Source organism: Schistocerca gregaria, chromosome 2 (assembly GCF_023897955.1).
Source record: "Schistocerca gregaria isolate iqSchGreg1 chromosome 2, iqSchGreg1.2, whole genome shotgun sequence".
Classification (NCBI taxonomy): domain Eukaryota; kingdom Metazoa; phylum Arthropoda; class Insecta; order Orthoptera; family Acrididae; genus Schistocerca; species Schistocerca gregaria.
In genome coordinates this window covers 599,532,810-599,676,988 of record NC_064921.1, presented here as the reverse complement: position 1 = coordinate 599,676,988, position 144,179 = coordinate 599,532,810, and the positions used below count along the sequence as shown (strand labels likewise).

The window sequence follows — 144,179 nt, the reverse complement described above, 5'->3', positions numbered from 1 at the left end:
GGTCGTTTGGTTCCTTACTAGGCTTAAGTAGTGGAACCACACGAGCTTTCCGCCAGAGCTTGGGAATATATAACCTCTATACACATTCTTTAAACATTCTAAGCAGTCATTGCAGAGTGTCACGGCTTAACTTCTTGATCTGTTCTACTTTGATGTCATTGATGCCAGCAGTTTAGTTCAATTTCAAGGTGGAGATGGCAGAGTCTAGTTCATCCAAGGTGAATGGTTCTCGGAGGTTACGGTTCTCGCATCCAGTAGCTCCCGTGTACTCCAGCCTAAGTCTTCCCGAATGAGATTTTCATTCTGCAGCGGAGTGTGCGCTGATATGAAACTTCCTGGCAGATTAAAACTGTGTGCCCGACCGAGACTCGAACTCGGGACCTTTGCCTTTTGCGGGCATGTGCTCTACCATCTGAGCTACCAAAGCACAACTCACGCCCGGTACTCACAGCTTTACTTCTGCCAATATCTCGTCTCCTACCTTCCAAACTTTACAGAAGTTCTCCTGCGAGCCTTGCAGAACTAGCACTCCTGAAAGAAAGGATATAGCGGAGACATGGCTTAGCCACAGCCTGAGGGATGTTTCCAGAATGAGATTTTCACTCTGCAGCGGAGTGTGCGCTGATATGAAACTTCCTGGCAGATTAAAACTGTGTGCCCGACCAAGACTCGAACTCTGCTCTACAATCTGAGGAGAGCTTCTGTAAAGGTTGGAAGGTAGGAGATGAGATACTGGCAGAAGTAAAGCTGTGAGTACCGGGCGTGAGTCGTGCTTCGGTAGCTCAGATGGTAGAGCACTCAGTCTTCCCGTTCATTAGTAATTGTGTTGCAATCTGGTCTGCTGTTATTGCGGTGACGTTTCTCGACTTCCTTGGGTCACAGCTCCGGTTTTTGGAGATTCCAAGCCTGCCTACTATTTAATTTCATGTCAAGGTTCTCTACCAGCGAGGTCCACTTAGCTTTGCGATTTGCTGAGATAGTTTGCAGCAATTCCTCACCAACCTCAATAGTGTCATCAGCAAATGGGGTCTGCCTTGAAAAGGTCTTTGTAGCGGTTCTTTAGCTGTTTGCTCTCAGTCCTGGTGTGTAACTTGTTTTACAGCCTCTTGGGATGGTCCTTCTTGAAACTGTCAGGACGCATTTGACAAATGCATCGTACATCTTGGGTCGCGGTGGAATTTTGGCACTCTCTGTGTCGAGCTTGTTGGTGAATCTATCCCAGCCAGCCTTCTGAAAATTAAATCTTAGTATGAAAGGCACCACCTCTGGCATTACCATGGCATTCACTTTTCAAATTACAGGTCTATGTTGTGTGGATGGGATGGGCTTGACAGCAACTTTTGATGACACAAATATATTACCGGGGTTGTAGCCTCTCCTCCACCGACCACTGTTGAAGGATGCTCCAGCTTTGGATCATGAATTAGCTGAAGATCATGACTCTCTGCCCGTGTTTCTAGTATCTGAATTTGGGTATCGCCATGATGTGCTTTGGCAGTTGTAATCACCAAGGATGAAATTTACGTCCTGGTAGTTAAGCAGTTAAAGCAAGGTACTTCAAACATGAAGTCAACACTGGGAGGCTTGTATATAGAAGTAGCGCAGAAGTGTGGCGTACATACTGAAAGAATCTTGATGTCATCACTCTCGGTCAGTAAAGTTGATGTGATATTTAGGTTTGGTCTGCTCAAAATGGCACAACCATATTTATCATGGGGCCGTTCCAGGACAAGTTCCATTCCTGCAATTTTGGGCCGATGGCTATTGTAGCCTCGGTGAATCTCTTGTACCAAAAGGATGTCACATTTATATTCCGTACATAAATCAGCCAGTAAGGTCTCTTTGGTACATGAACATCTCTCAATGTTTATCGAGATCATAACAAGTGGTCTTAAGAAAGACCCTTTAGGAAGATTTCTACTTCTGTGGTGGAAGAATCAGTCGCTGCTAATGTGCAGCCTTGCCTGATTTAAATCCTATGGAACCCATCTGGGTTGCTATTGGGTGCCATAATTGCATACACAAATCAGCAGCTAATTATTTACACAAATTACGTGACCTGTAGACCTCTAATGCTGCATACCTGCACAAACCTATCAACAAACTGTAGGATCCTCCAAAGATGAACAAACAAGCTATTAAGCAGGTTGCCATAATTTTTTGATTCATTAGTATATGTGAACATGATCATAAGCTCCAACAACATGAAGGAAGCTGTAACATTCCTTTTTATTGTAGCTGCTTCATAGATATCAGAGGTTAAGATATTTTAATTATCAATTGTTCTTTTGGCTTTTATAAACCCTTATTGACTAAACAGAAGAATATGGCTTGATTCCCACTAATTTTTAACCAGGCACTCTTTAATGTTTTGCCATTGCGGGAAGAAAGAGAAAGTATTGGCATAGTGTAGCCTGCTCCTTATCTTTGTGGTCTCGGTACAGGTGTCACTACTTGAGTTGTCCAGTCGTCCATTAAGTGTTTAGTTCGTCCAAATTTGTTTATGTCTGGGACATTTTCTGTCACCTGGTAGTGGATGCTGTCCTTCATTGGTGCGTAATTTGCGCCTTTTTAAAACACTTTAAGTGAAAAGTGTACCATGAGAGGATGATTGTAATCTCTAGGGGGACAAAACAGCTGCTCAAATTTCACAAGCTGCAACATCGTTGCGAAAAACACAGTGACCCATATATGTAATAAGTTTACATCTACATTTATACTCTGGAAGCCACCCAACGGTGTGTGGCGGAGGGCACTTTACGTGCCAGTGTCATTACCTCCCTTTTCTGTTCCAGTCGCGTATGTTTTGCGCGAAGAACGACTGCCTGAAAGCCTCCGTGCGCGTTTCTTTAATTTACGTCTATGGTCACAATCTTTTTTTTGTTTAACAGATTACTGGTTTCGGTCTTTAATGACCATCATCAGATCTGTTTCATAAAAACAAAGTCCTAATGTACTGCAGCTAGTTTTACTGACAACATGACTCGTGCATGTGATGTGATTTATATGTATTTGACGATGCTGGTGCTGATTCCGCATTTAACATTTGACGATGCCACTATGGTAATAATTTCAACAATTTTTATATGCAAAAAATCAACCTAAATTGAACATACACGCCTTTTACAAATATCAACCTACAATGGCGTCTTTCTTGATTAAAAGACATACGAAAGCTACCTAAGCATTCAAGCGAGCGTCGCAGGCTCTTACAACTTTTAACCTCCACTATTTATAGGCAATTTAATATGCATCTTTGTTATCTCTTTGAATTATCATTGTCTGCTTCAATGCATTCATTTGCCAACCACAGACGTTATTTGTGAAGTATAAATACATAAATATTGCACAAACATAAAAATGAAAAATTGTTATTTCTTTTTATACATAATCTACAACCATTCATACAATAATAAAATAATAGTAATAATAATAATAATACTACAGATAAATATTTATTTTAATTATTTTTTATATATATTCTAACGATTTTATGTCACCACTATATCACTTGGTGTTTTGAACAAGTTCAATTTGTTCACTATGTTCACACGGTAGTTGGTTCACACTGTCCAATACTTTCTCGAGGAACATATGTCACTCCTCCACTTTGCGAGCTGACCGTATACCTAGACCCAGGGTCATTACAGTTTTGGCTCTCCCATCTGGGCTGTGTGCGTTCAGAAAACCTGGGAAAACTGCACCGGAGCCATGGTCATCTTGCTTACTTTGCAGTTTAACATAGTTCTCTCAGTTCACGAATGAAGTATGACGCTTGTCAGGTGTTCACAATTGAAGCACAAAACACAAGAATTATTTGTCAAAAAATGTTGCCACTCGGTCCTTTTCCACACTGTGGAAGTGCTCAAATTTATGTTTTGGTGAAAGTTCGGTATTGTACATTAAATAATTCAAAGTAGTGTTATGACTCTGCCACTTAATTGTTCTTTATAGACGTCCTACAGGGGCAATTTACGCACGTCAATTTATATTGCTAATATGAAGAAAACATCTAACATATGGTGTCTAATAGGTTCATAGTTTGAGTTTTTTACTGGAACATATTAAAGTGTTCGTCACTTGATGTAAGTTCGTACTACAAAAATCATTTTGATGTTTAGTTCATCAATATTGGAGGTTATGTTCAACGAAATGACGTTGGACGGTGCATGCGGTGGAGTGAGGTCAATGTTGTGTCCTGGAGCGTCGGCTGGAACACAATGTCTCAGTGATCATTGGCATTAACGCTGCATACTCGCAGAAGCAGCAATGGTGCGGCGGTAGGTAGCGTCTGCACAGTCGCGAGCGATTTATTTGACAACGATCTTTGACATGGCACTGAAAAGGGATATTACACTGTCAACATATTTTTCGTCAAAGTTCAAGATTGCTGACAACAACTTGTTATTAACTGTAGCAGTTGCATGTACCACAATTGTACTGTGTGAACATGTAGAAGAGAAGCAGGGGGTAAAAAGGAAACGTACCTGGGTGAATCCGTGGTTTTTACAACGAGATGATAAAAGCGTTCAACAAATCTGTTACTGAGCTTGTAGTGGAGGACGTCAAGTCGTACATAAATTACTTAAGAATGGATGAGCATACATTTCAGTATTTTCTCAGTGAAGTGTATCCTCATATCACAAAGCATAATATTCACTTAACATCTGCAATATCTGCAGAAGACAGGCTCATTGTAACACTCCGATTCCTTGCTACAGGAGAGGGTTAGGTTAGCTTAAATTTGTATTCGAGGTGCCTCACGATGTAAAGCGCCTCATCAGCTTCATACATCTTTATTAATTTTGTAGTTGTCAGTACACACCAATTGTATTTACGGGTCATGTTTATAAATACACTACAGATATCAGAACGCTGGAGCGATTCTAGCGCTCCATGTGGTAACATGTCACATTGCAGTGAACAGAAGGCAAGCGACTTTTATGGTCAAATCAATAGTGAGGCCCTAGATTTGACCAAATTTACTTGACAACAGATGAGATTTGACAAAGTACCCTATTACACCATCAAACTTATTTGACAAAAATATTTGACATATCAACTTTCACAAAGAAATTTGATAATGAAATACAGGACTTGGACTTCTTCTTGTGATACACGACTAGATCTATAGACTGTAACTTGCCAAAAGGGGACTCATGATCCTTTGTGCTAGAACACGTGGCGCATGACTGATCTTATGTACTGCTAATACCATAGCAACTTATTGGCCTTGCAGTGATTTTATTTTCTTCGCTTAATTGAGTGTTGCTATGACGGATATCCATCAGAGTTACCTGGTTTTCAGTGGGAAGGCCACTTTGATACTTTCTTATTCTGGTATTTATCCCTTTCTCTGTTTAGTCTACGGTAGTGGCGAGTGTGTGATGGTAATTCCACTCTCTTGTAAACATGGCAGCGTATTATCTTAAGTCACGATGATCAGAACCCTTATTCCTCCTCCCACCACTCCCCTTTCTTCGCAATTGTGGAGAGGGCAGACTGCTGAACCAATCTTTCCTTCCTACCAAAGAATGATGTTCAATAGTATCTGTATGAGCAGAAATAATGACATTATTTTCTTTGTATTTGCGCAAGTCCTCGTTTACGTCCTGTTTGTAATAAAGATGTCATACTAATGGTTATCGGCGTTCATCAATTCAATGAAACTTCCCTCACACATAAGAGGAGCTTGAAACCCCCCATTAACCCCTATGACCAGCAAATTAACTAATCAATAAATACCTTGCTTAGTCGGCATCCATAACGTTGTGCAGATCTGGTGTTTTTCTTTGTTGGGGCCAATTTTGTTCTCGCACACCCATTGTGACCATTGCACTTATGGAACCGCTAACAGCTAAGTCAAATTCTTCCCTTCTGTACAAGGGAAACGTCATGGTCACTGCGAGTCATGAACGAAGTTCCATTTGGTGTGATGAAAGTTGGTTGCCTTATCCTGAATAAGTCATAGAGAGTTCGAATTTAATAACTGTCACCTATTGAATGTTTCCACAATTCCCATAGAAAAGTATTTAAAACAAACAAGGCACTGCTTGTATAGTATTTATGTGGAATGGAATGGGTGCAACTGAATCGATTATTGGATGGAAATGGTTATGTTTGGCTAGCTGGAGACTATTTGCAGCCAATCATGGATTCTATGAGTAGTGAGGCAACAGCAGCATCACCCTATACTACATTGTTGCCAAATTTATTTGAGATGGCAGCCATGCATATGGCAAAGTCGCAGTGATGTCATTGTGGGAAGCTCAAATTTTGGCGGGAAAAAAGGTCAATTGGTCTACCTCCACTAACTTAACCTCTCTCCCTTCCCCTCCCTCACCTCCCCCATCTGGAAATTGGTGAGAAAAGCAGTCAGTCTGTGCTGGGTTGCCCAATAGGATGGATGTAAGTCTTTATTTTGTAAGCATTGTTTGTTTAAACCATTTTTAGTTGTCATAGATAGTAGCTCCATTCAGTATTTTCACCATGAGATTTGGAGTTCAACTGACCTACTTCACATCACTGCCACCAGAGGGCACCGTCAGCCCATCCCCTCTCCCCTCCCCTGACGTAATCCAAGATTGCAGTCTGAGGAAAAATTGCGGGAAGAGGACTGAGTCTGTGTCTGGTTGCTGGATTGGGAGAATGGATATAATTGTTTATTGTGTTTAATGGGTATATTAGATGTAATCATGCCTCTGAGGACTGTCAATAGCAATGATATTTGGAGAAGATGAATATGCTTCATCAAATAATGAAGATGCAGCAGGATGGGGCTAAGTTACACTTTGCAACTCATGCTGATAAATGTGTGTGCTGCACTGTAGATCATTTGATAAAAGACCAGTCTGTCTTCAGAAGTGCAAGAGACAAGACACTCATTGTGGTGTGTGTGTTCCCTGCCCCCAGAGGTCATGCAGTGCCTCACGGTATGGTCATGTGGTAACTGTAGGAGTGGTCGCGTGCTTCCTGTCATGTTGGAAATACCCGCAGCCTTCCTCCTTCCCATCCCTGGTTCATGGATACCCTATGTCATTGAACATGAACTGCTTTGGGTGTTACTACAACTGGTGTACATGCACTGTGTGTGTTCCCTGCCCCCAGACAACATTCAGTGGCTCTTGGTATGGTCATGTGGTCCAGAGGTTGCCCCTCAATCTGCAGTCGCAGAGGGTGGGCTTACTGGTAGTTGGGAGCTCCAATGTCAGGCGCCTAGTGGGGCCCCTTAGGGACATGGCAGCAAGAGACAGGACGAAAACCAATGTGCACTCTGTGTGCATACCGGGGGGAGTCATTCCAGATGTGTAAAGGGTCCTTCCGGATGCCATGAAGGTTATAGAGTGCACCCATCTGCAGGTGGTTGCTCATGTCGCCACCAATGATGTGTGTCACTATGAATTGGAGGAAATCCTCTCTGGCTTACGGCACCTATCTGATCTGGTGAAGACTGCCAGTCTCGCTAGGGGGATGAAAGCAGAGCTCACCATCTGCAGCATCGTCGACAGGACTGACTGTGGACCTTTGGTACAGAGCCGAGTGGAGGGTCTGAATCAGAGGCTGAGACGGTTCTGCGACTGTGTGGGCTGCAGATTCCTCGACTTGCGCTATAGGGTGGTGGGGTTTTGGGTTTTGCTGGATAGATCAGGAGTCCACTACACACAGCAGGTGGCTACATGGGTAGCAGGGGTTGTGTGGCCTGGACTGGGCGGTTTTTTAGGTTAGATGGCCTCGGGCAAGTACAGAAAGGGCACCAGCCTCAAAGGGTGCAGGGCAAAGTCAGGACATGCAGGAACCAAGCAGCAATCGGTATTGTAATTGTAAACTGTCGAAGCTGCGTTGGTAAAGTACCAGGACTTCAAACGCTGATAGAAAGCACTGAAGCTGAAATCGTTATAGGTACGGAAAGCTGGCTGAAGCCAGAGATAAATTCTGCCAAAATTTTTACAAAGGCACAGACGGTATTTAGAAAGGATAGATTGCATGCAACTGGTGGGGGCATGTTTGTCGCTGTTAGTAGTAGTTTATCTTGTAGTGAAGTAGAAGTGGATAGTTCCTGTGAATTATTATGGATGGAGGTTACACTCAACAAATGAGATAAGTTACTAATTGGCTCCTTTTACCGACCTCCCGACTCAGCAGCATTAGTGGCAGAACAACTAAGAGAAAATCTGGAATACATTTCACATAAATTTTCTCAGCATGTTGTAGTCTTAGGTGGAGATTTCAATTTACCAGATATAGACTGGGACAGTCAGATGTTTAGGACGGGTGGTAGGGACAGAGCATTGAGTGATATTATACTGAGTGCACTATCCGAAAATTACCTCGAGCAATTAAACAGAGAACTAACTCATGGAGATAACATCTTGGACCTACTGATAACAAACAGTTATCTGGTTAGCAAGAGCAATAGGAGGCAGATTATTTTCAGATTACCTAACAGATGAAAACGAAAATTTCTGTTGAGTGTTTATGGAAAAAGTTTAAGGCAATCGTAAAATGCGTATTAGACAGGTATGTGCCGAGTAAAACTGTGAGGGACGGGAAAAACCTACCGTGGTTCAACAACAAAGTTAGGAAACTACTGTGAAAGCAAAGAGAGCTTCACTGCAAATTTAAACTCAGCCAAAACCTCTCGGAAAAAACAGAAGCTAAACGAAGTCAGAGTTAGCGTAAGGAGAGCTATGCGTGAAGCGTTCAGTGAATTCGAAAGTAAAATTCTATCTACCGACTGGACAGAAAATCCTAGGAAGATCTGGTCTTACATTAAATCAGTAAGTGGCTCGAAACAGCATATCCAGACACTCTGGGGTGATGATGGCATTGAAACAGAGGATGACACGCATAAAGCTGAAATACTATACACCTGTTTCCAAAGCTGTTTCACAGAGGAAGACCGCACTGCTGTTCCTTCTCTAAATCCTCGCACAAACGAAAAAATGGATGACACTGAAATAAGTGTCCAAGGAATAGAAAAGCAACTGAAATCACTCAACAGAGGAAAGTCCACTGGACCTGATGTGATACCAATTCAATTGTACACAGAGTATGCGAAAGAACTTGCCCCCTTCTAACAGCCGTGTACCGCAAGCCTCTAGAGGAATGGAAGGTTCCAAATGATTGGAAAAGAGCACAGGTAGTCCCAGTCTTCAAGAAGGGTCGTCGAGCAGATGTGCAAAACTATAGACCTATATCTCTGACATCGATCTGTTCTAGAATTTTAGAACATGTTTTATGCTCGCGTATCATGTCATTTCTGGAAACCCAGAATCTACTCTGTAGGGATCAACATGGATTCCGGAAACAGCGATTGTGTGAGACCCAACTCGCTTTATTTGTTCATGAGACCCAGAACATATTAGATACAGGCTCCCAGGTAGATGGCATTTTCCTTAAGTTCCGGAAGGCGTTCGATACAGTTTCGCACTGTCGCCTGATAAACAAAGTAACAGCTTAAGGAATATCAGGCCAGCTGTGTGGCTGGATTGAAGATTTTTTAGCAAACAGAACACAGCATGTTGTTCTCAATGGAGAGACGCCTACAGACGTTAATGTAACCTCTGGCATGCCACAGGGGAGTGTTATGGGACCTTTGCTTTTCACAATATATATATAAATGACTTAGTAGATAGTGTCAGAAGTTCCATGCGGCTTTTGGCAGATGATGCTGTAGTATACAGAGAAGTTGCAGCATTAGAAACTTGCATCGAAATGCTGGAAGACCTACAGCGGATAGGCACTTGGTGGAGGGAGTGCCAACTTACCCTTAACATAGAAAAATGTAATGTATTGCGAATACATAGAAAGGAGGATCCTTTATTGTATGATTATATGATAGCGTAACAAACACTGGTAGCAGTTACTTCTGTAAAATATCTGGGAGTATGCGAGCGGAACGATTTGAAGTGGAATGATCATATAAAATTAATTGTTGGTAAGGCAGGTGCCAGGTTGAGATTCATTGGGACAGTCCTTAGAAAATGTAGTCCACCAACAAAGGAGGTGGCTTACAAAACACTCATTCGACCTATACTTGAGTATTGCTCATCAGTGTGGGATCCGTACCAGGTCGGGTTGACAGAGGAGATAGAGAAGATCCAAAGAAGAACGGCGCGTTTCGTCACAGGGTTATTTGGTAAGCGTGATAGCGTTACGGAGATGTTTAGCAAACTCAAATGGCAGATTCTGCAAGAGAGGCGCTCTGCATCGCGGTGTAGCTTGCTGTCCAGGTTTCGAGAGGGTGCGTTTCTGGATGAGGTATCGAATAATTTGCTTCCCCCTACTTATACCTCCCGAGGAGATCACTAATGTAAACTTAGAGAGATTTGAGCGCGCATGGAATCTTTCCGGCAGTCGTTCTTCCCGCGAACCATACGCGACTAGAACAGAAAAGGGAGGTAATGACAGTGGCACGTAAAGTGCCCTCCCCCACACACCGTTGGGTGGCTTGCGGAGTATAAATGTAGATGTAGATGAATGTGTGAATAATGTCAGATACATAACTTGAAAATGTCACAGCAACTAAATGTGCCACTGCACACACACACACACACACACACACACACACACACACACACACAGAGAGAGAGAGAGAGAGAGAGAGAGAGAGAGAGAGAGACCAAAAAATTATCGCAATACACTAGTGAAACCCTTCCTGAGACACCTCACGCACTTTTGTGAGAAATCCCTTTTCTTTGAGCATGATCTGCTTCAGGAGTTACTAAATTCGACTGAATATGCCTCTGAATATACTTTCAAAAAGATTGCTGCACGGTAGTTTGCTTCAGTTTAGCAGCGCATTCCACCACATTTAAACACAGACTCTAGAAAAATCGCGGCACACTTGTGAAACCTCTCACTCTTCCACTACTACTATGGAATATTTGAGCGCATAAACAAATTAGGTAAAGTGTTTAACGAATCAATACATTTGCAAATGTTGCTTTAAACAGTTTCTTTCAAATAAACTCGCACACATAACAGTGCATTGTCTTCCCAGGTCCATGTGGAACGGAAATACATTACGGCAAAATACACTCGAAAAATACATAAGGCGGGAATATTGTTTATAAATGGTGACTAAAATAAATGAGTGCAAATACACCGTGTAGAAACTCTGATGACTATGGTGCATCATTAAAAAAATGTTTAATGCTATATCACAGTAGTCTGCTATACAAAGCACAGTCGTAACTGGGGAACCACAAAGCGGCGGCGCGACCATCAGAGGCCGTAGCTCGCCACAGAGTGAAGAGCCGACCGGAAGCGGGGTTTTCCTCTGGATCCACGAGCGCGCCAAAACCGTGGCCGGCCAGGCCTGTAGCAAGTTGTCCTGCGTGCTCAGACCAGCATTGATCTGCAAGTGGCGTAGACTGCCCTACTCCTATTGGTTTCCTGGGTAAAGTGGTGGGTGGAGGAGATAGAGGTTATATAAGTCCTCATCGTGGTGCAGTGGCTCTCATCCTGCCTTCGTCAGTTCACCTGTGTAGTTGATTGTGTGGTTATCAGCATTCTCAGTCTTCCTTTGTTCGCTTGTATGATACTCATTTTCGTTACAGGATGAAACGTTAACCAGCGACAGCATAAGCAGCGATAGCAGCAAACGCCTCCGTCAGGACAGTCTACTATGTAAATTGATTGTTCTAATCATTCAATGTACCTACGTACGCCCCATAATTTTAGTACCTATGACAGCACTAGTTTAGGTCGTAGTTCATACTACTGAGCTTTTGAAAGGCTCTTTCCTGTAATTTTAGTATGTGACAAATTTTTATTCCGTGTCTGGTATTACAGACCTTCTTTTTTTCCTTGTAGCCTTCATCCCTGAGATGTTGGCCGATCTAGATCAACAGCTGGAGGCTGAGAGACTTTTGCAGCAATAGCCTCCAGCAATATTAACCGAGTCGGCGCAGTAAGAACGTAAGTGCATTTTTTTAAAAAAAATATGTGTTTAATATGTTGTTCACAGTAATGTATAGTGGTTCCAGTCATGAGAGCTGGCGAATGTATAGACATTTATCTTTTCGTAACATGATGCATTCACTTGTCTGAGGCATATTCTTTGCTTTTTTAGGTGTTCCTATGGATGAGGAAGGAGACATGAGGGTACGTGTCGAGGCTGCAAGCCAGTCGCAACAGACTCAGTCTTGTAAGTAGCAGAGTACCAATTTCAAATTCAGTGTGATTCATATATAAGTAATTTCAGTGAACTAGAGAATACCATTTTCTGCTTATATTTCTGTGACGTGATGAGAAAAGATTTCCAGTACGATTTTCTGTGTGTATGTCTCTAACATTTACAAGAAATAATTACGTTCAATATCTTATTGTTGTAGGTAGTGAGCAAGATAAATGGCCCCAAGGCGAAGGTGAAATACCAGAGTCGGTACAAGAGATGGTGGCTGCTGATGAAGAAGATGAAAAGCAGCGCCATCTTGCCCTTTCGATGGAGGATGGGGAAATACTGGGTTGAGTAGGAGAGCTACTGGAAAACCTGACTGACTGCACAATCCTTGGATACAGAGTGGAAAAGGTGAATATAATGCAACCATCGTCATTACAGCATATAATTATTATTATTCTGAAATGTTATTTGTTTACAGCATTTTTTTTTAAATCTTGGCCATTGTACTTAATATTTTTTCGTCATTCGTATGTTACAAAGGTACCTCTGTCGCCGCCAGCACTACAACAGCTAGCTGTCTCGCAAGTGTCTAGAATGGTAGTTATGGGGCCAGTAATGAAACGCATGCCTGGCGGCATGCACTGTCATGCAGAGCATCACAGGTGACTGCACGCAAGACGGCAGCATCAGATGGAAGTGAGAGGGTCAGCTAAAGCACTCAGCTGAATACTACACCTGGACATCCATATACTTGTCTATGATCCATTAAATGGAGGATCCAGCTATATCAAGCTCCCTAAGGATGTAGCTAATAAGATGGCATGCATTAAAGTCGAAAATAGAAAGGATCAGCCTTGATTTGCATGTCCAGTCCTGGCTCACGAGAGACATTACAATTGCAGAGATCGTCTTGAGTGTCCCAGTACATACAGTGTCAGTCAGACTGTCAGCAAGTGCACACCGCTAGTTCCTGCTACTAATAAGACGAGTACACCGTTCGCTTGTTACATATTTTTACGAGCTTCAAACAGGAGCGACTTATTTTCAGTTATCTGTGCAGTTACTAGTTTATTTTTGTAATTTCTTCCATGTTCGAGTGCTTACTAGACACAACCTTTTATTTCAATAACAGTGTAGTGTACCGTACTGCCGTTGCTATTGGCCGTTGTATCGACTCACGTATCGTACAGGCTTTTGTTTGTTTGATTAGAACAACTCAGAGTCAGTTAGACCATAGCGAGAGCACACTGCTAGTTCCTACTGCTAATAAAGCGAGTACACTGTTCGCTTGTTACATATTTTTAACAGCTTCAAACAGGAGCGACTGCAGTAATGGATAAGAAGTGGGATTGTTGTGTACAGATGCGAGCTGAGCTGGCGACCCTTCGCTCACAGCTCCAGGCTGCATTGGCTTCCGTCACACAGCTTGAGGCTGCTGCCAAGGGGCGCCACTGTGGGGGATCAGACGCGGGGATGCGAGGGACGTCGAAAACGTCCACGTGTCCTCCGATCAGACCACTGCTGTGACCTCCCTGGGTACTGCCTGCACTGAGGTTGACCCCTCACCCGTGGTCGTGTGGGAGATCATTCCAAAGTCTGGCAGGCAGCGAAAAATTTTCCGAGGGGCCAATTGTAAGGCCTCCCCGGTTTGTTTGACAAACAGGTTTCGGGCTTTATCTGTGGCTGACGATGTCTCTGAGCCAGATGCAATCGTCTACCCAGTTCCAGAGGAAGCTTCTCGGACCATGAGGTCTGGACATTCACAGAGGGTGGGTTTGTTGGTAGTTGGGAATTCCAACGTTAGGCGTGTAATGGAGCCCCTCATGAACAAGGCTGCCAAGGAGGGGAAGGAAGCCAGTGTGCACTCCGTGTGCATTCTGGGGGGGGGAGTCATTCTGGATGTGGAAAGGGTGCTTCCAGATGCCATGAAGAGTACAGAGTACAGCCAACTGCAGGTGGTGGCTCATGTCAGTATCAATGACGTGTGTCGCTTTGGATAGGAGCAGATTCTGTCTGGTTTTGGGCGGCTAGCGGAAATGGTAAAGACTGCCAGTCTTGCTTCTGAGATTAAAGCAGAGCTTACCATCTGCAGCATCGTCGATAGAACCGACTGTGGTCCTTTGGTGCATATCCGAGTGGAGGGTACGAATCAGAGGGTCACACGGCTCTATGGCTGTGTAGGCTGCATATTCCTTGATTTGCGCCATCGGGTAGTGGGTTTCTGGGTTCCTCTTAATAGGTCAGGAGTCCACTACACACAGAAGGCGGCTACACGGGTAGCGGGGGCTGAGGGGAAGGGACTGCGCGGTTTTTTAGGTTAGAGGGTCTCAGGGAACCGTCTAAAAGTGGGCAGGTAAAACACAGAAAAGTAGCTGTAGAAACGATTGGTATTGTAGTTGTAAATTGTCGTAGCTGTGTTGGGAAAGAATCAGAGCTCCAAGCCCTAATAGAAAGCACTGAAACTAAAATAGTTGTAGGTACAGAGAGCTGGCTAAAGCCGGAAATAAGTTCAACCGAATTTTTTTGCAGACGATCTATCAGTGTTCAGAAAGGATAGCTTAAATACAGTTGGTGGTGGAGTATTTATTCCTGTCAGAGATAGTTTGCCTTGTAGCGAAATGGAAGTAGATAGTACATGTGAAATAGTATGGGTAGAGATTATACCTGACAATCGGACTAAACTATTAATTGGATCGTTTTACCGACCCGCCAACTCAGAAGACATAGTTGCTGAACAGTTCAAAGAAAATTTGAGTCTCATTTCAAATACGTACCCTGCTCATACAATTATAGTCGGTGGTGACTTCAATATACCTTCGATATGCTGGAAAAATTATACGTTTAAAGTCGGCGGCAGGCATAAAACATCATCCGAACTTGTATTGAATGCTTTCTCAGAAAATTATTTTGAACAATTAGTTCATGAGCCTACTCGAAGCGTAAATGGTTGCGAAACCATACTTGACCTTTTAGCAACAAATAATCCTGGAAAAATAGTGAGTGTTGTGATGACTACAGGGATTAGCGGCCACAAGGTAGTTGCTGCTAGGCTGAATACCATAACACATACAACCATCAAAAAGAAACACAAAGTATATATATATATTTAAAAAAGCTGCTAAAAATGCTCTTAACGCCTTTTTAAGAGACAGTCTTCACTCCTTCCGATCTGACCATGTAAGTGTAGAAAAGTTGTGGAGTGTTTTCAAAGAGATAGTATCAACAGCAATTGAGAGATATATACCACATAAATTAATAAGTGATGTTACTGATCCCCCATGGTACACAAAACGGGTCAGATCGTTGTTGCAAAAGCAACGAAAAAAGCATGCCAAATTTAAAAGAACGCAAAATCCCCAAGATCGGCAGAGTTTTACAGAATTTAGAAATATAGCTCGTACTTCAATGCGAGATCCTTTTAATTATTTCCACAACGAAATTCTGTCTTAAAATGTGGCAGAAAACCCGGAGATATTCTGGTCATACATAAAGCACACCTGTGGCAAGACGCAATCAATATTTTCACTGCGCGATAACAACGGTGAAGTCACTGATGACAGTGCCACTAAAGCAGAGTTATTAAACACGGTTTTCCGAAACTACTTCACCAAAGAAGATGAAGTAAATATTCCTGAATTCCAATCAAGAACAAAAAAATGTTCAAATGTGTGTGAAATCTTATGGGACTTAACTGCTTAGGTCATCAGTCCCTAATCTTACACACTACTTAACCTAAATTATCCTAAGGACAAACACACACACCCATGCCTGAGGGAGGACTTGAACCTCCGCTGGGACCAGCCGCACAGTCTATGATTGCAGCGCCTTAGACCGCTCGGCTAATCCCACGCGGCCAATCAAGAACAACTGCCAAGATGAGAGACATAGAATAGATATCCTCAGTGTAACAAAGCAGCTTAAATCACTTAATAAAGGTAAGGCCTCCGGTCCAGATAGTATACCAGTCAGGTTCCTCTCAGAGTATGCTGATAAAATAGCTCCGTATTTTGCAATTATATACAACCACTCGCTCACAGAAATATCCGTACCTAAAGCCTGGAAAATTGCTCAAGTCACACCTATATCCAAATAGGGAAGTAATAGTAATCCGCTTAATTACAGGCCTATATCACTAACGTCGGTTTCCAGTAGGGTTTTTGATCACACTTTGTATTTGAACATTATGAAGTACCTCGAAGAAAACGATTTATTGACATTCAGTCAGCACGGATTCAGAAAATATCGTTTTTGTGAAACACAACTAGCTCTTTATACTCATGAAGTAATAAGTGCTATCAACAGGAGATGTCAAATTGATTCCATATTTTTATATTTCCAGAAGGCTTTCGACACCGTTCCTCACAAGTGCCTTCTAACCAAACTGCATGCCTACGGAGTATCGCCTCAGTTGTGCGACTGGGTTCGTGATTTCGTAGTAATAGATGGAAAGTCATCGAGTAAAACAGAAGTAATATCTGGCGTTCCCCAAGGAAGTGTTGCAGGCCCTCTATTGTTCCTGATCTACACTCCTGGAAATTGAAATAAGAACACCGTGAATTTATTGTCCCAGGAAGGGGAAACTTTATTGACACATTCCTGGGGTCAGATACATCACATGATCACACTGACAGAACCACAGGCACATAGACACAGGCAACAGAGCATGCACAATGTCGGCACTAGTACAGTGTATATCCACCTTTCGCAGCAATGCAGGCTGATATTCTCCCATGGAGACGATCGTAGAGATGCTGGATGTAGTCCTGTGGAACGGCTTGCCATGCCATTTCCACCTGGCGCCTCAGTTGGACCAGCGTTCGTGCTGGACGTGCAGACCGCGTGACATGACGCTTCATCCAGTCCCAAACATGCTCAATGGGGGACAGATCCGTAGATCTTGCTGGCCAGGGTAGTTGACTTACACCTTCTAGAGCACGTTGGGTGGCACGGAATACATGCGGACGTGCATTGTCCTGTTGGAACAGCAAGTTCCCTTGCCGGTCTAGGAATGGTAGAACGATGGGTTCGATGACAGTTTGGATGTACCGTGCACTATTCAGTGTCCCCTCGACGATCACCAGAGGTGTACAGCCAGTGTAGGAGATCGCTCCCCACACCATGATGCCGGGTGTTGGCCCTGTGTGCCTCGGTCGTATGCAGTCCTGATTGTGGCGCTCACCTGCACGGCGCCAAACACGCATACGACCATCATTGGCACCAAGGCAGAAGCGACTCTCATCGCTGAAGACGACACGTCTCCATTCGTCCCTCCATTCACGCCTGTCGCGACACCACTGGAGGCGGGCTGCACGATGTTGGGGCGTGAGCGGAAGCCGGCCTAACGGTGTGCGGGACCGTAGCCCAGCTTCATGGAGACGGTTGCGAATGGTCCTCGCCGATACCCCAGGAGCAACAGTTTCCCTAATTTGCTGGGAAGTGGCGGTGCGGTCCCCTACGGCACTGCGTAGGATCCTACGGTCTCGGCGTGCATCCGTGCGTTGCTGCGGTCCGGTCCCAGGTCGTCGGGCACGTGCACCTTCCGCCGACCACTGGCGACAACATCGATGTACTGTGGAGACCTCACGCCCCACGTGTTGAGCAATTCGGCGGTACGACCACCCGGCCTCCCGCATGCCCACTATACGCCCTCGCTCAAAGTGCGTCAACTGCACATACGGTTCACGTCTACGCTGTCGCGGCATGCTACCAGTGTTAAAGACTGCGATAGAGCTCCGTATGCCACGGCAAACTGGCTCACACTGACGGCGGCGGTGCACAAATGCTGCGCAGCTAGCGCCATTCGACTGCCAACACTGCGGTTCCTGGTGTGTCCGCTGTGCTGTGCGTGTGATCATTGCTTGTACAGCCCTCTCGCAGTGTCAGGAGCAAGTATGGTGGGTCTGACACACCGGTGTCAATGTTTTCTTTTTTCCATTTCCAGGAGTGTATATTAACGACATAGGAGACAATCTGAGTAACCGTCTTAGATTGTTTGCAGATGGTGCTGTCATTTACCGACTTGTAAAGTCATCAGATGATCAAAACGACTTGCAAAATGATTTAGATAAGATATCTATATTGTGCGAAAAGTGGAAATTGACCTTGAATAAAGAAAAGTGTGAAGTTATTCACATGAGTACCAAAAGAAATCAGCTAAATTTCGCTCGAACAGTCCACGGGTATACTGCCGGTTCATAGTCGGCGATCAGACATGTCGCCATCGTCAGGTGCGGCGACGAACTGAGCTCCTCCGCTAGAGCATCTTCTTCGGGGAGCACCCTCTTCCCCTGGTTAGGCGGAGTCCTTGCAGGATAACCCTGCATTGCCTCCAAATCTTCTCGTTGACGATATGTACGTAATTTTTTCTTCTCGTTTGGTTGTTGTCAGCTTTTTGCCCTTTTCAGGAATGGTTTGCTTCTGTGTTGCCCGCATGTGCGGACAACGGTGCTGGCCCATGGCGGGCCGACTGCATACCTCCCGGCGCGGACGGCGCAGGGAGCGCCTCACTGCGGCTGCTGCTTGGCAGCCGCTTGTGTGACCGTCATCAAAGCCTCTGCAACTCGCTGCAGTGTGTCGGCAAGGTTTGCAACCTTGTCGATCGCCACAGACAGTGCAGAGACGGCTGCGACAAGGACTTCTTCATACGCTGCAGTTGCAGCGTGTTGCCTTGGTGCAGCCGGCTGACTGGGGGTGGCAATCATGTTGCCACTCTTGCCTCCTCCCGTTGTCGTGGCATCTTCTTTGCGCATTTTCCCCATGGGGGGGGAAAACGCGCTCGGCTTCTGGTGTGCCCTCACGAGCACGTTTACTGGCGCGGATGCGCCTTCTTCTGCTCCCCATAGTGGTGGGGGCGTGATTAGCGCTTGCGGCTGTCTTCTGCGTCCCAGCTGTTGCCTGCCGCCTCGCCGGTTTTGCGCCTGGGCGCGGACGGGTGAGGTAGCGGCTGGCAGACTTCTGTGCTGGCTGCCCACGCTGGCGAGCAACCGCGGCTTTGAAGACTTCACAGCCGCGATAACTCGCCACATGTGGACCGCCGCAATTTGCACATTTCGATGTGTGCGACATTGGAAGTGGGCACAGCACTCTTGCGTGTACGCCAGCGCACTTCACGCAAGCCTCGGGAAAGGAACAGTGGCGGGCCACGTGTCCCATCCCCTGGCAGCGGAATCACTGCACAAGTCCTCTCTTCTGTTTGAGGCCCTCCGCGGTGACCGATGTATTGGCCACCTTCTTCAGCTCGAAGAGCCGCGTGTTCTCCGGTGTGTCGGTGGCGATCACCAGCAAGGAAGGCGAATCTTTGTGGCTGACGTGGGACTTGACCCGCGTCACGTTCCTGATGCGGAAGTCAAGGTCCGCGAGCTCTTCTTTGAGCAGGTCTGGCTCAGCCGCCAAGGGGAAGCCCTTGACGACTACCTTCAGTAGACTCTCGGGGACGGCGGCGTGCGTGTACCAGTGCAGGCCCTGGTTCGACGCCTCTGACGTCACCTAGATGTAGTCATGCGTGTTCGCGACCTGCAGCCGAACAAGGTTTCTAGAGGCAGCTCGCAATGTGAAGTCGGCAGTCGTCCACTGCCTCACGAGCTGCAGGAAGCCCTTATAGTCTTTGGCCACCTCAAAGACGATCGGCGGCGGTCGTCGTTGAGACCGCCCGATAGTGGGGGTCGTCTCTCCTTCATCGTCCGAGCAGCCATCTTCTGCAGCGGTCGTGGGCGCCGTCTGCGAGGACGTTGACTGCTCCGGCCTCCACACATTCATCCCACTTGATCCAAAATTTCTTGGCCAAACATGGAATTACAGCTGTTTGCCAACCTCTCTCTTCTCCAGACATGGATCCTTTCGGCTTCTGGTTATTTCCAAAATTGAATACTCCACTGAAAGGATCTCGTTTTGAGAGTAGAGAAGAGACAATGCGGAACACGACGATGGAGCTGAACACCATTCCAAAAGAAGACTTCCAGAGGAGTTTTCGGCAGTGGAAGGATTGGGGGCGAGCACAAGGGTCCTACTTTGAAGGGGTTAGGGTCTCAACCCCATCAGGTATTCGAAATATTTTGTTTGGCCAAAGGTCAGATACTTTTTAGATGGGCTTCATATACCTTTTAAACTCCTCCTTCTCCATTACAGACATCTCATGCATTGAACAGAGGAAACAATTACGTCCTTCCTCCCACTCCAGCAGCTAGACGTAGACTGAGTCCTTTTCCCACCATTTTCCCCACACTGCTGTCTTGAATTACGTTACAGGATGGGAGAGGAGGGGGGCTGACAGCGCCCTCCAGTGGCAGTGTAGTGAAGTAGATCAGTTGGAGTCTACACCTCATGCCGAACACACTGCATGGAGCTACTGTCCATGACAACTCAAATTGTTTGAATAAGCAATTCTTACAAAACACTTACATCCATCCTATCTGACACCCCAGCACAGGCTGAGTCCTTTTCCCGCCAATTTCCAAATGGGGAGGACAGCGAAGAGGAGTAATGCATACCAAATAAAGACTCAAGTCCTTCCTATCTGGCAGCCCAGCACATACTGAATCCTTTTCCCATCAATTTCCAGATGGGATCGATTGCCAGCAATGTCAGCAATCTAGTAGGATGTCGTTCTCGTGTTGTGTGTGTCAGTAAGAAATAAATAACATAAAGAGTGTTTGAAGATGAAAGTCCGTCTAATATGTTTTCACAAAATATTGATTCTTCCATGTCATGATTTATGTTGTAGCTTCCGATCAACTGCGTGCATGGTGCACACATGGCTGACGCTCATATCATACGGAGTAAGTTGCTGTACAAGTTTGCTAGGTGGCATGCATGGCTGCCGGTGAGCAGTTGGGAGTGACGCCTACATCGCATGCTGATTCTCTCACACATTGTATGGTTCTGTGCAGAAGCTAGCTGGCAGGCTTCACTTCGTGAACAGCAGGGCATCTGCACTGACCAAACTGCAATCTTTCTCAAACGACTGTAAAGAAGCTATTCAGTAAAAAAATTTATTCTTACACATCTTATAGCTTCTTTCGTCAGCTCCATGATGAACTGCCTATTATTTCGTTAATAGTCAAATTTATTGCGATAATTTAGGATTAAGTAAACTAACGCAAGAATTTCGTAAAGTTTGCTGTGAAAAATAGAAGTTGCTATGAATCTGCTTTTGTTGCATGTTAGGTCATATGTTGCTGTGTATGAAATGTAGCTAAGATATTTAACTTTCCTTTAAACTTGAAGGGTACTGCTGTCTATTACAAATACGAGAAAACAGATCATACACAAAGTGCTTCGTCCCGAATTTGTGCGCCACCGAAAAAGCCAGAATAAAATATTTACAAAATTCCTCGTATTTCTTAAACGGTTTCAGATTTTGAAACAAGATTTTGGAAAATGACGGTATGCAAAGACTACAGTATTTCGCCTTATGATTAATATGTGAACCTTCCACGATAGTCAAGCAAGATTTTTTCAGTGGAATTATGTAGTGATTAAGTGCCATCGATAGCTTGTGAAATGAGAATTACTGTGGGTTTGGAGCAAACATGTGAGGAAATTTCACTTTATATTTATACTTAAAACGCGCATTTTCATAACTATTGACTTGTACTTCCGTCAGTTCCTGTTTTATGATTCTATGGCAATTTCCACTGCATTAGAATGCTGGTGAAATAAATATTTACAAACTCTGCTGTGTTTTGGCGAAAGAAGCAGATGTGAACGTGGCAACATGGGAACTTAATGCACCACTCGAAACGCGCTACTGGTAACGACCCTCAGAAGAAAATTAAAGGGAATAAGAAGCCAGGCGAAAATAAATCGATACTACAGTTGAAATTTTAATTGACTCCTATACCACAGTGTCTGTTTAATAATGAATAATATGGATTGACACTAATCAAAGAATTTAATTTCCATATGTCAGTGACCTGAGAAGTATGAAACAATTTAAATTTGCAAAATCCAGTCAGTTAAATATCAAGGTGTAAGCAGGTTATCAGTATCTTTGGCAAACTAAAAGATGTTTGTAGTGATAAAGTACAATCCCTCATTCTGTATAGGCATAGGGAAGAAAATCTGGCATGATATGTGCTGTTAATTGTTTTCATATTTCTTAGATTATTGAGATTACACTGAAGAACCAAAGAAACTGGTACACTTTCCTGATATCGCATAGAGCCCCTATGAGAACGCAGAAGTGCCACACACAATGTGGCAAGGACTCGACTAATGTCTGAAGTAGTGCTAGTGGGAAATGACACCATGAATCCTGCAGGGCTGTCTATAAATCTGTCCGAGTACGAGGCAGTGGAGATCTTTTCAACCAGCCCATTGTAAGGCATCCCGGATATGCTCAGTAATGGTCATGTATGGGGAGTTTGGTGGCCAGCAGAAGTGTTTAACTCAGAAGAGTGTTCCTGGAACCACACTGTAGCATTTCTGGACATGTGGGGTGTCGCACTGTCCTGCTGGAATTTCCCAAGTCCGTCAGAATGCACCATAGACGTGAATGGATGCAGGTGATCAGAGAGGATGCTTACATATATGTCATCTGTCAGAGTCGTATCTGGTAATATCAGGGGTCCCATATCAGTCAAATTGCACACGGCCCACACCAATACACTGCCCCCAAAAGCTTCAGCTTGAACAGTCCCCTGCTGACATGCAGGGTCCATGGAATCATGAGGTTGTGTCTATATCCGTACACATCCATCCACTCGATACAATTTGAAACGAGGCTCGTCTGACCATACAACATCTTTCCATTCATTAATAGTCCAATGTCGGAGTTGATGCGCCTAGGCGAGGTGTTACGCTTTGTGTTGTGCTCTCATCAAGGGTACACGAGAGGGCCTTCAGCTCCAAAAGCCCATATCAAAGATGTTTCATTGAATGGTTCACACGTTGACACTTTTTGATGGCCTAGCATTGAAATCTGCAGCAATTTGCAGAAGGATTGCACTTCTGTCACGTTTAACGATTCTCTTCAGTCGTCATTGGACCTAGTCTTGCAGGATCTTTTTCCGGCTGCAGGAATGTTGGAGACTTGATGTTTTACCAGATTCCTGATATTCATACTACATTCATGAAATGATCACACGGGAAAATGCCTGCTTCATCGCGACCTCAGAGATGCTGTGACCTATCGTTCGTACGCCGACTATGATATCATGTTCAAACTCAATTAAATCTTGATAACCTGTCATTGCACCAGCAGTAACCAATCTGGCAACTGCGCCGGACACTTGTGGTCTTATATAGGCAACCGCAGCGCCGTATTCTCCCTGTATCTCTGCATTTGAATATCCATCTGTATATCTGTATTTGAATATCATGCCTGTACCAGTTTCTTTGGCGCTTCATTGTAGAAGTAAAATCCATTTCCCAACTTCAATCCATATCATTAGTCATTAAAAATATACTGGAGTATAGGATTTCGCCGAAATTTCAATAGAAGTAGCAATTTATTTTTTCCCTGACTTATCATGACTTTTATTTATCTTAAGAGAAACGTTATCGGTGATGAGTTTTAAATAATATACAAGACCCCTTGCTGTTATATTAATCGGTTTCTTTCGCTAAAATACAGCTGAGTTTATAAATATTCATCTTACTAACCATCTAATGCAGTCGAAATTGCGACAGAATCATAAAACAGCAACTGATGTAAAGACTTGTCAACAGTTTATGAAAATGCCCGTTCTCTGTACAAAAATAAATTACAATTTTTTCATATATGTTATTCCAAAACCACAGTAATTCTCGTTCCGCCGGCTGTCGATGATGCTTAAATATTATATCATTTCATCGAAAAAAAATCTGTAGTACCTTGAATATCGCGATAGATACACAAGATTCGCATAATAATCATATGGCAAAATACTCTCCTCTTTGCATACTGTTATTTGCCAAAATCTTGTTTTGATATCTGAAACTCTTTTACGGGATACAAGGAATTTTTTGAATATTTTATTCTGGCTTTTTGTCTGGCGCACGAGCTCTGGACGAAGCGCTCTGCATACGATCCATTTTCTCGATGTTGGTAATAGACAACAATATCCTTCAAAGTTCACAGTAAAATACAATGTGTTACATTTAATACGCAACAACATAAGACTTAACGTGCATCAAACGCAAATTCAAAGCGGCCTCTATTTTTCATTGTAAACCTGTCGAAATTTTTTTAGTGGTTTACTTAATCCTAAAATATCACAATAAACGTAACCATTAACGAAAAGATAGGCAGTTCATCATGTTCATCATGAATCTGGCAAATGCAGATTTCATACGTGCGAGAATATTTTTTTTTTTTCCTAGCAGTTTCCTTACAGCCGTTTGAGCAAGATCGCAGGTCTGCCTCTGGGCGTATGAATTTCTGTTTGATCTCGAGGATTAATTGGCGTTTGCCTCAGAGTTCCCGCCCTGTTGGCTATGACTTTAGTCGCCAACCAGGCTCCTGATTGATCAGTGCAGGAAACATTCAGGGAATCCGACTAGGCCTCACAAGAAAAATAGCACCGGGTGTATCATCGGAAACATGCACATATCTCTGAAGGGCACCCTGCTAGCAGACAACAGTGAGCTGTCGCATCATCAGGCAAGTTAGATTTCAGCTATTTTCACACCGCGTGAGATGGGCTTTAATGTTGACAGCCTTACAAGCACACATGCCGTAGGTAAACATCCTCCTCATAGGCATAGGTGCCAGATACAGGAAAACCTCAAGGAGGGGATGGTAAAGATATCTTGAGCTACCTTTACTTTTAGCGTAGTAAAAAATAATCAAGTCACATGCAAAGTTTAAGAAAGTTTTATTTAAACTGATTATATACATATATAAGACATTATCGTTTTATGATATAAAATATCATTGTGGTTCCCTTCCTTAAAATCTTCCTGGTAGATTGGTTAATTACATCTTCAATAGGACAATCAATGTCAGGGTGAGTGTTCAACAGAACTAAGCAATCAAGTCGATCTTCTACATGGTCATCCTCAGCCATGTCTTTGTATGCTGTAATGTTGAAGAATTTTTTTCTACTGTAGCAATAGATGCAGGTACACCAGCACATATTTTGTACAGCTTTCAAACTGACTACCTGGCAGTGACTCTCCTTTACTTGTATGTATGGGTCGCTTGTTTCGAGACCATTAGCTGCCAGAATGTTCGCTGCCAGACTTTTATGCAGCGTGAACAAATACTTACTGTGAAAGTGACAAGCCAATATGTACCTTACGACGTATAATTGAAGGACGAGTTTCCAATAATGATGTCATCTGGCACTTTATATGTGTGGAAGTTTTATTGTAGATTCCGGCCGGTCAGGGTGGGGAGCGATTCTAGGCGCTACAGGTTGGAACCGCATGACAGCTGCGGTCGCAGTTCGAATCCTGCCTCGGGCATAGATGTGTGTGACGTCCTTAGGTTAGTTAGGCGTAAGTAGTTCTAAGTTCTAGTGCTCAGAGCCATTTGAACCATTTGTAGATTCCGTTCCTTTCTAGTGCTTTGATTAGAGGGCCTATATAGTAGGAATCTTCTCGAAAACCACTATTACTGGAGATTTACGTATCAATAGTTTCATCAGTAGTTTCACATACCTAACTCATAACTTCACAATCAACTAATCTCTCTCACCCTCGACTAATCTTCACACTTGCACTCAAGTAGGACTTTTTACAAGAAAACAGTTGAATATTCGCGACTTTTCTCGAGTAATTGCCAGACAGAATCTCTGTGGCCAACTACAACAATAACTGAACACAGAGTTTAGTGGAGCACTGTTCAGTTACACAGAATGCCACTTGCAATACCATGTGCACTCCACTATGCCTGTGTCATCTTCATCATGAGCAGACATCCAAGAGTATTTATAAGTAGATAAACCCAAATCGCTGCTACATTCAAATTATTTAGTGCTTAACTGGTTTGTGGTAGTCCTATTTTGGCTACAGTGCCATTTTATAGGCGCCTGTGAATAATACATAGTTTCATTGCCTTTGTTTCTGTTCTTTTGTGTATTTATAGACAATACTGGGTGATTATGCAATGGTACTAACGTCTAGCTGTTTTTGACGTCCATAAAACACTGATTGGTACTGTCACTGTCTAATGATTTGGGCGTTATAGGTGGCTTGATTATATGATTCTGGCAGCTATACTGCCAAATCTTGATAATGTTATTATAGACAAGATTTATGTACTGATTATGGCATTTTTGTTTTGTTTACTGGTTTGTACTGTTGACAGCTTTTTTTGATAGAACAACAGCTACTTTATATAGTTAAAATTTTGTTTTCGTTTATTAATCTATGAATTTCTATGTACTGGCGATTAGATCTTAGCTGTGAATTTTATATTTGCTTGTAAAATGTTAGTTTCTGTGTATATACATCGGTTATTTATGTTTAATAGGTTTATAAGATATTCGATATATAGTTTGAGTCTGTCAGTTTGTTTGTTTAACATGCTCTGTGCGTAGTTATATTTCTCCTAAGATAATCATGTTTAATCTGTTTGGTATCAAATGTAATATTTGCATCATTTATACCAGCTGCTCTACCATGCTTAATGTTTTCTGTTTTCCTGTGGTTGAAAAAAATGTGATGGATTTGTATCACTATTTTTGTTGAGTTTTCGATATCTAATTTCGAAAATTCTTTCTGTTGGACCTATATAAAATTGATCAGAATCTTAACATTTGATTTTGTATATGCCTGACTTTGTGTGGATTGGTAATTCTGTTTTCCCTGAGAGTATTTGTTTTTGGTTTGGTGAACTAATCTTACTCCTGTATTTAATTTGTCGGATATATTTCCTATGCATGTTGTAGGTATGTGTAAGCTTTTCTGTTGCACTGGTGATTCTTTTAGTAATTTGAAACCATTAAGGATATCAATGTGTGCTGGGTTCGTATGTTTTTGAATAAAGTTGATAGATTATGTTTGGATTACAGTCATTTTGTTGTAGTATGTAGTGTAGAATTGCTAGTTCCTTTTGTATTGCAGAGTGTTCTAATGGTAGGTTGGTTACTCTGTTGATCATACTATGGAAATATTCATTTACAGCAAAGATAAAATCAACAATACATAGGAATTATTAGACCAATAATGGTAAATTAACATAAAACTGTAATTATATAACATCGCTGGTGTTCTGTCAAGTAAAGTAAAGTACAAAACCCAATAAACAGAACAAAAACGCTATAGCCAACAAGAAAAGCTTATCGTTAACGATCGAGATTGACAGTATAACTACCACATTCATATAAAAAGGCTACCTACAAGATTATCAACCAAATCGCTTGATAGTGATACATACATACATATGTTAATCCTTCTTCCATAGATCATGAATACGACATTTTGTAATGATGTGGAACGTGTCACTTTAACACAAGTTTTTGTTACACAAAATAATTAATTAATTTTTATTTTTAAATTTTTTACAGTTACTACTTCATATCTAAGAATTCATCTATTGAGTAGAAGGAGTTCCCATTCAGAAATTCTTTTAATTTGCTTTTAAATGTTGTTTGGCTATCTGTCAGACTTTTAATACTATTTGGCAAATGAAAGATTTTTCTGGCAGAATAATTCACCCCTTTATGTACCAAAGTGAGATTTAATCCAGAATAGTGAAGATCATCCTTTCTTCTAGTGTTGTAGCTATGCAATTCGCTGTGATTTTTGAATTGGGATGGGTTATTAATAAGATATTTCGTAAGTGAATATATGTATTGCGAAGATACTGTGAATATCCCAAGTTCCTTAAATAAATGTCTGCAAGGTGATATTAGGTGGGCTCCAGCTATTATTCTGATTACACGGCTTTGTGCAATGATTACTATACAAAATTGTATAAACTGTGTTTTCTCAAACTTGTATGGCACTGTTGGCCGGGAGACCTCTTGAGGGAGAGTTCGGCTGCCGTGTTGGTAGTCCTTTTTAGGTGACGCCACATTGGCGACATGCGTGTCAACGATAGTGAGGGACACACAACACTCAGTCCCTGCCAGGAATCGAACCCAGGTCCCCTGCGAAATTTAGTGAGAGTCCAGTTGCAGAGAACAACTTAATAATTTTCTGAAAGACATTATTTACAATTTCCTCAGCTGATTCTTGCTTCTAGGGTGTGATTACTACACTTATATCATCAGTAAAAAGAATTAGCTTTGCATCTTCGTGAATGTAAAGTGGCAAGTCGTTAATATATATTAAGAACATTGGGACCCAAGACTGAACCCTCTGGGACACCATTCTTGATACCTCCCCAGTTAGAGGACTCTGCTGGTTTTTGCAGACTATCTGTACTGTTAATTTCAACCTTCTGCATTCTTCTGGTTAAGTATGAATTCAACATTTGAGCACTGTCCCACTCATACCACAATACTTAAGCTTTTCTAGAAGAATTTCATGATTTACACAATCAAAAGACTTTGAGAACTCACAAAATATCACAATGGGCGATGTTCAGTAATTCACTACATTTAATATTTGATGAGTGAACGCAGATATAGCACTTTTTATTGAAAACCCTGTCTGAAAATCAATTGACATATTGTTAGTACTTCATTTTTACAAATATGTGATGCCACTCTTGAGTACATTATTTTTTAAGAATTTTGGATGAAGTTGTCAGAAGCGAGACTGGGTGGAAGTTATAACACCAGACATATCCCCTTTCTTATGCAATGGTTCAACAATAGAGTATTTCAGTTTATCTGGAAAAATTTCTTGTTTCAGTGAGCTGCTACATATGTGGCTGAGAATCCTAGTTATTTGTTCGGAACAAGCTTCTAGTGCTCTGGTGGAAATGCCATCAATTCCATGTGAGCTTTTGCTTTTGCGTACCTCTATTAATTCTCCTAATTTCACTGGGTGAGGTGGGTTGGATTTCAATTTTGTCAAATTGCTTAGGTACTGCCTCTTCCATATATTGCCTTGCATTTTCTAATGAATAGTTGGATCCTATTTTCTCCACAACACTTATTAAAAATGTTTTCTACTTCTGACTTCTTGTTAAGAAACTTTTCATTGTGTTTGATAAACATAGCCTTCCTCTGCTCTTAGTTGCCCTGTTTCCCTTTTAACAATATTCCAAATTGTTTTAATTTCATTATCAGATGTGTTAATCTCAGACATAATGCACGTACTTCTGGACTTTTTAATAACTTTTCTTAATATAGCGCAGTAATTTTTGTAATGTTTCACTGTTGCAGGATCATTACTCCTCCTAGCTATAAGATACATTTCCCTTTCCTGTTTACAAGATATTTTTATCCCTTTAGTAAGCCATGGCTTTTTAAATGATTTCCTACTCACTGTTTTCTTAGGGAAATTGTTTTCAAATATACTCACAAATGTATCATGAAATAGGTTAAATTTTAAATTAACACCATGTTCCCTGTTCACCTCATCCCAGTCTAACTTTTGCAAGCTTTCCCTAAAATTTTGAATTGTTATATCCTTAATTGAACGCACTATTTTGGTGGATTGTTTTGCACCAATCGATGTTTCATGGGTGTCAAAAACAGATAGACATAAGTACTATCATACCAGGTGCTCGTAACTTAACTAACAGTGTTCTGAGTGGTGTAGTGCGCTTTTTATACATCACAGGATACTGAAATATCATAGGAACGATCGTTAATGGATGTTCATGGAGTATGCTAAAAAAAGTAATAGGTGAACTTTCTGTCACCAGGTGAAAATACGGCGCTGAAGCAGCCAGAATGTGAAATGTTTACTGTTTAGATGTTAGTATGATGATTGTCATTTGTCAACGCGTTTTGATTCATATTTTGGAGTGATTGTTGGTGTAAAGGGTTAAGAAGGTTGACATTTAAATATTGTGGGAATATTTTTGTAGAACATAAATAGTTTTGGATTAAAGGAGACCACTCATTGGAAGGCAGAAAGTAAATTTTCTAGCTTTTGCAGTTATTCTGTGACAAGCTAGAGTAAAATACTCATGCATGCTACTACATGCTACCAGTTGGGATAACAATGCCAATGCCATTTTTCGTATACAGACAAATTGTGGTAAAGTAGTTTTCGGTGGGGTAGGTAGAGGGAGCAGGAGACAGCAAGAAGCCTTGCGGCTGGGTGGCTAGTGACATGGAGGGAAGCATTCAGTTTGCCAGGGAGGACACACTATGTGTTCACAGAAAGAAATTTACTGAAAAGAGGGATTTTGTTAACTTAGTTGTTGACGAATTTTGGCACAGGCTTTGTGATTGTTATTTGCCCTCAGGCAAGATCAGTTATAATATTCCATTTTGTTTAGTTTCATATCATGTGTGGTTCTTCCCAAATACTAAAAGAAAAGAAGACAACTAACATCTAAAACATCTAACACTGTGTCTCATATCACTTCATGTTTTGTTTTTCCTAGCTCATCGGGAATTGGAATTCTATGTGGCTGCAATGGGCCAGGAGTATCTTCACTGTCATTCATCACTAAATTCTTTGTTAAGTAATACTGAACACACAGTCACTGAGCAGCTAAATGCAACTATTTGAATGCTGCGGCTGGCAGTAGATGAAAACCTAATGACATAGTAATGAAAACTACCAACTTGTACCAATATGTATTGAGCAGAACTAGTGTGCAAAGCGACACTGCTACTGGGCCAGACATGGTAGCACCTGTTATTTATATTAAATCTTGTGTTTTTATTGTTGTGTTTATAGGGAATTGTGTTTTCAGAACCTGAATTTCAAAACAGTGTTTTGTAAAAGATGATTTCCTAGCGCTTGTATGGTTGAAGAACTACATTCCATCACCTAAAATTTTAGAAATTAAACATTGTTCCAGCACAAAATTTCATAAGTGAACTGCTCGATTTAAGTGGTCAAGAGTATGTAGTTCAATGGGGTATAGTCAGTGATGATGACAAATAATCACACAATACAAATGCAGTATAACACACTTTTATTAACAAAGGGAGGATACACTTCAGAAGCACCCAAACTTGATAACAACCCAAGGCCGAGTAACAGACAGAGAGTTTTGTACAAGGCCTCAGTCGACCACCAGTGGTGATGTTTGTTGATGCAGTGTTCCCACAGAGACCACCATCCCTCACATAGTGTTAAGCACTATGAGAGAGGTGTAGAGTGAGGAGGCAGTGAGACTGTGTGGAGATGGAGAGGTCTTCTGGATGCATTGTCACCTGCAGCAGAGAAGTCATCAGGTGGCGATTTACACCAGATGGCATACAGGTGGTAGTCATGGTGGTGAGCTGGCGTTGAGGTGGCCATTGTGTGAGTGTGTTATAGTGTCCAAGGTTGGAGAAGTGGTGGGTATGTCACAAGGGCCAGCAGCAGTGGTGATGGTTTGAGATCCACCAGACACAAGGATGAATGTGAACATACTGTCGTCAGAAAAGTGGGTGGTGAGAAGAGCAGTTTCGGTGTCATGTTGTAGTTTAACAGTTTTGCAGAATTGTCGTGTGAAGATCCATCTGCAGGCTGGTGATCTGCATGCTGATCTTTGATAAGGATTTTGTTGTCTGTGAGCTTGATGTTGAGTTCTTTAGGCAGGAAGTTGCGGACGAACAGTTGCATTCGATGGCTAACAGTATAGCGCCAGTTGTAGGAGGGTCGACAAGTGTCGCAGAGGGGAGAACTTGGCAAGTTTTGTCTTCAGGTGAGGTATCTGGTAGTGTCCACATAGGTTAGAAACGATTAACAGACATGGATGCAGGTTTTCCCATTTAATAATCTGGGGAAGACATGATCATCTCTTTGAAGCACTTTGTTGGGGCCTGAGTATGGGAAGGTTAGTGCAACTTGTACTGTGTAATCTCATGACATTACAAAGTCACAATCTTCATGTCCTTTTGTAGAAAGACTTAGATGCCAAATGGGCAGAGATATGTGAAGGACAAGAATGTGTCACTTGATATGAGAGACCAAGTCGGGTAGATCTGGGGTATCTGGGGATGTAATTGACAGTTCTTGGAGGACAAAGCCCACTGGCAGGGACAGCATTTGCCCATGTACGATTTCAGCCATTGATGCTCTGAGGTCATGTTTTTGTGTTGTACAGACTCTTAGGAGTACTCACAGTAGTGCCTCAGTCCATATGCTACGCTGTATGAGGACTGCCTTTAAAATGTGGAGCCACTGCTTAACAACATCGTTGCTTTGTAAATGGTATGCTGTGGTTTGGATTTGCTTACTGACTATCATATTGCACAGTTACAGGAAGAGGGCAAATTCGAAATGCTGGCCCAGATCGAGTGTGATGGACATGGGGCAACCATATTGTGAGATCACACTTCGGTAAATGCTTTGGCGGTAGAGTCAGCTGTTATCTCCTTTAGAGGTGTTGCTGCAACCCATTGAGTGTTGTGATCAGTTGCTGAGACAATGTAATGGTAACCAATGGGGACAGGTAGATGGCCAAAGAGGTCGATATGCACATGTTGAAAGTGCCCTTTTGGGATTCTGAAAGGACCTAGGGTAGGTTGCGCATGACATTAAACTTTGCTGTTTCGACACAGGATACATGCACAAGCCCAAAGTTTACAGTCTTTCTTTGCGTTACGCCTTACGAACCGGTCTGTTAGCAAGTGGGTGGTTGGATGAAAGCCGGGGTGTGGAAAATTGTGGAAGTGTTCAAAGACGACTAGGCAGAATTTTTTAGGTAGAAGGGGGCTTATCTGATTTTGTGAAATGGCACAAAGGTCCGGGCAGGTCACACCTGGGATAGGTCGAAGTTCGTGGACGTGAGGTCTTGTAGTTATTGATATTGTTTTTGTGTCTCAGCAAACTGTTTGTATATGAGGTAAGTTGACAAGGTACTTATGTGCAAGAAATAGTCTGCCACAATGTTCTCTGCGCCGTTCAGGTGGTAGACATGAGTGGTAATCTCAGTGTAGTCTCAGTGCTTAAACCAGGGTCCAAGGATGGGTATCGAATAGTGTTAGTGAGCGCCCTATGATCAGTGTAAATAATCAGAGAACATCGTTTTACATCTTGCCTGGAGTGGTGCATACCTTTTTACAGTGCTAGTATTTCCCTGTCATATGCATATGTGACGATGTGAGCTGGTGCAATGAAAAATGGATTGGTTGCTGAACACCCTCTAGCTCTGGTTGCAGCACACTGCTGGTGGCTGAGTCACTTGCTCCTGCTTTTATGATCAGTTGTGCGTTAGGGAGAGAGCATTCCTAGGTAAGGCAGTCTTTAATACTACACAATCGAAACTGCAACATGGGGTTTACAAAAAAATAATGTTACCGTCAAAAGGCGACCATGACGTCATTTACAAAATTACACACGACTGTGAACCCAGATGTGAGAAGTTGATTTTCCTTTTTTGGTTGAGAGTTCTCTAATATATTGCTTTGCAAAGTCACATAAACATTACTGTTTCCACGCAAGCAGTTTACTGCTAGACTAGGAGCTGCACCCATTAAGTACAAAAAAAGAGACACTGTCAGGTATTTCGCTTGTTTCGATGTAAAAACCACAGATCTTCCCGTCATATTTTAACGATTTCGAAGTCATTACCGGGCCACCAGGGGCGATGTTGTCGTTCTGTTGCCCGTCTTGCCCAAACAGTATAATGGATAACGCATTTTAACCCGTATAAGCTTAACGTATTCTGAGTGTTATTATTTCGCTGCTACGAATAGATAACCTTCAGAAGAGCCGTGAAACTTTGTGTACGCGTTTTACAGAAATCTTAACAATTCGATACCGGAAACTAAACCTGGCTTACAGACGTAAAAAGCAATGGTATTATGTCTTCTCGTGGCAGTATCATAACTCAGATAGCACTTCACTTACTTTCTTTAATAACGATTTCTATTATACTTCTTCACATTGTCGAATCTCTATTCTAATTACTTACGTTACAATGACACTGTAGACGGCGACGAAGTGTAACCAAAAAGCAACGCGTTTGGAACTAATGAAAATCCTTACAGTAAATACGTTAAGTTATTTGCGCCAGCTCCTTGTCCATTATTATTTCCAGCTTTTCTTTATTTACCATTCTACTTTTTATAGACAGGTTAAATATCTATAACATTTCAAAAACGTAAAACCATACAGTATGCACAAAAAAATACATAAAAATTTAAAAAATACATTTTGGAGAAATAAAAGAAGTCACATCAACAATACTCTTTTTAGGTTTTCTATTTCAGTTTCATGCTGTCTAATCTATTCTAATTAATTCCGTTACACTGATACTGAACAGAAAAATGACTCATTCAGAAATACTTAGGCATGCACAAGGGTTTGACAACCTGCTTACATTCGAGAAAATTAATCATACTGTCGTGTGTAAATTATATCTGTATATGAACATAGCAATAATATTTATACACTCACTGGCGGCTTACTCAAACACATTTGCAAATTTATCTAGCACTTGTCTCGTAAACACATGGCCATAAAGACGCAGAAATTATCTCTGCAGTAGAAAACTTTATAATACCTTGTCACCATATTTTTCAATATATGAAGTGCCTCTTATCAATATGACATTTACAATTATACACTTCTTGCAGAGACCTATGAAAAGTAGCTGGTCCTCATCTTACGACTTCTCTTTACATATAAAGTTTACATTTGCAGCGAGGACAACATTGCACCATAGCTGTTACTCAAACGTGCAGAGACCGAGAGACGTATCTAAAACAAGGCGAATACGTATAATATTAAAGTTTCGCTATTACCGCAAATTGCAAACCAGCAGTCATCCCAAAATCAAGTGACTAACCCGACTTGATGTTGAGAATATGCGCGGTAGACAATACTCACTCCATTGATTTAAGTACTCCGTAGTCTATCGTCTTGCCTGTACGCTTTGATTTTTTTTCTTTATTGTTATTTTGCACCTCATACAAGATGGGGTGGCGGCGGTATACGCTTTGATGGTCTTGCCCTTCTTATATTATGGTTGTCTGTGATTTGCCCAATGTGATTGGTTATCGTGAGTCACGTGCCCATCTGTCAAAAATTTCCCGCGAAATAATGTTGCAGTGCACAGTAATGACTTCACAATACATTGGTAACTTGTAGTATGACAACGGAAACATGGTTGCAGCGATTGCCAGAAAACGTTGCTGCAAGTTTGGAAAAGTGTAAATTATTGATTGCTTTTCGCTGATGTACTGTGTAACGTTTTTTTCGTATACTCCATAAACGCTGAATTGTTATTGTAGCTGGCTTGAACGAGCCTTCGTCGGTGCTGTTGTGTCCGGAAGTTCAGCTCCACAGACTCGCGAATGTTCAGGCTACTGATTGCCGCTACGTATTATCAGAAGCGGCCCGAAGTGTTGCAACGGTTGTTTTTCGTTCAGGTAAAAACTAAAAATAAGTAATCTTTGTTAAACTGCTTTTCATTTTCATTGACTTTTGGCACATAATACCTGCGTCAGGGCGTATTGATTATTATCATCAAGTTTACTTTCATTTATCCTGTAACTTGCTTGATTTTTTTATCTTACTCAAAAGGCCAGTAAAAAATGAAATGATGCGCTATAAAAGTGTGGACAGTGTGCCCATTTTCAGGTGTGTCACAGAATACAGACATAACTTTGCCAACATCAGGCCCCAATGTATGAGGTATTAGTGCCCTATGTACCGAATTGCCTATAAACTCTTCTTCACTAGGAAGGTCCAGTGATTGGCATGTTTAACTATTCTCAGTTGATTGATATTTAATGTATTAGACTTTTTAAGTACCAGATAACGACAGTTTGCAAATCCAGGAAAACCACAAGTGTGTTTCATTATGGTAATATGGGCCAACACTTAAATGAAATTCTCTGAGTTGGCATACAGTCATGACAGGCATCACTCTTTATCATCTGCCTATGGACATGAATTTGCCGAACTCAGTAGTAAAATTAATGTACTAGACATTTATAATGTTACTGTTGATACAAATAATGGCACAAAGTTGGCTCCATTTCTGTATTTGTCAATATTGGAGAGATCTGTTAATCCACATTTGGCTACTGCTAAGCAGCTGTCTCAGTAGATGTGCGGAAATGGGAGAGGCTGGTGGAGTATCATTGGTTGCCCTGGTGGTCTTGGTTTTAATACATTGTAATGCAGTAACTGGAAGTTGGCATAAAGGTGATTTAAATACTGCTGCCACCTATCAAAAAGGGAGACAATTAGTTGGCATGGGAGACTCCATATGGTGCAACAGCCTTGACGATGTCTCTTCAGTGAAGAAAAGTCTGTAGACCTTTTTCTTCACAACAGAACACATTCTCTTTGGAGGGTGGCAGGGAGGCAAGGCAGGTCACAAACGTGTTCCACACAACAGTGATGGTTTTCTGCTCTCTAAACGTGAACAATATATATATTTACCATTCCATTCACATGATAGTTTTCTTCAGTGCTGATAACTAATTTATCACATAAAACTGTCTTCTTCCAGATGTTCTTGCTGTGCAGATGTAAATTACAAACATAGGATTTTGTCAGTATCTGCTAAAGTTCGACACAGTGTCATAATATTGTTTGAGGTACCTTCAGTTCCCTACTGTCTCTTGCACCTCATTCCTTAGTGCTACAGGAATAAATTGACATTCCCATTGCTTCACCCTTCATATAAACAAGTTGTGACCACAAATTTAGAGTTGTTGGAGAGAAGGTCCTTCCTGTATTTTGTTCTTAAATGGGACTGGGCTATGGTGAAGAACTGATGTTGATAATACTTAAGAGTACAGATTGCTTTCTCCTGACCACTAGCTGCCTTCAGTAAATACTGCCAAAATATTGCTATTGCTGCCATCTGACAGTAATTTGGGCAATTACAATCAATGCAGAACTAGACTTTTATAATAATAGTGTGTTTCCATTACCTCAAAAGGAGAGTGGGGAGCTCAAAAACCCTGAAAATCAGTTGGAAAAATCCTGTATCTCATAATACAAATGGCAGTAGTCTCCTGTGTCCAGCTCACCCCAGCTGTGACCAAATGACAGAACACAACTTGTGAAACGTGCACTAGACATGAAATTGTAATTTAACATCAGAGTCCAAGCTTTATCAATTTATTAATCTTTAAACATAATGAGGTGGAGCTGACATCAAGCTGTTACATCGATAAACGTGGATTAGTGGTAGTTTCTGACATGGTTTGGGTGCTTGTGGCAGGTACCTACTAACTGTGCACTGGATCTTGGCGACTCCAGAAGGCCTGGTTTTAGGCTTCTGCAATACTGCTACAATCTGTTAAAATGCACAGTGATCTTAGACTCGTGCAGCTTCAGTTCAGTGTTAACTGGATAGGCTAAATGGGATATTACGAAAGACCTATCCCATTGCTACGTTCTACCAATTTCAGTGGGCAAATTTTAATAACATTCAGTCTCCAACTCCAAATCAAGAAATTTTCAAACGTCCTGACTTTGTTGTATTTTTTTTAACAGTGGCAGCAATGATACTTTGTTGTATTTGCCTCCAGATTACATTCAATATTCATCCATGAGCATTTTTTTTAATGCTTTTGCGCACACATTCAAACCTGCATTAGCTTTCATGTGAAGCTGTGTCATGTGCTCCTCCTTAATTTGCAGCAGTTTACTAAGCTCCATAAATAAGAGGACATGAAGTTACAGACCTGGTCATTTAACATGAGTGCTCAAAGGAATCCACTAAACTTCAATTACATTATAAGTTGCTCAAATTTAAAGGCCGCAAATTCAACTAAATATCTAGAATTTACAATTATGAACAACTTAAATTGGAAAGAACACTTAGAAAATGCTGTGGGGAAACCAAAGACTATATTTTATTGGTAGAACACTTAGAAGATGCAACAGATCTGCTGCCTACTGTCTACACTACACTTGTCCTCGTCTTTTTGAGTACTGCTGTGCTGTGTGGGATCCTTGCCAGATAGGGTTAATGGAGTTCGTCAAGAAAGTTTAAAGTGCACAATGTTTTGTATTACTGAGAAATTGAGGAGAAAGTGTCACGGTCGTGATACAGGGTGCACATCATCAAAACAAAGGCGTTTCTTGTGGTGGAATTTTCTCATGAAATTTCAATCACCAACTTTGTCCTCCGAATGCTCAAGTATTTTGTTGACAGCACTCTACTTAAGGAGAAGTGATCCTAGTTACCAAAACAAAATACTAAATGTGTTCTGAATGCCTTAGCCACCATTTTGGTAGTTATATAGGCCAAGCAGACCAATTTACAGAATGGACAAGCTATGTAGTGGGTTTCAGAATAGGAGGAGCATGTAGGGCTAATAGAAATTCGTACGTAAAAACACAAGTAATTTATTCACAGAGGGATACATGGGCTCTTCTTAGATGAATAAATAGTGATAGGATTCAGTACCTTGGTTGCAGGGCTTAGGATCAGCCTATCATCGATTGTGCCCAAGAACAGGGAGAGCAACCAGCTGCCAGGCCAGCTATAGGTAAACCTCAGAAATTGATTGTGAGCTGGTGTGCTGGTTACCATCATACCATTAGTGGCACTGGCAGTATGGCACATGGGATCGCACTTCCTCCCTTTGGTCAGGGTGGAAGAAGTGGAAGGCATTGAAACTGCAGCAGTTTTGTTATTAATAGTTATACATTGTACATTCCTGCCTCTTCAGAAAGATCCACGTGATATGGTAATTTTTGTGTGATTGGGGGCTTGTAACAAATGGAGGAAGGATAAAAGGACAAAGTAGTCGTTTGATTGTGTTACATTTGAGTGCTATATAAAATTTGAGAAGGCTTTTAAGAAACAACAAGAACAACAATTCATTTATGTAACTGTCCTTTTGTTGAGGAGTGATCGTGTCTTGGCAAGGCAATGAGATGGTATACAGGCCAGAGTAGTTGCTGGACTGCTGGTAGTGAATAAATGAAGATAAGCAGAAACTCGTACAACTCGCATGAGCACAGTATTTGATGCTCTACTACTATATCACCCTGCAGAGAGGCCCAGTGCAGTATTTAGATAATGTTACGCTCGTGCTGCTACAGAGGAATGTTGAAGATTAGGTGGGTAGATCACGTAACTAATGAGGAGGTATTGAATAGGAAGAGAAGTTTGTGGCACAACTTAACTAGATGAAGGGATCGGTTGATAGGACATGTCCAGAGGCATCAAGGGATCACAAATTTAGCATTGGAGGGCAGCGTGGAGGGTAAAAATCGTAGAGGGAGACCAAGAGATGAATACACCAAGCAGATTCAGAAGGATGTAGGTTGCAGTAGGTACTGGGAGATGAAGGAGCTTGCACAGGATAGATTAGCATGGAGAGCTGCATCAAACCAGTCTCAGGACTGAGTACCACAACAACAACAACAACAACAACACTCGTGGGTCCAATAACCTGTTCACCCCGGAAGCAACAAACTTATGCAATTCTGAAAAACATTGAGCAACATGATTGTGAACAGGTTATTTAAGATAGATATATATTATTGAAAGAAGAAATCTTCAAAAAGGAAAATATTGAGTTCAGATTAGAAAGATTAGTTGCAGCATGTGTCATTCGGGTTGGAAATGATGAAAAGACTGAACATTCACAGATGTGTAGGTGAGGAAAAATATTTCTGTTGCAGCTAATATACACTAGATATTAATGTCCACAGTCGTAGCCAGAGATCTGAAAGTGTTAAGCATAGCAGTTATTGTCAATTTTCTTTATATGACTTAAATGACAAAAGGGAGAGACGTTTTCTACTACAGATATAATAGCCAGAGTATTCTCTTCTAGTGACTTACACATTCACATTTATAGTATTAGATAAACAGTGACAACTCACAAGGAATCGATTATGACTCTGAGGCCTAACAAGAAATATGCATAAATAACCTCTTCAGTGGTGAAATTGTGTCGGTAAGCACATAGGTGCAGAAATAAGTCTTCAGCTAGACAAATGTTAACATAAATATCAAATTAGCAAAATATTACTAGGTGCTTGTATTCACCTTTTGGCATGAAATGCTTGAATACAACATACAAGGAAGAATACACTCGCATGAGTAAGAAAAGTAGCTAATATAATGCTAATTTAGATTTTTCCATACCATGTATGTAGTTTTAAGTATACCCATTTCTCAAATACAGAGGGTCTGTAAAAGTGTATCCCTGTAGGATAGTCCATTGTTTTCTTAACAGATCTTGGGGTGCATTTTGCAGCATATGAAAGTCCAGAAATGAATGAAGTAAGGTTGTCATTTGAGCAACGCAAGGCCATATTGAAGTCGTATTGGACGTATGAAAACATGATGAAGGAACAACAACAACAGCATAATGTTTACAAAACTCAGCTACTGAACAATGATTTATCATATTCGGGAGAAATTTGAAGTCGATGTTACTGTGTAAGATGTACGTAAGGAAAGGTCTGGCAGACCAAAAACATCAAGCCCAGCTTCCAGTGCTGCAATGTTGCTGCATTTTACTAGTCCATCTCAAAAATCTGTGAAGCAGGTTGCATATGAAAGCGGGTTAAGCTGATCAAGTATGTGATGAATTCTGAAGGCTGCATAGTGGAAAGTGTACATTCCAAGATCTCTGCACGCTGTGAATAAGGATGAGCCAGATCGAGAGATGTAGTACTGCAAGTGGTTTGAAGGCAAGCTTCATGAGGATGAATGGTTTGCAGGGATGATTATTTGGTCTGATGAGGTGCAATTCAAACTGCTCGGCAACAACTGCATGTACTGGTGTCCTAAAAATCCTCAAGTTCATGTGGAGAAACACATTAATCTCTGTTGGTGTGGTCTGTCATCACGCGGTTTGGTGGCCCATTCTTCTTTGAAAGTACCATAACTTGTGAGGTGTATTCTCGTATGCTGCAGTCATAGATTTTATTTGGCACCTGAGAGGTATTTGGAGCTATACTGAACAAGCTACAAGACACCGTCAAGGTGTCCCGTGCGGCTATCACACTGGCAGCTGTAGTTCGGTCAACAGTTCAGCATCATCAACATTGGTTGGGGGTACTTTGAACATATAAAATAGCCTTCCCTCCCCCCATGCAAGATTTTTAATAGTATGTCGTATGTTCCCTTAATATGGACTATTAAAGAGTGTCTACATTTTTCTGGACCCCTCTATATGTACACCAACTAGCTGGTGCAAGGTACATCAAAAGTTGTGCAGCACAGTCTGTTCCTTAAGAGAGAAAAATCTATGTCATTGAATAAAGTCCCAAAATCAAGCATTTAGAACAAATATATATTTCAAATACAACTGTCATATGTGTTATAAACTGAAATGTGGCTCTAAACTTTACAAATCTCTTACTTATGCTGTAATAATGTCGATAAAGAACAAAACAGTACTGGAGTATTCGCACAAGGATCATTCAGTAAGTAATACAACACTTTCTTCCTCAAAGCAGGCCGATTTAAATACTTCTCATTGTTCCCCAATTCTTTGGCTATGAAACCATATTTTTCAGCATACCCCCTTAATGTGAGAGCCTGTATGCTGTCGTGATACCATTTTATAGATCTGTTTCTCAGCCAAGCTCTTGGTGCATTAATAAGTTCCTCTTCATTGCTGTAGTGCTGCCCGCAGAGTCCATCAGTGGGCCAGTGTGATGGAAGTTAGAACATGACCAGATCTGGGCTGTAGGATGGATGAGGAAGAATAGTCCTCCAAAATTTTGGGATCTCTTCTCAGGTGCACAGACTTGTGTGTTGCCTTGTGTTATGTCGGAGAAGTGTGTTCACTTTTTTTGTGGCCATGAACGTGCTGTAATTGTTTCTTCAGTTTCCTAAGATTCTCACAATAGAGTCTGGAGTAGAGCTTCCTAAGAAATCTCACAGTACAGCCTGGAGTTCATCATTTGATCGTGAGGGAGGACATAAAACAGAACAACCCCTTCAGAGTCCCAGTAACTGTAGCCATGACTTTACCAGCTGAGGGTATGCTTTTAAACTTCTTTGAAGTGGATGTTGTGTGGTGCCACACTTAAGGACTGTTGTTTTGCTTCAGGTTCAAAGTAGTGAATCCATGTTTCATCATATGTGTCAATATGATAAATTGTTACCCTAAGCCTCATAACGAGCAAGCAGTTTGGCACAAATGTTCCTTCTTTCCCCCCTATGCTATTCATTTAGGCCTCAAAAAGCCCAGTGGGCAGTGTTTCAGTATTGACTTGCTTGATTGTTGTTCATTGATCACCTTGCACATTGCAACATTACAGGCTTCACAGCTCTGTGCAGCTACCCTGGGTGCGGGTGAACAGACAGATTTTCTTCTCTTTGTTCTGTTAACAAGAGATGCTTCGCTCAGTGACTTAGCATGCTTTAATCTGCTGCCTTATCTCCTAAGACATTCTGTAAATGCCTATAAGCATTTCTTGGTGATCTGTTTTTCTGCTGTAAGAAATTCAGTAACTCCTCTTTGGTTGGAATGCATCTCAGTTGTAGGTGCCGTTTTGTAGACTGGTTGTAGTAATACTATCTACAGGAAGTTACTGGAAATATGAGATGATATAGAAATGTTAAAGGATGTCACAAACAAAATTACAATTTTTGAATCAAAATTGAATGAGGAAAAACCGTCTCACAGATTTATAGTTAAATGATGCCCTTGGGACTGTAACGTCCTTGGGCTGGGCAGCATCACATGAGGTAGGTTTCAGTCTACATTAAACCTTTTTACACTCACAATACCCGAGCATTCTGGTGGTTAATAAAATTACAACTGCAAATGAAGTGACATATATAGGTTTGTGAGTTTTGTTGTAATGATGTAAATACATGCTTTGTCCAATAATACTTGCTCTTTCTCTTTTTCATCGTTGCCATTGTCAGCTGCAGCTTGATTCTGAGTATGCATAACTTCTTCCTGCATAGAGTGAGCACTTTAACTCAGCATATAAGTGTGTTCCAATGACTAGCATGAAACATGTGTCCACCCACATTGCACTGAATGGTAGGAGGAAGGTGGGTTTGTAATTGACAGAGCTTTGTTGCTTGTCAATTGGCCTCTTTATGTTTGTGGTGTTCTTCTTCAAACAAATGGACAGGAGTGGATGTAGTGTTTCTTCACAGTAAGCAGTCCACAGCACAGTCTTTTTATCTTTGTATATTTACACCAGTTGTTTTCATTATGTGTTTCAGCTAGTCCTTAAAACCCTTCGGAGGGACTCCAAGAGGTCTACTATCAGAGCAGAGTTCACCATAAAAGATTTGGCAGGAAAGCATAGTATCACTCGTGCAACAATCAAGCATCTCAGTTGATGAGCAGTAATGCTGTTTAGATGCACTTTCTCTAGAACTACAGTGTTGGTTACAGTCCTCCCACTTAATGTTCAAGATGTATCTTTTTGTTGGTTAAAGTGCTCATAAACTTCATGGTGTCACGGTGATAATGTCCAAGCTACACAGCTACACAGGAGTCTCGAAAATGGCAACAGGTCTTTACAACATGAGTTTGGTATGTAACTTTAAGTATTTATTCATGAAGACTCTGTGCATTGCAACAGAGGGAGCAAATGCAAAGGTGATTTTGGTAGGAATGTATGTGTGGTGGAATTTCACTGCTGGCGCAGTATAAGAATGTTGACAATGAGTGATGGTAACTTTTGGCATTTCTATGTCTACATCTACATCCATACTCCGCAAGCCACCTGACGGTGTGTGGCGCAGGATACCTTGAGTACCTCTATCGGTTCTCCCTTCTATTCCAGTCTCGTATTGCCTATTGAAAGAAGGATTTTCGGTAAGCCACTGTGTGGGCTCTAATCTCTCTGATTTTATCCTCATGGTCTCTTCGTGAGAGTAGGAAGAAGCAATATACTGTTTGACTCCTCGGTGAAGGTATGTTCTCGAAACTTCAACAAAAGCCCATACCGAGCTACTGAGCGTCTCTCCTGCAGTCTTCCACTGGAGTTTATCTATCATCTCCGTAACGCTTTTGCGATTACTAAATGATCCTGTAACGAAGCGTTGGATCTTCTCCGTCTCTTCTATCAACCCTATCTGGTACGGATCCCATACTGGTGAGCAGTATTCAAGCAGTGGGCAAACAAGCGTACTGTAACCTACTTCCTTTGTTTTTGGATTGCATTTCCTTAGGATTCCTTAGGATTTTTCCAATGAATCTCAGTCTGGCATCTGCTTTACTGACGATCAACTTTATATGATCATTCCATTTTAAATCACTCCTAATGCGTAATCCCAGATAATTTATGGAATTAACTGCTTCCAGCTGCTGACTTGCTATATTGTAGCTAAATGATAAGGGATCTTTCTTTCTATGTATCCGCAGCACATTACACTTATCTACATTGAGATTCAATTGCCATTCCCTACGCCATGCGTCAATTCGCTGCAGATCTTCCTGCATTTCAGTACAATTTTCCATTGTTACAACCTCTCGATATACCACAGCATCATCCGCAAAATGCCTCAGTCAACTTCCGATGTGACCCACACGGTCATTTATGTATATTGTGAATAGCAACGGTCCTACAACACTCCCCTGCGGCACACCTGAAATCACTCTTACTTCAGAAGACTTCTCTCCATTGAGAATGATATGCTGTGTTCTGTTATCTAGGAACTCTTCAATCCATTCACACAATTGGTCTGATAGTCCATATGCTCTTACTTTGTTCATTAAATGACTGTGGGGGACTGTATCGAGCGCTTTGCGGAAGTCAAGAAACGCGGCATCTACCTGGGAACCCGTGTCTATGGCCCTCTGAGTTTCGTGGACGAATAGCGTGAGCTGGGTTTCACATGATCGTCTTTTACGAAACCCATGCTGATTAGCAAGGAAGCTTGTTTTCCGATGATGTAGTGGCTTGCCAGAGATGTGCGGTCTGATTTTTGATGGTTGTCATTCCTCTGGCCTCTGTGAATGCTGCTGTTCTTCCCAGTTGGACGTGGAGGTCTGGTGTTGGACTGTGCTTTGGTCAGTCTGCCTGGAACTCACAATCATTAGCTTCTGGTGCCACAGCAAATATGGTGTTTCATGTATTTGACACCTACACCGTCGTTACAACAACGGTTCTCTCTTCTTCTGTTCCACTGCATATAGTTGGCTCTCAGAGCTGTCAAACTCCACCTGCCCCCTTGATGGTGGGGTGGGGGGGGGGGGGCACTTCCCTCCCTGTTGCTCCTGCACAACCTACTTCAGGAGCAACACTCCCCTTCCCCTCCCCTCACCCACCCTCCCCCAACCACCAGGGATGTCCGTCCCCACTTCTCACCCAGAGAAGTGTAAGTTTTCTTCAGCTCCTCTCACCAGGAAGGAATCCCTTGGGTCACTCCCTTCCCAGGTTCTTACCAGTGGAAAAGCTGACATCCACCAGTGGCTGAAGCAACCACAGGTAGCTTGTTGATGGGCTTCTCAGTCCCCGAGACTGAATTAGTGAAGCCCTCCCAGCCGGACAAACCTAAGCAGTACTCTACATCTACATCTACATGACTACTCTGCAATTCACATTTAAGTGCTTGGCAGAGGGTCCATCGAACCACATTCATACTATCTCTCTACTATTCCACTCCCGAACAGCGAGCGGGAAAAACGAACACCTAAACCTTTCTGTTCGAGCTCTGATTTCTCTTATTTTATTTTGATGATCATTCCTACCTATGTAGGTTGGGCTCAACAAAATATTTTCGCATTCGGAAGAGAAAGTTGGTGACTGAAATTTCGTAAAAAGGTCTCGCCGCGACGAAAAACGTCTATGCTGTAATGACTTCCATCCCAACTCGTGTATCATATCTGCCACACTCTCTCCCCTATAACGCGATAATACAAAACGAGCTGCCCTTTTTTGCACCCTTTCGATGTCCACCGTCAATCCCACCTGGTAAGGATCCCACACCGCGCAGCAATATTCTAACAGAGGACGAACGAGTGTAGTGTAAGCTGTCTCTTTAGTGGACTTGTTGCATCTTCTAAGTGTCCTGCCAATGAAACGCAACCTTTGGCTCGCCTTCCCGACAATATTATCTATGTGGTCCTTCCAACTGAAGTTGTTCGTAATTTTTTACTGAGAGAAACCTAAAAAGATAAAGACACCCAAGAACTAAGGCACTGCAGTGCCACCCACACCACCACTACCTACAAGCTCCGTGTCTGAGGATGAGGTGGAGATTCTGGTCCGCCGAGGCCCTAGATCTCAGTGGGCCCTCAGATAGAATGGATGTCGATTGCACAGGTACTCATCTGGTGGCAGCAGGTGACCCTGAGGTGTAGGTTGCCTCATTGAGTGTTTCATGCCATCCCACTATTACAATCACGTAATCCTCCAGGGGAATTGCGGCGGTGTTTTCCACCACCTGGTTGAGCTACAGCAACTGTTAAGCTTTACACCTGCTTTCTGCGTTGCCCTTCAGGAAACCTCAACCTGTGCCTCTTAAATACGGGAACCCCCACACATTTCAGTGTGACACATGGTACATATTCGGCCATTGATCTCTCGGTTTGCAGTCCTGGCCTTCTCCCATCTATCCACTGGAGAGCACGTAATGACCTGTGTGGTAGTGACCACTACCCCATCTTCTGTCACTCCCCCGGTGTCATACTAACAGACGTCTACTCAGATGGCTTTAAACAAGGCAGGCTGGGAACCCTTCACCTCTGCTGTCACTGCTGAATCTTTCCCACGTGGTGCCATTGATGTTGTCGTTGAGCAGGTCACTACGACAATTGTTTCTACAGTGGAAAACGCGATCCCTCATTACTTAGCGTGCCCCTGGCGAAAGACAGTCCCTTGGTGGTCATCGAAGTCGCTGGGGCAATTAAAGAGTGTCAGCAAGCTTGACAGCGATATAAGTGGCACCCTTCTGTAGATCACCTAATAGCCTTCAAGCAGCTCCATCCCCACGTTCGCCAGCTTATAAAACGATGGAAACAGGAGTGTTGGGAGAGGTACGTGTCGATCATTGGGTGCCATATGTCACCTTCCCAAGTCTGGACAGAGATCAGACGTCTTTTTGGGTACCAGACCACAACAAGTGTCCCTGGCATCAACATCAATGGCATGTTATCTACTGACGCAAACACAATTGCCGAGCACTTTTTTGAGCACTATGCTCAAGCCCCTGCCTCGGACAACCACCCCCCTGCCTTTCGCACTCTCAAATGTTGAATGGAAAGGAAAGTTCTCTTGTTCACTACACACCACATGAACCCTATAATGCCCCATTTACAGAGTGGGAGCTCCTCAGCACCCTTGCACATTACCCCAACACAGCCCCTGGTCCAGATTGGATCCACAGTCAGATAATTAAACATCTCTCATCTGACTACAAACGACATCTCGTCATCTTCTACCAGATCTGGTGCGATGGTGCCTTTCCGTAGCAATAACAGGAGAACACCATCATTCCAGTGCTCAAACCCAGTCAAAACGTGCTTGATGTGCATAGCTACTGGCCCATCAGCCTCACCAACTTTCTTTGTAAGCTGCTGGAATGTATGGTGTCTCTTCAGTTGGGTTCGGCCCTGGAGTCACATGGCCTACTGGCTCCATGTCAGGGCCATCCGAACAGCCTTTTCCAGACGCCAACATCTGTTTGCCATCTTTTTTTTACTTACGTAAAGCATACGAAATGACCTGGCAACGTCATGGCCTTGCCACATTGCACGAGTGGAGTCTCTGGGTTCCAGAACTTCCTGTCACTCTATACTTTCCGTGTCCAAGTCGGTGCCTCCCATAGTTTCCCCCGTATTCAGGAGAATAGCAATCCACAGGGCTCCGTATTGAGTGTCTCTATTTTTAGTGGCTATTAATGGTCTAACAGCAGCTGAGGGCCATCGGTCTCACCTTCTCTGTATGCGGATGACTTCTGCATTTCGTACTGCTCCTCCCGTATTGGTGTTGGTGAGTGGCACCTACAGGGAGACTCCCAATTGACTTGGCTACCTCACTTTCATCAGCTTAAGCATGAGTGCTGGCAGCAACTAAATGCCCTCTGCTGCCTGAGCAACACCAACTGGGATGCAGATCACTCTATGCTGCTGCAGCTCTACAGAGCCCTTGTGCAATCCCGAATTGACTATGGGAGTCTGGTTTATGGTTTGGTGGCACCCTCAGTGTTGCATTTACTTGACCCAATGAACCACTGTGGCATTTGCCTATCGACGGGAGCTTTTAGAATGAGTCCGGTGACCAATGACCTAGTGGAAGCCGAAGTCCCTCCATTGAAGGTTAGGCATGCACAACTGCTCGCCAGTTACGTTGCACACATTCGTAATTCTCCTGTCCATCCGAATTACTGTCTCCTTTTCCCAACCACAGCAGTTCATCTCCCACATTGGCGGCCCAGGTCAGGGCTTAAGATCGCGGTTCATGTCCAGTCCCTTCTGTCTAAACTGGAGTCCTTCCTGTTACCACCTCTCCTCGAGGACCATTCACGAACACCTCCACGGTGTACAACTAGGTCACAGATTCTTCTGGACCTTTTGCATGGCCCTAAGGACTCATTTAACCCTGCAGCTCTCCACTATAACTTCTTCTCGATTCTTGACATGTACTGGGGCCATGAAGTGGTTTAGAGCGAGGGCTCAATGGCTGATGGTCATGTAGGCTTTGCGTATGTTCGTGGAGAACATATTGAACAGCACTCCTTGCCAGATGGCTGCAGTGTTTTCACTGCAGAGCTGGCGGCCATATCTCGTGCTCTTCATCACATCCACTCATGCCCTGGCAAGTCATTTCTCCTGTGTACTGACTCCGTGAGCAGCCTACAAGCTCTCGACCAGTGTTACCCTCGCCATCCTTTGGTAGTGTCCGTTCAGGAGTCCATCTATGCCCTGGAATGGTCCCGTCATTCAGTGGTGTTTGTGTGGACCCCAGGACATGTTGGAATCCCAGGCTATGAACTTACCAACAGGTTGGCCAAACAGGCTACGCAGAAACCGCTTCTGGAGATGGGCATCTACGAAACCTGTGTTCTGTCTTATACTGCAGGGTTTTTTGGCTTTGGGAGACGGAATGGATAACAGTACGCACAACAAACTGCATGTCATTAAGGATACTACAGTTGTGTGGAAGTCTTCCATGCGGTCCTCTTGCAGGGAATCGGTTGTCCTCTCCCAGGTCCACATTGGCCATACGTGGCTAACGCATGGTTACCACTTCCATTGCGAGGACCCACCTCGATGTCACTGTGGCTGACAAATGACGGCCGTCCACCTCTTGCTGGACTACCCACTTTTAGCCACTCTGTGGTGGACTTTTAACTTTTCCAGCACCATACTTTTGGCATTTGTTCGACAATACCTCAACAGCAGCTTCAGTTTTTCATTTTATGCATGAAGGTGGGTTTTATCATTTGATCTAAGTTTTAGCGCATGTTCTTTGCCCCTCTGTGTCCTTCACTCTAGTGCTTTTAGGGTGGAGGTTTTAATGTGGTGCAGAGTGGCTGGCTTCTCCTTTTTATTCTCATGGTCAGCCAGCCACGGTAATCTGCTCTCTTGTTTTTATCTCTTCTACATTTTTCCTGCGTGTCTGTGGTTTTCATGTCCGATTTTGTCCATTTTAGTGTTTGTTGCCCTTCTGTCATTCTTGTGGTTTTCTCCTTTCTTCCAGTTGTGTTTTGTATGTCCCAGTTATTTTACTCCCACCCTTGTGGAAATATTTTAATAGGAACGAGGGACTGATTTCCTAGCAGTTTGGTCCCTCTCCTCCGTCTTTTCAACCAGCCAACCAACCAATCTAGTCTTTTTATTTGTATTAAAAACAGTCTTGGCTTTCAACTTATTCTTTTATTAGCAATGAATTTCACCTTTGTGAGGCATCTGCAGATTATCTACAAGGATTACAAAATAAGTAAAAATTAGTGTATGGTCCTCGCATACTTGATTGTAAATGTGGATAGGGAATTGTTACTAATCTTAAAGTTTATCTTTTAAAGCATTTTAAAAACCATAAAAGCATTTAAAAAACCATAAAATGGCTCTGTGATAGACTGAAGGATGTGACAGATCAGATGAAACCACACAGATCTCTTTCTTTTTCCAACATAAAAAAAAACCATAAAATGGCTCTGTGGTAGATTGAAACACATGTCAAAAGAGATGACTCCATAGAGACCTAGTAAAAAACTAATATAAAATTGTGTAACTGCGGGACAGAACATTTACAAGGTAATCAATTTGAATGAGACATTTCTTAATACAGTTACTCCAGCATGCCAGAGTGGTGCAGTGGTAGGACCACACTCACATGGAAGTGTACACATTTAAACATAATACATAGTGCTGCCACCATAACTTCATGGCAGGACCATCAAACAGGCAAACATGTGAGCAGTGGAATGAGGCTTCCATAGATTGTCTGCAGAGGACGCACATAGGTGGCGGTCAAAGCAGTTACGTGACAGTTTATATATTTAATGCCTACAGAAAAGATCTAAAAATAGTTGATTCACTATAATGAGATTATAGAACACAGTTATTTTACAGGTTTATTTTGTCATATCTGATGTAACTATTTTATCTGCTTGGCATCATTTAAAGGTTCTTTTATGGGTAACTGTATTCTGATTGATGGTAACCACTTAACTTCATTGTAGTGTATCAACCATTTTTAGACATTTCCTGCAAGCATTAAATATATAGACAGTCACATAACTGCCTCGAGTGCCACCTAAGTGCGTCCTCTGCAGACACTGTACATAAGCCTCATTCCATTGCTCACCTGTTTGCCCACTTGACGCTCGTGCCGTGAAGTTACAGTGGCAGTACTGTGTCTTATATTTAAATATGTACACTTCTACATGAGTGTGGTTCTACCATTGTGATGGCAGTTCGAACCTGCATCTGGCAATCCTGATTTATGTTTTCCATCTTCTTCCTCTTAGGTAGTTCTACAGCCCTTGGTGAGCCTCGACTTCTTCAATGATCTTCCTCCACATTTCTCAGTTATTTGCTGCTCTTTTCCAACCCCGGACTCCCATACTGGTGAGATCAACTACTACGTCATCAGACTATCTTCTTTTAGGTCTCTCTTTTCGCCTCTCTGAATCAATCACACCTTCTCATAATTCTCTGTGGAATTCTATCCTCTACCATTCTCTCCACATGTCCTAGCCGTCATATTCACAGAGATTTCACAAATTTTACTATGTTCCTACCTTGTATTAAAACCTGTAATTTAGCATTGTAGTGTATTCTCCAGCCTTCTTTCTCTCTTATTGGTCCATAGATTTTGCACAGTATTTTCCGCTCAAAGGTTCTTAGTGCATTTTTGTCATGTTCTGTCAACGTCCATACCTGTGACCTGTATGTGATAGCTGGGTGGACTGGGGAGCTATATATTAGCAATTTTGTTTTTCTAGTAACAAGGCTATTTCTGAAAAGTTGCATATTATTTGCAAAGTAATCTCCATTTCCTGCTTGTATTCTTTCCCTTATGGTCTTCCCAATACTCTTATAATATGTTATTAGGGCTTCCAAGTAGTTAAAAGGGGGCACTCCTTTGAAGCTTTTCTTATTGATGTTTAGGTCTTTAGGGGTTCTTCTGGCCTTGGATTGAGACATTACCATAAATTTTGTCTTGTTTTCATTTACTATGGAGGCAATTTTTAAGGCTTCTGTTTCTGTTGCCTGGTATGTTTCTTGGAGTGTACTGATATTTCTTCATGTTACGACAATGTCATCAGCATATGCACATATCTGGCTAGTTTTCATAAATATGGTGCCTCTTTTGTTGATTTTATTTACTGAACTTAAGTTTTCCGTGATTTCCTTAAATCAAGTAAGACAAACGCTTGGATGGTTCCTTCGAAAGGGCACAGCTGCTGTCATTTTCCATCCTTCCATAATCTGAGCTTGTGCTCTGTCTCTAATGACCTCACTGTCGAAGGGACATTAAACACTAATCTCCTCCTTCTGTTATTGTACCATTCTGACATGCTGAAATAACTGTGTTAAGGTGTATCTTGTTCATTTGATTACCTATGAAGTAATCTATCCCGCAGTTACACAATGTTATATTAGTTGTTTTTGACTAGACATTTGTGGATTCAGCTCTTCTGATGCATGTGTCAATCTACACAGAGCATTTTATTGTTTTTTAAAATGTTGTAAAAAGGAAAAGGTCTCTGTGGGTTCAGCTGATGTGTGACATGCTACGGTCTAACACAGAGCCATTTTATGATTTTTAAAATGTTTTAAAAGGAAAATTTTAAGATCAGTTACAATTCCTGATTCACATTCAGCACTGTGCAAGCTAGGACCATACTCTAATTTTTGCTTATTTTGTTATCCTTACAGATAATCTGGGGATGCCCCAAGAAGGCAAAACACGTTGTAATGAAAGAATAAGTTGCAACCAAGACTGTTTTTAATTCAAATATTCTGTATAAGTTGGGGATACTAGATGGCCTAATGGAGTGCAAAAAAATGTAGTCTTTTTTTAGTTATCACAGAAGGCTGACATTTGTCATTAACACTGACGTTATGATGTTTTAAAGATTTCAGTACCAGCACTCAAACATCAATATTTCAACTCTGGGCACTGATGTTTTGTAAATATTGATGATCACCAAACATCTCTTGTGTCTACCATGAGAGACATAAACTGGCCACAAGTGCTCATTGTAGCAGCCTAATATCCAGACCCTGCTCTGAGATTGGTAATTTGCCATTTTCCATCTGGTGGCAACTACAGGGCAGCTGCTGAAGGTGTGTCAGCCTTAAAGGTTCATGTCAGATCCACTATCATCAAAATTCTAGCAACTTAGTTCCCACTGTTGTAAATGACATGTGCTAAGCTTTCATAATAGATTAAGACCTTCGTGATATGTGTGATCATAGACATAACGGCTCTCGGTATGGGACAGATTCCAGCGCATGCCTGGATGTCGGTCAGACCAGTTTTCCCAGCAGCTGCATCACTTGCTCGAAGGAACAATCAGCTCCTCATCCTGTATTACATCAACCAAGATTTAAAAACTTTCTGTTTTGTAGCTATTTATGTGCTATTAGTCAAATTCATGATCCCTATATTTTTTTAAGATTTTTGCTTTTTATATAATGTATTTTGATAATTTTTTTGTTGTGACAGTGCCACGACATTTAACAGTGCCGCCATGACAGTACGTGCAAACGGCGATAGAGGCGCTCCGCGACTCGGCTGAGTGCCGGAGTGCCGGAGTGCCTACGAACGGCGCTGGCCGCATGTCACAGCACGGCAGTCGAATAAGAGATACTGAGTTGTTATCATGTAACCAGCTATTGTTTCTAAGTGAGTGTGTTTGAATATCCACGCAATTATTGGTGATTAAAGGTTATAACACTTTTTGGCGACGAAGTCTGATATTTTCACTGCGTTGTGGATTTGTGTGTTCGTGATGGGGCAGACAGAGAACAGCTTATGCAAGCGCTCATTGAACAACAAACACAGCTGACGGCTGCTATTCAGGCGTTGTCGACGTCGCTTACTCATCATCTGTGTTCCTCTTCTCCGCCTCCATTCCCTCCTTACAACGAGGCCGCTGAAGACTGGGAGGATTATGAGAAGCGTTTGCGGCAACACTTCTTGGCTTTCGTCGTTGTTGACACTCCTATGTGTAAGTCGTTATTTCTATCTTGGATTTCCCCACGGATCTATCAGCTGCTATCTCAGTTAGCCCCTCTGCGGGAATCTGCCTCCCTGTCCTTCCAAGAAATGTGTGACTTATTGTCTAACTATTACCAGAAAAACACCCACGTCGTTGCCGCCCACGTAGCATTCTACCGGTGTCGTAAACAGCCCCATCAATCTTACTGGGTTTGGGCAGCGGAACTACACGGTCTGAGTAGGAAATGTCAGTTTGTCACGGACACTCATCATGAGTCTTATGCTGATTCAATGGTTAGGGATGCTATTCTACAGCTTGCTCCTGATAAAGAAGTTTGGCAATGTGCCCTACAACTGCCAAACCCATTGTTGTCGGACGTTCTAAGCATCGCTCAATCCTTTGAAGTGTCTCACGCTGCCGGTGCGCAAATAGACGCGTGGTGTGATGTAGGCACTGTACAGTCAACTTCAACACAGACAATTTGCCTGTTTCACAGGAGACCGAAGATGTGGCGGCGGTTCACTCACGTAAACAACGTCGCGTTGGGCTGCAATGCTCGCAGCGAAAACAGCAACCACAGAAGTAGGTTAGTTCCGCCCTTCCTTCTTGTCCATGTTGTTTTGTACAGCATGACAGGGCCGCGTGTCCAAAACGTTGGGCCATGTGTAATTCATGTAGGAAAAAAGGCCACATTGCTTCTGTGTGTCAGTCCCCTAAAGTTCCTGTCGACGAGGACGAGGCATCGGGCGTGGATGTTAACTGTGTGCTTTCTCAAACAAATAAGTTGTTTGTTACTGTTCGTGTTCTGGATAAAGACATTCACATGCAAGTGGACACTGGCTCTGCAGTAACTCTCATTAATTCTCGCACGTATTTGGAGTTGGGCTCCCCTCCCTTGTCTCCAGTTACGCGAAATCTGAGAACTTATAATAAACAGAAAATTCCTATATTGGCCAGTTTGATGCTTCCATTGCCTACAAGTCACGTTTTATGTGGTGGATCATGCGGGCACTGAAAACCTGTTCGGTTAAGATGCTTTCCAGTTGTTCGGGTTCTCCATTGACGATGATGTGCACCTCATATCTGCGGATATTTTGTATCAACAGCTGGATGGATTGTGCTCTGAATTTTCATCCGTACTCTCTGCTGGTCTGGGTCGTGCCAAGGACTTTGAAGCCCACATTACTCTTAAACCTACAGCTCGCCCTAAGTTTTTCTGGGCACGCCCTATTCCGGTGGCGTTGCGTGCACCTGTCAAGGCTGAGATAGACAGATTAACAGCTTCAAGGATTCTCCTTCCTGTTACCTCCAGCGAATGGGCATCACCAATCATGGTGGTTTCTAAACTAAACAGGAGTCTGCAATTGTGTGGTGATTTTAAAGCCACTGTCAACACTCAGAGCCTCATTGACACTTATCCTCTTCCCCGTCTTGAGGTGTTATTTACCAAGGTCGCTGGGGGCCAGTTCTTTTCCAAACTTGACTTATCGAAGGCATACCATCAGTTGCCGTTGGATGCTTCCTCCAAGGAATTTCTCGTCATCAACACTCCTTGTGGGTTGTATCAGTACCAGCGGTTACCATTTCACGTTGCTAGTGCGCCAGCCATTTTTCAGCGGTTTTTGGAACAGCTCACGGCTTCCGTTCCCGCCTGCATAAACAATCTGGATGACTTTGTTGTTACGGGGGCCTCCACTGAGGAGCACCTTCGCAATTTGCGTTCACTGTTTCGGGTTTTGCATTCGGCTGGGTTGAGGTGCAATCTGGACAAGTCACAGTTTTTCCAATCCTCCATTGTGTATCTTGGTTTTCACTTGTCCCGTGAGGGTATACGTCCTCTACGTCAGCACGTTGCGACCATTAACGCTCTACCCCGGCCGTCTACAGTCAAAGAACTTCAGGCGTTTCTAGGCAAGATTGCTTATTATCACAAATTCATTCCATCCGCAGCGGCGGTAGCTCATCCTCTGCATCAGCTGTTACGCAAAAAACGTCCCTTTCTGTTGGTCCGACGAGTGTGAGCAGGCTTTTGTCCACCTGAAGGCTCATTTGCAGTCGGCATCTTGTCTTGCCACATTCCGTCCGGGTCAGCACTTGGTTCTGGTGACTGACGCATCACAGTATGGCCTAGGGGCTGTTCTCGCCCATCGGTATGAGGATGGGTCGGAACGACCCATCGCCTCTGCTTCCAAGACCCTCAACAATGCGCAACGGTGTTACTCTCAAATCGAAAAGGAGGCTTTCGCTATCATTTATGTTCTAAAATAGTTCAGCTTTTTTTGTATGGTTTTAAGTTTCACCTCATCACCGACCACAAGCCGCTGGTCTCTCTATTTAGCCCATCGGCGTCGCTTCCGGATAAGGCAGCTCACCGCCTGCAGCAGCATTGTGCCTTATACTTGTCTCGTTTTCACTATGAGATTCACTATCGCCCTACGGCCCAGCACGCCAACGCTGACACATTGTCGCGATTGCCGATGGGCCCCAACCCGGTTTTCGATCGTGATGAACTACTCTGTTTCCACATTGACGAGGAAGAACGTCGTGGGATCGAGGGTTTTCCACTTACAGGATCGAAGGTCGCGTCGGCTCCTGCGCGGGACCCGGTCGTGCGTCAGGTGATCGATTTTGTTCAACAAGGTTGGCCGGACAGAACCAAGGGGCCGGGCATCGGATCCCCTTCGCAACTACCATGCCTTGCACCTTCGTCTGTCTGTTCGTGATGGTGTTGTTCTTCTGGCCATGGATGGCGCATCTCAACGGGTCATGGTGCCAGCCTCTCTTCGCAAAGATGTTCTCAAATTGTTGCATGAAGGCCATTGGGGGATTTCTCGGACTAAGTCCCTGGCCCGCAGGCACGTTTATTGGCCCGGTATTGATTCGGACATCGCCCACATGGTTGCTGCGTCTGGTCAGTGTGCCCAACAACTGGCTGCACCTCGTACAATGCTCTCTCCGTGGCCTAATCCGGTGCAGCCATGGGAACGGGTGCATGCTGACTTTGCTGGCCCCTTCCTCGGTACTTATTGGCTACTGTTGATTGACGCCTTCTCGAAGTTTCCGTTTGTTGTTCGATGTCCGTCGCCCACCACTGCGGCGACGACGCCGGCTTTGTCCAAAATCTTTGCGCTAGAAGGTCTTCCATCCACGATCATCACGGACAGTGGCCCTCAGTTCACTTCGCAGGCCTTCTGTGATTTTTGTACTGGGCAAGGGATTCATCATGTTACAGCACCGCCCTTCCAACCGCAATCAAATGGGGAGGTTGAGCGCCTTGTCCGCACTGTCAAAAGCCAGATGAAAAAATTCCTTAGTGATTTTTCCACAGATGACACTCTGCTGCAATTTCTGAGTTCTTATCGCTTCACCCCCCTGGGTGATCGCAGCCCTGCCGAACAATTGCATGGCCGCCAACCGCGCACTCTACTGCACCTACTTCACCCTGTCAGGCCTTGTGCTGTGTCCCCTAGTGCGGGAAAATACTCGGTGGGCGCCGACGTGTGGGCACGAGGCTATGGATCTCGCCCTTAATGGATTCCAGGGGTGGTCAAGGCTCTTCGCGGCCGCCGGCTTTGTGAAATACGTACGGACGACGGCACGGTTGTTCGCCATTACGACCAGATGCGCCCACGAGTGGTGGCCATGCCGGTGCCACTGCCCCTTCCTTCGCCTCCACCAGCCCGAGAAGCTAGTCCTGTCGCTGCTGCCGACCTGCCGTGCGTGTTGATGCAGCCGACGTCGCTGCCGCTTCCGAGTACGCCGGGACCGGCCCCATTCGCGACGCTGCCTTCTCCGGGACCCATCTCGCTGGAGCACACCCCCAGGTCCACGACACGTATGGATGATGCTCCGCAGTTTTCACCCATCATCTCATCCAGGATACACGTTCCACGCACGAGCTTCTGTCCTGGACATTTTCGACCATACTCTCATGTCTCTCCGCGGGATCTTCTCGGGGCTTCACAAGAGGCCATGGATGTCTCCGCACTGTCCAAATCTCCAAGGAAGTGAGTGTTTTTTTTGTTTTTTTTTTTTTCAAGGGGGAAAAGTGTTGTGACAGTGCCACGACATTTAACAGTGCCGCGACGACAGTACGTGCAAACGGCAATAGAAGCGCTCCACAACTCGGCTGAGTGCGGGAGCGCCACCTAGCTATGAACGGTGCCGGCCGCATGTCACGGCACGGCAGTCGAATAAGAGATACTGAGTTGTTATCATGTAACCAGCTATTGTTTCTAAGTGAGTATGTTTGAATATCCACACAATTATTGGTGATTCAAGGTTATAACTTTTTTTTTTTTTAGTTCAGAAACTTTGTGAATGGCACTAATGAGTCCCAGTCATCCACTATTAGCTCAAATAGTAATGTACAATGCCAAACTGTCAACTTATAAAGAGAGTAGAAAGTTGGGGGACTCTGCACCATGTATGATACAATGAAAAGACTATCGCCTACATACTTGCATTTAGTTAACCTCACTTACTTTTTTTTCATCAGTCTTCTGGCTGGCCAGCTGCTTTGATACAGCCCGCCATGAATTCTTCTCCTGTGCCAACCTCTTTATCTCAGAGTGGCAATTGCAACCTACATTCTCAATTATTTGTTGGATGTATTCTAGTATCTGTTTTCCTCTACAGTTTTTTCCCCTCTACAGCTCCCTCTAGTACCATATAAGTTAATTCCTGATACATTAACAGATGTCCTATTATCATGTCCTTTCTTCTTGTCGGTGTTTTCCATATATTCCCTTTCTCATCAATTCTGTGGAGAACCTTCTCATTCCTTACCTTATCACTCTACCTAATTGTCAACATTCTTCTGTGGCATCACATTTCAGTTACTTAGATTCATTTCTCTTCCAGTTTTCCCACAGTCCATGTCCCACTATCATACAGTGCTGTGCTGCTCCAAACATACATTCTCAGAAACTTCTTTATCGAATTAAGGCATATGTTTGATACTAGCAGACTTCTCTTAGCCAGGAATGCCCTTTTTGCCAGTGGTAGTCTACTTTTTATGTCCTCCTTGCTCTGTTCATCACGGGTTATTCTGCTGCCTAGGTAGCAGAATTCCTTAATTTCATCTACTTCATGATTCCGCATTCTTACGTTAAGTTTCTTACTGCTCTCATTTCTGCTACTTATCATTGCTTTCGTGTTTCTTCAATTTACTCTCAGTCCATATTCTGTACTCTTTAGACTGTTCATTCCATTTAGCACATCTAGTAATTCTTCTTCACTTTCATTCAGGATAGCAGTGTCATCAGCGAATCTTACTATTGATATCCTGTCACCCTGAATTTTATTTCCTCTCTTGAAACTTATATTTTATTTTTGTCAATGCTTCTTCAATGTATGGATTGAATAATAGAAGCAAAGGACTACATCCCTGTCTAACATTCTGTTTAATCTGAGTATTTCTTTCTTTGTCTTCCACTCTTCATGTTTCCTCTCGGTTCTTGTATATACTGCATATTACCCATCTTTCTCTATGGTGTACCCCCATTTTTCTTAGAATTGTGGACACCTTGCACCATTTGACCCTGTTGAAAGCTTTTTCCAGGTTGACATGTGCTATGAACACACCTTGATTTTCCTTCAGTACTGCTTCCATTATCAACCACAATATCACAACTACCTCGCTAGTGCCTTTACCTTTCCTAAAACCAGACTTATAACCGATTCTCAATTTTCTTTCCATTTTCCATCATATTACTCTTGTCAGAAACTTGGATGCATGAGCTGTTAAGCTGATTGTGCGGTATTTCTCACGCTTGCTATCTTCAGAATTGTGTGGCTGATGTTTTTCTGAAAGTTTGATGATATATTGCCAGTCTCATACATTCTACACACTTTACCCAATGATTTTAGAAATTCTGATGGAATGTTATCTATCCCTTCTGTCTTATTTGATCTGAAGTCATTCATACAAATCTCTCTTAAATTCTGATTCTAATATTTGATCCCCTATCTCTTCTGTCGACTCTTGTTTCTTCCCCTCAGGGGATCTGGGCATTAGTGACCACTGTATGGCACAGTAGTGGAATGTTTTGTGTATCAGGGACATGAGATCTTGGCTTGACTGCCCTCATCTTCAGGATGGTAAAAGTCTCTCTAAAAAATCCCTCAACCTCAAGGTGTGCTGCGCACCAATGAGATGCATGGCTGTTGAGGTGGAGCAGTTGTTAGTGGCAATCTCTGGGGAAACTGCCAAACCTCAGTTGTATAAAGCTTAGCCAGGCACGTGGGGCTCTGTCTAAGGTGGGAAATTATTTCCCTAGCTGTTCGCGGGACACAGGTGGAACCCTTGAAATTTTCTTCCCCTTCCAGTGGAAATGGTGGGTCACTGATAGGTTTCAACACCCAATCGAATGAGAAATCTCATACAGCCAGTCTTCCAGACTTGGGGATTACACAGAGCCTTTCATCTATAGTAACGGAGCACATGTCGGTGGCCAGAATGTGCTCTTATGGCTAAACAGAAAGAGGATAACACTGTGATAGTTTCACCTTTCTACATACAAAAAGGATTAGAGGACATCACTGGAACTTTAAAATCTGTCAAGCACCTGTGAAACAGGACACTGTTGGTAGAAATCTCTAATTCCCAACAAGTGAAGAACATCCAGAAAGCTCAGTGCCTTGGAAAATATGCAATAGAAACTGAACTGCATAACACCTTCAACTACAGCAACATGCAGGGACCTGGTTGACATTCCCCAAGAAGAACAGAAAACTGAGTCGTCCCAGGAAGCAAAACATAATAAAAAACATGGAATGTGATCTAGTGAAACAGAAACATATATACTGACTTTCAGCAGCACAAAATTTCCAGAGCACGTTAAGGCCAGTTTCCTTCACCTCAATGAGCAACCTTACTTTCCCAACCCAATTCAATGTTTTACATGCCAGTGCTTTGAGCAAATCACCTCAGGTTGCAAGGGAAAAGGCACTTGAGGCAAATGTGCTAAGGCCGCCCATGAAGGTGTTGGTTGTTCATATCCTCCAATGTGTGTAAACTGCTCTGGGAATTACCATGTCCAGAGTAGGTACTGCAGCTACATCGATGGGAAAAGATCCTCCTTACTTGTCTTCACGCAGTTCACAGCGCTTGACATATGGCTTCAGGCTATGGTGAGAGGACACTCCAAAATGAGGTGCTTGTGGTGTACTGGCTCACCCACGTTTCTTGTAAGCGGCCAGCCTGTCACATCTCCCTGTGCCCTTCTTTTAGGTCATCTGTCATTTTATTACTGTTTTAATCTCAGGTATAGCACCTTTCACCCTTTCTCCATTGTTTTAAGGCATGTGAGATGGAGTGACTGTGTAGTCAATGCAAGTGAGGTGGGAGTGAGTGCATGAGTGTCATTTTATAGGTGTCCCCCTCACATTGGCTGAAAATACAGTATAGGGATTCTAAACAAAACTGAACCTTTTACAATTGCCAGTAGTTTTTGTAGAGGTAACAGATCTTGTGTAGGCTGCTGAATCCCTCTAAATGACTCAAATTTTAAAGAGAGAACTGAGTTCAATTGTTTGAATGAGGAAGGTAATTTTGAAAGTTATGAAGTAGATCTAATTGATTTAAATACTGTAATTGTATCTCTGTACAGAATTCCTGGAAGTGCTGTAACATCAGTCTTTTTATCCTAATTTCAATGTTTTATAGAAAGACAGAATGAAAAAAATCTAATTGCAGCAGACTTTAATATAAATGTATTAAATAATAATAATAATGACACAGTAAATTTTTGTGACTTGATTCAGAAATATGCTTTTAATTTAAATTTCACTGAGTGTACTAGAAGAAATAGCCGTCAGAAACATGTACTGAGAATATTCTAACAAATTATCAGTCTGAGGATGGAAGTATTCTCTGTTTTACTTAGGCATATCAGATCATTCAGCACTGCTCATAGAGCTGTTTCATAGATGTTTTCAACAAAACTTTTCCCCCCTCAAGCCTGGTGACAAAGAGTGGCCAACAAAATAAATTGGATTACACCAGGAATAAAAGTTTCTCTTGCCAGGAAACCACAGCTTCACAATGAGTTCAGACATAACAAAAATACTGACTTTGTGCAGTGTGTAAAGAGATATAAGAATGCATTCAAAAAAGTTGTACATACAGCGAAGAAATTGGCCAACAACGTGTATATTAGTAAACATAAAAATAAATCAAATCTGAATTGGTTGTAAAGAACAAGTGCCAAGAAATTTTCCAAATTAAAAATGATATAATTATAGATACTTTCCAAATGTCAAACTGTTTCAGTGATTTTTACATAAATGTGGAAAATCAGGAGGAGATACCACAGCCCACCAGGACAAGGTAGATGTCAACTTTGTAAATATAAAACAAACTGAAAGCCTTAAAACATTCAAAAGAGTTATACCAAAAGATGTAGAAGATACTATATTGTTGTTAAAAAACAAGAAATGAGCTGAGTGGGATGAAATTCCTATCACTGTAGTCAAGGCTGTTTATAACATCATTTCTCATCCATTTGCTAAAACTATTAATCTGTCATTTGAGAAAGTATATTTCTCAGATGTGTTAAAATATGCTGAAATAAGATCATTGTTCAAGAAAGGCTCGCCAGATGATATGGGAAATTGCTGACATATTTCCCTGCTGCCAGTGTTTGCTAAGGTGATAGAAAAGATTGTTGCCAAACATCTTGAAAACTTTCTTATAGAAAGCGGTATTATAGTTAAAAATTAATATGGATTTCAAAAGGGGAAAAATACAATAAATGCTACCAGGGAATTACTGAAAAGATGAGCTGTGCTTTAGACAAGGGTAAAAAGGTCACAGGTATTTTTTGTGATTTGACCAAAGCTTTTGACTCTGTCACTCACTTACTACTTCTACACAAGTTAGAGAGATATGGGATTGTGGACAGGACATTACAGTGGTTCAAATCTTATTTGTCTGAAAGAAAGCAGAGTTATTCTAAATTCAAATGAAAAAAAAAAAATCATTCTCGCATTGGAAAAATATTTGTACAGGTGTCCCGCAGGGCTCATTTTAGGGCCTCATCTTTTTCTGCTGTACGTAAATGATTTACCTTTAAGCATTGATGTTCACTCTGTTTTATTCACAGTTGACACCTTGGTTTTAATTGAAAATGACAATTAGAACAAATTCATGATACTGTGGAAAATATAAAGGGAAACCTAGAATTATGTTTTCAGCAAAAGGGATTAATATTTAATGTCGCAAAAGCACAATTAGTGCAGTTCAGTGCCTCCCACAAAAATAACCCACGGGGATCGGGAAATGATAAAAGCAAGATGTGTAAAATTTCTAGGTCTAGCTTATGCGATGAATGTCTTATGTAATTCCACCCTTATTGACACCAGGAAGGTATTCTACCACAGCTACTTTGAAACTAGAATCCCTGCAGAATAATTTTGTGGGGGAAACTCAACGAACAGCCGAGATAACTTACATTTTGAAACAGAATCATAAGAAACATGTCTTTAGTCCAAAAAAGAATATCATGTTGCCCATTATTTAAAAAAATTAAAATACTAACCTTTGCTCTTCCATACATCTATGAAATTTTTATTTTGTATATAAAAATCAAAACTCGCTTGACTATTTTCATTTCGACCACAATTACAGTATTCGTCACAGACACAGTTTGAAACTTCCCTCTCATAATTTAAAACTTTACACGCAAACACCATTGTACATGGGATTAAAAACTTCTTCTTCTTCCTTAGCGTTTGTCTCTTGCTGGCAGGGTCCACTGTTTTGGCTTGTTGTTGTCACTTCTTGCGATCTTCCCCCCTGTGGGTTCGGGGGTAAGAATAGGCCCACGGTATTCCTGCCTGTCGTAAGAGGCGACTAAAAGGAGTCTCAAACGTTTTGGCCTTGTGAGATGGTCCCCTAACGGGTTTGACCTCCATCCTTCTAAATTTTCCGAAGAGCGAGCCGATTGGGGAAGGGCGCCTTACAAGGAGCGATGTGTCCATCAAGCATTACCATCTCTAGCCAGGTTTGTCGTCATCGCTTAGCAGTCCCGCTCACCTACCATCTCTTGGGCGTGGATTTGTTCTTGGGTGCGGACTCTTGCAGTCTGCTATGCTGTGCCGCTTTATGCGCCAATGACGATATTGGACTACATCACCTGAAATCCAGTACGGTAGCCAGTCCGTTGTGGTGGGGCCGCCATGTACCCTGTTGGTTGTAGCCCCCTGACTACACAGGGATCGCTCTGCTGATGCCAGCGCCGTTAACTCCCCACGTATGCCAAGGAGTAGATGCCTATCTCCTTGGGGCATTGGGACTCCCGGCAATGGCCATCCTGCCAGGTGGTCGTTGCTGAGGCTGGGTGGCGCCCGTGGGGAGGGCCCTTGGTCGGAGTAGGTGGCATCAGGGCGGATGACCCGCAATGAAGTGTGGTACATCATCTCTTGCTGGTGGCCAGCCGCCAGCAGTCTCTAAGCGTTCCAGGGCTCAATACAACGCAACTACATATGACCCCAAATCGTTCTCCTCCCTGGCTACACCATGGGAGGAACGAAAGACTAAGGATGCCAGCGAACCATACTCGCCCCGCTACCTGGTGTGTACGAGAGCTGATGGTGAATCCTTTACATCCATGAAGCCTCAGTTCTTCGTCGAGCACTTAGAGGACGAGTTCGGGGAGGTGGAGGGCTTGTCCAAAATGCGCTCGGGCTCGGTTTTGATCAAATCGGCGTCCTCCGCCCAGTCCCGCCGGTTACTCGATTGTAACAAGCTGGGGGATGTTCCGGTTACAATCACGCCCCATAAGAGTCTTAATATGGTCCAGGGCATAATATTCCATCGGGACCTTCTATTGCAGTCCGATGACGAGCTTCGCGCCAATTTAGAGCGGCGAGGTGTTCACTTCGTCCGGCGCGTACATCGTGGTCCAAGGGATAAGCAGGTTGCCACCGGTGCCTTCATCTTGGCCTTCGAGGGTGATACTTTACCTGAGAAGGTCAAGGTGATGGTCTATCGTTGTGACGTCAAGCCATATATCCCTCCCCCGATGCGGTGCTTTAAGTGCTGGAAGTTCGGGCATATGTCTTCCCGCTGTACTTCCGGCCTCACATGTCGAGATTGTGGACGCCCATCACATCCCGATACTCCATGTGCTCCGCCTCCCATCTGTGTAAACTGCGGAGAGCACCACTCACCTTGCTCGCCGGACTGCAGGATCTACCAGAAAGAGCGCAAAATAATGGAGTATAAGACCCTGGACCGCCTGACATACACTGAGGCCAGGCAGAAGTTCGAACGCCTCCATCCTGTTCGAATGCCTGCCTCTTACGCCGCGGCTACTACTGTTATGGCCCCTTTAGCTCTCCCTCAGACTGCCACCTCTCAGAGCCGGAATGCTACACCTGCCCCCTTGATGGTGGGGGGCACTTCACTCCCTGCTGCTCCTGCACTACCTGCCTCAGGAGCAGCAACCCCCCAACCATCGGGGACATCAGTCCCCACTTCTAAGCTGGGGAAGCCTCAAACTTCCCCTGCTCGAATAGCACGGAAAGGGTCCCTTGGGTCCCTTCCTTCCCAGGTTTCCGCCTCTGGGAAGGGTGACGTCAGCCAATGGAAGAAAAGCAGACCAGCGGCTGATCGCAGGGCTTCCCGCTCCTCCTCCGTCCCGGAGACTGACTCGCTGGAGCCCTCCCAGCCAATAAAACCCAAGGACCAGAGAGACAAGACGAAGAAGAAGACCTCTAAGGCCAAGGACCACGCGGTGGCATCCACCCCACTGCTCCCTACAGGCTCTGCGTCCGGGGATAAGGTGGAGATCCGGGCGTCCGCTGAGGACCTGGATCTCGCCGGACCCTCAGACGCCATGGAAGCAGATTGTACTGGTCCTCCATCGGTGGCAGCAGGTGACCCAGTGGCGTGATCTGCCTCCTCAGCCCCTTCACGCCTTTTTCGGACATGGACAAAGCAATACTCCAGTGGAACTGCAGCGCTTTTTTCCACCACCTTGCTGAGCTTCGCCAACTCATCAGCAGTCACCCTTTCCTCTGCATTGCCCTACAGGAAACTTGGTTTCCGGCAATGCGGACCCCTGCCCTACGTGGGTATCGGGGTTATTACAAGAACCGGGCAGCTTATGAGAGGGTATCTGGTGGAGTCTGCGTCTACATCCTTAACTCTGTCTACAGCGAATGTGTACCTCTTCACACACCTTTAGAGGCTGTCGCTGTAAGGATGTGGACGCCTCAGCCTATTACTGTCTGCAGTTTGTATCTTCCGCCAGATGGTGATGTCTCGCGTCATGTGTTGGCTGCATTGATAGCACAACTGCCTCCTCCTTTTGTGTTACTGGGCGACTTTAACGCCCATAACCCCCTGTGGGGTAGCGCCGCGATTACTGGCCGGGGTAGAGATGTCGAGACTCTTCTCTCGCAGCTTGACCTCTGCCTCTTAAACACGGGAGAGCCGACACATTTCAGCGTCGTCCATGGCACATTTTCGGCCATCGACCTTTCTATCTGCAGCCCCGGACTTTCACCATCCATCCACTGGAGTGTCCATGACGACTTATGTGGTAGTGACCATTTCCCCATCTTTCTGTCACTACCACAGCGTCACTCTTCTGAACGCCCCTCCAGATGGGCTCTGAATAAGGCTGATTGGGGCTTGTTCTCCTCTCTCGCTACTATCGCACCTCCTTCCCCTGACACCATTGATGCGGTGGTTCAGTCGGTCACCACCGGCATCGTTTCTGCGGCGGCATCTGCGATTCCCTGTTCATCCGGGTCCCCTCGGAGGAGGACTGTGCCTTGGTGGGCGCCCGAGATCGCAGAGGCGATTAGAGATCGCCGGCGGGCTCTTCAACGCCATAAGCGGCACCCGTCCTTGGAGAACCTCATCGTTTTTAAACAGCTCCGTGCCCGTGCCCGACGCCTTATTCGCCAACGGAAGCAGGAGTGCTGGGAACAGTATGTTTCCACCATTGGCGTCCGTACCTCTGCATCGCAGGTTTGGGCTAAGATTAGGCGACTCCATGGCTATCGGCCGCCTGTCTCTGTCCCTGGGCTTTCGCTGAATGGAGTGGTGTGTACTGACTCCGACACGATTGCGGACCGGTTAGCAGCGCATTTTGCTCAGTGTTCCGCATCTACGAATTACCCACTGGCCTTCCGCTCCCGGAAAGAGCGGTTGGAAAGTTGGAGGCTTTCCTTTCACACGCGCCACGCGGAGTCGTACAATGCTCCTTTCAGCGACTGGGAATTCCAGAGTGCCCTATCTGCTTGCCCTGATACGGCTCCTGGGCCAGACCGCATCCACAGCCAGATGCTGAAACACCTCTCTGTGAATTGCAAGCGACGCCTCCTAGATGTTTTCAACCGCATCTGGGTTGAGGGTGTGTTCCCGTCTCAATGGCGAGAAAGCATCGTCCTCCCCGTGTTGAAACCTGGCAAGAACCCGCTGGAGGTGGACAGCTACCGCCCCATAAGCCTCACCAACGTTCTTTGCAAGTTGCTAGAACGTATGGTGAGCCGGAGGTTGAGTTGGCTCCTCGAGTCTCGAGGCCTTCTGGCTCCGTCTCAGGGTGGGTTCCGCAAAGGCCGCTCTGCCGTCGATAATCTGGTCTCCCTAGAGTCTGCCATCCGTACAGCCTTTGCACGCCGCCAACATCTGTTTGCCGTCTTCTTCGACATGCGGAAGGCGTACGATACGACTTGGCGATATCACATCCTGGCCACACTTCATGGGTGGGGTCTTAGGGGCCCGCTCCCGATTTTTATTCAGAATTTTCTGTCGTCTCGTTCCTTCCGCGTGCAAGTTGCTGCGTCCCATAGTTCCTCCCGGGTCCAGGAGAACGGGGTCCCACAGGGGTCTGTCCTCAGTGTCTCCCTGTTTTTAATTGCGATCAATGGGCTCGCTGAGGCGGTGGGATCGTCCGTCGCAGCTTCGTTGTATGCAGACGATTTCTGCCTCTACTACAGCTCCGCTGGCATTGCAGTTGCTGAGCGCCAGCTGCAGGGCGCTATCCGCAAGGCGCAGTCGTGGGCTGTAGCGCACGGCTTCCAGTTTTCGGCCGCTAAGACCTGCGTTGTGCATTTCTGCCGGCGTCGCACGGTTCACCCTGAGCCACGCCTTTACCTTGACGGTGAACCTCTTGCTGTGGTAGAGACGCATCGGTTCTTGGGACTGGTATTTGATGCCCGGTTGACTTGGCTGCCTCATATTAGGCAGCTTAAACAAACATGCTGGCGGCATTTAAACGCTCTCCGTTGCCTTAGCCACACCGGATGGGGTGCCGATCGGTCCACCCTTCTCCGGCTGTATCAAACGCTGATCCAGTCCCGCCTTGATTATGGGTGTGTGGCTTACGGTTCGGCGTCGCCATCAGCGTTGCAATTGCTGGATCCCATCCATCACTGCGGGATCCGACTCGCCACAGGAGCATTTCGGACAAGCCCTGTTGACAGCTTACTTGTGGAGGCTGGTGTTCCTCCATTGCGGATCCGGCGCGACCGACTTCTGGCCGCTTATGCTGCCCACGTTTGTAGCTTGCCAGGGCATCCCAACTACCGTCTCCTGTTCCCGCACTCGATCGTCCATCTTCCAGACAGGCGGCCCCGGTCAGGGTGTACGATCGCGGTTCGCATCCGGGCTCTACTGTGTGGGATTGAGTTTTTTCCTCTCCCGCCTGTTTTCCGGGCCAATCTCCGTCTGCCCCCTTGGTGTGTGCGCCGACCATGCATTCGGCTGGATTTGGCACAGGGTCCGAAAGACTCGGTCCCTCCTCCGGCCCTCCGCCGCCGCTTTGTTGCTCTCCTTGCCGAGTTTCCCGGATCTGCCGTGACCTATACCGACGGTTCGATGGTCTCTGGTCGCACTGGTTACGCTCTTACTCTAGAGGATCATTGTGAGCAACGGTCGCTGGCACCCGGGAACAGTGTATACACTGCCGAGTTGGTTGCCATCTATCGCGCCCTAGAGTATATCCGCTCCCGCTCAGGTGAGTCCTTTGTCATCTGTAGTGACTCCCTGAGTGGTTTACGAGCTCTTGACCAGTGCTTTCCTCGTTCCCGTCTGGTGATGGCCATCCACGAGTCGCTCCATGCTCTTGCCCGTTGCGGCCGCTCCGTGGTCTTTGTTTGGACCCCAGGTCATGTCGGCATCCCGGGCAATGAGCGGGTTGACACGCTGGCTAAACAGGCAGTGAGTTCACCGGCTCTGGAACTCGGCCTTATGGAGTGTGATCTCCTGTCGCTTTTGCGCCAGAAAGTGCTTGGTGCCTGGGGTGACGAGTGGCGCACCCTGCCCACGCCCAACAAACTTCGGGCGGTGAAGGAGACGACCCGTGTGTGGCGCTCCTCCATGCAGGCCTCTCGGAAGGACTCTGTCGTCCTCTGCCGGCTGCGCGTTGGCCACACGTGGCTGACGCACGGCCATTTGTTGCGCCGGGAGGACCCACCGCTATGTCGCTGCGGGGCAGCTCTGACGGTGGTCCACATTTTGGTGGACTGCCCGCTTTTAACAGGACTCAGGCAGACGTTTGCGCTGCCTGATACCCTCCCTGCCCTTTTATGTGATGACGATGCTATGGCGGACCTCGTGTTGAGTTTTATTCGGGCAGGGGGTTTTTATCGTATGATTTGAGTGTTTGTCCTTTTATTTCCTGTATTGACTTGGGCCTTTGGCCTGTGGTTTTAAACTGTGGGTTTTAATGTCATTTGGTGGTTGGCTTTTCCTTATTTTCATGGTCGGCCAACCACCTTCACACTCGGTGCGATTTTAGTTCCGTTTGTCTGGTCTTTGTCTGCCTTTCTTGTATTGTGTCGTCCCTTCTCTCAGTTCTCCGTTTTTAACGACTGACAGTTTTTATTTCGTGTGATTTTATCGTGGAACAAGGGACCGATGACCTTAGCAGTCTGGTCCCTTCAATCCCACACCCAACCATGTCTTGCGATCTTATGCCTGAGATCTTGAGGTCTTCATGTAGGGTGTCAAGCCATTGCTGCCTTGGTCATCCTGCTGGCCGTTTCCCATTTACATGTAGGTTGAAACTAATCTTTGGCACTGTTGTCTTGTCTGCTCTAAGGATATACCCATACCAATGTAAGCGGCTTTCTCTCATTTGGTCTACTATTTGTGCAACACTATACAGCCTGCAAACTTCATTATTTATGACGTGGTCATGCAATGTTAATTCCAATGTCCACCTAAACATTTTCGTCTCTTTGCAATTTACAATAAATTACATAACACAAATCTATTATATATGGAGTTTGACCCCCCCCCCCCCCCCCCATGAACCATGGACCTTGCTGTTGGTGGGGAGGCTTGCGTGCCTCAGCGATACAGATGGCCGTACCGTAGGTGCAACCACAACGGAGGGATATCTGTTGAGAGGCCAGACAAACAGGTGGTTCCTGAAGAGGGGCAGCAGCCTTTTCAGTAGTTGCAGGGGCAACAGTCTGGATGATTGACTGATCTGGCCTTGCAACATTAACCAAAACGGCCTTGCTGTGCTGGTACTGCGAACGGCTGAAAGCAAGGGGAAACTACAGCCGTAATTTAAGCTACTACAAACAGCATAGTGAACGCATTATTGTGGCCAAGATAGATACAAAGCCCACACCTACTACAGTAGTACAAGTTTATATGCCAACTAGCTCTGCAGATGATGAAGAAATTGATGAAATGTATGATGAGATAAAAGAAATTATTCAGGTAGTGAAGGGAGATGAAAATTTAATAGTCATGGGTGACTTTAATTCGTCAGTAGGCAAAGGAAGAGAAGGAAACATAGTGGGTGAATATGGATTGGGGCTAAGAAATGAAAGAGGAAGCCATCTGGTAGAATTTTGCACAGAGCATAACTTAATCATAGCTAACACTTGGTTCAAGAATCATAAAAGAAGGTTGTATACATGGAAGAATCCTGGAGATACTAAAAGGTATCAGATAGATTATATAATGGTACGACAGAGATTTAGGAATCAGGTTTTAAATTGTAAGACATTTCCAGGGGCAGATGTGGACTCTGACCACAATCTATTGGTTATGACCTGTATATTAAAACTGAAGAAACTGCAAAAAGGTGGGAATTTAAGGACGTGGGATCTGGATAAGCTGAAAGAACCAGAGGTTGTACAGATTTTCAAGGAGAGCATAAGGGAGCAATTGACAGGAATGGGGGAAAGAAACACAGTAGAAGAAGAATGGGTAGCTATGAGGGATGAAGTAGTGAAGGCAGCAGAGGATAAAGTAGGTATAAAAACGAGGGCTGCTAGAAATCCTTGGGTAACAGAAGAAATATTGAATTTAATTGATGAAAGGAGAAAATATAAAAATGCAGTAAATGAAGCAGGCAAAAAGGAATACAAACTTCTCAAAAATGAGATCGACAGCAAGTGCAAAATGGCTAAACAGGGATGGCTAGAGGAGAAATGTTAAGGATGTAGAAGCTTATCTCAGTAGGGGTAAGATAGATATTGCCTACAGGAAAATTAAAGAGACCTTTGGAGAGAAGAGAACCACTTGTATGAATATCAAGAGCTCAGATGGTAACCCAGTTCTAAGCAAAGAAGGGAAGGCAGAAAGGTGGAAGGAGTATATAGAGGGTTTATACAAGGGTGATGTACTTGAGGACAATATTATGGAAATGGAAGAGGATGTAGATGAAGACGAAATGGGAGATAAGATACTGCGTGAAGAGTTTGACAGAGCACTGAAAGACCTTAGTCGAAACAAGGCCCCGGGAGTAGACAACATTCCGTTAGAACTACTGACCGCCTTGGAAGAGCCAGTCATGACAAAACTCTACCAGCTGGTGAGCAAGATGTATGAGACAGGCGAAATACCCTCAGACTTCAAGAAGAATATAATAATTCCAATCCCAAAGAAAGCAGGTGCTGACAGATGTGAAAATTACCGAACTATCAGTTTAATAAGTCACAGCTGCAAAATACTAATGCGAGTTCTTTACAGACGAATGGAGAAACTGGTAGATGCGGACCTCGGAGAGGATCAGTTTGGATTCCGTAGAAATGTTGGAACACGTGAGGCAATACTGACCTTACGACTTATCTTAGGAGAAAGATTAAGGAAAGACAAACCTACGTTTCTAACTAATTAATGGAAAATCTCATATAAAGATGTGAAACAATTACTAACAAAGAGATAGAGGGGCTGGCCAGTACTTACCTCAGCTCAGTACAGCCGATAGAAACACAAAAAACAACCGAAAATTTAAGTTCCTAGCTTTCGGAATAAATGTTCCTTCATCAGGGAGGAGAGAGGGGAAAGAAAGGGAAGAAAGGAAAGTGGATTTAGTTACTCACAACCCAGGTTATGAAGCAACAGGGAAAGGAAAACAGGGAAGGTAGCAAGGATGGAGGCATGGTTGTCTGAGGGAAGCCAAAGATATTCTACTGCAGGTACTGTGCCAGCTTCAAACCAAAGAGGATGCATACAGAAGTAAAGAGGTGTATAGTATAAAGATGTAGGATGGAAAGATGCATGAATGGCTAAAGAGGAAAGGGAAAGAGGAGAAGACTGAAAAGTAAATGGGAGTGAGGTTGTTTAACGTAGGTTCAGTCCAGGGGGATGGCGGGATGAAAGGATGTGCTGGAGTGCAAGTTCCCATCTCCGCAGTTCAGAGGGACTGGTGTTGGGTGGGAGAAGCCAAATGGCACATACAGTGTAGCAGGTTCCTAGGTCCCTAGAATTATGCTGGAGGGCATGCTCCGCTACTGGGTATTGGACATCTCCTAGGCGGACAGTTCGTCTGTGTCCGTTCATACGCTCAGCCAGTTTAGTTGTTGTCATACCAATGTAAAAGGCTGTGCAGTGCAGGCATGTCAGCTGATAAATGACATGTGTAGTCTCACACGTGGCCCTGCCTTGAATTGTGTATGTTTTCCTAGTAGCGGGGCTGGAGTAGGTGGTTGTGGGGGGATGCATGGGGCAGGTTTTGCAGCGGGGTCGGTTGCAGGGGTAGGAACCGCTGGGTAGAGAAGGTAGTCTGGGAATATTGCAGGTTTTAACAAGGATGTTACGGAGGTTAGGGGGACGACGAAAGGCAACTCTGGGTGGTGTGGGGAGAATTTTGTCAAGGGATGATCTCATTTCAGGGGTTGACTTGAGAAAGTCATATCCCTGGCAGAGTAATTTATTGATGTATTCGAGGCCAGGATAATATTGGGTGACAAGGGGGATGCTTCTGTGTGGTCTGAGGGTAGGAATATTGTTGTTGGACGGGGAGGAATGTATTGCTCGGGAGATCTGTTTGTGGACAAGGTCTGTAGGATAGTTGCGGGAGAGGAAAGCACTGGTCAGGTTATTGGTGTAATTGTTGAGGGATTCGTCACTGGAGCAGATACGTTTGCCACGAATACCTAGGCTGTAGGGAAGGGAGCGTTTGATGTGGAATGGATGGCAGCTATCAAAGTGAAGGTACTGTTGTTTGTTGGTGGGTTTGATATGGACAGAGGTGTGGATGTGAGCTTCAACAAGATGAAGGTCAACATCCAGGAAGGTGGCTTTGGTTTTGGAGAAGGACCAGGTGAAATTCAGATTCGAAAAGGAGTTGAGGTTATGGAGGAAATTAAGGAGTGTTTCTTCACCATGAGTCCAGACCACAAAGATGTCATCTATAAACCTATACCAGGCCAGGGGAAGCAGCTGTTGGGTCTTCAGGAAAGCCTCCTCCATGCGGCCCATGAAGAGGTTGGCATAGGATGGAGCCATCCTGGTTCCCATGGCAGTTCCCCTGATTTGTTTGTACGTCTGGCCTTCAAAAGTGAAGTAATTATGGGTGAGGATGAAGTTGGTAAGTGTGATAAGGAACGAGGTTTTTGGAAGATCTTCGGGTGGGCGTTGGGAGAGGTAGTGCTCAAGGGCAGAGAGACCATGGGTGTGTGGGATGTTTGTGTAAAGGGATGTAGCATCTATGGTCACAAGAAAAGTTTCAGGTGGGAGAGGAGTGGGAATGGATTTGAGGCGTTCTAGGAAGTGGTTTGTGTCCTTGATGTAGGATGGGAGTCTGCAGGTGATAGGTTGGAGGTGTTGGTCTACCAGAGCTGAGATACGTTCTGTTGGGGCTTTGAAGCCTGCTACAATGGGACGGCCAGGATGGTTCTCTTTGTGGATTTTGGGTAATAGGTAGAAGGTAGGGGTACGTGGCTCAGGTGGAGTGAGTAAGTCTATGGAAGCCATTGTGAGGCCTTGTGAGGGACCTTGGATTTTTAGGATTTTCTGCAGCTCAGTCTGAATGGAGGGAATGGGATCCTGGGTAACAGCTTTGTAGGTTGAGGTGTCGGAGAGTTGACGCAGTCCTTCTGCCACATACTCCACATGGTCAAGTACTACAGTTGTGGAGCCTTTATCCGCCGGAAGGATTACAATAGAGCGGTCTGTTTTCAGCTGCTTAATGGCACGGGATTCAGCTGGGGTGATGTTGGGGGTTGTCGGGATGTTCTTCAAGAAGGACTGGGAGGCAACACTGGATGTGAGGAATTCCTGAAATGTCTGCAAGGGATGGTTTTGGGGGAGGGGAGGAGGATCCCTTTGAGAAGGCGGTCGGAACTGTTCTAAACAAGGTTCAACACTGGGTCTAGTATTTGGGGGCTGTGTTTGGGTGGTGAAGTGATATTTCCAGTTGAGGTTCCGGGTGAAAGAGAGGAGATCTTTAACCAGGGCAGTGTGGTTGAATTTAGGTGTGGGGCTAAAGGTTAAGCCTTTTGATAGAACAGATGTCTCTTGAGGAGAGAGGGATCTGGATGAGAGGTTTAGAACTGAATTGGAGTTGGTGATATGTGGCATTTGACTGTGGTTATAGTTGAGATTTGGTCTGTGTGGGGTATGTGCTGGGATAGGGAGATTGAGTAGGGTGGCTAGGCTAGGTTTGTTGGCTATGAGGGGGGGTTTTGGCTATGAGGGTGAGACTACACATGTCATTTATCAGCTGACATGCCTGCACTGCACAGCCTTTTACATTGGTATGACAACAACTAAACTGGCTGAGCGTATGAACGGACACAGACGAACTGTCCGCCTAGGAGATGTCCAATACCCAGTAGCGGAGCATGCCCTCCAGCATAATTCTAGGGACCTAGGAACCTGCTACACTGTATGTGCCATTTGGCTTCTCCCACCCAACACCAGTCCCTCTGAACTGCGGAGATGGGAACTTGCACTCCAGCACATCCTTTCATCCCGCCATCCCCCTGGACTGAACCTACGTTAAACAACCTCACTCCCATTTACTTTTCAGTCTTCTCCTCTTTCCCTTTCCTCTTTAGCCATTCATGCATCTTTCCATCCTACATCTTTATACTATACACCTCTTTACTTCTGTATGCATTCTCTTTGGTTTGAAGCTGGCACAGTACCTGCAGTAGAATATCTTTGGCTTCCCTCAGACAACCATGCCTCCGTCCTTGCTACCTTCCCTGTTTTCCTTTCCCTGTTGCTTCATAACCTGGGTTGTGAGTAACTAAATCCACTTTCCCTTCTTCCCTTTCTTTCCCCTCTCTCCTCCCTGATGAAGGAACATTTATTCCGAAAGCTAGGAACTTAAATTTTCGGTTGTTTTTTGTGTTTCTATCGGCTGTACTGAGCTGAGGTAAGTACTGGCCAGCCCCTCTATCTCTTTGTTAGTAATTCTTTCAAACCTACGTCTCTAGCATTTGTAGACTTGGAGAAAGCTTTTGACAGTGTTGAGTGGAATACTCTCTTTCAGATTCTGAAGGTGGCAGGGGTAAAATACAGGGAGCAAAAGGCTATTTACAATTTGTACAGAATCCAGATGGCAGTTAATAGAGTCGAGGGGTATGAAAGGGAAGCAGTGGTTGGGAAGGAGTGAGACAGGGTTGTAGCCTCTCCCCAATGTTATTCAATCTGTATATTGAGCAAGCAGTAAAGGAAACAAAAGAAAAATTCGGAGTAGGTATTAAAATTCATGGAGAAGAATCAAACCTTTGAGGTTTGCCGTTGACATTGTAATTCTGTCAGAGACAGCAAAGGACCTGGAAGAGCAGTTGAACGGAATGGACAATGTCTTGAAAGGAGGATATAAGATGAACATCAACAAAAGCAAAATGAGGATAGTGGAATGTAGTCAAATTAAATCAGGTGATGCTGCGGGAATTAGATTAGGAAATGAGGCACTTAAAGTAGTAAAGGAGTTTTGCTATTTAGGAAGTAAAATAACTGATGATGGTCGAAGTAGAGAGGATATAAAATGTAGACTGGCAATGGCAAGGAAAGCGTTTCTGAAGAAGAGAAATTTGTTAACATCGAGTATAGATTTATGTATCAGGAAGTCGTTTCTGAAAGTATTTGTATGGAGTGTAGCCATGTATGGAAGTGAAACATGGACGATAACTAGTTTGGACAAGAAGAGAATAGAAGCTTTCGAAATGTGGTGCTACAGAAGAATGCTGAAGATAAGGTGGATAGATCACGTAACTAATGAGGAGGTATTGAATAGGATTGGGGAGAAGAGAAGTTTGTGGCACAACTTGACTAGAAGAAGGGATTGGTTGGTAGGACATGTTTTGAGGCATCAAGGGATCACAAATTTAGCATTGGAGGGCAGCGTGGGGGGTAAAAATCATAGAGGGAGACCAAGAGATGAATACACTAAGCAGATTCAGAAGGGTGTGGGTTGCAGTAGGTACTGGGAGAAGAAGGAGCTTGACAGTATAGATTAGCATGGAGAGCTGCATTAAACCAGTCTCAGGACTGAAGACCACAACAACAACAACAACAACAACAACTTGGAGTTTGACCTACTAAAAAGATTGTTATTTAATACACTATTGGAAAAAGTCATTATTCAATTGAAGAACTCATGCAGAATAGTTTGGCAATTTGAAAAGAAAAGAAACAGTAAATATTATGTATAGTGTAATAAATTGTTAATATATTGTATAAATTGTATTGGAAGCTGCAAAATGACCATAAGTGTTATATATGTTCTTGTTAAATTTTTCATGTCTAAAAATTCAAAAATCCCTTCTTAAATATGTTAATTATTATAACCTTATTTTTTAAAAGTAATTTGACATGTCTCCTGTACAAAAATGTTTGTTTCATAACTGTACGTTATGAGACAAATCAGCTACATTCTACACACATTTTACATTGTGTGATAACATTTTCATAATTTTATCCACATTTGTTTCTTTTACAGTGCAAGAGAGTGCTGATAACCTCACTGTTGATTGCACACACCCACACCTGTTTCTTCTTCCATCATGTTGTCAGACAAGTCCTCCCCCTCATAGAGGTTTTCAATGTACTCTTTCCATGTATCCACTATCTCCTCTGCATTTAACAATGGAATTCCTTCCAAAATCATTTCTTTTTCAATTTCTTCACATTTTTCATTCAGCTATTTTGCCTTAGCTTCCCTGCACTTCCTATTTATTTCATTCCTAAGTGACTTCCGAGCGAGGTGGTGCAGTGGTTAGCACACTGGACTCGCATTCGGGAGGACGACGGTTCAACCCCGTCTCCGGCCATCCTGATTTAGGTTTTCCGTGATTTCCCTCAATCGTTTCAGGCAAATGCCGGGATGGTTCCTTTGAAAAGGCATGGCCGATTTCCTTCCCAATCCTTCCCTAACCCGAACTTGCACTCCATCTCTAATGACCTCATTGTCAACGGGACGTTAAACACTAACCACCACCACCACCTAAGTGACTTGTTTCTTTATATTCCTGAATTTCCCTGCAAATTTTTGTACTTCTTCCTTTTATCAGTCAACTGAAGTATTTCTTCTGTTACCTATGATTTCTTTGCAGTTATCTTCTTTGTCCCTGTGTTTATCTTTCCAACTTCTGTGATTGTTCTTCAACTGAACTAGCTGTTGAGCTTTTCATTATCACAGTATCTATAGCTTCAAAGAACTTCAACCGTACTTCTTCATTCCTTAGTACTTCATATCTCACCTCTTTGTCTCTTAAACTTCAGCCTGATCTTCATCATTACTAAATTGTGATCTGAGTTTATATCTGCTCTTGAGTACATCCACCTCTGATTTCAGAATATGTGCCTGACCGTGATGTAACATTACGTGTCTAAATCGTTATACACATTTTAGTCACATTAATGTGACTACCACCAGTGTTCAACATCAATTTACAATAACCACTCACAGATGGCAGCAGTGGAGGGTATATAAAATGTCGGGGGACACGGTAAAGGCTGTTGTCGTTTCCTTAATGCAGAAAGAGGGTAATTTATATGATGTCCAAAAGGGTGCGATCATTGGCTGTCAGGCCTAGGGTGGTAGTGTTTCCAAAATGGCTAAGTTTGTAAACTGTCCGTTTGCTGCCGTGTTTAAAGTATACAGTGTGTGGCGAAATGACGCTACCCAAGACTGGCTCCTTGGCAACTGTGGTGCCCCGCAGGCCATAACAGTGGTGGACGATGCCTTTGGAGATGCGTATGGGCAACAGTTGAGAAATTGTCTGCCCAGATGAACCAAGAGGCTACCAACAGGGTCTCCTCAGTGACCGTTCAACAAATGTTGCTGCATATGAGCCTAAGCAGCAGGTGCCTGGTGCATGCACCCATGCTGAATGCTGTTAATCGACAACAAAGGCTGGAATTTGCAGCCAGTGCCACAAGTGCATATCTGCTGAATGGCTTTCCATATGATTCACACTGTATGCTCCTTTGGATGCATGGCCATTGGCATGTAGGGTGTGAAATGTCTAAAAGCAAACACAATCGTCAGAAGGGTCCTGGCCATAGGACCTTCCATGGGTGATCTCGTCACTATGGAAGGGACAGTGGATCAGTGCAAGTATGCATATATCTTGTGGATCATATCTGCGCCTAGGTGCTGTTTGTCTTTTCTTCTCAAAATGGCCTCTATCAGCAGAATAATGCGATATGTTACACAGCTTGTGTTGTATGTGCATGGTTTGGAGAGCACGAGGATGAAGTTTGCTGCACTCCCCTGACCACCAAACTCCCCAAATTTAAACCCAATTGAGAATCTGCGGGATCAGTTCGACTGGGCTGCTTGCACCAAGGATCCTCAACTGAGAAACCTAGTGCAGCTGGCCATGGCACTGGAGACTGGATGGCTTCCCATACCTGTCTGTATCTTCTACAACCTCACTGACACCCTTCCTGCGTGTTTTGCAGTGGTCCGCATTGCAAAAGTTGGTTAGACAACAAAGGCATGTAAAAGATACACTGTACTGTAAGGAAGGGCAAACCTACGTTTCTAGCATTTGTAGACTTAGAGAAAGCTTTTGACAATGTTGACTGAACACTCTCTTTCAAATTCTGAAGGTGGCAGGGGTAAAATACAGGGAGCGAAAGGCTATTTACAATTTGTACCGAAACCAAATGGCAGTTATAAGAGTCGAGGGACATGAAAGGGAAGCAGTGGTTGGGAAGGGAGTGAGACAGGGCTGTACTCTATCCCCGATGTTATTCAATCTGTATATTGAACAAGCAGTAAAGGAAACAAAAGAAAAATTTGGAGTAGGTATTAAAGTCCATGGAGAAGAAATAAAAACTTTTAGGTTCGCCGATGACATTGTAATTCTGTCAGAGACGGCAAACGACTTGGGAGAGCAGCTGAACGGAATGGACAGTGTCTTGAAAGGAGGATATAAGATGAACATCAACAAAAGCAAAACGAGGATAATGGAATGTAGTCGAATAAATTCGGGTGATGCTGAGGGAATTAGATTAGGAAGTGAGACACTAAGTAGTAAAGGTGTTTTGCTATTTGGGGAGCAAAATAACTGATGATGGTCGAAGTAGAGAGGATATAAAATGTAGACTGGCAATGGCAAGGAAAGCGTTTCTGAAGAAGAGAAGTTTGTTAACATCGAGTATAGATTTAAGTGTCAGGAAGTCATTTCTGAAAGTATTTGTATGGAGTGTAGCCATGTATGGAAGTGAATCATGGACGTTAAATAGTTTGGACAAGAAGAGAATAGAAGCTTTCGAAATGTGGTACTACAGAAGAATGCTGAAGATTAGATGGGTAGATCACATAACTAATGAGGAAGTATTGAATAGGATTGGGGAGAAGAGAAGTTTGTGGCACAACTTGACCAGAAGAAGGGATCGGTTGGTAGGACATGTTCTGAGGCATCAAGTGATCACCAATTTAGTATTGGAGGGCAGCGTGGAGGGTAAAAATTGTAGAGGGAGACCAAGAGATGACTACACTAAGCAGATTCAGAAGGATGTAGGTTGCAGTAGGTACTGGGAGATGAAGCAGCTTGCACAGGATAGAGTAGCATGGAGAGCTGCATCAAACCAGTTTCAGGACTGAAGATCACAACAACAACAACGGTTCTAATTATTCAGATTACAATTTGATGACAGCAAGTCTGTATCTTAGTCCAAATACCATGATAGTCATGATAGTGTTCCACCTAGCCATTGCATCTGCTACATACAACTTATCGATTGGGTTATTTGATCAAATTAACAAGTACAGATCTTCTTTCCTCATGTTGTCTTTGCAGTGGATACCTCTGCTTACCAGCTGCTTAACTACCTTCAGGTTAGTGTAATATTGTAGCAGTGGTTTGCAAATTTTTCTGATTTGGTATGGAGCTTTTTGTCTGGTTACTAGGGTGTTACTCAATTTTTAAAATAGGCAGCTCGAGCATTACTCATGAAGTTTTTGGCCATCATTTCAAAAAAATAAAATAATGTAAGTTTTTGTTTGTTTGCATGAACCCATCTGCAGTCCTGGTAGACAGTGATATCTCTGTACTGTAGCACCATAGCATGCAACTAGATGAGTCGAAACAAAATAGCCCAACCCATCTCCACCTTATCAGTGGGCTGTGCATTTGGTTTGACTCTTGTAATTGTGTGCTACAGAACTGTGATGCGAGGGTTTCTCTGTACGAGGACTTCAGACATGTTCCTGCAAACAAACAAATAAAAACTTAATTACATTTTATTTTCTATTTTTTGAGGTGATTAAAATGCTGTGTGTATCCCTTGTATTTATCTACCCATAATAATCCCCCTGAATAGAGCTGAGGTACCCTGACAAATTGCTTTTTTGACCTGACATTTGCCAATTATGAGACATAAATAAATGCTTCCAGACATGATACGTCATCTCCATCTTGTAACCAGTAATTGCCACAGGTTTCCAGGTGTGCTGCCTGTCCAGGTCTCTCCAAATAAATGATTTCAATGTCGGTTTCCCTGTTCAGTTTCATCTGCAGAATGAAATGAAACCATAATGGCAGGATATCTGAAGCTTGTTCTGACCATTTTCTGTATAGATAACAAACAGAACAATAATTTACAAAAAGAAATAAATCTTCTACTTTATCTTGAAGAACTGCCCTAAGATTCTGCATACTGTGCACAGTCTTCTGAATTGCATTGAACTATTCAAATGTATTCTTTGCAACTGAATCACCAGAACAAATGCTGGAAAGCTGTTTCCTCCTTGTTGTGCATTGAACTTTTTATGTATAAGGAACAACTTGGTGTGAGTTGTTGGCCAACCAGAGTGACCGAGAGGTTCTAGGCGCTACAGTCTGGAGCCGCGCGACTGCTACGGCCGCAGGTTTGAATCCTGCCTCAGGCATGGATGTGTGTGATGTCCTTAGGTTAGTTAGGTTTAAGTAGTTCTAAGTTCTAGGGGACTGATGACCTCGGCAGTTAAGTCCCATAGTGCTCAGAGCCATTTTGTGAGTTGTTAGCGAAGTAGTTCCTTTTTATCCTTTTTGTGATTACAATGGTCTGCAACATTTCTTATTATGTTCTAATTTTTCAGTATTAATGTTTCTTTTGCAAGAAGTTGCAGGTAGCATATGTAGCGGACCATGTTCCATCACTCATTTTCAAACCAGAGAAATTGACAGTATGACACAGCATTCTCTCATGACTACTATAGGGCCCTCAGCTATCATTCAGTCTTTCTGGTTGGCAGCAGTAGGAGTAAAACATAATTGGCCCAAAGTCTTCCAACTTTACCAGTGCAAAACTATACAGAGCTAAAATTAAGAAAAAGTTCGGATAGTAATGGTTGAGCATTAAATTGTTTTCAGAATATGCTAAATACACCACTTTCATTATTATCTCAGAGTTTCATAATTGATATGTTTCTCCATTGATTACATTACAAGCTGCAATACTTCAGTTAGGAGAAGTCCATTTCTTCAAATAATTAGTAAACTTTTATGTTTCAGTGGAATCAGCACTGAATAACAATCACTACTATTTATCTGTGGGTTGCAAAATACTGGACGATTTCTTGCGTGGTGGTATAAAAGTATGTGGCATCACAGAAGTTGCAGGGGAAAGCAGCTGTGGCAAGACACAGTTATGTTTGCAATTGGCATTGACCGTGCAGTATCCTCTCTCCATTGGAGGCTTAAGGGCAGGTTGGTTCTGGGATAATTTCATGTTTATTTTTAGGCTCTTTGTTGAAATAGTTAACAATATCATGTACACTAAGTTTAGTTTGTTATTGAATTGAATCATGTTTGCAGTGGATATCCAAAAATTATCATTAATTGGGAGTTAACTGTGTAAAAAATCTGGAATAACTATTTCATATTTTCAGTTTACTCTTTTCAAACATTAGTGTACAATTTTCACAAAGGAGCTTGATTCGTTAGCCTTAAAATTTATGCAAATTGACAAAACAGCATATTCAAAAATTTTCGTTTGGGTGTACTCAGTAAACACAAACTACAATGCTTTTGTATCAGAAATCGTGAGAGACTTACCTTAGGGGGGGAAAAAAGATAGGTATATACTCGCACGCGCACACACACACACACACACACACACACACACACACACACACACACACACACACACATCCATCCAAATATATGTGTGTGTGTGTGCGCGAGTATATACCTATCTTTTTTTCCCCCTAAGGTAAGTCTTTCCGCTCCCGGGATTGGGAATGACTCCTTACCCTCTCCCTTAAAACCCACATCCTTTCATCTTTCCTTCTCCTTCCCTCTTTTCGGACGAAGCAACCGCCGGTTGCGAAAGCTCGAAATTTTGTATGTGTGTTTGTGTGTTATTTTATTGTGCCTGTCTATCGGCACTTTCCCGCTTGGTAAGTCTTGGAATCTTTGTCTTTAATATATTTTTCCCATGTGGAAGTTTCTTTCTATTTTATTTAGATGTATACATATATACTACTTTTATGGAAGTTTGTGCTCTTACAAAGTATGACCACATTTATAAACTAGAGAAACAAACATGAAAAATAATTAAAAACAAAGATTTTAAACCACTGTGGAAAATTTTAAGAAATGGGAAGAAATCTAACATTTTTATATTTGTATATTGTAGTGCGTTTCTGGGAGTATCCATATGCTTTCTTTAGTGTATCTTGTTTCAGGGTACACTTCCATAGGAACAGAATTATTTATTAATGAGTCACCAATGTTTCAATCAAATGATTGTAAATAACATCTCATGTGACAATAAAGATTCTATTCTGTTCTGTTCTATTTTATGAAGAACTTAAACTGGAAGGCATATATTACATACTTTCTTAAAACACTGTAGTCCAGCAACTGTTTCTCTGAATGTGATTATTGATTTTCACAACAAATATTTAAAATTTCTAGAGTACCATATTTTATTTTATTTATCTGTATTCATCCAAGGTTCATCTTGCAATGATATAGGATTTGTTAAGGTAATAAAATAGCAATCAGCAGACCAAAATATAACACACAGCATACATAACATGTTTTAAGAGGATAAGACAGGTGGCCTACAGGGATAGGATGTATGGGCAGCTGTGGCCTCAATTAAGGAACTAACCCAGCTGTTGCTTTAGCAGTCTAGGGAAACTCAAATCAGGATGGCTGGAAAGAGCGGCTCAGTCCTCCTAAATATGAGGTCAGTGTCCTAAGAGCTGCACTGCCTTATTCAGCAACTCTTTATTGTATAATGTTCTTTCAATAACACACAAACTGTTTCAGGTAACCATGGTTTCCTTATGCACTGGCCACACGTTGAGGAGACCTACTGATGACTCCTGAACTGTGTCTGGTCTCTTGCAGTCTAAAACATAGTTCCAATCTGTACTGCTATTCACACTTAAAGACACCAGCTGATGACTCATGGACTGAGAAAATGCTGTGCCCATTACCTCAATTCTGGATTCCATGTTCAACTATGTGGTACTGTCCACCTGAAAAACTAAGCCAACAGACATTACATTGAAGATCTTTGTGGAAGCAGTAAACCATAATCTTGTATTTAAATGTGACAAGGTGCTGTAGTTATCCCCTTTCATTACTCTCTCAACTAGTCTGTGTCCCCTATGTTATCTTTAATTTTGTAATATGCATTACTTGTGGAGAACGTTTTAGCTGCCTTTTTAAACAAATGTGTTTTAGTAATCTTTTTCACTTCCTTTGACAATTTATTATACAATTTTAGCCCCTGATTTAAAATACTGTTTTGAGTTTTTTGTTTGTTTTCCTGTGGAAATGTAACTTCAAACTGGCTCTTGTTCCACGAACATGTTTAGAACTGTTAGTGCAGTACTTAGTAATACTTCCCCTGTTGTGCACCACAGATTGGTGTCTGCACTCGCTTGGTACAGTAAGAATGCCCAATTTTTAAATAGCTCGTTGCATTAAGCCCAATCACTATTTACAGTTATTATTCTTTTCCCCTTTTCTGAAGTTTAAAAACTGTGTTCATGGTTTGTGCCTTCGATTCCCAGAGAAGAATCACATAAGTTAGAACTGAGTATACATAGGTGCACCATATCACCACAAGACATTGGTTGTTACAAATTGACACTTTCGCACTAAGGAGTGTAGTATGCTGATGACATTGCCAGTACCATTTTATTTTCAGTCCGTGTTAGCCGACAATGAATGTTCATCCCTAAAAACTCTTGTGTTTTGCAACACAATCTATTATAGATTTATCACCTAGGCTTAAAGTGACAGAGTTGTTTCCTCTCTTTATGCTGAGTGCATACATTCATTTTCTTTATGTTCAAAGTTAATGTATTACATGCCATCCAACTGTAAACGTCTTTGATGCTTTCCTTTGCTTTCTGTAGTAGGAGTTCTAAGGTTTTATCAGTGACTATGATGTTGTTCTCATTGCCAAAGAGAACTTTTGCTACATGTCTTCCACTGTCTGTAAAGTCACCTGATATATATTGAGAATAGATCTGGACCCAATACATTACCCTGAGGAAGAACTGTATTGATATATTTCTTGTCTGACAATTGTTTTGCTAAAAACTTATTGTCAGCAGATGTGAGAACAATCTTCAGTCAGCACCCTGTTTTCCAAGTGAAACTGAAACCACTCATTCAGTGTTACTCTTGTACTAGTGTGTCAATAGTATTTTGTGGTCAGTGGTGTCAAAAGCTATGGACAAGTCTAAGAAGATGCTTGTACCACTTTTTTTTTTAACTCAGCAATGGCCAATATTGTATTTCTTCCACTTTGAAAACCAAAAGGTGCTTCGTTAAAGAGATTGTATTTAGGCCTACCCACATAACTTGTCTCTGTCATGATTGCTTAGTCATTTTTGAGAATAGAGACGCCAGTGAAACTGGCCTGCAGTTTTCAATATTTTGATGCAGTTCTATAACTTCTCGAGCTATCCTCTGCACAAAAATTTGGAATAAGAATAATATGTAGTGTGCATTCAAACTATACCGTAGAAAACTGTTTAAGCGATGAAGGATACTAACAGCAAATAGTGAAGTTAATCATTACAAGCAATGTTATTATATAAACTTTGGTGGAAAATTCTGTGCAATATTATATTAAAAATAAACATTAGGTTGAAACACAAAACCGTGTGCCTTTCACAAAGCAATACTTCCCTGAAATTTTCAGTACTTTTTGTTCTGAACATTCATTCAGTGTTGTTCTTTAAAAACTTTAAGTAACTGTTATGAAATATTTTCCATCTGTTACTTTCATCTATGTAGGAACCAAGTAATACATGAAACCAATCCAAATAACACATATACAACTTTATTTGTAAACCTCTGAACAATAACAGAAATAAGCTTCCTGTGACTCAACACATAATAAGACAAAAGAATCTTAGTTAAGGTACAGCACAAGCAATACACAGAACAACTGATGTGAGTGGTACAGGCTAAAAAGAACAGTGCTGCTTTGTGTGTATATAGGTGCGAGTCGCCAGTAGATGGCACATCCGAGACTGTGCCATGTGCACGCTTTCTAGAGGAGGCCTCTAGTGGCCGGACCATGCTGATACAGCTGGTGATTGATTTAAGTACACCTTGTGCAGCAACACTACACATGACGCATTCACACTCGCATGCCCTAGTAGCAGGATTCAACATGCCTCTCCTTTGGGCACCCTGGTGACATAGGACATGCTGGCAGAGACATATCCATCAGCTCCGAAGTGCCAGCAACTGGTGCTGATGGCGGGGTCGGAAAATTGTGCTGGGCAGGCACTGGAGCATAGGACCAAAATGTGTGGAGACACGAGCACGCCCCAGGGTGATGAGTGCGCACGTTGCCCGATGACAGCACCAGAGAAAAGTGTGCCGTCGTCGTCTCCGCATTGACATTAGCAGGCAGGGCCCAATGTGGAGCAGACAGTGCTGGACCCGCTGGCAACGTTGACTGAGGCAATGACGGTGAAGTCCGATAGTGACTGGGGGCAGGACTGATGAAAGTGGCATGCCACCAGCCCGTTGGCTGTACAGAAATCACAAAGACAGTGTCCTCGGTGGGGGACAACAGTGGCCGGTATTCACCTGACGATCAAATCCTGGCACCCACATGGGTGATCGTGGCATGAAATGGCTGGACAAATTGACTGCGGGATGCATTGCAGGCCACAGAAGGTGAAGGAACGTGTATGGCTGCTGGCTGTGAAGCAACTCAGCTGGACTCTACTCCCCCATAAGCATTAAGTGATAGGTTCTCAGAAAACAGAGAAGGTGTCATCCCGTGAAGAATCCACATCAAACATTTTCATTTGGTTCTTTTGAAAGGTGTGAGAAACAAACTAGAACCATTATCATGAAATAAGGTACAAGGCAACCTCTCAGTAGAAAAAAACCTGAAGTGTATAAATTGTGACCTCAGGCGATGTTGATAAGCACTGGAGACTCTAAGGAAACTGGGAAAATGCATCCACAACCAACAACCAATAGCAATACAGGAAGGGACCTGCAAAGCCTACATGAATGTGTTCCCATGGCTGGCATACATCAGATGGGGGCAGAGACACCCTGGTAACTGCCTTTTGTTGGACACACTGCTCCCAAGCTGCGACAAAATTGACACTTTTGCCATCAATCACTGGCCAAAAAACATGTCTCCTAGCCAATAGTTTAGTGCACGGAGCTCCCCAATGACCCTGGTGGAGAAGGCGTAGAACCTTGTGCCGTAGCACAGTGGGAATGACTACTTTGGGAGAGAGTCTTCCGTGGACAGCAGCAAAACACCTTCAGAAACAGAGAAGCGATACCATAAGGAGAAATAGGTGCACAGGGCCCTGAAGCCTGACCTGGCGGTTTATCTGACCAGCCCTGTTAAAAAAATCAAACCACCTATCAGATCAACAACAATGGCAGCTGCTATGTGCAAGTTTGTAATTGGGAAGCCCTCAACTGTGGCCTATGTATCAGTATCAAGATGGAAGCAAAGCAATTCTCCATGATCAAAGTCTGGATCTGGATCCAGAGGAAGGCGGGACAAGATCTTTAGACATAGGTCAAAAATGGGTTTTGTAATTGTAACGAGACAGGAATAGTGCCTAGCATTGTAGGTGGTGTGCTTCCTTGTCAGGCAAAAAAGTGTGAGGGTTAAACAAGGAAATCAACAGTTTGTGCTCAGTAATAAGGTGGAACTGGGAGCCATACAAGAAAAAAGAACATGAAGTTTCTAGAGAACATAGACTGTGACAAGAGCCTCTTTTTTCCATCTGAAAGTAATGCTTTCAGGCTTGAGTGAGAGATTGAGGCGAAAGCAACAGGTTGTTCAGAGCTGTCAGCATATTATTGCCTTAGGGCCACACTGAGGCTGTATCGCAAAGTGTGAGACACCAAAACCATCTGCTGTTCTGGAGAGAATGTAGCTAAACAAGGGGCTGAGAGTAGTTTGGATTTCACCATTTGAAAAGCACATTCACAATCCGGACTGCAGCGAAAAGGTACATTTTTATGTGACAAAGCATGCAATGGATGAGCCAATCTGGCCACCCCTGCCAGGAATTTATGGTAGTAGGCTATCTTCCATAGGAAGTCCTAAAGCTCCTTTGTAGATGAGGGGCATAGACATAATAGCAGAGATGTGGCCTGGCTGAGAGTGAACCCCATCCTGTGAGACCTTGAATCACAAATAAAAAGTGGAAGATAAAAAAAAAAAAAAAAAAAAAAAAACTGGAATTTTACGAGGTTACACCATAAGCCTGCAAACAGTAAGACAGGAAACAAAGTATGCAAATTTTTCAAGTAATCGGCTGTGGAGGAGCCCATGATGACAATATCGTCCAGATAATTAGTGAATCCAAGGACAGGAATAGTCAGTTGCTCTAAAAATCGTTGGAAAATAGCAGGGATGGTAGACGGAAGTTATAAATGTTGACAGAGATCAAAAGGAATATTCAAAACCAGGACGCTGAGACTCTTCATCCACAGGAACTGGCACATACGCTTCAGACAAATCAATTTTAGGGAAGTACTAGCCATCCAATATTTTTTCCAACATTTCCTCCTGGGGTGGGAGAGGATATATATCCATGATTGAGTGCACATTGACAGCAGTACTGAATTCACCACAGATGCGAAGTTTCCCCAACCATTTGCTAGCCATAAGAGGTCGCACCACCTCTAGAGATTGAAGTCCATACAATTCTGTTTTCACATGACCTTTCAAGATGACAGGAATTGGACATACATTACAAAGAAAAGGCCAAGCCATGGATTTCAAACAAACATGCAGAATAATTCATAGCACACCCTATGTATTCCAAAAACAAGTCCAAAAACTCCTCACACATTGTGTGCAATTGAGTATACAGTACATAATTTGACACAAAGTGAACTGCATCAGTGATAGAAAATTCAAGTACCTGAATGTGTCCATTCTGAAAAAGTTCTGAACACTGGTATCAGCAACCACCAAAAATTTAATAGAGCAAACCACTGACTTTTAAGAGGTTATAACTGACTAGCTTCTGCATGACCAGTGTCAACGATAGTGAGCCTAAACTCAAATCGGTTTGAGAATTCAATATTGCCATTGCAACACATGTCAACCTGTAGCCGGAACACTAGGCAAAAAACACTTAAATTGATAAACAGCTTGGGAGAAGTCACGAACATTGAAGTGACACAGTTTATGTCCATGATCCTATCCTGAGCAACCTTTGATGAATGACACACAGAGACGATATGGCCGTCCTTCTGCAAGCATTACAAGTAGCCCAGTGCTTAAGACACACCAAATGTCCGTGCTGGACACAACAGAAGAAGGAAAAAGAGAATGCTGACACTGGTACCATGGTGATCGCAGCTGCTTGGGCCGGTCTTGGTCTGCTCGGTGCAGAGCCTGCATGTTTACTGCTGCTTTTTCATGCAAGGTATGTGTCATTCTAAAGGGCACATCTTATGACACTACTGGCACATCACCCCATGCTTCGATCTGGTCACTTGCTACCCAAGAAACTTCAAAGGATTGTGCAATTTTCAAAATGTCTGCCAATGGTTTTTTTTTTCACAGAGTAAAGCCTCCTGGTGCACTTCCTTGTCATTAGCTAAACAGATAATTGTGTCTTGCACCATAGAGTCTGCATAAGAGTCATCACGAAGGGCTAAGGCCACGAAGTTCAACTGCCCAGGCCCTGTATGACTGGTTTGGTTTACTGCCGCATCAGAATAATTCACCTCGCACCACTACGATATGCGTTTGTTTGCGATGGTACTTGGACAAAAAACTGCACATGTGATCAACAGTAAGAGCTGCCAGTTCTTGTAAGATACACCTCAGGTGAAATCCGCGAGAGGAATAAGGCTTTGCACAAATAAGTCTGTCACACCAAAAGTCAGAAAATGTTGTCTGAGTCCTTTTTGGAAGCTCCCCAATCCTTGGCTGAATCATCAAATGGAGGAAAAGTGAGTGGATAGACTGATGGAACTGTACCCTATCTATTAAGGAAAACCAACAAAGTGGTCATTGCTGATGTAAGCTGTTCAATCAGGTCTGGTAGCACAGCATTCATAGTGACTAAACCTGATGAAACTGCTCTTAAAGACCAAACACATGGAAACTGTTCCAAACTCGTCACCAATCATGTAGAAAGCAAGTGATACACCAAACTGATCCAAGTAATACAAATATGTCTTTATATCTGAAGCTCTAAACAGTAATGGAAATAAACCTCTCATGACTCCACACATAACAAGACAAAACAATCATACAGAAGATACAACACAAACAATATACAGGACAACTGATGTGAGCAGTTCAGACTAAAAGAACATAGTGGGATTAATTCAGTGTTGCTCCTTGCTTATATAGGTGTGAGGCACTGGCAGACGGCGTGGCGCAGATCGTGCCACGAGCACGCTTCCTATGGCATACCTAAAGACCAGCTTGCACTGATGCAGTTTGCAGTCAATTTAAGTACACATGCGCAGTGTTTCTACACTCAGTGTACTCACACTCTCATGCAGTAGTTGTAAGATATAGCAATCTAGTAATGCTAGAATGATAGATGCAGTACTGCACAAGGATCTAATGCCAGTGGTTAAATTTTGCGAGAAACTGAACCACTGAATGATGTTTCATGTCAGTAAGTCAACAATTGAGTACCATTAAAAACTCATTAATTCATTCATCCTGTTCTGTATAGTGCATCACGAAGGAGAACTATGGAATGAACCAATGCATACATTATACAAAGAGAAAAAACTGCAAGAAACTATTTCTGCATGCTGTATTAAATGTTAACTATCACTGTACCACAAATAAAATAACTTTGAGGTCAACATATGACAGTGTTGCCAGGGGGACAGCATAACACATGGCCATGCAATCAGTAGTTGCATACAACAGAAAATTAAACAGAACATGTACTTGGAAATTGTGAGTTACAATGTGTTTGTTGGGAGCATTAGTCTTGATGGTAGCAGAAGATGAGTGTAATCTTCACACAGTAAATGTTTCAGAATAACAGATTTTCCAACAAATTAGACATTTTTATTACCACCAACAGAAGCACTACCTTAATAGTAAATCACTTTCATCTTTATCTTTGTGCTCACTAAAACAGCTATCAGTATTTAATCAAATAACATTACTCGACTTATTTTCTACTTCACATTCATTCAACCAGAGATTTATTCTTACTTACATTTTGTGTTTCACAGAGTTTTGCCACTCTTGTAAAATTTAGTTTGCAGTGTCCTTTGTCAGTTGCTCTGCTTCTGCCAGCATACATTTTGTGTTGTTCTTTAGCCTATGCCATCACCCAAGTTCTATGCAATTTAAATGGCAATGGTATGCTGTCAATCTTGGAATTTTGTGGTAAAAGTGTGTAGTTAATTCATATACAACAGAGATCACTGTGATTCATTACAAACCTTGAGCTCCAATAGCTGATTTTTATCCCCACCTGATAATATCCTGTGTTCCAGAGGCAAGTAGATGTCTAATCAATGATCATTGAATGATGTGAGGCATTATCTGTTACAGTTATGGAAGATATATTATGATTGCCACTAGAGAGCACTCAAACTTCTATTGAAATGTGGATCCATTTATTTCTTCTACACAAATGTTTTTGTTTACTGAATCTAGATAAAACATATTACTTGTAGGAACATTGTCTAATGAGTTAAGTTGTGAAAATTGAATATAAATTTCATATTATGTATGTCGAAATAGTTTGATGATTCACATTGTGAATTTTTACTTTTCACTACTTCTGGCACAGTTCAGGTGTTTTCATATTCTGCCTGTACTTCTATTATTACACGTGAGAAATGTAAAATCAATTTTCCTCTTTTGCTAATTTCAGGTGCAGTTTTCATTTGTACTGAAGATGTGTTCCCTCATCAGAGATTACAGCAGCTCATTACAACTTTTCCTATGTCATGGAACAGAGGCAAATTGATGCGTGAAAAAATTAATTTTGGTGATAACATATTTATCGAACATATAGCTGATGTGGTATGTTTTCTTTCTTTTTTTGTAATTGACAGAAGCTGAATATGAGCTGTAAAAATCATAAATAACAACTATTTTTAATCTAGTACATTGAAGTCTCTAGTTATCATTGTAGATTTTACAAGTCATGCATTGATGCACTGATCAGCCAGAACATTTTGACCACTGGCCTACTATCGATACAAACCTGTCCAGGTGACAGCAGCGTCACCTGGTGAGAAATGACTGCTAGTCAGACACACACATGTAGTACCAGTGAGTGTGCTGTTCTTGTTTGGAATAGAGGATGTGTGCGATCTATCTGAGTGTGACTGAGGAAAGTTTGTGATAGCATGGATGCTCGACATTAGCATCTCAGAAACTGCACAACAAGTGAGCTGTTTGAAGAGTGTGGTGGTGAATGTCTTCAACGCGTGGTGCAGCCAAGGTGAAAAAACATCCAAACATTGTAGGGTTGGTCAGCCATCCGTTATTACAGACGTCGGACATCATAGGCTGGGCGGATTGTGGTGGGACTAAGATAAGACTTTAATGTTGGGCAGAGTTCAGGTGTGTCTGAACACACACAGCACTTAACACTCCTAATGATGAGCCTCCAGTGCATGTGCCAATGTTACCACCATAACATTGACAACCATGGCTGAAATGGGCACATGACTATTGGCACTGGACTTTTGTGCAGTGATAGACCATTGCATAGTCTGATGAATCCCAAGACCTGCTTTAGCATGTCGATGGAGAGGGTCCGAATGAGTCATCTTCCAGAGGAACAACTCCTTGGCACCTCTACTGTGGGACCAAGTGAAGCTGGCAGTGGCTTCGATATGATCTGGAGAACATTCATGTGGGCATCCATGGTGCCAGTGGGAGAACATTCATGTGGGCTTCTGTGTGTCCAGTGGAGCTTGTGCAAGGCATCACGATGGCCAAAGAGTGTCACACTCTCGTTGGAGACCATATACACCCCTTCTTTGACGATAATGTTTCCCATGGCAGTGGCATTGTGTATCAAGATAATGTGTCATGTCATAAGGCCAGTAGTGTGATGGAGTGGTGTGGGGAACACAGTGGCAAGTTCCGTATGATATATTGGCCCTCCAATTCGCCAGACCTGAACCCAATTGAATACATCTGGGGACGTGATTGAACGTGGAATAAGAGCTCATTGCCTGCCTCCCTGGAATTTATGGGAATTAGATGACTCACGTGTGCAGATGTGGTGCCAAGTCCCTCCAGTGACCTACCAAGGCCTTGCTTCCATGTCATGATGCATTGTCCATGTTATCCTTGCCAAAGATTGACATACCAGCTATGGTGTAGGTGGGCATAATGTTGTGGCTGATCAGTGTAATTATATATCAATAGTACAGCACTTCATCTTCTGAGAATGAATTATTAAAAAAAAAAAAGTACCTCTGCCACCCTCATGACTGGCATAGTTTCTGCTTTTTTTTTCATATCAAAACCCTCTTTCCCAGTATTCTTTTGACTGCAGCTGACTGCTATGAACAGCTACCTGTGTAATGACACTGAAAGTAAACCTGCAATCTCGGCGTAGTTTAGTAGTGTGTGGCGCTTTTTCAAAGGAAGTGGGAGGGCTGTGTTGGCCCAGGCAATATGTAACTGACCCCACATGTTACAGTTAGCCTTCAGTTGTTCATTACAAGTAACAGTATCAATCCCCCAACTCCATGGTATGTGAAAAAGGTGGGTTACGAAACACATGAGATGAAACCTGGATCTATGGTGTTGGGTTCTCTTCACTGACAAGTCCAGGATTTATATAGTTAGGAGTTCAACTGGTAACAATAGCTGTAGAGTTTCAGTATATGGAATGAGTCAGTGTTCTTTTTTCCGTTTCAGTAATGAATATTTACTACGGGGTTGGCAACACGTCGATCACGATCTACTGGTATATCGCTTGAGTACTGAGAGTGCAAAAGAAAAATTGTTGAATAAAATTGTCAGTTGTTTTCCGTGGCAGTAAAAATGTGTGCTCATTTGACACAAGTTGTTTTGTTTGTTAATAACAGCGTAGAACTGGTACCAGCATCTACCTTGAACCTCTAAATTGTTTTGCTGCATTAGTTAAATCAGCCGCTACCTTTATACCACTCATTGCTGCAGTTTCACTCATCTGTGTGAAACGTGTTTGATACGTGTCAGGAGAAGGCAGTAAGCTTCGTGCCGTGTGCTACCAACTTGTATGATGTAATAGTGCGTGGAAAGGACATAGGTAGAACTTTTTTGTGCCGTCAGTACTCAGCACTGAGCATGCGTAGTTGCATACCTTGTTGACACTTTTCGAGGATGTACGAGTAGTACCGTGACTTCATGCATAATGAGTTGTGTATCAAAAAGTGACAAATTTATCATTTTCATTCCGAATGGGAACACGAATTTTTCATAACAGAAAGAAATGGCACATGCATTTGTTTATTGTGTGGCACTAAGATTGCATTTGTGAAAAAGACAAATGTCAAGAGACATTTCAAAACTGTGCACCCATGTGTTAACACAGAGTTTCCTGTAAATTCTGAACAGAGAAAAGAGAAAATCAAGAAACTTAAAAATCAATTAAGTGTTCTACAAAGCACCTTCACGAAACCATTAGACAAAAGTGATGCTGTCACTCTTGCTTCTTATCGGGTTTCGTATGTATTGGCGAAAAGGAAGAAACCCTTCGAAGCTGTTGAATTCATAAAAGAAGCATTTCGAGAAGCTATTGACAAGTTGTTTATTTCAAGAAATAGTTGCTGCCATCGAATCCCTTCAACTTTCATCAAGAACGGTCACAAGGAGAGTTGAAAATGTGTCTAATGATGTTTTCTCTCAACTGAAAACAGAGTTGGGTGAGTGCTGTTATTTTTCAATGCAATTAGATTAGTCCATTGATGCAACAGGTATTGCTCAGTTGCAAGTTTTTGTAAGGATGGTTTTTAATAACTTTACTGTCAAGGAAGAACTTATGAAAGTAATTTCTTTAAAAGGCTTTACAAGAGGAGAAGATATATTTTTTGCCCAGAAGCAACTCATTCTATTGGAGAAAACACCTATCCACAAGCTTGTAACCATTACCACAGATGGAGCCCCAGCCTTAAGAGGTTCTAAAAGTGGTTTTATTGCTCTGTGTCAAAGAGATGAAAGTTTTCCACCATTTTTAACTTATCACTGTATTTTAGACCAGCAGTTCCTGCGTGGAAAGTTTTTAAATTTGAATGAAACTTTGAGCACTGTTGTAAAGATAGTCAACAAAATTAGGTCTCACTCTTTTCAAAGACGACTTTTCAAAGATTTGGCAAATGAACTAGAACTAAAGTATGGAGATTTACTGCTCTACACTGAAGTGCATTGGCTCAGCAAGGGAAAAGTGCTGCAACGTTTCCACAAGCTTTTACCGGATATCAAATTGTTTTTGCAAGAACAAGATGAGAATAGTTTGTCAGCTTGTATTGAAGTTTCAAGGCAATGAGAAAGATATTGCTGATATGATACCTGAAGTAAATTCTTTTACTGAAAAATTGTCTTTGTGGGAGTGCTGCCTTAAGAAGGGTGAATTAAGACATTTTCTAACTCTGAAGACACAAATAGAAGAAATTGAGATACCTTGCTATAGTGAATGTCATGCAATAATGATCTCCAATTTGAGGGATGATTTCAGTGATCGGTTTTCAGACTTCAAACAGATTTCAGTGGTAACCCAGTTTGTATCTTTCCCTTGGGCTAACATTGGACTATTGAATATATCTTCTTCCATTGAAAAAGTTTTTGACATAGATAGGGCAGCTCTTGAACTTTAAGTAATATCATTAAAAATTATTTGTTTCTACAAAGTGTTGCAGAACCCAAAACCTGTTGGCCTCTAATTCATCAGGAGAAATGCCCTATCTTAGTTAATGTTGCTCTTAGAATAAAGGCCTTGTTTACTTATGCCTACCTGTGTGAATCACTGTTTTCAAATATGAACTTCATTAAAAACAAACACAGAACAAGGTTGAATGATGAACATCTGGACTCGTGTATTCGACTAAGTGTAACAAGTTATACACCAAATATGAAGGACACTGTTGACAAAACAGTTACTCAGATTTCACATTAAATGTAAAATAATTCTTGTGTTATTAATGTAACAATATACTTGAGAATATTATGAAATAAAATGATTATGTTTTAAATAAATAGTGAAGATTTAAAACTTTTATGTTAAATAGTTGTTTTACAGTACCAGTATCCAAAAATTAAAAATGTAGCAATTGAATTTTTAAAAGTAGATCACTTTAATATGTTGGTACAGGATAGTAGATCGTGAAGGCTTTGTGGTTGCCTACCCCTGTTCTACAAAAATGAATAGAGTGGGGTAATATATGGTGTACATTCATGCTATACCTCTTACTGACTTCTTAATGCAAATATAGTAAATTATACAACATAAAAAGAATTTATATCTATGCATACATCAGTGAGACATTCAAGCTAATAATCCAATTGACACAAGTAAAATCTTACTATTAAAAAAGCCACTGTGTATTTTACAATATACTATAAGAATTTGTATTCACACAAGGACTACTGAGACTCCCAGAATAATTCCAATACTTGATAATAAATATGGATATTTTGACACACAACATGACAATTTGTATTTAAGTTTACATGTAATGAGACATCACATTAATAAAACTATATAACCAAGTGCTCATTAATATTGAAAAATCTCACCACTTGAGTAACACAATTTTTGCAACATGTATTGCTTCAATTTGCTCTGGAATTTCAATGTTTCATGAACAAAGCTTTTGCTGTCTGTTAGTAACATGATATGCACTATTGATTTTGAAGAGAAAATGGTTTTATTAACAAAACATGTTGGGAGGAAAGATATATTTTGAAAACCTGTAGTTTCCAGAGCAGATTCCTGCAAGAGTGTCTTGGATGCACACTTCTTGTAATTCACATTCCTCTCTCCTGTGCAAAACCTTTTTTATTTGCAGTGGCCTGTTACCAAAAATTGACACCCTAAGACAATAATGTGTGAAAGTATCCAAAGTAAGTAGCTCAGACTGCATCCTTGTGTGTAGCTGTTGCAATTAAGTTACTTTGCCAGATCTGGATTATCACCAGACCAATTTAATTTGCTGTCAGTGTGTACACCTAATAACTTGGAGGAGTTGACGTCCTTTATTTTTTATTTATGCCAGCTTGTTCTTTGGTGTCACATGGTATTGTGCATAATCTGTTTTAGTGATATTTGGAGTGAGTCCATTATAGTTGAACCAGTTTGAGGATATCAGCAAAGACATGTATAGCAGATGTTTCCAGGTTTTTTATTGTGTTTTTTTTTATCAGCTTGGAGAGACATATCATTTGCTTAGAGGGCAAACCAGAATGATGGGTCTTTTATGAACATGAGAAGTAGCAAAGAGCCTGGTACTCAGCTTGGTGGTACTACATTGTTTATTGTGCCCCACTCTAATGAAGCTGGACATCCATTACTATCAGTAATTGTCATCTGCTAAAACAATGAAAGTCATCTTTAATTTGAGAAATTTCATTCTGTACATAGTCAAAAGCATTTGATAAGTTGCTTAGGATTCTGATTGATGCCAGTTTATTGTTTAGAGAACTAAGATTTTGATCAGTGAAGGTGAAAATAGCATCTATTTAAAGACCTTGCCACATACTACACTAATATCAACTGAAAACTTCATGACAATTCAGGTAATCAACAGCTCTGAACCTCAGTTTCTCTGGAACTTTGGAAAATGTGTTAACTGAGAGATTCAGTGATAGTTTGATACATCAGTTTTATCACCTTTCTTGAAGAGAGGTTTCACATACCCGTATTTTAATCTCTCTGGAAAAATATGTCGTTCTAGAGAGTTATGAAACTTGTGGGCTTAGGACTGCACTGTTATACTCATAACAATGCTTAACAATGCTTGTAGAAATACTATCAACCCTGAAAGAACTTTTTGTTTCATATTTCTGGTTGTCTTCTTGACCCCACCGTGAGTAATGGGGATTACATGCATCTGATCAGTGCTGAAAACTTTCTGGCAGAAGCAGCAGTGCCTTGCTCACAGAACCTTTATAGTTATCTTGTTTCTTCAACAGTTAACAATGGCTACTGAAGATATTAACAATGTAGGTGAAGATAGATTGCTACTTAGCATAAAGAAGCACCTTATGTTGCAAACAGGCACAAGGAAGAGACTGCACAAAGCCTTTGGCCACAATCTTCATCAGTAAAAGAGAAACAGGAGAACACACACCATTCATACACAATAGCAAGTACACCTCAAGCACACATGACTGCCAAGTCTGGCAGCTAAGGCCATTTGCATATAATCAATGTGTGTAGATTAATAAATTTAAAGATTACTGAGACATAAGCTGCTGGGAAAAAAATCATGTGACATACAGCTATGTCGAGCATAGTGAGACAGTACATCCCAGAAACAGTTAAAGGAAACTTTAAAAACAGGTGCAGCTGTGTGTTTGTCCTGTTGTAATGTTAGCAGCCAAATTGGAAACTGTTGTGAGAGCCAAGAGGGTGTGCTTTGACTGCTGTGAAGGCTAGGCTGGGGCACACTAGTCCATCAATAGGTTGTGGTATCCTTTGAGGTGGGGGGATTGACGAAGCTCTGAATGGGAGAAATCCAGAGCGCAGGTCAGTTAGCTGGAGGCTAGCCATGGCTGACTCGACTGAACAGAGAAAATATTGAATAATAGTAAAAAAAAAAAAAAAAACCACACAGCTGTGACAGTAACATGGCTACAAGAGTCCAAATTTATGAGGAGAGTATCTGACGTTTTAGTCACACATTTTGATCAAATTTTGCTAATATTGTATACCAAAAATAAAGAGACAAATGTTTTTAGCTTTTTGCTAGATGCTCCCTAGTTTTTGAAAAAAAAAAAAAAAACAGGGGGTCAAAGAGTTAGTAATGTTTTTGTGTTTTCATGATATGGTTTGGGAACCCATCACTCTACACATCAAGCATAGTGAGCTTGGTGGTCAAGGCATTTGACTGCCAAATCACTGGTCCATGTTCGATTATGGTCTACCCCATCCCCTGCTGCAGATTGTTTACCTATTGATATATAAAACGTTCTTCACAAATTTTACTGTCATTTTCACACATACACCGTGCAACTGACGGATTTCTGCAGATGTGCTGAGATTGAGTACAGGATATTATTAGATTATAGTAACATTAGGTGGTTAACATTAATACCAGCACTTTGAAGAATTCTTACATTTTTTGAAGGATTGAGGTCTTTTTTTTCTTTGTCAGGAAAAATGTCTAGTGATAGTAAAAGCCTTTTTGGAAAATACGTTGGCAAAAGTTGTTTTTTTCTCTGCAACCAAACCACAACTTTCCACCAGGCAATTCTCCAGATAAAAAGTAAGCTTGCAACAGATGTTGAAGTAGCCATGGCTGTTTCCAAGATGAAAGATATGACAGAGAAAAGAACCACAGCTACATCCCACATGTTTTAAAATGTGCTTTCCACAAATTAGAAGGTGAAAGTAGAGGATTTCCAAACAGTAGTGTATTCTTTCTATGGTTCATTTATTGAATACCTAACAGTCTGGACTGACAGAGTTGAAATGCTTGAGAAATTTGTATCTATCTTGCTTCACGATGCCCTAAACTGGAGTCATGTTGAAATACAGTGATTAGATACATATCTGGTGAATCAACAAATGTCAATGATAAACAAAATGGCATTATGTTAAGCTACTGCAGACAGAATTGCTCAGTGGAATTATGAGGGAAAAGAAGTTCATTTGAGATGGGTAGAAATGTTTTGGTCTTTCACCTCTCAAAAGTTATTATTTAGCAACTTTTCTAAGGTGGTAGAATTTTGATTATTGTTGTCAGATACTAATGCACTTGTAGAGAGAGTTTTCGTGAGCATGAACAAAATATGGACATCAGAATAAATGCAACTGAGAGTTGAAATGCTAAAATCATTGTTTCTTTCAAAAATAAATTTCAAATAAAGCTGTCTTGAAGTTTTCAGTTACTGGAAGCTGAATGAGAAAGTTCTGAAGAAAATTTATTCTTCTGAAAAAAAGTCCAATAACAAACAGTTTTATGATTTATGTAACATAACAATTTTGGTGTTTATATTTATAGTAATAGTAATGTTACACAAAATATTATTTTGTATATTGTAATATCATTGCCTTTGCCAGAATGAATACATTGAGAATCCTGATAGTTATATTTTGTTTGTTGCTAATAAATACATTAATAAGGTTTTAGATTTTCTAATTGCACTAACATAAAAGCTTAAAAGTTAATGCTAATTTAAAAAAAAAAAAATCTTTTGAGACGTGCCCTGTTTCCCCGCTTCAGAAAATATGGCCACATTATTTAATGTCAAATATGTGAAGTATAAAATAACCTTTAAAAATGAATGTCTCAGTAACATCTTAAGAGATTCTTACAAAAGAAGTGTCTGTGGTTATGTCTCAGTGAGCACTATTGAACTGTTATAGTAGATTCTTTGTGAATATTATGTATTTCAAATTATAGGCAGGGATCTCCATTCCAAGCATAAAAACTTGAATTGTCTCATAAATAAGATAGGGAATATTCAAAGTAGTGGCACCATTAATAATTAGATATTATTGGGGGAAGTATGAGGATATTTGGTTTCAGTTTTATATCTTTACTTACAGCATAACGATGCAGAGTAAGTTACATAAAAACTAGGATCAGCTTTAGAAAGCTGATGAAATCTGTGTCGAGACTGATATAAGCTTATGAAATTTATGTCCAAACTGAGATATAATACAGGTAATGTATAGGTTTAAGTATGTTTTTGAAAGTCGGAAGTGTTTGAATTTGACTCGCATAAAGGCAAGAGTACAAAAAAAAAAGAGCCATTTTCATGTGCAGAGGGGGGGAAACACTTTGCGTTTGTCCGGTATGTGTATGTCCAACATGTGTTTCTATAGTGAACACTGAAAGATTTTCAGCTTATGTGGATTTTGAAAATTTCACTTCGGATGAACTGGTTGCTTTGAGGATTTGTGATATTCACATGTGTTGATCACAAATATTTAAAAATATTTTTGATGTGTGGCTTCTGAATATTTTGGGTTAGGCAACTTTAAACTAAACTTTAAAAGCTTTTCCGCAGTTAACTTATAGAGTGATCTGCACTTAGAATTTCTTTATTTCATGTTTATGAAAATGTAACTTTAGACATGTGCTAAAGAATTTCAATCATTTTTCATGTATTTTTCAGAAGTTTGTCTGAGCATGTGATCTTGTTCAATTTATTTAAACACTCACACAGAAACACTTGTTAATTGTGAAAAAGGTATTATTTTGAATAAATTCAGTGTGTTAAAAAATTCAATATGCTGTGAGTAGTGAAGATTATTTCATAGCAAATTCTGTCCTGCATGTACTGAACTTGACTGAATTTATTTATGATTAATGTGACAGATGTGTTAGTTGGCCCCTGGACAGAAACGTAAAAATCCATCCACGCATAATGAAGTCCCATGGGGTTTAGCTTCTCCATTATCCATCTGATAAAATTAATTTAACTGCACTTTTGCATAAGGTGGTCACAACTGAGTCAGCAAGATAACATTCTACATTTCACAGTAACAATCCTAAAGTCACAAGAGACACATGATTCTTAAATGAGGTATTATGTGGCAAAAGCTGAACATGCACTTGAAAATTATATGCTACCACATGCAAACTTATAGAATTATATCCCTCAATGTAGAAATTGCTCTGTTGTCATGTGTTTATCCCCTATTTGTTGTCAGGCACAGATGTGAAGTTTCACTGAAGTGATTAATACACAGTGTCATAGTGGTACAGAATGTACATTTGACAAGGACAAGATGGGGAAATGCTACACCATGTGTTGGTGTACCTACACTGCAGTAGTACAATAACAAAAGTTACAGTGATCACATAATCCATATTTTATGCCATGAGCAGTTCCAGTCCACTGTGAATAAACAGGAGAGATTATCAATCTCAAGACTTAATGTATTTGTTTATTTAAACCATCCCTTTGACTGCAAAGCTAGGTATTTGAAGCAGGACAGTTTCAAAGCTCTGCATGGTTCTGTTTCATTACATCACACTGACTTCCACAGGAAGTAAATTTAGGTGCTTCTCTATAATGAAAATGATTGGTTAAACAAAATGAAAATTTCTCTTCAAATTACAAAATTTTATCAGAGAATGTGAGGTCAAGTATTTTACATTGTTTGATTATAAGCATATCTGGGTAAAGAGGTGTCGATTACACCATCATAAGATACTGGACTGAACCCACAGAAGCATTCCATATGATATTGTGGATGTTTATGTTCTCAGTCTGTCCCTCATGAACCAGAACAACTGATTACTGTGCAAAAAATAATAATTTTTGCTTATTGAAAAAAAGCATTGCACCTAACAACTAAAAGTCAACTGGTGGGAGGGGGGTAAACACAAGACAATGATTTAGTAGCTGCATTTCTGGTCAGCCACAAAAACTTTTTTAATGATTGTGTTGAAAGTCATCCAATGCCACTTTCAGCAATTACTTTTTCTATCTCATAGATTGTAGTCCATTTGGCAGCAGTAGCATGTTGAACTCAAACATGAGATAATGTGTTTTGAAAGGGAGGGTTCTCGGGCAATTGAAGTGCTAAATTGCGTAATAGTACGTAAAAAAAAAAAAAAAAAAAAAAAAAAAAAAAGAGGCGGATTGACAGAGGTAAAAACCAAGTGATCAAGCAAAATTGTTTTGGCAAGAGTGATTGTCAGCAGCAGATTAAAGCATTTAGTATAATCCTTATGTTGGTCATCTCTGTATCATTTGTAAGAGCAAATTTGAAACATCAATGAAAGCCTGGTTCACTAGCAGTTACGTTCCACCAAGTGACAGTACATTTGCCAAAAAGTTATTGGACCAGTCAAAATCTAACAAATTAATAAAGAAAAGCCTTAAGTTCACTCTATGTATTTCTTTAAATAGTGTAGGTACATTTGAATATATGGATGTATGTTTTGTACAACTAGTATATCCCCCCCACATGAACGAAGGATCTTGCTGTTGGTGGGGAGGCTTGTGTGCCTTAGTGATACAGATAGCCATACTGTAGGTGCAACCACAATGGAGGGTTATCTGTTGAGTGGCCAGACAAACGTGTGGTTCTTGAAGATGGGCAGCAGCCTTTTCAGTAGTTTCAGGGGCAACAGTGGGGATGATGGACTGATCTAACTTTGTAACATTAACCAAGACAATCTTGCTGTGCTGGTACTGCGAACGGCTGAAAGCAAGGGGAAACTACAGCTGTAATTTTTCCCAGGGGCATGCAGCTTTACTGTATGGTTAAATGATGATGGTGTCCTCTTGGGTAAAATATTCCAGAGGTAAAATAGTCCCCCATTCGGATCTCTGGGTGAGGTCTACTCAGGAGGACATTGTTATCAGGAGAAACAAAACTGGCATTGTACATACTGGAGAGAAAAAGGAATGTCAGTTCCCTTAATTGGGCAGATAGGTTAGAAAATTTAAAAAGGGAAATGGATAGGTTAAAGATAGATATAGCGGGAATTAGTTAAGTTCAGTTGCAGGAGGAACAAGACTTCTGGTCAGGTGAATACAGGGTTACAAATACAAAACCAAATAGGGATAATACAGGAGTAGGTTTAATAATGAATAAAAAAAAATAGAAGTGCAGGTTAGCTACTACTAACAGCATAGTGAACGCATTATTGTAGTCAAGATACACACGAATGCCACACCTACCACAGTAGTACAAGTTTATATGCCAACTAGCTCTGCAGATGAGGAAGAGGTAGAAGAAATGTATAATGAGATAAAATAAGTTATTCAGATAGTGAAGGGAGACGAAAATTTAATAGTCATGGGTGACTGGAATTCAATTGTAGGACAAGGAAGAGAAGGAAAAGTATTAGGTGAAAATGGATTGGGGGTAAAGAATGAAAGAGGAAGCCACCTGGTAGAATTTTGTACAGAGCATAACTTAATCATAGCTAACACTTGGTTTAAGAATCATGAAAGTTTATATACATGGAAGAGGCCTGGAGACACTGGAAGATAGATTATATAATGGTAAGACAGAAATTTAGGAACCAGGTTTTAAATTGTCAGACATTTCTAGGGGCAGATGTGGACTCTGACCACAATTTATTAGTTATGAACTGTAGATTAAAAATAAAGAAACTGCAAAAAGGCAGTAATTTAAGGAGATGGGACCTGCATAAACCGAAAGAGCCAGAGGTTGTAGAGTTTCAGAGAGAGCATTAGGCAACAATTGACAAGAACAGGAGAAATAAATACAGTAGAAGAAGAATGGGTAGCTGTGAGAAATGAAATAGTGAAGGTAGCAGAGGATCAACTAGGTAAAAAGATGAGGCCTAATAGAAATTCTTGGATAACAGAAGAGATATTGAATTTAATTGATGAAATGAGAAAATATAAAAATGCAGTAAATAAGCAAGCAAAAAATGAGATCGACAGGAAGTGCAAAATGGCTAGGCAGGGATGGCTAGAGGACAAATGTAAGGATGTAGAGGCTTATCTCACTGGGGGTAAGATAGATATTGCCTACAGGAAAACTAAAGAGACCTTTGGAGAAAAGAGAGCCACTTGTATGAATATCAAGAGCTCAGCTGGAAAACCAGTTCTAAGCAAAGAAGGGAAAGCGGAAAGGTGGAAGCAGTATATAGAGGGTCTATACAAGGGCGATGTACTTGAGGGCAGTATTATGGAAACGTAAGAGGACGTTGGTGAAGATGAAATGGGAGATATGATACTGCATGAAGAATTTGACAGAGTACTGAAAGACCTAAGTTGAAACAAGGCCCCAGGAGTAGACGAATTTCCAGTGGAACTACTGATAGCCTTGGGAGAGCCAATCATGAAAAAACTCTACTATCGCATGAGCAAGATGTATAATACATGTGAAATACCCTGACTTCAAGAACAATATAATAATTCCAATTCCAAAGAAAGCATCAGTTGAATAAGTAACCACTGCAAAAGAATTCTTTACAGATAATTGAAAAAACTGGTAGAAGCCGACCTTCGGGGAAGATCAGTTTGGATTCTGTAGAAATGTTTGAACACACGAGGCATTACTGATCCTACGACATATCTTAGAAGATAGCTAGAGTAAGGAAAGGCAAACTTACGTTCCTAGCATTTGTAGAGTTAGAGAAAGCTTTTGACAAAGTTGACTGGAATACTCACGTTCAAATTCTGAAGGTGGCAGGCGTCAAATACAGGAAGTGAAAGGCTATTCACAATTTGTACAGGTACCAGAAGGCAGTTATAAAGAGTCCAGGGACATGAAAGGGACGCAGTGGTTGGGGAGGGAGTGAGAGAGGGTTGTAGCCTAACCCCAATGTTATTCAGTCTGTGTATTGAGCAAACATTTAAGGAAGCAAAAGAAATATTTGGAGTATGAATTAAGTCTATGGAGAAGAAACAAAAACTTTGAGGTTTGCCGATGATATTTTAATTCTGGCAGAGACAGCAAATGACCTGGAAGAGTATTGAACGGAATGGTCAGTGTCTTGAGAGGAGGGTATAAGCTGAATGTCAACAAAAGGAAACGAGGATAATGTAATGTAGTTAAATTAAATCAGGTGATGCTGAGGGAATTAGGAAATGAGACACTTAAAGTAGTAGACGAGTTTTGCTCTTTTGGGAGCAAAATAACTGTTGATGGACAAAGTAGAGAGGATATAAAATGTAGACTGGCAATGGCAAGAAAAGCGTTTCTGAAGAAGAGAAATTTATTAACATCGAGTATAGATTTAAGTGTCAGGAATTCTTTTCTAAAAGTATTTGCATGGATTGTAGCCATGTATGGATGTGAAACATGGACAATAAGTAGTTTAGACAAGAAGAGAATAGAAGCTTTTGAAATGTGGTGATACAGAAGAATGCTGAAGATTAGATGGATAGATCATGTAACTAATGAGGAGGTGCTGAATAGAATTGGGAGAAGAGGACTTTGTGGCACAACTTGACTAGAAGAAGGGATCTGTTGGTAGGACGTGTTCTGAGGCATCAAGGGATCACGAAGTTAGTATTGGAGGGCAGGGTGGAGGGTAAAAATCGTATAGGGAGACCAAGAGATGAAAATACTAAGCAGATTCAGAAGGATGTATGGTGCAGTAGTTACTTGGAGATGAAGAAGCTTGCATAGGATAGAGTAGCACGGAGAGCTGCATCAAACCAGTCTTCGGACTGAGGACCACAACAACAATAACTAGTATATATGAGAAGATATGGGAATGCAATTTCTATAAGAATGAAGTAACACAAATATGAGAAGAAATATGATTACAGCCCCATAATTAGATGTGTGATCATTGTGAATGGTCTGCTGGCTTCACATCTGTGTGTTTTGGGTTCAGCGACATTATTCTTGAACTCTTAATCAATATTTTGACATTTCTCATAAAAAAATAATATTTAACTCAAGAACTATCCTGTTGGCCCAGCTAAAATATGTCATCTAAGTGAATCCCAGATACGTTAAATTAACTGAATGTTCAAAGAACACACTAACCTCGCCTTATCTAATTGCCCACTAACTCTGCTCTGAACAGTTGAGTGTAAAAGTGGTGAAACCATCAGTAGCACCTGGATATGGTACAACGATAGGGTTGAGGGTCTTGCACTTCTACTTTCAAGCTATTAAAGGAACAGTCCACACAATTTGGGCACTTCTACTTTCAAGCTATTCAAGGAACAGTCCATACAATTTGGAGGCACATACATCTGCCAATGTCGATTTCTGTTACACTGTAAAGCTTTCCTCACATTATCAAGATATTTTGTATTCAAATATGGTAATGATTTGCATTCCATACTTTTTCAAATGTAATTTTTTGAACGATTGTTCCATTATATTGCTTGTCAGATCTAATAAAATGTTAGGCATTTCTATAGACTTATTGAAAAACAAAAAAGTCGCATTTATACATTAAAATATATATTCTGTGTTCATAAGTTCTTTGATGAATTCTTTCTGTTTCCATACAGGAGGTTTTAAAGCAATGTGTTGCTACTCGTCTACCCCGTTTACTGTCAGAGCGTAATGTGAAGCTTATTGTAGTTGACTCAATTGCTGGTGTTTTTCGCAATTATGAACATGGAGATGCCTTGAGCAGAGCAAAAGACCTTCGAAATGTGGGTGGTAAACTTCATGCACTTGCAGAACAATACAAAGCAGCAGTTGTTTGTGTTAATCAGGTATGTAGGCTAAGTAATAGTTATATATTCTATTGTATTACATTTTTATTGTTCCTTTAGCCTACGAAAGCAGCTTTTGGATGATTTCTGTGCATGCATGTTTAAAATAACAAATACCACACTTCGTACACTTAATTATTTATGTAGTTCACTTCATACACTTAAATATCCTTAATTGAAATAAAAGCTGTGATGCTGTAATTATAACTTCAAGGGCTTTGACATCAGTAATTTTATGTTTTTTGGAAAGTTAGGTATAAAGTTTAACTCAATGTGGAAAGTACTGTTGAGAGACTGTGAGATTTTTCGTTGTTTTATTTGTAAGAATTTCAACAAAAAAACATTTGATTAATAGGAAAAATCTTGCACTAGCTTGATGCATAAATGAACAAGCATACACGGTTATGTGTTTGTATAAAGTTTAGTAGGCAGGCCATTTTGAAACTTAGAACTTTTCTTTCTGCATTTTGTACTGATGCTCCAGTACTGTTGTTGCTGAGCAGCACCTCAAGGGAACCATCCACTAGGTGCAGTCATGGGCTGTAGTGCACAGCTTCCACTTTTCAGGCGCAAATCCATGTGTCATGCACTTCTGTCGGCGTCGTACCATTCACCCGGAACCCCCACTTTACCTTAATTACGATCCACTCACTGTAGTGGAGATATATCAATTCCTAGGACTGGTTTTTGACACTTGATTGACTTGGCTCCTTCATCTTTGTCAGCTTAAGCAGAAGTGTTGGCAGCACCTCAGTGCCTTCCGTTGCCTGAGCAACACCAATTGGGGTGCAGATCGCTGTACGCTGCTGCAGCTCTACAGAGCCCTTGTCCAATCCCTAATTGACTATGGGAGTGTGGTTTGTGGTTCGGCACCGCCTTCAGCATTGCATTTACTCAACCCTGTGCACCACTGTGGGGTTCGATTAGCAACAGGAGCTTTTAGGACGAGTCCGGTGACCAGGTGACGGGGAAACGACTCCTGGAGATAGGCATCTTTGAAGCTGACCTGTGTTCTGTCTTACACCGCAGGGTTTTCCGGCTTTGGGAGACGGAATGGCATAACAGCGCACACAACAAACTGTGTGTCATTAAGGAGAGTATGAATATGTGGAAGTCTTCCATGCAATCCTCTTGCAGGGAATCAATTGTCCTCTGCCGGCACCGCATTGGCCAAACATGGCTAATGCATGGTTACCTACTCTGTTGCGAGGACCCACCTCTGTGTCGCTGTGGCTCCCAAATGACAGTCGTCCACCTCTTGCTGGACTGCCCACTTTTAGCCACTCTGTGGCAGAATTTTAACTTTGCCAGCACCCTGCCTTCAGTGTTGGGTGTCAATGCCTCCACATCAGCTTCAGTTTTACGTTTTATCCGTGAGAGTGGGTTTTATACTTCTATGTAAGTTTTAGCGCATGTCCTTTGTCCCTCCGTGTCCTCCACCCTAGTGCTTTTAGGGTGGAGGTTTTAATTTGCTGCAGAATGGCTGGCTTTCCCTTTTTATTCTCGTGGTTGGCCAGTCACTGAAATTTGCTTTCATGTTTTACTGCTTTCTGTTTGTAGCAATTCTCTGTTTTTTTCTTCTCCTCTTTTGTTCCTTTTAGTATTCGTTGCCTTCCCTTTCTTCTTGTGGCTTTTCCATTCTTTCCATTTTGTGTTATATGTTTTGTCCATTTTATTCTCACCATTATAGCATTGTTTTATTAGGAACAAGGGACCGATGACCTCATAGTTTCGTCCCTTCTCCCGCCTTTAAACCGACCAACCAACCATCACTTAGTTCCAGTAAGATGGACGCAGAGGAATTACAGGCAGTGTTTAAATGGATTTAAATTGTGGTCTGGAGAATTATGTACCTAGGAAGTGATTTAGAGACAGAAAAGACCCACGATTCTTTAAATAACAAGATTCAGAAAATGCTGAGGGAGCAGAGACTGTTGCACTCTCAGTTCAAAGGAGAATATGCAAATGACAACAAGCAAAGGTTATTAGAGATTTGTGCGTCTGTGAAAAGACCTATGCATGAAGCATACAACTACTACCACCGTCATATCTTAACAAAAGATCTGGTAGAGAACTGAAGAAAATTTTGTTCCTGTGTAAAATTGCTTAGTGGGTCTGAGGCTACCACCCAGTCACCTGTTGACCAGTCTGGTTTGGCAGTTACAGATAGCAAAACAAAAACCTAAATTTTAAATTTTATGTTCAAGAAAGTGTTCATTCAGGGGAATTTTACAAACATCCCATAATTTGACCATCGAACAGACTCCTGTATGGATGACGCAGTAATAAGAATCCCTTGCTTAGAGAAACAACTGAAGGAGTTGAAACCAAATAAATCCCAGTTATGTTTTTCAAAGAGTACTCTATGGTATTGACCCCTTACTTAGCCTGCTTTTATCGCGAATGTCTCACCCCGCACAAAGTCCCAAGTGACTGGAAGAAAATGTAGGTGACTCCTATATAATAAGGGCAAAAGAACAGACCCCAAAACTACAGACTGATATCCTTAACATCGGTTTGCCGCAGAATCCTTGAACATATTCTCAGTTTGAATATAATAAATGTTCTTGAGACCATGCAGCTTATGTCCATGAATCAGCATTGTTTTAGAAAGCATTTGCTCACGCAAAACTCAGCTTTCCTTTTTCTCACATGATATAGTGCAAACTATGGATGTAGGGCAACAGGCAGATTTCATATTTGTAGGTTTCCGGAAAGTGCTTGACATGATGCCCCATTGCAGGCTATTAAAGAAGGTACGAGCATACAGAATAGGCTTGTAGATGTTTGAGTGGCTCAACAACTTCTTAAGTTATTGAACCGAGTATGTTTGTCAAGAGTGGCTCAGAGAAGTGTGATGGGTCCGCTATTATTCTCTGTATAAATAAATGATTTGGTGGATAGGGTGAGCTGCAATATGCGGATGTTTGCTGATGATGATGGTGTGATGTACGGTAAGACCTTGATGTTAAGTGATTGTAGGAGGATACAAGATGACTTTGACAAAATGTCTAGTTAATGTAATGAATGGCAGCTAACTGTAAATGTAGAAAATTTATAACTTAATGCGGATAAGTAGGGAAAAAAGAAAGCACAATGTTGGGATGTAGCATTAGTAGTGTCCTCTGTGGCACAGTCATATCATGTAAATATATGGGTGTAACGTTGCAAAACTATATGAAATGGAATGAGCATGTGAGGGATGTGGTAGGGAAAGTGAATGGTCATCTTTGGTTTATTGAAAGAATTCTAGAAAAATGTGGTTCATGTGTAAAGGAGACCGCATACAGTACGCTAGTGAGACATATTCTTGAGTACAGATTGAGTGTTTAGGATCCATACCAGGTCAGATTAAAGGAAGACATCAACACAATTCAGAGGTGGGCAGCTACATTTATTACTGGTAGGTTCAAACAACACGTAGGTGTTATGGTGATGCTTCAAGAAGTCAAATTTGAATCCCTGGAGAGAAGGCAATGTTCTTTTCAAGGAGCACTATTGAGAAAATTCAGATAAACGACATCTGAACCTGGCTGCAGAATGATTCTGTTCCTTTTAATATACATTGTATGTAAGAATAACATAGACAAGATACGAGAAATTAGGGCTATTACAGAGGGATATAAACAATCATTTTTCCCTCATTCTATTTATGAGTAGAACATGAAAGGAAATGACTAGTAGTGGTGCAGGGTACCCTCCGCAACATGCCATAAGGTGGATTCTGGAGCACCGATGGAGATGTAATGGATGGAGGAAATGGTTGGTGTCTTTTATGCAGTAGGTTACGTTGCAAATAATAGGCCGAAGATGTTGGTCTACGAGAGCAGATGTTCCTTCAGTGGGGGCACCGTAACTGGCTGCAATGGGGGGGGGGGGGGGGGCATTCTGGGCGGTTGGGCTTATGGATTTTAGGAAGTATGTTAAGTGTAGGAGTGCAGAGAGTGGAAGGGGGGGGGGGGGAGAGAGAGAGAGAGAGATTCTGGTCGGTTGGTCGATCGGTCGAAAAGAGAGGAGGGGAGGGACCAAACTTCTAGGTCACCGGTCCCAGAGATTCAGGGAGAAGTTCTCGAACAGACCTAAGAATTTGAGGAGAGACAGGGAGGTCCTGTTGTATTTCTGGAATGGAATCATGAACGCATCTGATGGTTGGGAGAGTGCATCTGCCAGGTAATCACTGTAGTTCAAAACTATAATGATGGAGCTTTTGTCAGCAGGTAGGATCATAAGATCAGGTTCAGTTTTTAGGTGGAAAATTGCGTTTGTTTTTGCGGATGTAAGGTTATCTTGTAAGTTGAGTGATTTGGGGAATGATGCTGAAACAAAGTTCAAGGTTAAGAAATTCTGAGAAGTTAACAGGGGGTGATCTTGGGGCAGTGAGGATGGATCGTGGTTGGATTGAGTAGTGAACTGAGTCATTCAGGATTCAACAGGGTTTGTCAGCTGTGAGGCTCCTGCTTTGGTGCCTGGCTCATGGAATCTCCCCAAATGGCCTTACCATCTAATTACTCATATCTGGCTGAAATCCCTCCTTTGTCAGTGACATACATCTGTTCAGATTTCACCAGTCCTTAGGCCTCAGCAACTCAGTCAAACCATGTAAATCAGGTCTGAACCTCCTTGCAGTGCCCCCTCTCCATCTGTAAAATTTTGCTTCTCTGCAATTCCAAATTCCTGTATCCTGTCTCACACCTTGATACTCTCTCTTTCCAGGAACTAGAGCAGCATGCACAATGCCACCTGCAACCTGTTTATCTCGTATTCCCAACTTGTATGGTTCATGGCCAGCTGATATGGTGGCTGGAGTCTCACAATCTGCTAATCACTGCACAATGTGGATTTTGTGCACGCCGTTTTGCAGTTGACAGTCTCGTCACTTTGTCAACCCAAGTCATGAAAAGCTTTTGTGGCGACAACAGACCGAGGCTGTGTTTTTTGATTTGGGGAAAGCATACAACAGGACTGGTATCCTTCATATTCTATACATGTGGAGCTTCTGAGACAACCTGCCCCATTTCCTTCAGGAATTTGTAAAATACAGAGTTTTCAAGGAACGTGTTGGTTTGGCCATGTTGGACAGCTTTATCCGGGAGAACGGGGTGCTTCAAGGATCTGTCCTGAGCATCAACCTCATAGCTATAGCTATTAACCATATTATGGTCTGTCTGCTGCCAGACATCTCCAGCTCCCTATTTGTTAACAATTTTGTGATCTACTGCAGTTCTCCACTGACTTGTGTCCTTGAGCAGTGTCTTCAGTGATGTCGCGATTGTCTACTCATAGAGCATCAACAATGACTTTCACTTTTCCACTGACAGAAACGTTTGCATGAAATTCTGGCACTGCAATAGGTTTTTTCCACCATCTTTACATCTTTGTCTTGTTGCTTGTTTGTTCACTGAAACTACAAAATTCCTATTGCTCATGCTTGATGGGAAACTTCCTTGGTCGTCCCATGTCTTAACTGGCCTCAAGCTGTACCCAGTCCTTCAGTGTCCTACATGTCCAAGTGATACTTCCTGGGGAGCAGAGCAGACCACCCTCCTATGCTTGTACTGATTCCTTGTCCATTTGAAACTAGAGTATGGGTGTTCCATTTATTCCTCTGCACATCTGCCAATCCTATGCCCTCTTAACATAATCCACCATTGTGCAATACATTTGGTCACTGGCACTTTTTATACTATCCTGATTGAGAGTGTCTCTGCAGAAGCTGCCGAACTACCACTGCCATACCGGTGTGATGTTCTCTTCAGCAGATATGCATGTCATTTATCTGCCTAGCCTGGGCCACACATGCTGTCCCCCCTTTTTCGATGACTGCCTTGACCTCCAGTATGGGGCATGCCCTTCCTCTGTTGCCTCCCTGATTTCGTTTTCAGCGACTGTTCGAGCAATACCTTCTATGTTCCCAATGGGTGTGAACCATCCATTGCCTTGGCTTCGTGTGGCAGGTTATATTCATTTTGGGTTTTATTCACTTTCCAAGACCACTGCTCCATATTCAATCTATTTCTGTAAGTTTCTCGACCTTTGCACGGAATGTGGCGATAGCACCTCCATTGATGTTGATGGCTCTAAGACCAACCATGGTGTCAGCTGTGCTTTTCAGTGGCATCAACCATTTTCAGTATGGGCTTCCAGAATACTGCTCGGTTTTTGCAGCAGAGCTCTTCGCCCTCTATCAGGCCACCCAGTTCATCTGGTGACATGGGGTTCTTTAATTGTGTAACATGCTTTGATCCTTCAGAACTTCTGTGTGCTGCACATAGGCCATCCTATTGTGCAATGGATCCACTTGCTTGCTGTTGAGGGAGGCACTGTGTGATATTCATGTAGTTTCCTGATCACATTGATGTGACGGGAAATGAGGCTGCAGTCGTCCTACCTTGAGATGCTAGCCCTTTCATTCTTTCAGATGATCTCCCTGTTGCCATCTGTCGGCAGATGGTGTCACTCTGATATCATTTTAGCTAGGTTGTGTGTTTGGCATTGGCAGTTTAGCCATCACCATTTGTTACATGGTGTTCCCTCACCACTTTGTGCTCATTGTCATCAACCTTTGACAGTTTGCCATCGACTGATCCAGTGCCCCTTTTTAACTGCTTACTTCCACTGTATTTTTTCTATCTACAGTTTTGGCCGTTTTAGCGAATGATGCGTGGGCTGTCCGTACGGCATGTTTTGTGTTCCCTACCCCAAGGGAAGTATTTGTTTGTAACACTCTTTCCTTCCATCAATCGGACTTAACATACATTCGCTTTTACCTTCTTTTACTTATTGGTGTTCTAAAGGTATGACATGGGCACTTATGACTTCAGTTGTTTTTGCTCCCTAAATAAAGAGAGAAAAAAGGCCACATGGCTGACATCCCTGTCCAAATTCCCATATGGCCATAGTGGCCTGAAGCAGGCACAACTAGCCCCCAGTTTTCACAAGTGTGTTAAGTTATAAATGAAGGAAATGACACAGTTCCTGACCGCAACATTAAGAACTTAACCGTAGTTGAAGACACAATATCCGTGGTTGGACTGGTTATTAACAGCAGCTCACCCACAAGTGCAGCAAACCAGTCCTGCTTGGTTATATTATCATGTAATTTTTTATGTGAAGGACAAGAAAGTAGATGGTTCCTATTTAATCGGCTCGGATTCAGATGTAAGTCTGTCACTGTTCAGGCAGAGCTAAAATGCAATGGTACCCATGCCTCTCCACCTTATGGCAGCCAACAACATATCATGATTGTGGTGTAGCAGTTGACCTTGGTTCCAGTAGAAAGTCAAAGTGGAAATTTGTGCTGACGAATATTGGATAGACAACACTGAGGGCAGATTTTAATTATCACCATAGCTCTGAGATAAATCTCAATATGGCACAGATTAAGATGGACAGTGAGGTGATCACAGGTGCTATAGGCAGTGGCACTACCAATACCATTGCTTCACCTGTTGCTCGATTATACCACAAACAAGACAGGAAGTTGGCAGCCAATTAGGTAAAGTGCTGCTTACCATAGTGTGCTGTTTTAAGAAAACACCTGGACAGCTGGTCTGTCTGGCCACGGAGATTAGCGACTAACAATTTTTTCTGCAGCAAAGGCAGAATTTGAAGAAATGTTAAAACTCTCATCATATGCAGATCGGACAGCACTGGACTCCCTATGGAAACTGGTAAAAAGGGTAGCACTTGGGGGCCTCTGGAGATTACTGCACCTTAAATGCACATACCATCCTCAATTGCGAGCTAGTCCTAATACAGGGGATTTCACAAATGTGCTAGCTCGAGCTACGATCTTCAGCATGATCAACGTAAAAAGACTTATGATCAGATCCCAGCTGCAGAAGAGGATACCCCCAAGACCACAGTAGTCACTTTTTGAATACCTGTGCATACCATTCGATTTAAAAAGTGCCGTACACTCATGGCAGCAATTTGTAGATGAGGTACTCAGGGACCTGAATGTCTGTATTGTCTAACTCAATGGTATCATGATATTTTCCAAAGTGGCAGTATTACATGAAGAGCACCTCAGTGCAGTGTTCAGCAGAATGTATAAGTATGGTCTGATAGTAAACGAAGCAAAATGTGTTCTGCGCCTGAAGCAGATAACTTTCCTGTCAAGTTTTGGTGGCTGTGATTGGCCACAAGAAAAGAAGATTGAGGTTATTAAAGACATTACAAATGCAGTGGATTTCAAGCAATTGAGAAGATTCCTAGGAATCAGGGGAATCATTAACTCCCACCAATGACACGAGTTGGGAACAACAGAGATACAGGCACCACTGACATCAGAACTGTCAGGTAACAATGCAATGGGCTGACTCCCTACCAAGGATGCCAGAGATGCAGTGCAACTTTGGTAAAGTAAAAGCAAGGTTATAAAAAGCAATTCTCTTGTCCCATCCCAGTCTGGAATGTGTCATTAGGTATAGTGGTAGATGCTAGCTAACAAGCAGTCAGCACAGCTTTCCACCAGTATGTGGAGAAGAGTTGGAAGCCTCCATAAGCTGAAGGAGGCTCAGACCAATTGTAATGGATACGAATGAGAGTTGTTAGCCAGATACGAAGCTGTGCAGCACTCCTGCCTATATGTGGAGGCCAGACTACTCAATCTATACAGATCACAGACCAATCACATTTGCTTTTAGCAAACTCAAGGATTTCTTTTTTTTTCCGGCGGTTTTAACAGTTAGAATTTATTAGTCAGTTTACAGCAGACATAAGGTGTATAAGAAGAATAGGAAATGTAATAATTTTTTTTCTTCTCTATGATTGGTGCCATCTAATGTACCACTGGTTACAGTCAACTCTTTGCTGCAAGAATATCTTTAAAACAAGGCATCGCTGTACAGCTTAAGCAATTACAGTTATGTGCAAAGGACCTTATTTGTTGTGATCTGTCTAGACCCACACCCAGACCATTCACACCTGAAACGTTATTTAAAGCAGTTATTGAGAGTATCCATAGTTTCGCACATTCCAATACAAAAGCCATCATTAAACTAATGATGGGGAGAGTCTGTACCCTAGAATAAAGAAAGACTGTCGCCAGTAGGCGAGAATGTATGTAACATGTTGGCAGAGTGAAGTGGGCAGGCATCAATGCAGAATTATTTTTTTTAAAATGAGGAATGTGTATAAGATCACCTTACATAACATACAACAATCAAAACACAGAAAAATAATTAACCCACAGCACACCTCCTCAGTTATTTTTCGTCTTAATTCTTCAAACGCTTTGAGTCTGTGGTGTAGTCAGTACATCAGCAAGTTTATTTGATCTTTCCACATATTTTGGTTTGATATTCATTCCAATATGTTGTTGAATGAACTTCTGCGGTAACCCACAGCACACCTCCTCAGTTATTTTTCATTTTAATTCTTCAAACGCTTTGAGTCTGTGGTGTAGTCAGTACATCAGCAAGTTTATTTGATCTTTCCACATATTTTGGTTTGATATTCATTCCAATATGTTGTTGAATGAACTTCTGCGGAATTTCAGTGTTTCTTGCCTCTTGTTATTTTTCCTTCATAGGTATTCTTCAGCATATATATTGCAACTTGATTGTCAATATACAGTTCTGTCAGCTGATTCAAAACCTTGTCTAAGGTGTCATATCCAACATGCATCATTGATGAAGAGAGAGCGGCATGGTATTCTGCTTCATTTGTTGAAGTTGCCACAGTATGTTGTTTCCAAGCATACCATATTACAGAGCCTTCTCGCATAATAAGAGCTCTGCTGGTGGAGCATCTAGCCGAGATATCACCTATATAATGAGAATCAGCATACGCAAGCAGTGTCGTGCCTCCCCAAAGAATATGCTATGCATCATAGTAGTGAAAAATGCATTTCACCATTTCCCAGTCACTAACCATTGGTGTATTGCTAAATGTGCTCAAGTACTTAATGGAAAATCTGGTACAGTGTGAGATATTGTTGCAAGGAAAAGTAGACTCCCTATATCTTCTTGATAGGGTACAATCCTTTCCAGTGGCTTATCATTGCCAAGATTTTCTTCATCTGTCACCATTCCACACTCCATAGCTGTAACTATCTTAAGATTTTCTTTGTATACTTAAACTGATATGTGAAAATTTCATGTGGGCTTATTTTAATTTCCATTCCAAGGTATGGCATTTCATTTTGAAATGTTATGTCAAATGTTGTTTCATGTTTTTGATTCATCTTGCTCGAAACTTCAGTAATTCTGTCTGTCCTTGTTCCAATAACTAGTCTATCAGCAACAAACAATGTGATAATGATGTGTTTATCTTTATTGTAATAGATACAAGGCTCATCACCAGTACTGTATTTACAAATCCCAATGCCATCAGATAGTGTGAGAGTTTCTCATTCCAATTCTTTGGAGCTTGTTTTAGGCCACACAGAATCTTCTTCAGCCCGCAAACTCCATTTGTATCATTGTTGAATCCATCAGGTTGATTCATCTAGATATCCCCTTCGCAGACTGCTGTATACAAATGCTGTCTTCACATGAAACATTATTTTCATTTTATTTGTAGTTGTAAGACTAAGTAGCAGTCTAATTGATGTATAACATGCTAAGGACTGAAGGTTTCCAAATTGTCTAGTCCTTCCTCTTGCTCAAAACCTCTTGTTATTTGTCTGGCTTTATAACGTCCATCTTGCTTTTTATGCAGTTGCCAGTGGCAGGTAAAGGTTTTATGTTCTTTGGAAATCCTACTAGACTCCCAAGTTTTCAATTTTATTATGGATTTTTAATTGTCAGACAGTGCACTGTACTAGTTTTTGTCCTCAAGGCATTTGAAATAGAAATTTCTTCATTGTTCCCTGTTGTGCCAAAATTTGCACTATGGTGGTATTCCACAGGATCCATTTTATAGTCTGTAAATGTAAAAGGCCACCTAAGGCGTTGCCAGTCACATATGAGACACTATTTTGTGTTTTGTGATCAGATGCCATGCTGCAGTCTTCAAAGACATCACAGATTGAATCAGTAGATGTATGGTTTCCTTCTGGATACTCGATTTCATTCTTTTTATTCTCTTGTGAAATTGTTAATTATAGTAGCTTCTTTTTTATCTTGGATTCTTTTGTCAGATATAACATTTTCAGATGCAACAATGTCCTTTTCATCCTCAGCAGGGCAAATCCAAATCACACCTGACAAAGGTTCCTTTTTTCAGAGCTTTTTTTAATTTTATTTATTTTTTTCATCAGAACACAGCAGTCACATTTAAAACTTCCCAGCTTTTTAGCACAAACCACAATTCTTCAGGACACATCCCTTTTAACGAACTTCTTCCAGTTTGATTTAGTATAAAGAGCACATAATTTATCACTTCAACCCACAGATTCTCATCCAGGTTTTGTCCATGTTGAGCGATGAGAACAAATTACCACTGCCATTCATCCTGTGGTGAGGACGGATCTGATTCATCAGGCACTCTGCGAGGTACCTTGGCTGTAAAGCCCAGGGGTGAAACAAGTGACACCTGAGATGTCCCATGTGCTGTGCCAAATTAACTGACAACTGTGTGAATATACACTTTACAATTATTAAAACATGAGATTACACATCTTAAGTACAAAAACAAGCAATGAATTTAAGAAATAAACTACTTTAAAAAAAGAAAAGAAAAAAACCCGAAATGTGTAATTTGCTGCTCTGTCGGTGGTATGTCTCAGGCAGCAGCTGGACCCTGGTCGCAACTTAAGATGATTTACTCTGCTGATTTCATTCTTTGACACTATACCAGGGAGTTAAATCGTTTCAGGCATAAGAACATACTTAGTCCAGCAGTTTACTATCCAGGAAACACAAAATGTTAATTCATGTTGTGGATTTTTATGCACTGATGAGCCAAAACATTATGACCGCCTGCTTAATAGCTTCTTTGTAATCTTTGGAACAAAATACATAACTGACTCTGCGTATCAGGGACCTGACAGCTTGTTGGTAGGTTTTTGGAGGTATATGGCAGTAGATGTCTATGTGCAGGTCATGTAATTTGTGTATATAACCATGATTTGCATACGTGGTGATGGTTCCCAATAGAGACTGAAATGTTTTTCATAGGATTTACATCATGTGAATTTGGTCACCAAGACATCAACATGAGTTCACTATAATGACCTTCAAACCACTGTAGCATGGTTCTGGCTCTGAGACATGGATAGTTATAATGCTGAAAGATGACATCACTGTCAGAGAAGACATCAAGCATGAAGGGATACAGATGGTATGCAGCTGTTTGGTTTCCCTGCAAGCACAGGAGAATGTCTCCCATAGTGTGATACTGCTCCCACCAGCCTGCATCTGTGACATTGTGCATGTTTCGAGGCACTATTCACGTCGATGACTGCATTTGTGTAGATGACCATTGTCCTAGTATAGCAAAACTGTGGTTCACTCAAAGAGCCGACACATTTGCGTTGATAGACGGCCGAATCATGACCATTCTGTGCCTACTGCAGTTGTAATTGGTGATGTCACTGGGTCAACATGTAAACACTTATAGGTGGTCTGCAATGGAGCTCCATGCTCAACAATGTACAATGAATGATGTGCCCCGAAACACCTGTGCATGCATAAGCATTGTTTTCTTTCGGCAAAGATGCCATGGATCACTATCTGCCCTACTTTACAGAGCCGGCAAGCCTCTGAAATCCACGTTCTGTGAAGAGTTGTGGATGTCCAACAATTTACCACCTACTGGTAGTTTCACTGTCCTCCTACTTATTTCTGTAGATGCTCACAACAGCAGCACTTGAACATTCTTCCAGCTTCACTGTTTTCTAGATACTTGTCCACACGCTCTGTGTAACAATAATCTGTCCTTTGTGAAAGTCCTGTATTTCAATGGATTTTACCATTTGCAGCCCATATCTTCGCTAGGGTGATCCTCTGTCTGTGCCTGCTCCGCTAACACACTTTTGTTACTGTGTCATGTGCCCGCAACGTCACCAGGCAGCATCCAGCGCCTTGGTAGGCAGTGGTCATAATGTTTTGGTTTATCAGTGTATGCTGTTCATCGACTCATCAGGTTTGTTGTTCATTGTTCTCACTCATTTCAAAGGAATAACTATGTCCTTTCAGTGAACACAAAACGGAAAAATAATCTTTCTGCTGGCAATATATCCATTTCTGTAATTCCGAAAATTGTGTTTTTCAGAGTTAGAGGACTTCATGACAAGTCTAGTCATTTCAGGTCAGCATTAAAGGCTTTCTCTTTGCAGTGTACTGTTTTCTGGAAGAATACAAAGTGTCGTATTTTACATGACTGGAATCGTAAATGAAAATGGAATTAGAAAATATTATTTGCTGCTCTGTGCAGTTATTATTTCCCTAATGCAATGAGATGTTTTTGATTGCATGAAAAAAATAAAAATTAAAATTAAAGGAAAATTTATGCTCCAAACTTTGCAGCTGATAGGCCACTATGACCTACGGCAGTAAAATTAACATGAATATTTACAGTGAGAATTAATACAAAAAATTACTTATATGGTTTTGAAAATGTAAAAACCTGGATGAAATAACGATAATATTATGAAAAGGATGGATTGCTACTCACTATACAGAGGAGACGTTGAGTCGCAGACAGGCACAATGAAAAGACTGCTACACATTTAAGCTTTTGGCTAAAAGGCCTTCTTATAAAGTAAACACACACACACACACACACACACACACACACACACACACACACACACACACACACACACAAAACTGTCTCTGGCCACAGAGACCTGCCTCAGAGGCTATAGGCATTGGTCGTATGTTGTGTGTGAATTACTACTTTACAGGGCCTTTTGGCCAAGAGATTAAATGTATTCCAGTCTTTTTGTTGTGCGTGTCAGCAGCTCAACTTCTCCTCTAGATGTTGAGTAGCAATCTAACCTTCTCATAATACTGTATTGTCATTATATGGCTTTGATATAGTCCAGTGTCACCACATAGAAGAAATTTGAGGTTTCATTGTTGTTTCTCTGGAAATGTTAAAAGTTGTTATGAATTTCTCACATGTGAATTTATACCCTGTAGGTAACAGCTGGAGTCGGCAACAATGAACAAAGCTCTGTTCCTGCACTTGGTCTGGCATGGGCTAATATGGTGACCACACGCCTCCAGATGTTTCGAAATAGGCAAACAGGCATCAGAAACATACGTGTTATTTTTTCACCTTTTCTGCAGCAGAGCTGCTGCAAATTCACTGTCACCGCTTCTGGAATTTCGGGTGTAAGTCCCTGATGTTAAGATGCAGAATCTCTCTCATTATCATTTTTTTGTAGGATGTATTTTGTGAATGAATCATGTACACACTATCATAGTAAATATGTTGAAGATATGATGTCAATACCACATATGATCTCTCTTTTTTTTTTTTTAGTAACTGCCTTACACCTTTTGTATATTGTCCACTGTGATTGTTTCCTGCTCTGGCATGTACAAATCTCTCATGAGATAATTTGTTATCTCTTGGAATGTATACCTTTTTGACTTTCTGAATAACATTTTAACAAGTTCCACATACATTGCAATAGTTATAAGCTGATCTTAGTATCATTCACTTAACCCTTTCCACCCTGAAAATATTTTTCAGTGTGCAAGTACTGCAAGTAACATTATTATAGTGTCCTGATGTCCTTGATTACAGAAAAAAATACTGAAATTTTTTTTCATGTATAATTATGCAAAAAAAGCACTAGTATGATCATGCGGGTCAGGTTTTAATTGAGTAGAAAGTTCGTAAGATCTCATGCTGTTATGTTAGGAAAAATTTTGAAGTTTACTGTATAAATTACAACATAACCATGTTTTATCTTCATATGTAATTACAAAACTTGTCTAAAACATTACAATCACAGCAAAAAGGTATCACAAATTATAAAATTTATCAAAAATATTACAATCATAGCAAAAATGTTACAATAATTAAAAATTGCATCACAAAATCAAACATTATTTTTTTGTGAAGTGACTTTAAACCATTTTTTTCCTTGGATAGACATAAGTACTGATTGCATTTGACACATTTAGTTTTTGCCCTGCTCTTGTAGTACTCAAACTGGCAAGACCTTGGGGTTGGCAAGACCTTGGGGAATAAATATCATCCACTGTTGGCCAGTGGTCATAGCCATCATACCTCTTGTCCAGCCCTGGTTTTGGATGGGGTTTGTACATTTTTGCGTTTTTTAGGTGGAACTACTTCACTCTCTAATTGTACTTCACATTTTTCTGTCCTTTTCCTATCTGGACATGACAATAGAGCCTTGGCCAAAGACATCGTGTATTTCAGCAAATCCATTACATTCTTTTATGGAAGTTGCTATTCCCTGCAGTGCTGTCTATACATAAACCAAGAATTTATTACAGTCAGGTCTATAAAGTGAAATAAGGGTCCATTTTTTTGTTCTGAACCATGTCTGATACCATTCAATTTGTTGGTCAGTAATAACTACTCCACCCATATTAATACTGTACTTCTTAATGAGAAAGGACAGTCTATTTCTAAATATTTATATTCCTCCTTACTCCACCTTTGGACTTTGCACTTTGGCTCTGTGTCAGCAGAAATGAATGTCACAACAACCTTTTGATTATCCTGCCACTGAGTTATAATGACTGCCTCATCTGATCTAACATAGTAATGACATTCTCCTCTATTCATTTTTCCTTTCAGTTTAACACATTTTGTTCTGTTTGTCATTATTGTCCCTGTGCCTTTGATTCCCCTCTCTCTGAGTTTCTGTAAGAGGCGAGTAATGGTGAAATATCTATAGAAATAACTAAAACTTCCCTCAGGTTGAGTTTGGGAAAGCCACAAAATCACTGATGGTCCTAAGCCTAATGATTTGTCACGAAAATTCATGCTGGCACCCTGATATATCTCAAAATCTAAAACTATACATGAAGCTGATGCCAAAACAAAGTTCTTATGCCCTAAAGGCCTAGGTTTGCCTTTGCCATATTGTTTTAATTTACAATGCCCTGTGAAGGGTATGATTTGTTCATCAGTGCTGTAATAATTGAATGTATGGGATGAAGTATGGCATCTCTCTCTCACAGCTTCAATGAGTGGTTGAATCTTCCACGGTCTATTCATTTGGGCATGTTGAGGTGGTGCTACAGTCTCTACAAAATGTATGTGACATACTGTCACTAACTGCACCCAGAGAAATGGTTTTCTGCCAATTCATAGGTAACCTAGGATACCTTATGCACCCCATAATTAAGTTAATTCCAAAAAAAACAGCTTAATTTCTCTAGCTGTTGTATCTAATGATGTGCCACTCTTAGCCACACTATACATGTTCGTGAACTTTGCAGCATTTTCGAAGAAACATTCACTGACATATTCAGAAAATACTGAGCAGGGCTCTGAACGGGTGAAGGATTCTGTAGCAAAGAAGAAAAAATCTAAGGTGTATGGTAAGTAATAAATATAATGCCTAATTCATGTGACACATATTTTCTACTGACCTGCACAGGGGTATGATCTGTTTGTGGTGGATGACACTTCTCTGTGAAATCCATTTCACGATAAAGCAAAGGTCTGGATTTTCTTCTACAACAGTCTGAAGTGTTCTGTACTTCACATGTTTCATCAGAGATAGAATCATCTTCACTTTCATCGTGAATTTGTTTAACATTTGTAGGAGAAGGAGCGAATTCTTCATCTTCATCTGAAGAGACACCACTTAGTTCGAAATCCTCTAACAGAGACAGAATCTAATCGTTTGTTAAACCTGCATGTGTAAACAAATTATATGTATCGAGTCGTTTTTATTCTTGTATGGAAATCAAAAGTAAAACCAACTAAATAGCGACGTAACAACCTGCCCAGTAAAAACGGATGTGACACAAAGATAAAATCTAACTGGCACAATTGTGCTGGTACAATTTTGGCGCCAATTTATTGTTAAGAAGTATGAGATTACTGACGTTTTTCATTGCCAGTCTGTTGTATATACAATATCAAACAAACACAAGCGGTTATACTTTAAAAGACTTCAAATAACACAAAGAAATCAGCTACTAACCTGAAGAACACTTGACGCTTCTGTTTACACTCACTTTCTACGTTGTCGCTGCGCTCTGTTGGGGTGGAAACAGAATAAAAACAAGTGAAACTTGTAGCGTACAAGTTGCGCGATCGTTTCAGGCTGGTTGGAAGCAAAGCAGAAGCGGCAGGTTGGCATACAAAAATCAAAACCGAACCAGATGATCGTATGGGCACAGGTGGAAAGGGTTAACAGATTACAATGTTGCAGCGTTACTACTGTTATTAGTCTGTATGTCTATTGTATCTTTTTCTTTTTAGAAATTATCTAAACTTATTAAATCATTATAGTTTATTATTATTATTATTATTGTTATTATTGCAAGTTTCTTTACCATGTTGTTGTCATTGAGGTTAAATATTGTATAGCTAAGCAAAGTCATTGGATCATTATTGTGCTATGAATCATCTTCCTGAAAAGAAAGATTACAATTCTGCAAGTCTGTAATTATGATACTCTTCATTACATTTATAATGTAATGAATTATGACTCAAACATTATACTTCACAGAATTATAGTTCTATAAAATTCTTGATAGAAATGGAAAGAGTTGGGACATAAGCACGCCAAAATTATGAGTGAAACTGAAGAAGCTTAGCAGTTGTAAAAGATTTTGTGTGGTGTTATTTCCTATTCTTTGCATGTGTCTTAATAAATATAAATGTTATTTGGTGTAGAAAACCTTCGGTTTGTTGCGGGACAATCAGCGTAATGTTAAGTAAAAAATCTTAACAATATTCATTTCATATGCGATACTGATACATTTTAAGAGCTTTTATTTATTTATGTATTTATTATTATGTACATTCTCCTTCCATGGAGCCATCTCAATTACAGTTTCTGCAAAAGTCAGAAATAATAGTATGCCAATCAGTATACTTACAAAATGTTGCATACTAACATTGTTAGATCTTGTATTTATTTGATTCTGTTGTGGGTTTAATATTAATACTTTATCAACAACATTTAAATAAGCTCAAACATGCAAAAGCATGAATAACTTGTAAAAATTACAACCTTTTGAACCAAGTCTAATGCTTCAGTAGGGTTGTTAGGCACAATGCCAAAGAATTTACCAGCCATTGGAATTGGTTGGCCATAAACCAGTTCTGCTGCTGTGGTGGTAAGTTCTTCCTTGACAGAAACACAGAGACCCTGTAGGACAATTGGCAGAGTTTCTGTCTAATATTATGATCCATGGCATCACGGGGATACTTTTAATTGTTGGTGCAAACGCTCAACTAAGCCATTTGCTGCTGGATGATACACTGCAGTTCGAATATGCTTCATGCCTAACAGAGCAGTGAGTGACCTGAATAGACAGAATGAAATTGCCTGCCTTGGTTGGTGCTGATACAGAGAGCACTCCAAAACAAACAATCCATGCATGAAACAATGTGACTGAAACTGTTTCAGCAGTGGCATTGAATATTGAGGAATACTCCATGCCAACGAGTGAAACAGAGGCAGTCCTTCAGATGGTGGTAATGGTCCTACAATGTCTATGTGCACACGTTCAAATTGTGAGTTGGGTTGAATGAAAGTGTCAAGGGGTGCACCTATGTAATGGGTGATCTTATTACGTTGACGGGACACTCACTGGTGCACAAGAGTTTTGCAGTCTCTTTCCGTATTCAGACACACACACACACACACACACACACAAAGACGCACTAAACCAGTCATGTTATACTTCAGACCCCAGATTGGGACAAATTGTGTGGAAACAAGATCTGCTGACGGATGTTGACTGTCACAGAAGGGCATGCATTTGATGTGGAAACAACATAATACAACATTGTATTTGATTCTAGATGCAACAAAGCTGTAAACCAGATGACCAGGCAAATAAGTCTTGCAGCTCACTGTTGTGCAGTTGTACCAAGGTGAGAACCTTGTAGTAGACTTTGTAATTGCATCTGCATGGGAAAAGATGTCTGTTGGTGTAGTGAGTTCTCCATCAACATGGACGACACATATCATGAATTGCCTGTGTAGTCAGTGTCATAGTTGATGTGGCGATGCTTTTTCTGGTCTCTGATGAAAGGTATAAATCCGCAGCTTGTGATCAGTGACCAGCGTAAACTGTCAGCCTTCAGGCATAAGTCAGAATTTACTTGTGGAAACATCAGAGACATAACTCTCGGTCACATGTTGACCAGCTCTGCTGTGATGGAGATACCAGCAGAACAACACCGAGGGCTGCCAGTATTGTTGTTGAAGTGCGGCCCTTATTGCAGTTGCAGATGCTTCAGCCATCAAAGTGTGAGGCGTCTGTGCAACAGGGTATGCTAAGAATGCAGCCTCAGCAATAGCAGTCTTCACATTGCTAAAGGCTGTTTCTGCTTTGCTAGTCCACTGTAATTTGCTACTTGGTATGTGAACATTGTAGAAGTCCTTTACTGAAGGAGCCAGCAGTGTGAGGTTGTGTACGAACAGCAATAAAAGTTAGAAACTCAAGACCTGTCACAGACTGTAGGAAGTTGTTTATTGCATCCTTTCTCCTACGCCTTTGAATTTCTTGAGCGTTAGCTATAAATTAACATCAGCAGCCCCGAACATGCACTTCAGGATTGATGAGTAAACCATGTGAACTGAGGCAAGTGAAGATTTACCATAGAAGTTCCAGATGATCTAGTTGGGAGCTGGACATAACCAAAACATCATCACTATAGATGTAGTAGAAGTAGGGATCCATAAAATGCTGGAAGGTTTGCACAGCATTCATATTCCAAAAGGCATCCCAGTGAACTCAAATAGGGCAATGAGGTAAAGACAGTGGTCTTAAATAGGTGTTCTGCAGCAATGGGTATTTGGTAGAAATTATGTTGCTGGGAAGACTTGTTTACTGTGGGTACTGAGTGAGAAGTCATCAACATGTGGAATAGGATACTGATTGGGGATTATTTTGGCATTAAGTTTCTGGTAATCCTGCATGGTTGACTTCCATTAATCACCATTGGAACTATGTGGAAAGGCAATGCCCATCTGCTGTTCAGTGTATGACAGATCTCTCGAACAAGCATACAGGAAAATTCTTTGTTAGCTACCTTCAATTTCTTAGGTGGTAGGTGTGAGATCGAGTATAATCAGTGGTCCTGCTGTGGTTAGGATATAGTGCATTGCTGATTGCGGTCCAGGTGCTATGTGTTAGTGTGTGTAGCTGCTGAATAATCTCCAGGAGCTGTTTAATGAGTTCTAAACTCAGAGAATCACTAGTGAACATGTGTTTGGCAGTGCTGTCCACACAGTGTAAGCATTCACGGCCATCTGAGTAAGTGGTTGTGTCAAGAAGATGGCAGAGGCATAGTTCTGGAAGCTGGCCTGAAATGATAAAATGTCTGCTCCAAGTGTGGGGTGTACTACGTTTACCACAATGAATTGCCACACCTACGATGAAGGCTTAACTTCAGTGTAAAACATCTATATGTCTTAATTGCACAGCTGGTGGCAACACAGAGGAGAAAAATCATCACTGCTGCTGCGAAGCAGTTGAGAAGACAGTTATATCAATATGTTGTCACCTGTGTCCACTAAAAATGCAATTTTGTGCAATTTTGCACCAACAGTTTAAGGCTGCTGTATGGGAAGCGAGTTGCCATCATTACTGACTTATGGGCTTATTTTCCATCTCACACTGGGAACAGCACTTTAGAGCATCAGAGCCAAATCTTATGGGGTACAAACATACCTTTGCAGCTAAAGGTGAATGGCAGCATCTCCTCCGTGAGTGGTGCACCATTACTGGTGACTGGAAAGTTGTGTTTGAAGGACTGTGACTTGTACAGTAAGCTCATTACGAGCACATTATCTGATAGTGGGCGTGTGCCTGCAACACATATGGATGAGTACATCTCTGGAATGCAGTCGCTATTTATGCTAAAATGTCGCAATCATTGGGACATGTGGTGAGTATTTTCTGTACATGGGACAGTAGGATTGACAGCCAGATTATTCATAGAATATCTTTATTAACTGCATTGCATGCCAGGGTACACAAGCAACAAAAACAATAGTGAAGGTGTGTGATCACCTACATTCTCTGGGCGAAGTAATTTTGTAATCATTTGGCTTCAGATTGAGACAACTGATTAGAGCATTTTTAATGGCAACATACTAATCAATGTTTAGTGGAGGGGCCAAAATGTCCTATACTTTCGTAGCCATGTCCTCATTGAGAGCAGCAGTGATGTAACTACATTTGATTGTGTTGGAAGTTTCGTGCACTAACTCAAATTGATTTGGAGTTGTGAACACCATGGTGATGGTTTAACTATTATATGGTTGACCAGTGCAGTTGTAGGCACGTCAACAGGCAGTATCGGCTTCTACATTGTGGATGATTACAATTCAGTACTGGTACCAGTACACAGAACATACACGGCACAGTCAGAGCAGTTGTTTCATATTATGGTGAGACATGGCTTGAAGGATTGGTGGTCACAAAAAATGTTCTGGTTTTAGTATATCTACTTTATAACAATGTTATGAAAAAAAGTTGCTATTCACAATACAGCAGAGACGCTGTGTTGCAGATAGGCACAACAAAAAGACTGTCACAAATAAATTGAGTGTTGCTTCAGTTGCCTGATGCTGCAGTCGTGTGTGTGAGCTCTCTCTCTCTCTCTCTCTCTCTCTCTCTCTCTCTCTCTCTCTCTCTCTCTCTCTGTGTGTGTGTGTGTGTGTGTGTGTGTGTGTGTGTGTGTGTGTGTGTGTGAGAGAGAGAGAGAGAGAGAGAGAGAGAGAGAGAGAGAGAGAGAGAGAGAGTAAGAGTGTCTTTTTGTTTTTCCTATCTGCGATTCAGCATCTCCGCTATATAGTGAGTAGCAACTTTTCCTTTTCATAATATTGTTACATTCCATCCTGAGTTTTCCATTGTTTACTTTACTAACAACATTTAAACATGCACAAACATGTGAGAGCTTGAATAACTCAAGCATTACAAGGCAAGGGGAAACTGTACGACAACAGAGAATAAATGGGAGTCAGCAATAACACTGCAGCACATAACGATTTAATCGTGTCTTTATTGCATTACAGTTAATATGCTACTCGTTCCTGTTGCAATCACTGTCTTAAAATTCATTGAATGAATATAAACATTTTTCTATCACTAAAGATTTTGTGTTGATATAGAGTCCATCACTCGGTGGCTTGGAACCAATAGACTAATTCTCAGTATAAAAGAGAAAATTAAAACAGTAATATTTACGAACAACAACAGTAGGAGAGTAGAGGAATTGCCACACTTACAAGAACTGGATATGAATGTGTTCAAAACACGCAATTGTTGGGGCTCACCATTGATAACTGCTTACTGTGGAAGGAGACTGCATCGCAACTCTAACAAGCAAACTTAAGTTCAGCTACATTTGCTCTCAGAAACATTAAACCACTAGTAACAGATGATGCTATGTATATTTTGTGTTTCTCATATTTTTATTCTATAATGACCTATAGAACAGAAATATGGGATTAGCTGAGTGATGCAAAAAAATACAGTAAATAAATTTCAAACTGCAAAAAGTAACCAACAGCATATTGGATATTACAAGAACAACACATAGCTGAAGGCCACTACTCAAAAAAAAACTTAAAGTTTTTACTGCTGTTAGCATTGGAACATAAAAACAAGTCCAGTGCGCATGAAGATATACATAACCATACTACCAGAAACAATAAAATGTTAGGAGTTCCACAGCACAACACAGGTAAACTAGAAACAAGTACTGCTTATATGCCAGTAAAACTGTACAGCTGTTTACCATTTCATATTTCAAAACTAAGCTTGAAAGAAAAATTTAACTCAACCATAAAACTATTGCTTATAGAAAGCCCTTTCTGTTCAGTTAGTGAATGCATACTAAATGCAAAATATTGAAAATAGGCATACACTGTAATCAAATTAAAATGTGCTTAGATAGATACTTAGTGGATTCAATGTGTGTTCTTATGAATGGTAGAACAGAACTGAAGTTTATTGGTATACTGTACAGCGGATACAAAATGTGTAACTATGCATGATGCTATTGCATTTAAAAATGATAATTAAATAATGTATGTGATTATTATTGCCTTAAACTGACAATTCAAAAATGTTCTTGAATTTGATCCACATATGTATATCCAAAGCTACTAAATAAATAAAATAACCTTCATCCCTGTTGACAAACTTGTTGTTGATTCCTTGTCAGTTTACCAGTAGACAATGGCTCAACAGTGTCATATGTAGACTGACCAAATATCTATCTGTGGTTCATAAAACCCCTCATAGGACACTCACACCGCCATATCAAGAATTCAGCCAGTTACCATCAGCTGGGTACTATGTGACCACCCTGCATCAATATTTTGCAATCTCCAAACCCCTCCCATCAGTCTGTCCAAGGCAATGGCCAGCCTGACCTGGCCAAGTGCAGACAAGCTGTGCAAATAAGGAATGGCTTTGCACACCTGTCACTACCCTGATTTGTTGTCATAGTTTTGTGTGCTTGTGACACAGTGTAACCAGCAACGATCTGTGATGACTATTTGGTATGGTTTGCATTTACATCTGTTCAAATATAAATATTACCTTGTTGCATGATGTGATCTGAAAGACGTGTGCTTTTAGGTGATAGTGGCCTACTTGAATCATTTTATTTTGAACCGGGGATACCAGGCTGTGGTAGGTTTGCATACATTACATTGTATTGTATGTATGCTGAAAAATTACATTTGTACATGCCAACAGCTATCAATCTGATTACACTGTGTACAAATAAGACTGATTATAGTTCTTTAGTGGTAGACATAAAATAGTGTAACTATAAGGGGCATACAAAAAGAAACGAGCCAGAGGCATAATTACAGAAACCTGTACCTGTATGTTAAAAGTATTGACCCTGGATGTTGAGATACTTGTCCCACTGTGACACAAGGTGATGAATGGCTGTCTCATAAAATTCCCAGGTCTGCGATGTTAATCAGTTCCGCACGTAAAGCTCGACGTTGTCGTCCGAGGTGAATCATTTGTCCCTCAGAGCCTTTTTAAGGGGACTTTGGCTTTCACAGTCACTCGGGTGTCCTGGTAATGAGTGCGTCCACCAGCTGGATGATGTCATTGGTAATGCAGTGTAGTGCTCCAGACCGTGTATCATCGACTAACAACACCCGTCCTTCCCTGAAACACTTGTGCCACACATGACTCCTGCAACGGTCATGCAGTGTTCGCCGTACACTTGTGACATTTGTCGATGGATGTCCGTTCCTCCTACTCCTTCCGCTGTCAGAAAACAAACAACACCTCTTTGCTCGTCTTTTGATGCCCCCATGTCACTGCAATGCGACTGTCAGTGTAGGACGATTATGCATGCTGCTGCTAGCTCTGTATAGTCACGTGACTTGCACGCATGCCTTCTAGTGATGGGCTGTGAACTTCCACACTCTGGTCAGAACCACACCTCGTTACACACGCTACGATATTACCCTCCTGTCACCTATTTGCGCATTCCAGACTCCAGCTCATTTCTTTTTGAACACGCTTTATAGAACACTAACAAGCAGGCATTGTACTTTAACTAATTAATGGAAAATCTCATATAAAGATGTGAAACAATTACTAACAAAGAGATAGAGGGGCTGGCCAGTACTTACCTCAGCTCAGTACAGCCGATAGAGACACAAAAAACAACCGAAAATTTAAGCTCCTAGCTTTCGGAATAAATGTTCCTTCATCAGGGAGGAGAGAGGGGAAAGAAAGGGAAGAAGGGAAAGTGGATTTAGTTACTCACAACCCAGGTTATGAAGCAACAGGGAAAGGAAAACAGGGAAGGTAGCAAGGATGGAGGCATGGTTGTCAGAGGGAAGCCCTCTGACAACCATGCCTCCATCCTTGCTACCTTCCCTGTTTTCCTTTCCCTGTTGCTTCATAACCTGGGTTGTGAGTAACTAAACCCACTTTCCCTTCTTCCCTTTCTTTCCCCTCTCTCCTCCCTGATGAAGGAACATTTATTCCGAAAGCTAGGAGCTTAAATTTTCGGTTGTTTTTTGTGTCTCTATCGGCTGTACTGAGCTGAGGTAAGTACTGGCCAGCCCCTCTATCTCTTTGTTAGGCATTGTACTTTAGCAGACAGTTCTTGGTTTAGTTCACACTGAGCTAAAGCTTGCAGCAGGAACATTGCGTTACAGATGGCCAGAGTTTGAGTGAGGACTGTGTGAGTAGGTGGCTGGAGCATGGGTTTGGGGAGGGGAGGGGGAGTGGAGGCGACTCCTAGCCTCATTTCTGTCCTAACTGGCTAACATTTTTGTTGCTGTTGGGGTTTTTCTCAACATAAACTACTTTCAGTCACACGCCTGTAAGGAAGATTTTATTGCCTCTTTTTGGACCCTGGCAAGGAGAGATGTAGATGATGAAACGTCCCCTTAGAACAATTTATACAAGACTGTGCTTAAACTGACACACAATATTTTTAGGGCAACACAATCTGACTTCCAAAAATCCCTACGAAAGAATGGCCCTGACTAACATTAACCTATACGTTTCACAAATCACTTACCTCACAAAAATCTTTGTTACTCAAGCTACTGCAATACAGCGAGCGCCACTACTGCCAGCTAAATAAAAGATTCAAACTACGGAAGTCACTAACTACTGAGGCACAGTTAGCAAATGAAAGGTTTTAATAGAGAACAAACAATGTATTTACCTGAATAGTCATAATATATATATCAGTTCATGACACCAATTCTTACAAATTTCAAAACTCCGCCATCTCTGGGTGAGAGAGAAGTTGCTCATAAGAGAGAAAGAAGCACAGTTTGCAAGAAATTCCCAGTTTCAAAGAAGAAAAGTAGAATTTCTAATTAGCCCGTGTGTATTTTTAGTCCTCTGTGACTCAGGCAAGGAGTACTGCAAGCAGGTTGTAGTGTGTTCCAGTAACCAGATCTTAACCCGAGACAGTCACATCAAGCACCTAATGCAGGAACTTCTAGAAAATATCCAAAAATGCTAGATTTCGTGCCGAAGGATGCTGTGACAAAGGCAGAGGTCCATTTGTGTGTGTTGGCTGCTGTGAAACACCAATCTTCTCAGGACACTGGCAGCTTATTAATCTCTCACCGTGTGTGTTCCCATACAGTAACATTGCCTCCAAACTGAAGCTTCAAAAGTAAAGTGTAGCATTTTGTTCAGACTGGAGCTATTTTTGACTAAAGAAACAGAATATTATTGCTGCCTGGCCTATGTGGAGGTGTAAAATGCCTGGTCATTTATAAGCTAGGCCAAATGCTCAAAATTCATAAATGACCAGGCACTTATGCATTGTAAAGATTAACTGAGAAATGATGCTAACAAAAAAATTTAGCTTATATTTTGTATTGGAAAAGTCGTAAATTGAAGTTTGATGTAAATTCAGTGGGGAGAATTGATGGCTGGTCAGGGGCGGGGCTTAGACTATGGAAGGCTTCAGCTCGGCTGTGATACAGGTGTGTCTACAGAGCAGCAAATTAACTATTCATTCTTTTCTTTTGTTTTCCACGTAGTATATTTATTATATTTCATGCATGTTTCTGTTTAAGAAGGTTAATCCAACGTTTTAGTAAGTATAAATTCATTCAGTCTGTAGTTGCTCATTTGCTTTTGTTTTGAAAGCAACCGTCCACTTATTTAGTAAATCAGTCCGTCATGCCCCATCTCTTGGCTGTGATGCAAGTGCATCTACAGAGCCGCTACTCAAGTGTTTATCTTTTACTGTTTTTCCACGTAATATATTAATTAAATTTCATGCATGTTTTTTTGTGTAAGAGGGTTAATCTCGTGTTTTTATAAGTGTAAAGTCATTCAGTCTGAGCGCAATATTTGCTTACTGAACAGCCAGCTATGTAGCTCTTTTAACGCATCAGTGTCCATTGGTGACACATCAGTAGAGTACCAAGTCTCATATCTAGAACTGTCTGCTTCCACAGTTCAATTCTTCAGTTAGTCTTGCTAGGATGTGTGCATGCTGTATGCGGACACAAGAGGAGCCACAGTTTGCGAACAGCTGAATGTGCTGTTGACCTTCCTTCAGGCTGCTGCCTCGGGATGTAGCGGTGGCACATCACTTGTTTTGCATACAGGCTCTGCTTCCAAGGTATCTCCTAGTGCACACGATGCAGTGGATCCATGGCTGGTGGTAATGCATTCGCATCGCTCGTTACCAATGTGGGGACTGGCCACGTGGCCTCGTCCATTCATCCTGAGTGGACAGGTGGTTGCCCCTTCAGTAGGGTCTGAGCAGGTACACTGGGGAAGGGATTTACTGGTTATTTGTGAGCTACAAAGTTAGGCGTGTTATGGAGCCCCCTAGGCAGATAGCGTGCAAAGCTGGAAAGAAGGCCTATCTGTGTGCAGTATGTCTGTGAGGGTTCTCATCTGAGATGTGGAGGTGGCCACGCCAGTGGCCATAGAGGTTGCAGGGTTGCAGGGTTGTGGCTCACTTTGGCACTGACAATGCCTGTTGCATGGGTTCTGATATGATACTCAGTTCGTACAGGCAGCTGGAGGAGGTTGTGAAGACTGCTGACTTCGCCTGCAGGGTGCAAGCAGAGCTCTCAATTTGCAGCATTGTTTCAGAGTTGATTGGGGTCCTTTGGTTTGGAGCCAAGTGGAGGGTCTCAACCAAAATCTTCCAAGACTCTGTGACGGTCTTGGCTGTAGATTTCTGGACCTGCATTATTGGTTGGGGATTTGTAGGACTCCCCTTGATAGGTCAGGGGTGCACCATACAAAGAAACCAGCTACTTGCGTAGCAAAGTACTTGTGGAGTGCACAGGAGGGTTTTTTAGGCTAGGCGGTAGTTTGAGGTCCTCTGATGAACATTTGCCAGTCGATTCACAGCAAGGGAAGTGAAACAGCGTTCAGAATAAAGACACTTCAACAGTGACCATTTTATCAGAAAACTGTCAAAGTATTCTTAATAAAGTTCCCAAATTTATTGCTCTCCACGAAAGTTCTCGTGCTCTCTTGGGACTGAGAGCTGGCTGAAACCCGAAGTGGAAAGCTGTAACATGTTTAGCAAGTCATGGAATGTATATCAAAGAGGCAGATTAGAGGCTGTAGGAGTAGTAGTTTTCATTGCAGTTGACAAAAACATTGTCTCTGTTGAGATCAAAGTTGAGTGTGATGGTGAAGTCGCCTGGTCGCGTATAACAGGTGTAGGTGAGACTAAGTTAATTGTTCAGTGTTTTTACCAGCCCCTCGATTCCACTGTGGCAGTTCTAGAGTCATTCAAAGAAAATCAACGGTCAATAGCATGACTACTGGGTTCCTATTGCGGCGGTCCCTTCACTCTGTGGTAGCAGATACGTGCTAGGCTGTGTAAAGCAGTGTCGAGGAAACCACACAGAGGCCGCATAACTCAAATTGATAGTCAGTTCCTGAAAGTTCATGATTTAAAAATTGAGTTCGGAATATTCAGTTTACTTGCAGAAAAGCGTTTAAAATTAGATTATCTCTGTTTTTTATTTGTATTGAAACACATGAAATGGCTATCAAGTCCGTATTTAATATGGCGGAACATTATCGTTGAAAGTTCAGTCTTTTCACTCGAAAAGCAACCAGAATTTTAGCAAGTCCGACCCGACTAATTTTCACGTTTTACAGAACACAAGCCTAAAACTATTCGCGAGATAAACATTCAGTCGTTTCAGTGGTTTTCTTCATAAGAAGTGCTCACCAAAATATTCCGTACAGAGCACGAAAGACGTCACGTGGAGCTGTTACTACAACCAGAAAGTACACACGCTCCTATCTCCCAAACTATTTAACTTAGAAACACCAAACTTTCATTAAAATGTTCATAACTCCAGTCATGATATGTTCGAACAGAAATTAGCTCACTATTTCCTCATCTTAGTGAGTATCTTTAAGAGCGATCTAACATCCTGTTATCCGTAGGCCGGCTAGCAAGCGACTCCCTCGTAGTACTCTCCTCTCTACACACACTATTCGCGCGGGAGAAGCGTAATTCTGATTGGCTGTTGATCTAAACAACCAATCAGAACGTTCCTTCCTGATCATTCTCGCAGAAAATCTTGCCTTGTCCAATTACTAATTCGATTGTAATTAACGTCAGCAAAACTTCAATTTCTTGTATTATATTTAGTCGGGGCGGTTAGTAGACCCGCAACCGAGCGCCTCCCCAGGTGGCGGATAGGGGAATGCCTCCTAGATATAGGTGGTACCGAGGAAATGAAATGCTCGGGGTGGACCAAAACTACTAGTAGCGTCTGTTCCCACAGTGGGCGGCTACAAAAGGCGTCTGCTCCACATGTCAGTGGCGGCCTCAACCAACCTCCTGATCTGGAAAGTCAGGTTGTAGTCGGCAGCATGCCATACATCCAACTACGAAACATCATGATGGTACAACGAGAAAAATGTCACTATCCCGGGCCCCAGTCAATAGACTGGGATCGTCGTGAGCATCGGATTCCGGGAGCTCACGGGCATCATGAGAAGAATCGGAGCTTCTCAAACTCCCTAAAGACCAAACGCAAACACTACATCGGCACACCCAATGCGAACACACTGATGAAGACAGGAAAGATGAAACAACTGACAGACACTCTCGAAAAATTTCAAATCAAAATATGTGCACTGCAAGAAATGCGATTCACAGACGAAGACCATTTCAACACGGAGAATTTCAGAATATACAAAGGAAAACCGTCGAGACAACTGAAAAACCTAAGGTTCTTTGGCACAGGATTTGCAGTACACAGGTCCATCATGGACAGCATAATCGACTTTTCGTCACCAAACGAAAGAATCAGCATCATCACAGTGAAATCAGCCAACAAATCCTACACAATAATCAACGCACATGCACTGACTGACTACAACAGGAAAAACCCGGACGAAATTGATGACTTCTGGACAACAATGGAAGAAACTATCAGAAAAATTCCTGCACATAGTCAAAATAATACTGGGAGACTTCAACGCTAAACTCGGAAAAGAAAAGATATACAGACATACCACAGGAAAACATACTCCACACAAGGACACCAACAAAAACGGAAAACATCTGATAGACTTTTGCAAAAACCACGACCTCGTCATTATGTCAACAAAATTCAAGAAACCAACACGAAAACTTACCACATGGAAATTCCCCAGCGGAAAGCAAGAACTACAGATCGACCACGTAATAGTCCAGAAAGACCCACAAAAAGAAATTTTCAACATAGACACCCGTAAAGGCTACTTCGACTCAGACCACCACCTACTACAGATCAGGATTCGTCTTTTGCCCAAGAAAAAGCTCCAGAAGAATAAAATTGTTAGACCTGATCCAGAATACGTTACTTTAAACCAGACACAAATATTACACAAAATTAAAATGGAGAAAACGACAGACTGGACACAACTTTCACGTAGAATCCGAGAGGCCATGAAAATAGCACATGCACCACCCACACGGAAACACCGTTGGTGGAACCACACATGTGACCAAGCTATTGACCAACGAGTCAGTGCATGGAAAAAATTCAGTAGTCATAAATCCCAAGAGAATTGGATGAACTTCTTGAAAACACAGAAGCAATCAAGCAAAATCATTCGCAGTGAAAAACGACAGTGTGATAAACGGCGACTGACGGAGATCGAATCGGACTTCATGAAGAACAATACAAGAAACTTCTACAGAACGTTCAGAGAAAAATAACTGGATATCAACCACCCAACTTGTGCTTCAGAAGACCGGATGGAACTCTAGAAACCAATGCCAAAAACAATTGTGACATTCTGGCAAAGTACTTTGAAAAACTGCTCAACACGGACCCCCCAATGGAAGAAATGATGACAGAAACGAGCACGTACAATCCAAATAGTGAACCTCCAACTCAAGAAGAAGTTAAAGAAATAATCAAGGTACTCAAGAATCGTAGAGCACCAGGAGAAGATGGCATCACCGCGGAAATATGGAAGTTACAAGACCCAGAACTCACCAAATACATCCACAGGATCTTGGAAGACCATGAAAATTCCTGACGACTGGAAAACTGCCCTAATACACCCACTACACAAAAAAGGTAACAAGACTGACCCGAACAACTACAGAGGAATATCCCTACTATCGGTCACATACAAGATCCTCTCTTAAAGCTTTACTGAACAGACTAGAATGCCCGACCGACCACTTGATTGGGGAATACCAAGCAGGCTTCCGTAAAGGACGGTCTTGTGCGGAACAAATTTGGAACCTGAAAATGATTTTACAACACAAACAGAACCTGATCATTACCTTTGCCGACTTCAAAAAGGCGTATGATTCTATCGACCGGAAAACTCTTCAAAATTCCAGCAGAATACAAAGTAGACAACAAAACACGGGCTATCATAGACCAAACTTTAACCAATGCGACGTCCAAAGTAAAGTTCTGTGGGGAACTATCAGAGCTCTTTGAAATTCGCACAGGTGTCCGACAAGGCGATGGCCTCTCACCTCTCTTTTTCTGTCTGGTGTTAGATAAGGTCATAAAGGATGGGAAACATCACAACAGGGGATAAAATTAGGAAACCTGCAGATTAATTGCCTGGCTTTTGCAGACGATTTGGCGATTGTCACGAAAGGTATAAAGGAAACAAAAGATGCTATTGAAAAACTGCACGGAATCGATTCCAAAACTGGACTACAGATCTCTTACGAAAAGACTCAGTTTATGAGCACAAAGAAACTCTCATCTCTGCACACAAAGTATGGCACGATTTACAAAACGACAAACTTCAAATACCTCGGTGAAACACTACAAATGAGTGGACATAACAGAGACTCAAACGAAGAAAGAAAGAAAGAAAGACTAAATTGGACAAGGCATACAAAGTAGTGTGGAATCATTACAACAAGAAGTCTATCTCACAAAAAGCCACATTACGCCATTACGACACGGTGGTGCTCCCCGAGGCACTATATGCAGCAGAGACCACATTAATCCTAGGGCATACACGTATCAGACAATTAGAAAAAGTAGAACGGAAAATACTTAGGAAAATATTTGGCGCAACTAACAACAATGGAATATGGATCAAGAAACCTACAGAGTAACTATACAAATATATGGAGACAATCACAAAAAAGATTAGAAAACGCAGACTACAATTCTAAGGACACCTATACAGAATGCCACCACACAGGCTGACCAAACAGATCTTTGACTGGGTAACCACTAGAAACAACAAATGAGTGGTAGAGGTAGAGAAACGACCTGAACCAACTCAACATAACAGCAGACACAATAAACGACAGAATAAAATTCAGAAAGATCATTAAGAAAAGTAAACTACATGAGATACAATGTGACAAATGAACAACACCGAGCGAGGTGGCGCAGTGGTTAGCACACTGGACTCGCATTCGGGAGGACGACGGTTCAATCCCGTCTCCAGCCATCCTGATTTAGATTTTCCGTGATTTCCCTAAATCGTTTCAGGCAAATGCCAGGATGGTTCCTTTGAAAGGGCATGGCCGATTTCCTTCCCAATCCGAGCTTGCGCTCCGTCTCTAATGACCTCGTTGTCGACGGGACGTTAAACACTAACCACCACCACCACCACCACAAACGAACAGGCATAAAATGGATCGTGGAACGCAAGCAAGATCACAGCCAGAAGATGAAAGAAATATGGGCAGCCAAAAAGGCAATCAAGATGAAGCCGAAGACACAAAGCCGACAAGAAGCATGGACAGAGGACCGGAAACAGAAACACAGTGAGCGAATGAGGGAAGTTTGGGCTGCAAGGAAGGCAGCAAAAGGAACTAACCATGTAGTTTAGTCCAAATGCGCTCTTCAAGGGCAAAACACCAATAATAATAATTTAGTCCAACATAACAGTCGCGACACTTCGCCTCGATTTTGTTACCCACAGCACCCCAAGCGGCCGGAAGGTTGAACTGTGAGTTCGGCATGATCGTGAATTTTATTATTTATTTATCTCTTGTTCCAGTGATCCATGTTGTGACACTATCACAGGATATGGAACGTGTCAATTTTACAAGCTTTTGGCCAGAATTTATGGTAATACATAAAACAAAACAAAAACAGTAACTTAGGTCCCACTACAAAAAAATACATTTTAGATACAGATAGAGATTACACAACAAAAAACAGTAAACAGTTCCTTAGGTCCCACTACGAAAATACATTTTAGAGAGAGATAAAGATTACAAAATAATAAGTGTTACAGAGAAATAAATATTGCAAAATATATGTTTACAATCAGAATATTCGGTATTACAAATACAAATTTGGGCATACATTTGCAATTTCCAATACAAGAGATGTTAAACACTGTAGTCCAGGAACTCTTCTAATGTATAAAATGATCCTTGCAATAGGAACTGCCTTAGGGTTTTTTTAAACAAGAGATCATCATCTACTAAACACTTAATTCTTGAAGGGAGGGCATTAAAAATCTTACAGCCACTGAAATGGACTCCTTTCTGCACCATACTTAGATTTGGCTGTTCATAGAGGATATCATGTTTCCTTCTAGTATTGTTACTGTGATATGCACTATTCAGCTTAAAGATGGATTTTTCTTTTCTTATGAAGCACATCAACAAGAATATATATTGCGCAGTGGATGTAAGTATTTCAAGCTTCTTAAAAAGATTCCTGCATGTGCCTCTAGGATGGACTCCATACATGATCCTTATGGCTCTTTTTTCTACACACAGTACTTTTTTTAGCCAGTGGCTGATTTCCCCAAAATATAATTCCAAATGCCATAATTGCATGAAAGTAACCATAATACACTGACTTCATGGTTTCCATATTTTATAAGAAGAAACAATGCGCAATCTGTATGTTGCTGAACTTAATCTTTTGGACAGATCCACGATGTGGTTTGACCAATTCAGTTTGCTATCAATATGCAAGCCTAGGTATTTTGAGGAATCTACCCTGGTTATTGTCTGCTCACCTACCTTTACAAATATTTCCTCATCTTCGGATGTTTTGTGGAACTGAATGTAGTTTGTTTTACAGTAATTTAAAATAAGACCATTATTGTTGAACCAGTTCACCGTTTCATTTAAAAGCTTATTTGCCGTTACCTCAAGCTTATCTACTGAATTATCAATAAGTAGTATAGTGTCTTCCGCGAAAATGGTGAATCTACAATGTTCCGTAGAGAGAGGAAGATCATTTATAAATATAATAAAAAGAAGGGGGCCCAGAACGGAGCCCTGCGGTACTCCACATGTGATGGTACCCCATTCTGAAGATACTGGGACACAATCTTGACTATCTACTACAACCTTTTGTTTACTGTTTGACAGATATGAGTCGAGCCATTTCCCTGCTGCACCACTTATAGCGAGATGTGCAGCTTTTTGTAAAAGAATTTGGTGATTTACACAGTGAAATACTTTTGTTAGGTCACAAAATATGCCAATCACTTTCAGTTTTTTGTTGATAGATTCCAAGAGTTTGCCAGTAAATGCAAATATTGCATCTTCTGTTGACAAACGTTTCTGAAATCCAAACTGACTTTTGCTGAAACTATTTTGTTCACTGAGATGCTTAACTATCCTAGCATGCATTAGTTTCTCTAAAATCTTTGAAAAGCTTGTCAGTAGTGATATTGGCCTATAGTTAGCAGTATCCGTCATATCCCCCTTCTTATACAGCGGTTTTACAACTGCATACTTAAGCCTCTCAGGAACTATTCCTTGCTCAAGTGACACATCAAAAATGTGGCAAAGGACTTTACTTATATGGCTGGAGCAGTATTTTAATAATTTGTTAGAAATGTTGTCAATTTCAGCAGATTTTTACTTTTCAGGGATTTAATAACTCTTTCTATTTCTTCAACAGTGACTGTTTTTACCTTCATGTGTTGTACTGAACCAGGTACTCTAGCTTTCAAAATATTGATGGCTTGCTTCATGGACCCTTGTAAACCTATTTTTTCTGTTACTGTTAAAAAGTTGTTGTTGAATGTGTCTGCAACTGTTTTTGGATCGCTAACAAGATTACCCTCACTTTTGATTTGGATATTTTCACTACAAGCTGCATTTTTCCCCGTTTCTTTCTTTACAAATTTCCAGATAGTCTTTACTTTATTGCTCGAGTTGTCAATTTCTGCCTTCAAGCAAATGTTCTTTGCTGCCTGAATTGTCTTATTCAGAACTTTATTGTAGATTTTATAGCGTGTAATCCTACTGTTATCATATGAACTCCTGGCTGCAGCATATAGTTCTCTTCTTGTTTTACAAGAAATTTTGATGCCGTTAGTAATCCAAGGCTTGTTTCCAGATTTGAACAGGTTTTCTCTCACTGATTTTTTAGGAAATGCTTCTTCAAAAAGGCTTGTAACTTCATTGATAAATATATTAAATTTTGAATGAACATCAACTGTAGCATATACAGGAGACCAGTCCACAAGCTGTAATTGCCCATTAAAGGTTTTAGTGGTGTGTCTGTTTATAGTCCTAAATGTTTTCCAAATGAAATTTTCTTTTCTTGGTGCATTCATTTGATGTAGAGTGAGGAAGTGCCCTTCATGACCAGAGAGACCATTTATAATATTTATCATGGTTAAATTATTGCAAACATCCTTATCTACAAATACATTATCTATTTAAGTTCTGGAGCTGGCAGTTACTCTAGTTGGAGTGTCCACAAATGGTACTAAATTGTAATAGTACATTAAATGTTCCAAATGTGTCTTGTTTCTATTTTCTGTTAAAAGGTCAACATTGAAGTCACCCATAACAACGATAGATTTAGTTTTCCTACTTAGGTGGGCCAGAAGTGATTCAGTTTGTCTTAGAAATACATTTAGATTTCCAGCAGGTGCGCTGTAAACAGCCAGAACAATAACAGTTGCGCTGTCTGCTGTTAACTCAATGCCACACACCTCAAAATGTTGTTCATCACAGTATTTGCTTAAATCAAGGGGTTTGTACATTATATTATTTTTTATAAATATTGCAACACCACCTTTTTCCATAACAGATCTATAGTAATGAGTAGCTAAACTAAAGTTCTCAATCTGTATCATGTGGATCCCACTCATAATCTGATGTTCTGAGAAACACAATATATCAGGCTTACTTTCACACTCGTCTTTTAAATTTATTAACAACTGGTCTATTTTATTCTTGAGGCTACATATATTTTGGTGGAATAAAGACAAAGTTTGATTTTTTCTCACCTCTGCATTTGCGTGATGTTTGCTAGGAGTGGCTTTTTCAGCACATTAGTTGATAGTATTGCTTGGGGTGTGGAAAACTCATGTTGAACACACGAGAGAGATGCTTCACGCAACTTTGAATCCTCATCTCTCGTGTTACTCACTATAAAATACGCTGAGTTTCTTTTCTGTTGCGTGTAGGACGGGCAATAGTTACCGCTGAATATGTTGTTTTAGCTGTTGGTTCCGCCACTGACGATTCTGGTGCTTTTGAGGCTGCTTCTTTTTCTTTTGCTGAGACTGGTCCCATACCGGTACATGGAATTTTTCTGTTCGCAATGATTTCATTTATCATTTTATATACAAAGTTTTTTCCTTTATAATTTAGATGCATTCCGTGTTTGGTATGCTGGTATCTGCCCAATTTAGCCTATATCAAGGACGCTACATTTTACAAACAAAGAACACGTCTGCTTTATTTTAATGTTAGTTTTACGAAATTCTTTATTTACACACGAGTGATACATTAGATCATATCTGTGTGGTAATGTTGCAACTATCGTATTTTTTTGTTTACTGCGTCCCATGAATTTCTTTAGTTCAGTGAGACAGTTATTTGCTTCGTTTTTTGCAACATCATTTGCACCCGCTATACACACGACACAGTCATTTTTCCCCGACATTTTGTCTTGTAAATCAACACCAATAATGTTTTTTGCTATTGCTCCTGGCTTCAGAAAACCTGTTGCGTCGTATTTCGTGTTTTCTTTGAATAGTCTCGTCATTTTTCTGCCGTGACTGTCCGTTAAAAATAATACATTACTTTCGTCTTTGCACTGTTGTACGTTTTGATTAATAGTGTCTTTCTCATTACTACGTGCAATAGATGTCCCATTATTATGTACAATAGATGGCATGCTAAATTTCGCACCGTCATTGTTTGCG

The 144,179-nt window shown here is 41.7% G+C and overlaps 1 protein-coding gene across 3 annotated transcripts; it reads left to right on the top strand.

Annotated features, from left to right (window-relative positions):
• The first annotated feature begins 34,957 nt into the window (after positions 1-34,957).
• On the top strand, positions 34,958-121,544 carry LOC126334537 (DNA repair protein XRCC3-like). Of its 3 annotated transcripts, XM_049996894.1 has the most exons (6): positions 34,959-35,214; positions 35,296-35,433; positions 81,765-81,959; positions 91,601-91,752; positions 106,813-107,022; positions 121,056-121,544. In XM_049996894.1, exons 1-6 carry the CDS (start codon positions 35,154-35,156, stop codon positions 121,260-121,262), a joined length of 963 nt encoding a protein of 320 aa, XP_049852851.1. In that variant the 5' UTR covers positions 34,959-35,153; the 3' UTR covers positions 121,263-121,544. The 3 variants fall into 3 exon arrangements, with proteins under 3 accessions (XP_049852853.1, XP_049852851.1, XP_049852852.1); XM_049996896.1 differs by lacking the exon at positions 81,765-81,959 and having other exon boundaries at positions 34,958-35,214; XM_049996895.1 differs by lacking the exons at positions 34,959-35,214; positions 35,296-35,433 and adding an exon at positions 57,734-57,833.
• The last annotated feature ends 22,635 nt before the right edge of the window (positions 121,545-144,179 follow it).

What these genes read in the sequence shown, in the direction of transcription:
- LOC126334537 (XM_049996894.1), top strand. Translation starts at nt 35,154, where the DNA reads ATGACAACGGAAACATGGTTGCAGCGATTGCCAGAAAACGTTGCTGCA. An exon ending in AACGGTTGTTTTTCGTTCAG is followed by an intron (nt 35,434 to 81,764) that starts GTAAAAACTAAA and finishes TTTATGTTTCAG; the next exon opens with TGGAATCAGCACTGAATAAC. An exon ending in CATTGGAGGCTTAAGGGCAG is followed by an intron (nt 81,960 to 91,600) that starts GTTGGTTCTGGG and finishes TGCTAATTTCAG; the next exon opens with GTGCAGTTTTCATTTGTACT.